The 141,239-nt window shown below is 41.7% G+C and overlaps 12 protein-coding genes and 1 long non-coding RNA gene across 20 annotated transcripts in view; 3 read left to right on the plus strand and 10 right to left on the minus strand.

The window, feature by feature from the left end:
• Positions 1–1,377: 1,377 nt before the first annotated feature.
• Positions 1,378–7,841, minus strand: pycr3 (pyrroline-5-carboxylate reductase 3). 3 transcript variants are annotated; one of them, XM_034582964.1, is made up of 7 exons: positions 7,703–7,841; positions 3,906–3,999; positions 3,754–3,818; positions 2,742–2,921; positions 2,447–2,659; positions 2,158–2,250; positions 1,378–1,594 (listed from the first exon to the last, which is right to left on the minus strand). In XM_034582964.1, the coding sequence occupies exons 2-7, from the start codon at positions 3,991–3,993 to the stop codon at positions 1,391–1,393; spliced, it is 843 nt and encodes a 280-aa protein (XP_034438855.1). In that variant the 5' UTR covers positions 3,994–3,999; positions 7,703–7,841; the 3' UTR covers positions 1,378–1,390. The 3 variants fall into 3 exon arrangements, with proteins under 3 accessions (XP_034438855.1, XP_034438856.1, XP_034438853.1); XM_034582965.1 differs by having other exon boundaries at positions 7,643–7,780; XM_034582962.1 differs by having other exon boundaries at positions 6,882–7,714.
• bmb (brambleberry) lies at positions 7,784–15,217 on the plus strand. Of its 3 annotated transcripts, XM_034582953.1 has the most exons (14): positions 7,841–7,925; positions 8,491–8,586; positions 10,463–10,701; positions 11,276–11,404; positions 11,479–11,664; positions 11,744–11,966; positions 12,278–12,394; positions 12,490–12,669; positions 13,026–13,232; positions 13,325–13,469; positions 14,049–14,110; positions 14,202–14,326; positions 14,396–14,517; positions 14,888–15,217. In XM_034582953.1, exons 3-14 carry the CDS (start codon positions 10,465–10,467, stop codon positions 15,015–15,017), a joined length of 1,863 nt encoding a protein of 620 aa, XP_034438844.1. In that variant the 5' UTR covers positions 7,841–7,925; positions 8,491–8,586; positions 10,463–10,464; the 3' UTR covers positions 15,018–15,217. The 3 variants fall into 3 exon arrangements, with proteins under 3 accessions (XP_034438843.1, XP_034438844.1, XP_034438842.1); XM_034582952.1 differs by lacking the exon at positions 8,491–8,586 and having other exon boundaries at positions 7,784–7,925; XM_034582951.1 differs by lacking the exon at positions 7,841–7,925 and having other exon boundaries at positions 8,577–8,729.
• Positions 15,218–16,184: 967 nt separating this feature from the next.
• On the minus strand, positions 16,185–23,053 carry LOC117760164 (GDP-L-fucose synthase-like). Its single transcript, XM_034582976.1, is given in 13 exon segments — positions 16,185–16,210; positions 16,213–16,239; positions 16,327–16,351; positions 16,353–16,388; positions 16,390–16,428; positions 17,206–17,285; positions 17,369–17,500; positions 17,801–17,934; positions 18,738–18,811; positions 18,897–19,025; positions 19,166–19,280; positions 20,848–20,993; positions 22,879–23,053. Coding segments are annotated over 12 exon segments (951 nt in total). The 5' UTR covers positions 20,982–20,993; positions 22,879–23,053.
• On the plus strand, positions 20,205–20,930 carry LOC117760168. Its single transcript, XR_004613627.1, has 3 exons — positions 20,205–20,286; positions 20,397–20,561; positions 20,832–20,930. It is a non-coding gene; the product is annotated as an uncharacterized LOC117760168 (long non-coding RNA).
• A 762-nt stretch (positions 23,054–23,815) lies between the features above and the next one.
• LOC117760159 (leukocyte elastase inhibitor-like) lies at positions 23,816–59,329 on the minus strand. 4 transcript variants are annotated; one of them, XM_034582969.1, is made up of 8 exons: positions 32,386–32,434; positions 32,095–32,126; positions 25,752–25,911; positions 25,351–25,488; positions 25,144–25,261; positions 24,914–25,056; positions 24,572–24,739; positions 23,816–24,271 (listed from the first exon to the last, which is right to left on the minus strand). In XM_034582969.1, exons 2-8 carry the CDS (start codon positions 32,103–32,105, stop codon positions 23,864–23,866), a joined length of 1,146 nt encoding a protein of 381 aa, XP_034438860.1. In that variant the 5' UTR covers positions 32,106–32,126; positions 32,386–32,434; the 3' UTR covers positions 23,816–23,863. The 4 variants fall into 4 exon arrangements, with proteins under 4 accessions (XP_034438860.1, XP_034438861.1, XP_034438862.1 ...); XM_034582970.1 differs by lacking the exons at positions 32,095–32,126; positions 32,386–32,434 and adding an exon at positions 59,226–59,329 and having other exon boundaries at positions 25,752–25,940; XM_034582971.1 differs by lacking the exon at positions 32,095–32,126 and having other exon boundaries at positions 25,752–25,940; positions 32,386–32,445.
• Positions 29,752–32,489, minus strand: LOC117760156 (leukocyte elastase inhibitor-like). Its single transcript, XM_034582966.1, has 7 exons — positions 32,386–32,489; positions 31,860–32,126; positions 31,564–31,701; positions 31,346–31,463; positions 31,117–31,259; positions 30,768–30,929; positions 29,752–30,216 (listed from the first exon to the last, which is right to left on the minus strand). The coding sequence occupies exons 2-7, from the start codon at positions 32,103–32,105 to the stop codon at positions 29,800–29,802; spliced, it is 1,224 nt and encodes a 407-aa protein (XP_034438857.1). The 5' UTR covers positions 32,106–32,126; positions 32,386–32,489; the 3' UTR covers positions 29,752–29,799.
• On the minus strand, positions 48,410–52,059 carry LOC117760157 (leukocyte elastase inhibitor A-like). Its single transcript, XM_034582967.1, has 9 exons — positions 51,948–52,059; positions 51,649–51,690; positions 51,481–51,522; positions 51,190–51,360; positions 50,489–50,626; positions 50,270–50,387; positions 50,041–50,183; positions 49,695–49,856; positions 48,410–49,143 (listed from the first exon to the last, which is right to left on the minus strand). Exons 2-9 carry the CDS (start codon positions 51,667–51,669, stop codon positions 48,727–48,729), a joined length of 1,212 nt encoding a protein of 403 aa, XP_034438858.1. The 5' UTR covers positions 51,670–51,690; positions 51,948–52,059; the 3' UTR covers positions 48,410–48,726.
• On the minus strand, positions 56,343–59,294 carry LOC117760158 (leukocyte elastase inhibitor A-like). The gene is made up of 7 exons (XM_034582968.1): positions 59,226–59,294; positions 58,700–58,966; positions 58,404–58,541; positions 58,185–58,302; positions 57,956–58,098; positions 57,610–57,771; positions 56,343–57,058 (listed from the first exon to the last, which is right to left on the minus strand). The coding sequence occupies exons 2-7, from the start codon at positions 58,943–58,945 to the stop codon at positions 56,660–56,662; spliced, it is 1,206 nt and encodes a 401-aa protein (XP_034438859.1). The 5' UTR covers positions 58,946–58,966; positions 59,226–59,294; the 3' UTR covers positions 56,343–56,659.
• An 8,318-nt stretch (positions 59,330–67,647) lies between the features above and the next one.
• LOC117760590 (leukocyte elastase inhibitor-like) lies at positions 67,648–71,653 on the minus strand. The gene is made up of 9 exons (XM_034583712.1): positions 71,577–71,653; positions 70,868–71,098; positions 70,552–70,610; positions 70,159–70,334; positions 69,458–69,595; positions 69,239–69,356; positions 69,010–69,152; positions 68,664–68,825; positions 67,648–68,112 (listed from the first exon to the last, which is right to left on the minus strand). The coding sequence occupies exons 1-9, from the start codon at positions 71,651–71,653 to the stop codon at positions 67,696–67,698; spliced, it is 1,521 nt and encodes a 506-aa protein (XP_034439603.1). The 3' UTR covers positions 67,648–67,695.
• Positions 71,654–75,271: 3,618 nt separating this feature from the next.
• On the minus strand, positions 75,272–99,073 carry LOC117760591. Its single transcript, XM_034583714.1, has 18 exons — positions 98,937–99,073; positions 91,417–91,622; positions 85,513–85,782; positions 85,217–85,354; positions 84,998–85,115; positions 84,769–84,911; positions 84,423–84,584; positions 83,477–83,871; positions 79,678–79,738; positions 79,451–79,551; positions 78,761–79,000; positions 78,445–78,503; positions 78,052–78,227; positions 77,351–77,488; positions 77,132–77,249; positions 76,903–77,045; positions 76,557–76,718; positions 75,272–76,005 (listed from the first exon to the last, which is right to left on the minus strand). Exons 1-18 carry the CDS (start codon positions 99,001–99,003, stop codon positions 75,589–75,591), a joined length of 3,114 nt encoding a protein of 1,037 aa, XP_034439605.1. The 5' UTR covers positions 99,004–99,073; the 3' UTR covers positions 75,272–75,588.
• Positions 94,901–98,333, minus strand: LOC117760166 (leukocyte elastase inhibitor-like). Its single transcript, XM_034582978.1, has 9 exons — positions 98,231–98,333; positions 97,932–97,973; positions 97,764–97,805; positions 97,473–97,643; positions 96,772–96,909; positions 96,553–96,670; positions 96,324–96,466; positions 96,030–96,197; positions 94,901–95,478 (listed from the first exon to the last, which is right to left on the minus strand). Exons 2-9 carry the CDS (start codon positions 97,950–97,952, stop codon positions 95,062–95,064), a joined length of 1,218 nt encoding a protein of 405 aa, XP_034438869.1. The 5' UTR covers positions 97,953–97,973; positions 98,231–98,333; the 3' UTR covers positions 94,901–95,061.
• A 4,728-nt stretch (positions 99,074–103,801) lies between the features above and the next one.
• On the minus strand, positions 103,802–119,790 carry LOC117760161 (leukocyte elastase inhibitor-like). Its single transcript, XM_034582973.1, has 7 exons — positions 119,786–119,790; positions 106,159–106,343; positions 105,863–106,000; positions 105,643–105,760; positions 105,414–105,556; positions 105,065–105,226; positions 103,802–104,516 (listed from the first exon to the last, which is right to left on the minus strand). Exons 2-7 carry the CDS (start codon positions 106,330–106,332, stop codon positions 104,118–104,120), a joined length of 1,134 nt encoding a protein of 377 aa, XP_034438864.1. The 5' UTR covers positions 106,333–106,343; positions 119,786–119,790; the 3' UTR covers positions 103,802–104,117.
• A 14,988-nt stretch (positions 119,791–134,778) lies between these two features.
• The window catches only part of mylk4b (myosin light chain kinase family, member 4b), an 8,417-nt gene continuing 1,956 nt past the window's right edge, over positions 134,779–141,239 (plus strand). The window contains 12 exon segments of the mRNA XM_034582949.1: positions 134,779–135,282; positions 136,523–136,604; positions 137,061–137,441; positions 137,444–137,492; positions 137,606–137,826; positions 138,496–138,601; positions 139,395–139,488; positions 139,749–139,858; positions 139,949–140,090; positions 140,424–140,494; positions 140,585–140,713; positions 140,851–141,085. Of these exon segments, the coding sequence (XP_034438840.1) occupies positions 134,779–135,282; positions 136,523–136,604; positions 137,061–137,441; positions 137,444–137,492; positions 137,606–137,826; positions 138,496–138,601; positions 139,395–139,488; positions 139,749–139,858; positions 139,949–140,090; positions 140,424–140,494; positions 140,585–140,713; positions 140,851–141,079 (2,118 nt within the window). The 3' untranslated portion in view covers positions 141,080–141,085.

Consider the following 141,239-nt stretch of genomic DNA (forward strand, 5'->3'; position numbering starts at 1 on the left):
GAGCAGAGACTGATCTGTCATCATTCAATATATATATATATTTAGAGAGAGATCAAAGTTTTCAGTTCATGTATTAAAAGATGCAGTCATGTGTTTTTATTTACAAAGGCTATAAATTAGATATAAATGAATCCATTCTGCACCACTGAGCCTTTGAGGGTCGATCCCGGCTGACATTGGGTGAGAGGCAGCGTATCACAGGGTCAACACAGAGAACCACTGTTTATGATACATCATACTTATCACTTGTTCCCCTTATATCTTCCACCTGTTTGTTAAAGCAGTGACATGAATTCATTAAGAATGAATCATAATTGATAAGAACATGTGAATATGCTGGTGAATTTATAAAACTTCATGCATTTAGCCAAACATTCCAAGACATGAAAGCAAAGAAGAAGAACTGAACGTATTTGTTGAGCGGTTTAATGAGGAAACAGCTGATGAGTCTGAAAAGCTACCACACAAAAAAGTCACTGAGCTGCAAAGCAACAACGACCTCGAAGCCACAATCAGAACCACAACCTCCCTCGAGTTCTGTAAAGTGAACGTTCCTGAGGATTTCACCGTTCTGACGAAAACACAATCTGTGTTTTTAAAAACAACCTGCTGCAAGGACGCAGCTCCTTAAACAAATTAAATAGAAATAAAAAGGCAACGCACAAAGTCATCCTGTTCACATGACACTTTTATGAAATCAACTCCACACACTTGGCATTGTCCATTAATATTTTCCTACAAATTGTGTCGCACAAAAAAAAAACCAGCAACTAGATGGAAGCTGCACCCGAGAGTGAGACAATCACTGGAGAGCAGCTGCCCAACAAGTGCTGAATGTGGCCGATTATTAAATAACACATTTCAATATTAAATACACGTTCAATATCCTTTCTACACTACACATTACATTACATGCTCAATCAAGGCCAGTAAGGCAATTCTGGATATGTGCAGTTTACACAATTAGTTTTTGGACCGATTGATGCTTCACAGTTTTAGACTAGTCGGTGTTTTGAAACTCGCAGGCTAACATGACCCTAACAAGCCACAACACTGCACCTTATTGTGGTTTAAGTATCCACAGCTATGAGCAAAGTCTAATTCGGGTCCCTGACTTTAGTATTTACTGTCTGAATCCACAACATCGATTATTGGTGTGCATGTAAAAAGTAGTGATTCTCCCAGAAAATGTAGATCTCGGGGTCATGGTAAGATAATGTACTTCCAGTCAGAGAGGCAAGAAAAAGAGGAGAAGATTGAAATGCACTTGTTTGGGGGGAAATAAGGGAGATAGAAATAAAAAAAGTCCAGTCCAGTTTTGTCTCCATGTTCCACGAGTTGTCGCGGTTTTCCTTAAGTCTGATGAGCAGCTATTTAAAAAAGGCAAACGTCATTTCCTGCTTCCTGCCGCCGACTTCCTGCCGAGCTCCCTGGCTCTCTCAGTGGCCGACTCCACGGCGCTCATGGTCGTTGCCCTCAAGCCGCCTTGTTCCAGCGTGTGGAGCCCGTAAATGGTGGTTCCCCCCGGGGTGCAGACCTCAGAGCGCAGCTGAGCTGGATGCTTCCCGGTGTCGCGTAACAACCTCCCGGCACCCTGCGGCACACACAGCGGCAAAATCAGATCAATGTACTTCACGCTGTCCACTTGTGATTGGATCACATGAGACAGATGTTAATACCAGGTTGGAACAGGGCTATGAGCTTTCACAGCTTTTTTATGCTGCACATCTTATTGTGTTGTTCCCAGGATGCATTTTAAATCTCTGGATTAAAGATAAAGCAACTGGAAAAAAATGATCTGAATAAATTACAGTATTGAGCGTATTGATGGCTTAACTGTAGGTTCTATATTTTTTTAATTACAACTGTTAATCAACGTATAGTTACCAACAATCTCTTTCTTCATTATCATCAGGTTTCGTGTTGTGTTTTATGATTAATATTATCGCTATTTTTCAATTTCCCCTTAAGAATTGAAGAGATCTATTCATTCTCCTTTTCATCCATGTTTTGCCAAAAAACTTAAATCGAATTATGAAATTAAAAACTGAAACATTGTGCCTCCAGACTTAGACGTTAACGAGCATAGATCATTTTGACTTTAACTAAAACTGATGATGTTGCTGATGATGAGCAAAAAAAAAAAACACGACTGACCAGAACGGTCTGAGATGCGATGCTGTGGGCCAGAGCACTGGGCATCCCCATTTTCACAGCTCCTTCTGCCAGAGCTTCAGCAAACAGATAAACCTGCACAGAAGAATCACAAGCATCAGATTAGAACAAGTTAATCTGAGTCTTTGTAACTTTGTCTATGTGTTTACTCTTCACAAGTCTCAGTAAAATGTTTAAATGTTTCAACAGAGGAAACTGTTCAGTCCTGGTGTCAACAGAATAAATCGTACTGAAGTAAGTTTGTATAACTGTTCAATCTGAGGTCACTCACGAAAGCGACCCCACTCCCACTCAGGCCAGTGTGGATGTCGATCCAGGCCTCAGGTCCCTCCTCCACCAAACCACAGTGATGCAACAAGGAGCGAAGCAGAACGCCGTCCTCCTCCTTTGCATGAGACCCTCGTGCAAACAGCAGCGCTCCTTCCTGAACCATACACGGCAGATTGGGCATCAGGCGGACGGCGACTGAATTCTCTGGAAGGAGCTTAGAATCAGACAGAGCGAGGGTCAACACGGTTTCCTCATCGTTACAGAAGTGTTTTAAACATTCGGTCGATGGCTCTCACCTCCTCCAACGTTGCCAGCGTCACTCCTGCTGCCACGGAGACAATTATGTGTCTGTCGGTGACGTGTTGTGAGATCTCATTGAGAACGAGCGATACCAGGTGAGGTTTGACGGCCACGAAGACGACATCCGAGCCACTGACCACCTCTACGTTGGAGTGAGTGACGGAAATCCCCAGCTCCTGGAGGCAAGAGGAAGAAATGTTACTAACCCCCATGAACTAATGTGAATTCACACCCACAGGTGAGATAAAACAACAGATCAGCTTTCAGGCAGCAGCTTATGGAGCCCGGCAGATGTCGGGGGAAGTTTATGACAGAAGATTTGCAGCTTGTCTCTGTTATATATATCATTTTAAGATGTTTTGATTATGGACTGTATGATGAAACATTGGTATAGTTTTGCCTTATATAGACAATTTAAGACTGTTTGCGTTCTGTTATCTCTTACAGACACATTTCTATTTGACATTAACTGCTAATTCCTGTGCAGAAGATACTAATTCATGAATTACCATGTTGTGAGCACACATTTAAATAACAGAAAACTGCAATTATCACCTTGTGGTTGTGCACCTCCATCAACAAGTCAAGTTGCAGGAAATACAGTCACAATCTCAACTTCTGTTACTGAGTCATGGTGTTGAATAAATAAGTGTCTGAAAGTTAGTGTTTGTAGAACAAGCCGATGTCACTGTGAAGATGAACTTTGACCGTTTGTAGGTAAAATGACAAATAAGGCGTTTGAGTAAAATTCTATCGCAATCGAGATGAATTCTTCAGTTATGGCAAAATGTTACAGCTCCTTTCTGACATATGTTCTCAAGAAGGGGCCGGCTGTGAGGTCACAGTAACCTTGAACTGTGACCTCTATCCACAAAAATCCAATCAAGAAGAGGAAATTCCCTCCAGGTGTTTTATCATGGTCATAAGAAAGTGATGGCGTCTACATGTTCATATACATCGACATGAGGACATGAAAATATGAGCTGTGCCCGGCGGCATGAGACGCACCTGAAAGCGCTCGAGGTTCCTGAAGGACGGTGCGCTCACTTGGATGTTTGCAGGAAGAACAGTTCCTGTAGACGGAAACAAACTGTTATAGAGTCAATACTCCAAAACTAAATCCTTTACCTGAATCACACATAGGTTTTATTGTCACTCACCGGACAGGATGCCCTTTGCGATGCCGTACGCCATGTTGCCTGCACCGATAAAACCGATTTTCAGCTGCGAGTCCATCTCGGGGTCCATTTTGATCTGAAAGATGAAAAAGACGGAACAGATTAGAGCGGGGAACGTCAACATCATTCACAGGACGAGCGACAACACAATCTGTTTCCCACAGTAACAAGAGAATCACACAATCTCACACACACACACACACTTAGTCTGTTACAAACAAAAAATACGGCAAAAAAGACAAACAATTAGTTCATTAATCAATTTAAAACCATTTTTTGTCATTGTTTTTTAGTTATTTTTCAAACAAATGTTTCTTCCTTTTCAACTGTGAGGATTCATTGAGGAAATAATGAGCAGATTAATCAATAATGAAAATAATTGTTAGATGCAGTTCTAAGACAATCAATCATTTAAGATAAAGTTGTCTTTAACTGAAGCAAAAAGCATGAAATAAATCACTTTTATAGTTACTAAATTCATAGAGGGGCTTTTTTGCTGGACTTTACTTATTACTGAGATAAAATATGCCTTTCAAAATAAGAGCAACAACATGAAAGTATTTTATGTGACAATGTTCAACAATGAAATTGCCTGAAACAAGGAAAAAAAAGGCGAAACTGACGAGAAAAATCTAAAGAGATGAAGAGAGGCTTGTCTTTCACATTATAACTGACACCATTTCAACCAGTGCAAATCAAATTTAATACAATGTCTCCGCTGCAGTACACGTCACCAAAACAAATAAACTGTGAAAGAAAAAAAACACACTGTTTCAGGACGCCTGTATTGAAAACGCACGGCAAGAGACCACAACACACACTTTGTTGACATGCACACAAGAAACAGTTCAGGCAATGAGTCAGATTACATGTTAAATCCTGGTCAACGCTTCAACAGATTTCCCACAACTGCTCCTACAGCAGCTTCCCTGTTCTTGGTCTTTTCTTTGTTTGCCATGCAGCTGCACCCCTAACCCAGTTAGGGAGTTTGCAGGGCCAATAAACCAGCACAGAACCCAGTCCCAGTCCGGCTGTGAATCAGATTTCTCCCTCGCTCTCATTAGGATTTCTGCATGTAATGAACAGGCCTTGTTCGGACCTGGTAACGTCCGTCCTGAGGGATCCGATCACAAGTAGACAGCTCTAAGTTACAGGTGTAACTTCATCCCACCCTAGATGCATCGTGGACGCATTTGAGATCCGATCACAACGACCACATTCTTTTATCAATGAGAACCCAAATGTGTCTTGGGTCAAATTTGAAGAACCGCCTACTCATCTTAAGTTCTCCAACCACATTTTCACAATGAATCAAAAGTATTACACACTTGTCAGGGACCATATTTGATTTGTAGATATAGATCAGATCACACCACGTTCGGAGTTGGTCTGGTCCACATTCTTTTAACATCACGGCTGACACTTTAGATATTGGTGAAATCTTTCTTCACTGCAGCTGCACCAGATTCATGAAGCTTCTCCTGACTCCTCTCCCACAGAATCACAACACACACACAGACAAACACACACACACAGACACATCTGTACACTCAGGCTGGGTCAACACAATAATTTGGTCTTAACAAACATCCAATCACAAGTGGTCACAGGAGACACATTGTATTACCAGGTGTGAGCACAGGTACTTAGCGCTGGCTACTTGAGATGGGATCTCTCGGGACGGAGGTTATTAGCAGGCGTGTACGAGGCCTCTCTCTCTCTCCTTCCCTCTGACAAACACTTCAGTTACTCAGACGGAAACAAAAGCAGCATCATTTGTTGTTTGAGCGCGGAGGTGATGTAGGTGGTTGATTGCGTAAGGAGTGGAAAAGTGGTTTGATTGGTCAGTGGAGACGCATTGTGATGCCGGTGTGAATCAGTGAAATTAGAGCTGGTGTCCACATGTGATCGGCTCAGAGTCGAGACCCATGTTAATACCAAGCCTGATTAAACAGATGATCTTTAATGAGGTTCTGGTTTTAATATCGTGTTGTTTTGCAGAATGTAGCTTTCGGTGCGCTGTGTGAATCATGTTCTATAACCTAAGAATAACAGACATAAAATCTAGAGAGACAAACGGTTTATTAATCTATTCGTCCATCCAGAGAATTAATACACATCTGCTTTGATGTGACCTTCAGTTCTTTAAGGGCGGTTTTCTTTACAGCCGTCTGTGATGAAGCACTGCAACGATTGGTTAATGAATCATTTGATGCTAGATTAAAAGTCATTTTTCAAGCATCATATCTAATCCACAATCCAAGAAAGACTGCTGCACTTAATGTATAATATAAACAAACAACTTTTATCTTTAAATTGCACATTTAAGAACCAGCCTATTTCAGTAAATAGTATTTCAATCATTCCTCTATTATTCTAGATTCTGTTTAAAGTCATTATTCTTATTTCCATGCTTCTCCTTTGTGCTGTGGCGTGAGTTTTTAATTTCCTACATCTTATCTGATGAAATCAGACTGAATATATTTAGGTTTTGTCGCTTGAGCAAAATGAGCAAATTAAAGACCAGATATTGGGGTTTAGAGAATTTGTAAATGCCACTTGTAAAATATCTTTAAATGTTTTATCGACTAGAAGAGCAAGACAATAATATGTAGACGAATAAATAATAAAACAGCTGTTTGTTGCAGCCCTGCTATGATGGTACATGTTGTAAGTTTCATTTTTGGACTACACATGTTGGGAGTATCTTCACCTGGACTTTGTGAAAATGAGATGTGGGGATTTTACACCACTTTTCTAGATTCTGACATGTTGACAACAAATGATTCCACAGCATCACAACCTGCAGCCTCCAACAACAACAACACTCTGCAGGACAGATGTGTGTGGGGGGTGCATGTAAACAACACAAACCAACGCATGCATCTACACAACACACGAGACACACGGAACCACAGCTAACGACACACTCCACGGGATCCAGGGCGTCACCCCTACAATTAAATCCAGGTTCTGAGCGGTGTTCCCCGGGCAGGGCCGAGGCCAGGGCAGCATCGACGCTTCTCCATCCGAGTCCTCGGTCCCCTCGTCCATCCGGTCAGAGTTCACCCCGGCCCCGACCAGCGGGTGTCTGGACTCCATGATGGCGACCATCGTCTTCTCGTAGCGCCACCAGCCCTGGATCTTGGTGGGGGCCGGGGCGTTGGGCGCCCTCTTGCACTTGTAGTACGCACTTTTGAGAAGTTTCCAGCGGAACTTGAGCTGGTCCACGGAGCGGTGGTAGCCGGCCGCCGTCATCCGCCGGTGCGCCACCTTGAAGAGCTTGTTGTTGCGCACCTTCCTCCCGTCCAGGCACTTCTTCATGTCCAGCTCCTTGAGGGTCTCCAGGAACAGCTCCGTCTCCCGCACGTCCCAGTTCTGCTTCTTCATGCCGGGGTCGTCCATTGTTGCGCTGGCTAGTTAGCTCGGCGGCTAGCAGCCCGCTAGCAGCCCGCTAGCCCGGCGCTCACACGGCTAGCGGGCTAATTAGCATGTCTGGTGTGGCTAGCTTGAATCCGAGTTAGCCTACAGGTGGTAGACACGGTGCTAACGATGCTAACACCGCGATCAAACTAGCCCCGCTGCTGCTGCTAGCTAGCTAGCTAGCTAGCTAACCCGGGACAGCGAGAGAATAATCCGGGACAGATTAGATTAGGAAAAACAATGCACGTGTCCTGTTGACTGGACAACCATGAAGTAACACGGAGTGACACACGCACCGAGGCCGGGCGACGGCAGCGTGACCGCGGCTAGCTGCCGGAGGGAGGCTGGGTATTCACCTGGTGGGTCTCAGGGCTGCAGACGTCCGACGCTCCTTTTAAAGCTCAAACTGGTCTTTAACGTGAAAACCAGTCACTTCAGATCCGCTGGAGACACCTGCCCAGGGTTACAGCGCCGCCACGTGGTTTTCAGAATAACAGGAAAAGTTTTTTGCTCCGTATGGTGGCCGAGAGAGCTCAACACGTGCCAATAAAGATAAACAACTTTCAAAGTGTTTGACACGTGAGCAGCAAAAAGTCACAACACGCGCAAATTCAGAAACATGCCGCGAACAGACAAAACGGAAATGTTTCAAAGTGATGCACCTGTGTCAGTAGTTCCATCACCACTGACCAGTAGCAGACTGCAAACACTTACAATCACATAACCTCCAGGGGGCGCTAAGCAAGGTACTCCACAATGAATGGGGGGGTCCAAAATATAACTTTTATTTTCATCACCAAAATAACATTTGTAGACCTATTTATATTTATATGTATTATCTATTTACATCTTGTTCTTTGTTAATTTTTTGTTAATACTTTAGATTAGTTTGATGGTTAACCTCCAGATCCCTAACTGTGACTATTTGTCTTTGAATTTAAATAATGTCAAATCACACGCAACAAATAAGAATAAATATAAATAAAAAATAAATAAACATAAAAAATATACTAAATTAAAATTGATAAATAATTCGACCGCAGCCATACTTTCTAATCTAGAACATCCGAGGGGTGCTTGAATGCAGCATTATTAAAACACCAGTGGGTTGGTTTGTTTTGTTTCACTTTCCTACTCAAACCAGGTGGGCGGTGCCTTCCCCATCTTTCTCACCAGCACAGCCCCTGCACCGCCCCTCTTTCTTTCATCTTGGACGTAAATCAGACGCAGCCGTTACCAGGTCATTAGGGCGGAGTGTGTGTGTGTGTGTGTGGACAAAAATCAATCGTGTCATTTCAATCAGCTGTGAGTGTGTGTAAGTGTGTGTGTCGGTGTGTGTGAGACCTGCTTCACACTCGGTGCACAGCGACCTGCAAACCACAGGTACAGGTTTTTTAGTAATAATCTCATTTGATGCTTTTAATCCACTGTGCAGAGAAATGATATGTCTTTGCTGTTTATGCACAGATGTGTTGCTCAGCGCTTTGAATGTGTTACAATGTGATTTCTTATTGTTTCCTGTTCGCTGTTGTGCTCTGCAGAAGAAAGGGTCCAAACTTCCTGTGTGTTTTACATTTTTCCTGCTTTAACTGGAAACTAAATCATGTTCACGTCTTTCTAATTTGCTTTTGTTTTGTTTGCATTTTTCATTATTAGTAAAGATGAATAATTGTGTAGATCGTGAATTCCTTCATTTTCAATAGAAACGCTGTGTGCAGTGTGTGAGCAGCAGGGCAGACATGCCTGGACAAGCCTCAGTGTTGACTCCATTCAAATGCATGAATCAATGAATGAATGAATTATGTTTTTATAATTGATTTACAGTCTCTCCAGGTAACAAGACATTAAAATCCACATACACCAGATTCAAAATCCTGCATATACATTTTAAAATCTATAAATCCAAACACACAGGGTCTGGTAATGGAGCCATCTAGTGGTGGTCCCTCTGAAGTGTGGTTGTTCACTCAAATGTGTTTTAACTTCACTCTGATGTGTGAGATTCACTTTGCAGAATGATGCACTGAACCAAACTGTGCACAGGTTAAATTAAAGCGGTGTAATAATCACATAACCTCCATTTAAACTGCAGCAAACAGAAAATGTCAAATTTATAAATGCTGTGATGACAATTTGCCCTTTATTGAATCAGCACCTGCAAAAAGTTTATCGCACTTCGCAGGAAGGTTGTTCTCGGAATCTGTCACATTTATTGATCCTCCTCCTGTGACCCCAGACTGACTCAATGGTCTAGTAGTAGAAGTACTAATAATGCTAATGATAATAATCAGCACCTTCTAACAATTTTACAAAGTAGAGAAGAAGCAAAACTTAAAAATACAAACCAGGCAGTTGACTGAAAGGACACATAAGAGATAAAGCAGTAAAATAAATAAAATAAACTAAATAGAAACAATATACCTCACCATCTGTTCTTGTCTCAGCTGATATGACTTTATGATTGATTTCGTCAGTCTGAGTTTAATATGTACAAACCTGCAGGATTTATTCATGATGTCAGAACTGATTGTGGTTTAATGTTCAATTAACATGTTGTGAAGTGGAAACAAGGAGAATTAACTTTTCTGGGAATTAGGAGACATCTGCTGTCAAGTATTCAAACATTTGAAATCAAGAATATTATTATTTTCTCCTCCAAGGTAAAGCCATATTTTGGATATCTAGATCGAGAAATAACATCTGTGTTAAAGCCAACACTTTCCTACTGCAGATTCCAGATGTGTTTTGGAACTTGTGGATGATTTTATGTAAAATTCTCATGTACTTTGTTTGGAACAGTCAGAAAATACAGCTCCTGTTTTTGGGATTTGTGTAGTGCTCTAAAAACTAGAATATAAGTCTTTAATGTGATTAATCTCTGTACGTTTCCTTATGGACGTGAGTAATAAAGCTCGCTCCACACCTAACTATTACATTTAACTTTAATATAAACGTTTTAACTGGAAAACTCACACAGTTTGAGACTTAAAGAAGCGTAACAGAGGAAAAAAGCGTGAATCAAACCTTTTTCAAAACTCAACTGCAACATCAAAATTCTTTACAAATAAAGATTGAAGTTGTAACACTTCATTTCAACACGTGTTCTTGTTTTCCAGACATGGATCGACTCCTGATCCTCCTGCTCCTCCTCACCTGTCAGTGTCCGGCCGTCAGCGGACTGTTTGAGTGGCTGAGGAGGACAGAGGCTCCTCCAGCTCCACCTCCTCCACCAGCCGCTGTAGCTCCAGCTCTTCTGGCAAAGGACGCTCAGTTTGAAATGACCACTGGCGACGAGAAGTTTTTGTCCGAGGCGAAGCAGCTGGAGCTCAGCCCGTTGGACAGTTGTCACTACAAGGTCAAAACAAACCTTCACACTTTCATTATTGATTCATCTGCCAAGTGCTTTTTGTTTTGAGCTCCTCTTGTAAAGATATGGAGTTAAAATAAAATCCTGATTCCGGTTAATTTATTGACGAAGAAATGTAATTCAGGCTATAAACTCAAAATTGTATCGTAAATGTCGGACTATAAGTAAACGAAAACATGAATACAACTGAATATATAGAACTTGAATTAAGAAAATAAACATTTTCTTTGTTGTGTGATATATAAACATAAATTGATATCTTCTCTGGATTGTTTATTTCATGAAATAAAAGTTTTCATATTGCTAAACATAACCATTGACACCAATATGTCTGGGAATATTTAGCCTTAGTCTATAGGCTAAATATTAGTCCAAATCTATTTAATTTACCATGAAAGAAAATAAAGAAAATCCTCACACTGTAAAGGCTGCCACTAAAAACTTTTTAAAACCCGAATATCAATATATTCGACACTTCAAACACTGATATGAAAGATGGGAAAAGCTTTAGAACAAACTGGAAATGAAATAATACTCGTGCTGCTCCTGTGTCGTGTCGCAGGTGGTCGCCCGGCTGAGGTCGAGCTGTGAGAGCCTCTCAGAGGAGCAGCTGGCGAAGCTCGGCGTGGTTCTGTTCAACTGTCAGGCCGAGAGCGAGGGCCGGCAGACCTACCCCTGCACAGAGGAAATGGTAAACACACACACACGCAGTTATTCTACATAATTTACTGTAGTACACTGAATAATTTCCCTGTGATGTGTCAGTCTATTAAAGAGTGCACAGTGGACATGGACTCGGACACGTGGAACGCTTATCACATAGTGAGCAACCGAGCTCGCTCCGTCTGCTACGCAACTCGCCAGCAGCTCTTCCGACGCAGAGCGGAGCACACGGTCAACGCTCTCATCTCCACGGCAACCAGTCAGCTGGATGCCATGAAGGACCTGAAGGTGGAGTTGGGTTTATCTTCTACCTTTGCAGCTTCTCGTGCACCAGTTTGTCATGTGACCTGTGATCGTGGTTGCACAGGAGGGCCAGTCGGAGTTGCGGGAGCTGACTGCGGCCTCCCTGGACAAGCTGCTGCAGGGCCACAGCTCTCTGCAGGTCCAGCAGGGGAAACTGCACGAAGGCCAGGGGCAGATGGAGAGTTCACTGAAGAGCAACCTGGAGCGTCTGGGTCAGGAGAAAGCTCTCATCGCCTCTGGACAGGAGCTGGTGGCTCAGCTCATCCAGGGCATCACCAAGAGGATGGGTCTGTGCTTTTATGTAGTTCCACAGAGGAAACGGTTCAAAAGGAACAATATGTTGAGCTAAAACTAAAAAAAAAAAATAATAATAAAAGTATGCTGCTTTTTTAAATTGCTTGTTACTCCTTTCTCATGTGCAGCAATTTTTATTTCTGCAAAATGTTTCTGTATCTGTGCTTCATTGCTGTGATCTTCAATTTTTCATTTTGAACTTGTTCAGCACCTTGTTACTGTTTTGAAAGGTGCTATATAAATAAAGTTATTGTTACTACTAGTGTTGTTAGTAATGTAATATCTCATCCATCTCGTCTTTCAGAGAACGTGAGTGAACATCTGCAGGTTCAAGGCTCCGAGGTGCAGGACAGCCACAAGGCGATCGTCAGAGACCTGGCAGACGTCAGACACCAGGCTCAGGACATCTACGAGAAAATTGGTAATAAAAAAAAAAAGGCATCGCAATCTGAAGTCATCACTTGATTTCTACATCTGCAGTTTATATCCGTCCTGTTCGTTTGTACTGTTGCTCAGACCACAGTATGCTGGAGTTCCTGCAGTACCAGGACCAGACCTCCCAGTACTACAGCGACCTGATGGACAAACTGGAGCGCATGAACAGCACGCTGGGCTTCATGCTGCACTACATCGATAACATGCAGAGTCGGATAGAGGAGCGGCTGCACGTGATCCAGGGCTACCTCGGCTGGGCAGGTGAGACCGGCCCACGTCGTCTGTGCCCCTGCTCATGGCTCAGACATCTTGATTTGTAATATAACAGTTCATTCATACAGCAACATTTACAGAAATCCAGTGTGTTGACCAGAACAAGTATTGTGCAATATGAAGGATGGATATTTACAATTTGAAGTATGTACAGTACGACTGTTATTGATCACGGAAAGTGCAAAAACAAATTCAGAAAAATGGCGAGAAAGAGAATCAATTAATGTCTTGATCATTTTAAAGAATTTTATTTTCACCTTTGTCAGTAAAATGTCCTGAATTCACAGAAATACGATGATTTACTTTTTATTCCTCGTGGATCAGTGAGTGTTTCTCTCGTGCAGGTCTGAGTCTGACGGCCATGTGGACGTGCATTGCACACACGGGCTACTTCGTCATGTCTGCCGTCCTCCTGACGTTCCTGCGTTGTCCCGGTTTCTCTCGAGCGATGCTGCTGCTCACCGTCCCTCTGAACGCAGTGGCCGAGGTCAACCAGCAGCCAGCGCTGGATCTCAGCAGCCTCACCCTGCTGCTGCTCACTGTGTCTCTGGGTACAGACTGAAAAACCTGCCAGCAAGACAAACAAAACGTCTCCTGTTTTTTTGGCATGAATGTGCTGATCCCGTGTCTTTCCCGTGTGCAGGTCACTGGTTTGTGAATCAGCTGTGGTCGAGCCTCAGAGGGAAGTCGGCTGTCCCGCTGCCTCTGGCCCCGTGTGACGTCGTGGAACCACAGAAGCACCAAGTTCCAGCGGGTCACTCGTATCCGGCATCGTCTACACCACAGAAGTGAGTCCGCAACGCACGACGACTTTCACTGAACCTGACATTTGTTCTCCTGATGGTTGTCGATTTAAAAAAAAAAAAAAAAAATTAAACGCCTGGTATAATGTAACAGAACCCACATGTGACATTTTCAAAACATCTTAACTTGTAAAATCAACTGTCCAGAACTAAAAGTACTTTGATTCACATTGATATAATCAGAAAAATTACATTTAAGAATTGGTTGTTTGGTCATACAAGAAATGCAATTAGTTTAACTAGAGTTAAAAAAAATGTTAAAATGTAGTAAAAGAACAGATTTTAATAAAACATGTTAAAATGACATTTAAAAGAAATTAAATGAATTAGAACAGAAAAGAAAGTGATAAAAAAAAAATAACAAGTGCAGGAGTAATCTCAGATCTGCACCTTTTTTTAACATTAAGTTTTTCTTGGACCATGTCTCCACACACCAACAGAACTTCAAAAACTCAAGTTCCTTAGTGGAGGTAATAAAAATGTGCAGCAGTAAAAGAGATTTGTGCTCTTATTGCTTTGTAGTTGATCAGTTTGATGCCGTGAGTTTTATTCTTTAATCCCCAGAGATGAAATGGTCGGTTTCCTGGAGCCAGACGACCTCCTGCACCAGGACAGCTTCTTGTCAGGTCAGATTAAATATATATCACACCTTTTCAAACTGTGGAATATATAAGAAGCAATTCCTTGGTAGTTTTAGTGACTGTTTGCTGTGTGCAGGCGACCTGGGGCTGTCAGCGGTGTCGCCTCCTCGCAGGAAGCCGATGCTCGAATCCAGGTTCATGCAAATAAAAGGCACATCCTGTCACTCCACTCCCAGACTGATGGAACAGCACGTTTCTGCGGTAGGAACGTCACTCAGGCTATGAAAACAATTCAGATTATGTTGTGGTAAATATCTGTATCTTGCCCAGGCCCTGGTTGACGACATACCAGTGAGGATCCTGGGAGGAGTTTTTGATGCAGTGAACAACTCGCATGATTTAGCGAATGACTCTCGAAGTGCGAGTCCAGCTCCGTCACTAGTTAGCAACAGGTTGGTGCTTTATGTTTTCTTCACACTGGAGCCTGACAGATTTATCGATGGCAGAAATCAGTCAGAAATAACTGGGTCAGACACATCTGCCTTTATGTGAAAAGGGATTTTACAGAATAAATATTTATTATTCAAAGTTATTTATAATAAAGTTGATGGTTAAACTGTAAAATATCATGCAAAAGTTTGATGTCATTTAATGGCTGCTGCACACTAGAGGATAATTGGATCAGCAGTGTAAATCAATCAATATCATTTAGTCTTCAGATGTGACTGTGCCCTTATGACTAAAAGTTGGTCATAACTTTCTCATCTGATTTTAAGTTCTACACATTAAACTGATCATGAACTTCTCCTGTTCCTGTGGCAGCTCCGCGTCCGGCCGTCAGCTGTGCAATGGGATCACTAAGACGGGGAAGGCCTGTAAGAAGAGAGCCGTGCTGGGACTGGACTTCTGCAGAGTCCATGACGGAGGCCACGCCTCCTACGCTTACTCCTGAAAATACTCAACTTCCTCCTCAGCATGAATTTCACTGGTGGACGGACGTCCCTGCAAAAATACTAATGAAGCGTAACTGTGTCCTTCGTAGTTGCATTCAATTTGCTAAGCAGGAAATGTAGTTACTCATTTTTAAAAATGTACTTTATTATCAACACTTTTTAATGTTCTTTTAAGTTAATAAATTATTTCTTAACCCGTCAATAAGTCTGTATGTGTCTATGTATTGCGACAGCCGCTCTAGTTGCACGGCTGGATTCCATCATAGAATGGATCTTCCATTTGAGATATGAAAACCGGCTCAGACTTCTCAGCTCCCGCCCCCCCCATGTGAAATCATTGCTGCAGCTCCTTCCATGAGAGAAGGCGGTTTTGCCTTTAAATCATGCGATAGGTATTAAGTAATAGGCTACATTTGAATAATTAAAATTTGTATGGAAAATAAGAGATGAAATCATAACTGGATTAGAGAGGATGTTTGAGAACAATCTGGCTAGTGTACGACCCGCTCTACCTCCTGAGCCACAGACGCTCAATGTGATGGAGCTCTTAACATTCACACAGGACACTCGAAGGCATGATCATGGATATCAAATTTATTTTGCTCAGTCCAAACATTAAAAAATTTAAATCACTGCAACCTATACATATATTTAAATAAACCAATTTAAAACCTTTTTAAAAATTCTAAATCCCAAACCACTTACCGAGGTAAATTCTTCCCAATAAAAGAGCTCACACTACATAAATGAAATACTACCCACTGGTAGTAGAATGTGTAGCGTTACCCAGTACTGTGGTGCAGAGATGTATTTAAGACGAGTTACTCAATCCAAAGACCTCATCTATATATAAGAGGAGTGTGAAGGATCCATGTAAAAAGGTGTTTGCACGTACAAAAGCCTAAAATAAAAACACCAGATTTCTAGAACCGTTGAACCACATCCCTATGGGATTCAACCTCATACCAGTCAACGATTAAAAGATGACGCTCAAGTAACTTGTTAAGGATCCTGACTTTTGCGTCAACGCATTTCCACTTCTTGGAAGCGTTCAAAGTCACAGAATTCAACTGACTGAACATCCGCCACCTTGTCCTTCTTCCAGCCTCTTCCTCCTCTCTTCTTCTTCTCTCTTCCCCGTCAGTGGCAGGGCCGAAGGACATTTCTCACTTGCGGGCGGTGTCGTAATTGCAACGAACCATTCGCAGGTTTCCTTTATGGCTGTAAATGACAAAAAGATGATTCAGAGGAGACAATCGAACCGCACGTACCCAAAAACCAACGGTCATGTCAGAAAACTGCTCCCACCTTGTTTGAAGGGCGTGAATTTGAAGGTTTGGCTGGTAGCGCTTCAGCTTTGCATTGCTGGCTAGTCTTTTTGAACTGGCCGTCTGATTTACTGGTGTCGTACTTTCACATCAAGGTTAAGGAAACAAGATTAAATCTGGATACATCTTGTGTTTCTCATATCAAAGTCAATTTTATACAAATTTCATACGTTAACAGTGTCAAACATTTTCCAAAATAAAAAATTAAAAGGTTATGGGTTTTCCTTCTTTCGAGGCATTGATCACTTTAACTTTCGGAAAATCTAGTTTAGATTCGTAGATGCCAGAGATCATAAACAACACACAGCTATTGCATCCATTAAATTGGACATCACAGAACTTAAACCAGCAGCAACTATAATAAAGGATTTTCATGACTAGATAATACGTAACAGGGAAAAAATTTCATTCAACTGGCGGTTTGAAGGCAACACTACTTTTTTACTTTAAAGCCGCAGCTTGATTAAAAACTGTTTGATGGTTCAGCGACAGTGAACATGGAGAATGTTTCCTCTTTCATTTTCACTCCTTCACTCCTGAGCGTCTGTTCTCTGTCACTCTGGTGAGTGGGTTCGATCTCCTGTGAGAAGAACTGACTGAGTCACAGCTTCAACTGTCACAATCAGCTCCAGTTGAAGAGTGAAGCTGAACTGAGATCAGTTAAAAAGACTCAGAAGTTATTAAAAACCAGAGTTTATCTCCAATATTCAGCAGGAAACTTTTAAAATATGATGGATTCTAAACAGAGTTTGGTGGATTTGTTACAGCTGCAGTTCGGCTACAAATCAGTCCAGACTAATGTAAAAAACAACAGTTTCAGGTTGAACAGCTTTGGGTGAACTTGTGATTTAAAGGATACTTGAACTTCTCCTTCAAAGCCCATCGCCTGGATAACTTCATCTGCTGCTTCCTTGATGGACACTTCGTCTTCCTCTCCAACTGCGACCGACAGACACAACACAGTTACTAAACTTCACGGCTTCAATATCAGCATCCTCAACGTGTCCTGTGTGACGACTTACCAGAGAGGATGATTGGGTCGACCTCTGGGTAATCGCACAGGACCCACAGGAAGAGACGAGCCAGGTCCAAGGAGTAGATGAACTGTCTTCTGGGTTTGCCAGAGCCCCAGACCACGAAGGGCTGACCCTCCTCTAATGAGCAAAACAAAACGTAAGAGTTAAATGACTCTACAGACTATTCTTATACCTGCTCATAGGGATAAAACACAATGTTATCAATAAAGTGGGGAAAAAAATGCAACTTGACTTAATAAACATAATGCAATACAAACCTAAAAGCTCATCTAAAATCATCACGAGCTGGTTACATATCCTGTGCCAAATGTTTAATATTTATTCAAGAGACATTTTTAAAAACAGAGGAAGAGAGTCCATTCTATTCTTTGTTGTCAGTCTTTATATACCGTCTATGTGCATGAGACTGTGACTTACTTTTAGCAATGTACGCTTTGTGGATGAGACCTGGCAGCACGTGGCCATTCTCAATGTGGAAGTTGTCGTGAGGACCAAACACATTTGTGGGGATCACGGCGGTGTAGGCGCGTCCGTGCGTCTTGAAATACGCCCTGGGAGACATGCACACATTCAGCACACTTTGAACCACTTTGTCCTTCACTGGGCCTCATCGAGGGACCGCCTACTCAGCTGACGTTCTCTGGCCCCGCTACGTATTTTTACACTTCTCAGCACATACTTTGATGTATTTGTGACCATGGGCTATCACCACATAATGGAAACGTTTGCATAATCAGAGCTTATGAAAACATCATCTCTCGGTGGTCAAAAACAAACAATTGCATAGGGGGGGGGGGGGAGTGAGATACCAGGTCTGAACAGAGCCATAGAGACAAACAACCATTCACACCTACAGGCATTTTAAAGTCTCCAGCTACACAACCTGCATTGTGTCATTGAACTCAAGAGTATGTGGAGAAAACAGGCACAGGGGAGAACATCCACACAGAGAAGCAAGCAGCCCAGAACCTAGATGTTACTGACAAATTGTGTTCATAAGTCCACAAATGTGTTTTGTAAGGTCACTGTGACCTTGACCTTTGACCCCCCATATTCAAATCGTTTCATCCATGAGCTCAAGTGAAAGTTTGCTCGTAATTTGAGAGGATTTCCTGGAGGGTGTTCCTGAGCTATCGTGTTCACAAAGCAACAAATGCGTTTTGCGAGGTCACAGTGACCTTGACCTTTTACTCCCAATATCTCATCGGTTCATCCTTGAGCACAACATTTGAACCAGATATTTAAGAAATTCTGTCAAAGCATTCTTGAGATATTGTGTTTATAGCAATGGAATGGGCGGACAACCCGAAAACATGATGCCTCCGGCCACTGGCTGTCACCAGAGTTCACGTACCTGTTATGAACATCAAGCATTCTCTTTGCATAGGCGTAACCAAAGTTGGACTCATGAGGTGGACCATTATGGACCTGGTACAAAGAAAACAAAGAAAGGTTAGTTAGCATGTTCAAAACACAAAAGGTGTGGTGCAGCCTGACTTCAACAGCCTCTTACCATGGTCTCATCGATAGGATAGGTGGTCTTATCTGGAAAGATGCAGGTGGATAGGCACGACACCACCTTCACGACACCCAGTTCATGGGCTACATGCAGCACGTTGTCATTGATGTGGATGTTGTTCCTCTAGAGGGAGCAGACATATCAGTGTCAAATGTGAAAGTAACCGATTACTGGATAACCATAACACAAATTTACCAACAACACGTCTTCGGTAACACACAGCCTTTATTTGCAGTGTAAGCGGAAGAGCAACTCCCTCATACCCAAAAGTCCAGGTTGGATTTCATGTTCCTGTAAAGACCTCCAACCAGAGCAGCCAGGTGGATGACATGGGTCGGCCGATGCTTCTCGAACACCGCCCGTGTCTCTTCCATGTTCCTGAACAGAGTTAAGTGAAGTTGAGGTGAGGTAAGCACAGTAAGATGAGGTAAGGTGAGGTGAGGTACAGTAAGGTGAGGTAGGTGAGGTACAGTAAGGTGAGGTAAGGTACAGTAGATGAGATGAGGTACAGTAAGGTGAGGTAAGGTACAGTAAGGTGAGGTACAGTAAGATTAGGTGAGGTACAGTAAGGTGAGGTACAGTAAGATGAGGTAAGGTACAGTAAGATGAGGTACAGTAAGATGAGGTAAGGTACAGTAAGGTGAGGTAAGGTGAGGTACAGTAAGATGAGGTGAGGTACAGTAAGATGAGGTGAGGTACAGTAAGGTGAGGTAAGGTACAGTAAGGTGAGGTAAGGTGAGGTACAGTAAGATGAGGTGAGGTACAGTAATGATGAGTGAGGTACAGTAAGGTGAGGTACAGTAAGGTGAGGTGAGTACAGTAAGGTGAGGTACAGTAAGATGAGGTACAGTAAGGTGAGGTAAGGTACAGTAAGGTGAGGTAAGGTGAGGTACAGTAAGATGAGGTGAGGTACAGTAAGGTGAGGTACAGTAAGATGAGGTAAGGTGAGGTACAGTAAGATGAGGTAAGGTACAGTAAGATGAGGTGAGGTACAGTAAGGTGAGGTGAGGTACAGTAAGGTGAGGTGAGGTACAGTAAGATGAGGTAAGGTACAGTAAGGTGAGGTAAGGTGAGGTACAGTAAGATGAGGTGAGGTGAGGTACAGTAAGATGAGGTAAGGTACAGTAAGATGAGGTGAGGTACAGTAAGGTGAGGTACAGTAAGGTGAGGTGAGGTACAGTAAGGTGAGGTACAGTAAGATGAGGTACAGTAAGGTGAGGTAAGGTGAGGTACAGTAAGGTGAGGTAAGGTGAGGTACAGTAAGATGAGGTGAGGTACAGTAAGGTGAGGTAAGGTGAGGTACAGTAAGATGAGGTAAGGTGAGGTACAGTAAGATGAGGTAAGGTACAGTAAGATGAGGTGAGGTACAGTAAGGTGAGGTGAGGTACAGTAAGGTGAGGTGAGGTACAGTAAGGTGAGGTACAGTAAGGTGAGGTACAGTAAGGTGAGGTACAGTAAGGTGAGGTGAGGTGCAGTAAGGTGAGGTACAGTAAGATGAGGTGAGGTACAGTAAGGTGAGGTGAGGTACAGTAAGGTGAGGTGAGGTACAGTAAGATGAGGTGAGGTACAGTAAGGTGAGGTACAGTAAGGTGAGGTGAGTTACAGTAAGATGAGGTACAGTAAGATGAGGTGAGGTACAGTAAGATGAGGTGAGGTACAGTAAGGTGAGGTACAGTAAGATGAGGTGAGGTACAGTAAGGTGAGGTGAGGTACAGTAAGGTGAGGTGAGGTACAGTAAGGTGAGGTACAGTAAGATGAGGTGAGGTACAGTAAGGTGAGGTGAGGTACAGTAAGGTGAGGTAAGGTACAGTAAGATGAGGTGAGGTACAGTAAGGTGAGGTGAGGTACAGTAAGGTGAGGTAAGGATTATTGCAATAACTAGTCTCGACATTGTTTTTATACACACTTAAACATCAGCAGTGTTTAGAGGAGGCGTGAGTCTCACATGAGGTCGGCATCTTTGGAGGAGAGGAATATCCATTCTTCCCCCTCCTTGTCTCCTCGCTCCTCTTTGACCACATGCTGTATGGCCCTGCCCACCAGGCCAGACCCTCCCGTCACCAACACCTTCATTGACATGGCGCGATTAACCTGGACACAAGGGAACAAAGATACCTTTTGTGACATACAAAACAAGACACAATTCTCAGAGAGCTAACCTGGATTACCCAGGCTACAAAAAAGGCATTAAAGGAAAAGTAATCACGAACAATCAATTCAGTTAATCAATTAGTATTCAATAATAATATTCAAATCCAATGTAACAGGGACAGAGAAGATCACGGCCCAATCCGAGCAGGTAAGACAGATTTTTGAATCCACCTCATCAGGCTCCAGGGATCAGCTCATTTGCCTCTTTGTCCAGGACCATTGTGAGAAACCAGCTGGTTCTTGGATCAACTCCCTCTAATCACTTTAAACTTTGTCACTTTTCTTCCTCTTTTAACACACATGTCCAGAAAGTGGTCTATCTTTTGTGATGGAAAATTATACCACTATACTGTATTATATATTATCTCTGTTCACGTATGACCATGTCTGCTTGTGTAACTGCCAAGATGACCTTTGCTGACCTGCCACAAATGTGAACTAACTGTGCTCACTTCCTCCACGAGGACCTTGTTCTTTGTCTTATCTCTTGGGAGTTTACTTTTCACTCGGTTCACACACTCACATCTGCTATTCACACACAGCACCCCTTCACCAAATCTGCATGAGCACACGTCTGCTAAGGTTTCTTTTGTCATTCCCTCTGCAGAATGCTCTTCACATGCTGTATGATTGTCTGACCTTCCTTGCCAGGAATAAAGTACCTAAAAGACCATTATTCTCAGATCTCTTCATTTCAGAAGTCTCACCAGGTCTAATTTCCACCACAGATTACAAGGATCTCCTTCCTTAAGTTACTCTCACTCCTCTTTCATGCACACAGGTGCGTCCAACTTATCACCTCCCTTACCCCCTCCTTCTTTTCACGTTCAGGTGTGAAGGGCCATCCTGTCTATTTTATTTTCTCCTCACAGCTACACAATGATCACCATTATTACCTCCATCTGTGAAAAACTACTCAGATTTCAACACAGCAAAATGGAAGGATGGGACATGGGCCAAGAGAGTAGCCATTAAACATAGTCTCTCAGTCTCTCTCTCTCTGTGTGCACCTCCCTCTCTCTCTCTCTCTCTCTCTGTGTGTGCACCTCTCTCTCTCTCTCTCTCTCTCTCTCTCTCTCTCACATACAGTGGTATCAAAATATAACTAACCAGCTTTAATGACAAACTTGTAGACACCTTTTCATTTTTGACAAATAAAAAAACAGAATCCAACTTCATAGTCTCCCAGACTTGTAAGTTTTCAGTTGAATGTTTTCCATTGGTTTTACTTTCAACTTCAAACCTCTCAAGTTTATTAAGTTATCATATTATACTTGATCGGCGTCACCTGTAATACATAAACCCACAATTCTCCTTCCTGGTGCATTCTAGGACGGACACATGTTAGGTTCAGTGAAGCCGGATAAGGACAGGACATCCGGGACATGTCTAATCCGCCACCTGGTACACACCCATGTATTTGTCTTTAATGCAACCGGTGCAGAAGTGACCAAACAGTGAAAGTAACTTTTATGAAGAAGCAGGATTCGAGCCCGTTGACACTTCCTCCCGTGGTGTGGTCAGGAGGTTCCACCCGGCGTCCCCACACTCGTTCCGGGGGTTTGTTTACCTTGGCCGAGGACACGTCATTCAAACAGGGAAGCACCACGCACGTATTTTAACTTCAAGTAAGAATCAGAGACAAGCACCACGCGTGGACGAGAGGAATGGACCCGAACAGCAAACCACAACAAACACAACAAACCACAACAACCACAGCAAACCACAACAAACACAACAAACCACAACAACCACCGCTAGCTAGATGCTGAGCCGTGTTGAGCTAACGGTGTGCGGCCAGTGATGCGTGAGAGCGGTCACGTACCTTCCGGGCTACCTCGGTGAAAGCAGCTGTTTGTCCCCGAGGAAGAGGAGCAGGGGTCGGCTCGGACGGATCCACACGCAGGTGGAGGAGGAGGTAGATGTCCAGTGTGTTTATAAACAGATGTTCTTCAACTTCCACGCGTCACTTCATCTGTACTGTCCTCCCTCCGTCTCTTCTTCTGCGGTGGGTTCACGCCCGAGCGGTCTCACTACCGCCACCCGCCGGGGACACCGAGGTAGTGTCAGGGAATCAGGCGAGCCGGTTCCATGTCATTTGATTTTATTTATCGCTGATTTGATATGTTTTATATGTTTTTATACTTTTACACTGTACTTTTATCACCACTAATGTACAGAAAATGTTATAACATGAAGTTTATCTAAAAAAATGTAAAGAAATCGATTTAAAGTCAAAAATGTACAAGTCAAAACTGTTAAATTTAAAACGAGACAAACAAACAACATTAAAAAGGGGTTAAAGTTAAAAAGGATAAATCTGTACAATCTGTACAATTTGTAAATTAATAGTAATAACGTTTTTTAAAGTTTTTATTCCTTCTGCTATCAGGCTACTTGGCTCAGACAGTCAGACATCTTTTATGACTGTGCTTTTTGTTTTGGCAGTTTGAAGTCGAGCAGATCTTTGAGTTTTACTCCTTTTAATTCAATTTTTTAAAATGCTAGTTTTTTGGTTCTTTGTCAGTAATTTTAAACATGTTCCATCAGCCCTGTTTCTTGAAAAATGTCGGTGAACTGCTCATTTTACTTGCACACCCCTCCAGTAACTTTATTCTTTTATTTCCTGGATCCTTTCAACACACAAATCATTGTTGGACCAAAAATATTCTTCATTAATTAATATCTTCATCTATGATTTCAGTGCAAAAACAGACAAAAACACAGTTAATGAGCAAAAATCCCAGAAAATAAAGCCCAGATTTAAAGGATTAAGCCTTTATTTGAATATCTTCCTCTCCTGGTTCTGTCTACTGAGGAGAGGAGAACCTGCCGAGGAAGAGGATGGACTTGGTTTTATTGTGCCTGATGAAGAAGAGGAAGGGGTGGTCTGCTGTGAAGTGTTCCTCCCTCAACATACAGAAACTTATCATGCCTGCTGTGGCCGCCGCCGCCTCCGTGCCCTCCTCGTTCACCTCCACGAAGGCCTTGTGGGCCACCGTAGACAGGAAGAGTCCTCCTTCACCGTTCATGCCAGACAGGTCGGACTTTGACGCGCAGAACACGTCCGTCATGCCCAGCTTGGACAGAGGCTCGTTCAGCTCGTAGTCCTCCTCCAGCTTGAACTTTGGCAGGTGAACGAGGATCTCTGACTGGACGTCCATGTTTTCCCTGTCGGTCCATTCCTTCAGCCTCTCCAGCGTCAGCTCCTTCTCCAGCTGGAACAGAGCAAATACATTTGATCACGTCTCTAAAAACTAAGAAGAGGGTGTCTTGTGATTAAAAGGCTGAAACATCTGATGACGCTAAGGTACATAACTGTAGTTATGTCCGTACATCTGCTGGTGGTCAATATAGGAGGAAAATATTTGGCTTTTTAGTGCATAGATGTTCAACTTCCTTCACCAGCTTGTCTCCATCTTTGTCTGTCTGCTGTTAGGTGCTCGACGGGGAGTGAGCAGCAGGTTTTATCTGAGCTTCTCAATATGAAAAAACTCTATTGATTTAACTCTGTGTACCTTCAGCAGAGGGTCGGAGCCGTCTGTGGGCTGTTCAGGCAACAGGATGAACATGCTGAGCTCCTCCTCCACATACGGCAGCTCCAGGATCTGCAGAGCGTGGTCCGGGATGTAGTTGAAGGGCAGCTTCTTCATCTGGTACATCATCTGGACTGGTTTGCTCTCAGTCTGACACACAGACACACAAGCAACTATTAAAATGTCTATCTAGCTAATAATTCCACTGTGATTAAGTTACTACCTACTTTAGTTTGAGGAGCTAAGGGACATAGAATGTAATAACCATGAATGAAAGTACACACAATACACAACATGCTAAATTGTGATGAGTGATTTCTTTACCTGGCTGACTTGAAAGGGCATCTCTTTGGTGTTTGCTTTATCAAAGCGGTTCATCCAGTTTCCCTTAAAGTAGATGGCATTGACCAGAGCCAGCCTCGTCATTGGAGTGACTGTCCCCGGCTTCAGGAGATCTTTTATTTTATCTGCAATGTAACAGAAAACCTGACAATTCAGAACAATGTAGAAAGATTTATTCCCCTTTTTCATTCAATTCAGGTGTAAAGTCGTACTTTCTGTCTGCTGCTCGACCCAGGTGTTGATCTCCACTCTGCTCGCCTCCGCGGCCCTGATGAAATCCACAGTCTTCAGGTCGGCCTGGTAGTACTTACACGTGGCTTCCAGGAACCGCTGCAGAGAGCAGATTTCATCTTATACTTTCAAGGACGTTTTTAAGAAGAATCAATTTCTGCTGTGATAAGTGGAAAATGAAAACTCACAGGGAGGAACTTTGCGGTTTTCTCCCCATACAGACGATTGGCTGTTTTCAGAATGTATGATGCCGATGGTGAGTTGATGTCTTCGATTAGCGTCTCGAAGTCGGCGTGGACGGCTTCACCAGAGCTGAATGACAGGGCCTGTGTGGAAGTTTGGATTGACACATGTAAGATTTATTCTTCTGTTTTCCGAAAGCAAACTGGTTTAATGAACTGAACTCAACTGTCAGTTCAATGTCCTGCTGTCAGAGAACAGCACATACTGGACCTTGTGTCAGGGGATTTATCTAGAGTCAGAAGAACAGATGGTTTAGAAACACCGTTCAGTCTGCTCCATCATAACCAACTGGTCCCACAGCTCTGAGTCTCTGAATGACAGGGGACAGAGACATGGTGTGATGTACCTGGGCCATTTGAGCAGCTGTGTCTCCTCGGGCTCCCAGGTAGACCATAGCCAGAGCTGAACTGATGCTCAGCGGAGACATGAACATATTCCCCGATGGGTTTGCATCGCTCAGAGTCCGGAACAGCTCCAAGGCAAAGACTGTGTTTGAGCTGCTGATGGCGGCCATGGCTGAGGATGTACAGTTGTCCTGTAATGAACAAAAACTGCTTTTTAGACATATATTTTTTAATCTGAACAGAAATGCACCTGATTGCTGCTTGATTGTATTACAATTTTTTGCGGAACAAAATGTGCCAAGACCCCCGAGACCCACCAGATTGGCTGGGATTCAACTAAACTCAATTTTTATTTGTATATGTCACCAAATTATAACAAACATTCTCTCACAGCGCTTTGATGATGAGACCTTAGCGTCCCAGTTAACTATGAAATGAAATCACACACACACACACAACCACACTCACACACACTGACACACACAAACACACACAGTTTCATTTGCGCATTTGTGGAACATCATTCAACTTCCGGGTCTAACTTGTGCCACAGCTTCTCTTCAGGTTCGTAATTACGCAGCGTTTCGTTGATGTGAACCGGGAACTCAACGTGAGCTTTAACAGGAACTCGACGGACGGAACACGAGACGGAGTTTGAAAGTCTCTCACAGCGCGTGATGGAGGAAACCCCCCCCCCCCCCCCCCCCCGACACGTACAACCAGATATAATTATATCCCCAACCTACCTGAGAGATGAGAAGACGTGGAAGCAGAGGACGTGAACCTGCAGGTTGAGCCGTCAGGAGAGGAACACGCACACCAGTATATAGGTGTGGGTGTGACGCGTGACTGGGCGATAAGTCACTGACTGCTGGGAACAAAACACCATTATAGGACAACTGCGCACCAGTGGGGGGGAAAACGCAACCGACACAATTCTGAGGAAATGTTTGCACATCCTCTAATAAAGTGTATTTATTTATCTTTATAACTGAGAATCTTACACGGAAGTTGTATTTATACACGTTGTTGATGTTTTTTACGACCTGTCTGTTTTTATGCTGCCTTTGTGAAGCAAAATGTGTTTTGAAAAATGCGCTATAAATAACGATTATTATTATTATTATTATTGTGTGATATGTTTCTGATCTTCCAACATCAAATCTTCTCTTGATACTTAATGTATGGTAGTTACATTTACATTTAAATCTTAGACTTCTGTGAACTTGTTGCAGAGCAGGAATGAGGTTCGTCCTGTGAAACACTGAAAGGTGTGTCAGTGGGATTTACTGAGATAATGTCTGTCCTCACCCATCAAGGAGGGTCACAGTAACCACTGGCAACCATCATAAACCTTTGGACCCACTGTTACATAACTGCCACCAGACTCCCCCCTCTTCAGAAGCCCTCCCTCCCTTTTCCTGTCTCCCTCACACCTTGAACATAGTTTATATAACACCTCGTGGAACCTGAGTCACAATATGAGTTCATGAGAAATTCTTTTTTCATTTATTTGAATGTTAGTAATTAAAACACTTCTCTTACATAAGTTAGAAGTTCCCTGATTTCATGTAAGGACCAAATCAGAGAAAACACCTCATCAATAATCAATGACACGCACACATTTTGGTGGCTACAAAAAAATGTTAAGGTTTCAAACAGGCCTACGTATTGATTAAAATATATAAAGGCAAGCAGAGCTTGAGCCTTTCATGAGGAACGTGTCCTTCACTCGTGTGATGGTCTTCATCCGTGTGCATTGTACACGACACTCGGAGCAGAATTCCGGGGCTCAGTAACAATCTGGGCCAGTTCTGGTTCCTTGGTTTCTTAACATGCGAGTTGAAGCATGATACAAACATTTTCAAGTGTCAGCATCAGATGTTTTGGTCTTTATCCGCCGCCATTATCCCCTAACCCCGAAAAACAGCAATGAACCCTGGGATAGGTCGGCCTGAGAGGGATCCGCCTGTTGGAGCCGTCATTGCTCGGGATGGAAGGAACCATTTCAAAACGGGACGGTGTTATCGCCTCGCTGGGACGCAAACTATCTTCAAATGCATTCAATATATTTTAATATTTTTTACCTTTTTCTGAAGTGGGCATTAGTGCAATTTATACTATTGCTTTTCAGTTTTTAATTCTGCTATAAACTGCATGAATACTGTTGGGTCATGGTTTTGTGTGAAACCACACTTCGGCCTACATGTGCCATCAAAGCCTGAAGCAGCATGTCCCTCCAGGACTCCGTCTCCCAGGGGCCATTAAAAACCAGAGCAAGGAACTCAATGTCCCAGAGGGCATCAACTTCACACAGAGGGGTGGAACCCCCCCCCCCAGGGACACAGGTTTCAACTCCCATTGGTCACTCTGGACCCCATGACCTGTGAGGTCACCGGGCCAATATAAGCTAAGTTCTCCAGCTTCTCGCTCTCGATCTCGCTCTCTCTAAACTCCCTCCAAGGAGAGAAGGCTGTTGAGCCAGGAGCTCTCTTTCTAAACTCCCTCCAAGGAGAGAAGGCTGTCGAGCCAGTTCCTGCCTCTTCCTACAATCCTTCTAGAGGAGGGAAGGCTGTGGAGCCTCTTCTCCAGCTCACATCTTCTCTTCCCATCCAACTCTTCGAGAGGAGCACAAAGGTGCAGCTTCCAGCTCATCTCAGCAAGGAAACCTCCTCGCCCTCCAAGCTCTACCAACGTCCTAGCAGCGATGCGATGTCCTGCAGGAAAACTTCAGCCAGCAACTGAGCTATACCGCTCAACCGAAACCAGCAAGACGACACAAAACTGCGAACTGCACAGCAACTTCCTTTTTCCCCTTTCCACGGACTGGTAACACAACTGGGCTTAATAATTATACTAGGCTAAGCAAGACTGTTTATTCGATTCTGTGTGATGTTTATAAGTTTGATTTGTGGTGTTGTGATATTTTGGGTACAAGTTATTGAGAAAGTAATGTTAGTCTGTTATGCTCTTCACAGTCTTTCGTTGCATCCAATCTAGTAACTTCCTCTAATTTGTCACACACACAGACACACGCATAACTCTTCACCTCATTATCTCTACAGGTCGTAAACATTCCAATAGGTGGGGGAAGGGTGTTATCTCTTTGGCCAGCGACCATCTTGAAAGCACGCTGACTCACACAGACACACACACATGTATACACACATACCTATCTTTGTTTAGCAATTAGACCGTTAGTAATTTGTGTTTTTATACTTTATTATATTCATAATAAATGTTTTTCTTTCACAAATGTTTTTTATTAATGTTGCATAAGTGAATTTCGCCAACCTCTACACTGTCAAGAACCCCATATCTTTCAACTTAGCTAACTATCTATATGGTAATTTTGGTTATAGTTATTAATTTAATTGTTAATCAGAGTTCCAAAATTTGTAGTTAGAACCTTAATCTATGAGACTTAATCAATAAATTGGCTATCTTTTCCCTTCCTTTGAAGGGTGGTGCCCCGAGGTAACTTTAATCAATTAAAGTTATTATTTAATATTAATAATAAAATATTAATATCTAATATTTTATTTTGATAACCACATTTATTGAATGCCGAAAGGCACACCATTTTATGGTATCACGTTTGATGCATTATGGCACAACAATACTTTCTGATTACAAACTTTGCTGGTTCACTTCTTCATCATCATTATTCTTTCTTTGGTTTATCTTTGGTTTATATGTTATGTAATTCTGTCACAGCAGGAAATATACTGCACATTTATATCTTACTTATTAGAACCATTTTAACCATATTCAATATCGGACAGCCTCTATTGTTTTGAACGAGTCTGACCTGGACGATCTCCTGCTGCTTCCTCACATGTGAAACACAAACTCCAGAAATTGTTTTTCCAAAATCAACACACAAATCATTGTTGGATCAAAAATATTCGTCATTAATTATTATCTTCATCTATAATTTCATTGCAAAAACAGAAGAAAAACCCAGCTAATTAGCATAAATCCCAGAAAATAAAAACCAGATTTAAAGGATTAAGCCTTTATTTGAATATCTTCCTCTCCTGGTTCTGTCTACTGAGGAGAGGAGAGCCTGCCGAGGAAGAGGATGGACTTGGTTTTATTGTGCCTGATGAAGAAGAGGAAGGGGTGGTCTGCTGTGAAGTGTTCCTCCTTCTCCGACCCAGAACACTTCACAATGACCACGGCTGCTGTGGCCGCAGCCGCCTCCGTGCCCTCCTCGTTCACCTCCACGAAGGCCTTGTGTACCACCTTAGACAGGACGAGTCCTCTTTTGCCGTTCATGCCAGACAGGTCGGCCTTTGACGCGCAGAACACGTCCGTCATGCCCAGCTTGGACAGAGGCTCGTTCAGCTCGTAGTCCTCCTCCAGCTTGAACTTTGGCAGGTGAACGTGGACGTCTGAGTGGACTAACATGTTTTCCCTGTCGGTCCATTCATTCAGCCTCTCCAGCGTCAGCTCCTTCTCCAGCTGGAACAGAGCAAATACATTTGATCACGTCTCTAAAAACTAAGAAGAGGGTGTCTTGTGATTAAAAGGCTGAAACATCTGATGACGCTAAGGTACACAACTGAAGTTATGTCCCTAACATCTGCTGGTGGTCGCTAACATCCGATAACACCAACTGGTGGTAGACATTAATAAGTGCAGTACAAGGGATATTCTCCATCTTGTTGTATGTTCCACCCCCTAAACAAACAATCATCGATTGAGCTGCTGTTGCCTCGTTTTAGCTAAACTTCAGTTGTTTAGTAAACTCAGTGTCTGTTAAAGACAAATAACATTGCACAGGCTGGTCAGTTGTAAGATGCATATTATACACATGTAGTAGTTTTACCATTTTGGTCTCTACCAACTCCTGAGGAACATATCTGGCTTTTTAGTGCATAGATGTTCAACTTCCTTCACCAGCTTGTCTCCATCTTTGTCTGTCTGCTGTTAGGTGCTCGACGGGGAGTGAGCAGCAGGTTTTATCTGAGCTTCTCAATGTGAAAAAAAAATATTGTTTTTACGCTGTGTACCTTCAGCAGAGGGTCGGAGCCGTCTGTGGACTGTTTAGGCAACAGGATCAACATGCTGAGCTCCTCCTTCTCATACGGCAGCTCCAGGATCTGCAGATCACCGATGGAGTTGTAGTGCAGATTCTTCTTCTGGAACATCATCTGGACTGGTTTGCTCTCAGTCTGACACACAGAAACACAATCAACTGAGTCGTTTGGATCAAGTTTCTAACAAATCCCATTGTAAGTTTAAGTTAAGTTACTATCTACTCTAGTTTGAGGAGCTAAGGGACATAGAATGTAATAACCATAAATGAAAGTACACACAATACACAACATGATAAATTGTGATTTGTGATTTGTTTTTTACCTGGTTGACTTGAAAGGGCATCTCTTTGGTGTTTGCTTCATCAAAGCGGTTCATCCAGTTTCCCTTAAAGTAGATGGCATTGACCAGAACCAGCTTCATACCATCAGAGACTGTCCTCGGCTTCAGGAGATCTTTTATTTTATCTGAAATGTAACAGAAAACCTGACAATTCAGAACAATGTAGAAAGATTTATTCCCCTTTTCATTCAATTCAGGTGTAAAGTCGTACTTTCTGTCTGCTGCTCGACCCAGGTGTTGATCTCCACTCTGCTCGCCTCCGCGGCCCTGATGAAATCCACAGTCTTCAGGTCGGACTGGTAGTACTCACGCGTGTCTTCCAGGAATTGCTGCAGAGAGCAGATTTCATCTTATACTTTCAAGAACGTTTTTAAAGAAATCAGTTTAAGTATCAATTTCTGCTGTGATAAGTGGAAAATGAAAACTCACAGGGAGGAACTTTGCGGTTTTCTCCCCATACAGACGATTGGCTGTTTTCAGAATGTGTGATGCCGATGGTGAGTTGATGTCTTCGATTAGCTCCTTGAATTCGGCGTGGACATCATCACCAAGTTCGAATGACAGGGCCTGTGTGGAAGTTTGGATTGACACATGACATTTAAATGCTTTCAGATGTGCACCTCAGAGTCCAGGGTCTGTAGGTGAGGAAGCTAATCTCCAAGTCAGCTGCTCAGAACAGCTCTGAGTCTCTGAATGACAGGGAACAGAGACATGGTGTGATGTACCTGGGCCATTTGAGCAGCTGTGTCTCCTCGGGCTCCCAGGTAGACCATAGCCAGAGCTGAACTGATGCTCAGCGGAGAGAAGAACATATTCCCCGATGGGTTTGCTTGGCTCAGAGTCCGGTACAGCTCCACATTGCCTGAGATGTCGATTGAGCTTTGGATTGAACTTTGCATTGACCTTTGGACTGTTATACTGATTGAGCCACTTTGCTGGCTGCTGTTGCTGCTGCTGCCGCTGTTGCCCATGGCTGAGGATGTACAGTTGTCCTGTAATGAACAAAAAATGCTTTTTAGACATATTTTTAAATCTGAACAGAAATGCACCTGATTGCTCCTTGATTGTATTACAATTTTTTGCGGAACAAAATGTGCCAAGACCCCCGAGACCCACCAGATGAGTTGGGATTCAACCAAACTCAATTTTATTTGTATATGGCGCCAAATCATAACAAACATTCTCTCACAGCACGTGATGGAGAAAAAACCCAGACACGTCAAATCAGATAGAATTATATACGCAAATTACCTGAGAGATGAGAAGACGTGGAAGCAGAGAATGTGAACCTGGAGGTTGAGTGGTCAGTAGAGGAACACGTACACCAGTATATATACATTATATGTGTGGGTGTGACTGGGCGATGAGTCTGACTGCTGGGAACAAAACACCGTTATAGGCCAACTGCGCACCAGTGGAAAAAAACGCAACTGACACAAGTTTGAGGAAATGTTTGCACAACCTCTTTGTGCAAACAATTCTGAGGAAATGTTTGCACAACCTCTTTGTGCAATGACTCTGATAAAGTGTATTTATTTGTCTTTAGAACTTATTTGTTATAAATAATAAACTTTATTACTGCAGATGTCTACTGTTAACCTTCTGAGAGCCACTGGAATCGTATACGATCTCAAATATCATGTTGTCTTTAGAGCGTCATGACTCCTCAATGGTCTGAGCTAGAGACATGCCGTTTTTTCCTGTTGAACTGAAGAAACAGCGCTAACAAGCAAGCTCCTGTTTGTGAGTAATTTACAGCACTTAGCGTTCACATTCTTCCTTCTCTCCAGGAAATGTATCGTCCATATTGTGGAACCGAATTTGTGGGACGTTTGGATGTTTTTTTGGCTCCTGTGGCAGCAGTGTCCATCACTTTTAGGTGTCCCCTGGAAACACTTCAGTTGTCGTTTCCGGAATTGCAGCGCGTTTCTGTAATGTGTTGTGTTGTCAAATTGATGAAGACGTTTTCTTACTTTGCTTGTGTTTTGTCCGTTTGCATGTGTTTTCTTGAGTTGCAGTGCGTTGAGCTCTCAGGGCCACCGTAGAAACGTGTGTCTGTGGGATTTACTGAGATAATGTCTCGTCCTCACCCATCAAGGAGGGTCACAGTGTAACCACTGGCAACCATGATAAACCTTTAGACCCTCTGTTACATAACTGCCACCAGACTCCCCCTCTTCAGAAGCCCTCCCTCCATTTTCCTGTCTCCCTCACACCTTGAACATAGTTTATATAACACCTCGTGGAACCTGAGTCACAATATGAGTTCATGAGAAATTCTTTTTTCATTTCTTTGAATGTTAGTAATTAAAACACTTCTCTTACATAAGTTAGAAGTTCCCTGATTTCATGTAAGGACCAAATCAGAGAAAACACCTCGTCAATAATCAATGACATGCACATATTTTGTTGGCTACAAGAAACTGTTAAGGTTTCAAACAGATTTTTTTTTACTTTAAATGCATTTATTTGCCTTTTCAAACCCTAAGTAGAATTTAATTTCAGTTTTTTACCTCCACGTAGGAGGTTATGCTTTCACTTTGTTTGTCTGTGTAGTGGGAATTTATCATGAGATGTGAAATAATGAGTTTCTCAGACCGGAGTTGTCTTTGAGTTTTAATTATTAGCTCTGCAGAAGGTTAAACAGTCAGCAACAAGGCTTCAGAGTGCAACCACGGGTCGTTAAAAAGGAACGTTTTTATACAATGTGATAAACAGCAAACGTTTGCCGTCTTGCATCACTTTCTATAGAAGGAGGAAACAACCCCAGCACCCAGTTGCACATATAAAGGTCAACAGGAGGTGAAATCACCAAGTGCACAGAAAACAGTTAAAACAGCAGTAAGACATTGATCAGTGGAATTTTCCATTACGTCTGTCTGTCTCTTAGTTAGCATCTGTCTCTTGGTGCCTATCCAAATAAATGGGTGGATTCAGGCATTTTGTTTCAGCTTCTTTTCAATATATGGCAGAAGTGGGGGTGCACATGATCGCACACAAATGTCTCTATTACGAGCATCAGATTCAGAGCGACAGGTACACAGAATAAAGAGTGAAGGAAAAGTTCTCGCATGAGACAGAGGGCGGTGTTGAATACCGCTTGAGGGTATGTGCACAACTGCAGCTGAAACTACGAGATCTGACTGTCTGCATGGACGGTGTTGTGCAATTGATACAATAAACGTGACACCATTAAATGGTGTGCCTTTCGGCATTCAATAAATTAGGTTATTCGACAAAAATATTGAATATTAATATTAAAAATATTAATATTAAATAATAACTATAATTAATTAAAGTTACCTCGGGGCACCACCCGTCAAAGGAAGGGAAAAGATAGCCAATTTATTGATTAAGTCTCATAAAAGTACAAAGTACAAATTTGAAAATCTGATTAAGTATTAAATGAATAACTATAACCAAAATTAGCATATAGATAGTTAGCAAAGTTGAAGGATATAGAGTTCTTGACAGTGTAGAGGTTGGCAAAATTCACACCTATGCAATATTAATGAAAACAACATTTGTGAAAGAAAAACATTTATTATGAATATAATAAAGTACAAACACAAATTACTAAAGGTGTACTTACTATATAAATATGTGTACGTGAGTATGCGTGTAGGTTAGAGAAAGTAGCTAGTTGCATGCAAAGAAAGACTGTGAAGTGCATAACATAACTAAAATTAACTTTCAAATAACTTATAACCAAAATATCACAGCAACACAAATCAAACTTATAAACATCACATGGAATCGAATAAACAGTCTTTGCTTAGCCTAGTATAATTATTAAGCCCAGTTGTGTTCCCCGTCCATGAAAAGGGAAAAAAGGTTGATGTGCTGTTTGAAGTCCAGTGAAGTCGTCTTGCTGGTTTGTGGCTCCTGTTGTTGTGGTTCTGCTGTGCGATGCAGCTCTTGTGCTGAAGTTCTTAGGCAGGCTCTCGCGTCGCTGCCTTTTGGAAGGTTTTAGCAGTCTGCTCCAGACAGGCCTGCTTGAAGGTTGGTAGAGCTTGTGGTGAGGAAGTTTCCCTCACTGGGTGAGTGGAAAGCTGCACCTCTCCTCCATTGAAGTTGAGCAGAAAGAGAGGTGAGCTGGAGAAGCCACACTTCTCCTCTTGGAGAGTTGAGTGGAAGAGAATGAGTCGAAAGAGACAGAAGAGAGGGGGGACTTGGCTTATATTGGCCTGGTCACCTCATGGGTCATGGGGCCCAGAGTGACCAATAGTGGTTGAAACTTGTGTCCCTGGTAATTTTTCACACCTGTGTGTGACGTTGAAGCATCCTGGGAGACTGAGTTCTGGAGGCTCTGGTTTGTCTCCAGAACAAAGCACATGTGGTCAGGTTTTGACTACACATGTAGGCCGAACTGTAGTTCACAAATACCAGGTCCCAACACCAGTGAGAGATAAACGTAAATTCGACTGAGTCCAATGCTGATTCAAGTAGAATTTTTATGCAAAACGAAATGCAACTCAATCTGCTGAGGACTAAAACAAGAGTCCTGCTTTGTTCTGGGCCAAATGGAAAAGTACATCGGATCAAAGCTCTACAGTTACACTCGTCTGTCGATGTTGCTGAGTTGTTGTCAGTGTGAAGGATCGGAGGGGCTGGGGGGGGTTCCCAATATGTCGGGGCATCAGTGAGTGTGTACATCTGTGCACACTGCACAGCATGTGTGTTTACATGTGAGCCGTCGTGTGCTGGGTTTGCAGAGCTTGAGCCTTTCATGAGAAACGTGTCCTTCACTCGTGTGATGGTCTTTATCCGTGTGCTCTCGTAATGGAGAAAAAACCCTGACACGTAGAATCAGATAATATGTATATACGGGTAGATAAGGATGTACATTATTAATATGGAGGTGTGTAGTCTGCACGCACGTATCATTTCTTCTTATAGAACCACACGTATTCCCACCCATATCCTGCCCTGCCTTTCATAGCGTATGTTGTACTGTGCTGTTGCCAAATTAAAGAACATTAAGAGAGAGAAGTCGTCTGAGCCGTGTTTTAGCAGACACACCTGGAGCGGAGCTGGAAATCAGAACCGGCTAAAAAGAATAAGTTCCTCATATACAGTCCTATTTCCATACGAATTGTTGGGGGGGAACTGATTACCGTACTGCTTACTTTGCAGCGCGGACATTTCCCCAAAACACATTTACTGGAGAGCAAGTTATCGCAAAGTAACTTCCTAATCCAATACATTTTTAAGACCTAGCAAAATCAAATTTAAGACTTTTTAAGTCTTTTTTAGGCCTGAAATTCAGATAATTCAATTTTAGACTTTTTAAGACCCCGCGGGAACCCTGACACACCCATGTATTCGCGTTAATGCAACTGGTGCAGAAGTGACAGGCACAAACAGTGAAAGTAACTTTTATGAAGAAGTAGGATTCGAGCCCGTTGACACTTCCTCCCGTGGTGTGGTCAGGAGGTTCCACCCGGCGTCCCCACACTCATTCAGGGGGTTGGTTACCTTGGCCGAGGACACGTCATTCAAACAGGGAAGCACCACGCACGTATTTTAATTTCAAGTAAGAATCAAAGACAACCACCACGCGTGGACAAAATGATTCGAACAGCAAACGACAACAAACCATTTCAAATTAATCCAGAATACAATTACTTTTTGGGGTTTTGAATTCCCTGCAATTCAAAACCCAATTTGAGCATGTCTAGGCCCGGAAAAAGCCCCAAAAGGGAAATACAAATCCTTCGAAATACAATAGGGCCTCCCACCGGAGGTGCTCGGGCCCTAATAATAATCCTTACAATTTCAATAGGGCCTCCCACTGTCTCCTACTGTTCGGTGCTCGGGGGCCTAATAATAACCAGCTGCTCCATTGCATCTGCAGAAAGCGCAGACACTCTCCGTGCCACTGTGTTAGCACCAAGCTGAACATCAGCGATGACAGACAGGATTTCAGTCTTACTGTTATGGTCGTGTGATGGAAATCTGGAAATACAAGAGGCTGGAACACCAAATTTACCTACGTGTATTTTAATAGGGGCTTTCTGCAGAAAGTATCAACACAGAGAGTCACAGGGATCTCAGAGTGAAGATGGAGAACAGTCAAATGCAAGGATCTTATATAGGAGAACTAAGGCTGTTCGTCAGAGCCAGTTCAGACTGGTTCTGTAGGCACAGTTTGAGACAGGAACTAAAGCACAGGAATAAATGATTTGCAGACATTTCCATTGGGTTCTTTGGACAGTCAATAAGTAATGGAAAGGTCAAACAGGTTTCAGGTCATAAACATTTCAGGTCATGGAGTCTTGGACAGGTATGCAAAAAGTTACTCTTCAACTATAAAATAGGTTTCAACCACACTTAGTTATTTTTCCACTACACTTCCCCCCTTTTTCTCATTTATAACAACATAGGAGAATGCACTACTACAGTAAAACATCCAATACATCAATTCACAAGGATTCTAAATGCATCAGCAACAATACTGTTGAAGAAAGCAAACTGCTGTTGCTGTGGACACAGGCCTTCTGACATGTAGATTTACAATCCTGTGTCACCCTCGCATTGAATGGGGTCATAAAAGGTTGTAGAAGGAAGCAAGGAGTCATAAGGAGTTAGTCTAAAGGAGTTAGTTATTTTTCCACTACAGTCCTTAAATAACGTCTCGGCCACTGCGGTCATCGCATCCTTCACCATCCCGCCATCAGTGAATGGCGTTTTGTGCTTTTTCAGGATGTGCGCCACTTTGAACGATTTCTCCGTTGCCGCGTTGGCCTTCTTCGTCGGTTGGGTGAAAAGACACTGCTGTCTTTTAAGTGTTGCTTTTAGCTGGTTCACCTTTTCAGTCCGTAGCGAGCTGCCTGCAGGAAAATCACGTGCAAAGTTACCGTGGACTTATTATTTTGTATTGGAGGGGGTGGGACATCTATGTGCTTGATTGAATTGAAGTGGGAACAGGTGCGTTTATTGTCGTTGTTTTTTTTAACACAGTCTGTGAACCTATTGGCGAGCTACTGAAAACCGGCCCGCGAGCGACGTGTTGGAGACCCCTGTTCTAGAAGGACCACAAACAAAACTCATCAGTTCATTTCACATTCCACCAACAGCTCTGTATGTTTAACAATGTTACCCAATTCTAACATGAAACAACATACTGTATACCATAGATCATAGTAGATCATACTGACAGTCAAAATTGAACTATTTTGAATTAATAAACGATAATTGAATAAATCTGATTTGTTGTGTATCTTTCAATGTGTTGCTTTTCTTTCTGTGCTGGTTTATGATTTGTAAAATAGCTGCAGGAACACACACTTGCTCCAGAAAGTGTTCACACACCGTCACGTTTTGCACATTTTTCAACCCCTCTATTTTCACCACTGTGGCACGTCTCAGTTTTCTTCCTATAACAAAGGAGCTGCAGGAACAGATACTATAGTGGGAGTACTTGTTAAGTTATAAATCATTATATTTTATATACAATGTGCAATAAGAAGATATCATCACGTAAAAGCCATAACAACAAATACAAATAAGAAGAATCAATAAAAAGGAGACAACATTGCACAAGAGCAAAAAATAATAATTGTAATATGTAAGAATAAAGAGATGACATCACATGTCAAAATGTGATTTAAAAGAAGTCACTGAATCTGCAAACCATCATATGGGATGGACGAAAAGTTCAACATGAAAACCTGACTGAGGTTAGTAAACATTTATATGTATCACACTACATTAACTGAGCTGTATCTAGGTGTATAATAATAAGAATAAACTGGCAGGTACAGGGGAGGTTTGGTACTTTTAACAGTATACTACTACTACTACAAGTACTACTACTACAACTACTACTACAAGTACTATTACTAGTAATAATAATAATAATAATGAAAGCAGCTGTTTGTCCCCGAGGAAGAGGAGCAGGGGTCGGCTCGGACGGATCCACACGCAGGTGGAGGAGGAGGTAGATGTCCAGTGTGTTTATAAACAGATGTTCTTCAACTTCCACGCGTCACTTCATCTGTACTGTCCTCCCTCCTTCTCTTCTTCTGCGGTGGGTTCACTCCCGAGCGGTCTCACTACCGCCACCCCCCGGGGACACCGAGGTAGTGTCAGGGAATCAGGCGAGCCGGTTCCATGTCATTTGATTTTATTTATCGCTGATTTGATATGTTTTATATGTTTTTATACTTTTACACTATATTTTTATCACCACTAATGTACAGAAAATGTTATAACATGAAGTTTATCTAAAAAAAATGTAAAGAAATCGATTTAAAGTCAAAAATGTACAAGTCAAAACTGTTAAATTTAAAACGAGACAAATAAACAACATTAAAAAGGGGTTAACGTTAAAAAGGATAAATCTGTACAATCTGTACAATTTGTAAATTAATAGTAATAACGTTTTTTAAAGTTTTCATTCCTTTTGCTATCAGGCTACTTGGCTCAGACAGTCAGACATCTTTTATGACTGTGCTTTTTGTTTTGGCAGTTTGAAGTCGAGCAGATCTTTGAGTTTTACTACTTTTAATTCAATTTTAAAAAATGTTGGTTCTTTGTCAGTAATTTTAAACATGTTCCATCAGCCCTGTTTCTTGAAAAATGTCGGTGAACTGCTCATTTTACTTGCACACCCCTCCAGTAACTTTATTCTTTTATTTCCTGGATCCTTTCTGCAACGTATCTATTACCGAGGACACTTACATACTATAATCTCTCTGGTGCCAGACAATGCTCACAAGAGAGAGGTGAGGCCCTTTAGCATAGTTTGATACAGACGTCTACATGTCTCTGGAGCTGGGACATAATGTGACCTCAGCTCATTGTTCTATTTCCCTCAAGTGAAATGATTTTGTTTTGAATAACAAATCCTGACGAGCAGGATCTAGAGGTGTGTTCAAAATAATCTGCAGTGTCAATCACAGCTTCCTTAAATGAGCCGGTCACCTGAACCTGTGCTCCCACATATTTAACATAGTTAGGAAACAGTGAGTGTAGATATAGAGTCACCACTCTAACTGTATAAGAAATACAAAGTGTGTTTTAATATCTATGTGACCTGGTGCTGACCCCATTCTCTGTCGGCATTTTTTCTATTTGATGCCTTTTGATTTGTTTTATGCAGTTGTATTTATTTCCTTGTTTTGTCTTCTTCTTTGTTTTAATTTGTATTTTCAGGTCATAAAACAATGGAGAGTGACACAGTGGTGAATAACAAACAGCACAGAAACATTTGGGCCACCTTTTTCTGAAGTGGGCATTAGTGCAATTTATACTATTGCTTTTCAGTTTTTAATTCTGCTATAAACTGCATGAATACCTTCTGATTACAAACTTTGCTGGTTCACTTCTTCATCATCATTATTCTTTCTTTGGTTTATCTTTGGTTTATATGTTACGCAATTCTGTCACAGCAGGAAATATACTGCACATTTATATCTTACTTAATAGAATCATTTTAACCATATTCAATATTGGACAGCTTCTATTGTTGTGAACGAGTCTGACCCGGACGATCTCCTGCTGCTTCTTCACATGTGAAACACAAACTCCAGAAATTGTCTTTCCAAAATCAACACACGAATCATTGTTGGACCAAAAATATTCTTCATTAATTAATATCTTCATCTATGATTTCAGTGCAAAAACAGAAGAAAAAACCCAGCTAATTAGCATAAATCCCAGAAAATAAAGACCACATTTTAAGGACTAAGCTTTTATTTGAATATCTTCCTCTCCTGGTTCTGTCTACTGAGGAGAGGAGAGCCTGCCGAGGAAGAGGATGGACTTGGTTTTATTGTGCCTGATGAAGAAGAGGAAGGGGTGGTCTGCTGTGAAGATACAGCAACCATTAGTGACCACGGCTGGTGTGGCCGCAGCCGCCTCCGTGCCCTCCTCGTTCACCTCCACGAAGGCCTTGTGTATCACCTTAGACAGGACGAGTCCTCTTTTGCCGTTCATGCCAGACAGGTCGGCCTTTGACGCGCAGAACACGTCCGTCATGCCCAGCTTGGACAGAGGCTCGTTCAGCTCGTAGTCCTCCTCCAGCTTGAACTTTGGCAGGTGAACGTGGACGTCTGAGTGGACTAACATGTTTTCCCTGTCGGTCCATTCATTCAGCCTCTCCAGCGTCAGCTCCTTCTCCAGCTGGAACAGAGCAAATACATTTGATCACGTCTCTAAAAACTAAGAAGAGGGTGTCTTGTGATTAAAAGGCTGAAACATCTGATGACGCTAAGGTACACAACTGAAGTTATGTCCCTAACTTCTGCTGGTGGTCGCTAACATCCGATAACACCAACTGGTGGTAGGCATTAATAAGTGCAGTACAAGGGATATTCTCCATCTTGTTGTATATTCCACCCCCTAAACAAACAGTCATCGATTGAGTTGCTGTTGCCTCGTTTTAGCTAAACTTCAGTTGTTTAGTAAACTCAGTGTCTGTTAAAGACAAATAACATTGCACAGGCTGGTAAGTTGTAAGATGCATATTATACACATGTAGTAGTTTTACCATTTTGGTCTCTACCAACTCCTGAGGAACATATCTGGCTTTTTAGTGCATAGATGTTCAACTTCCTTCCCCAGCTTGTCTCCATCTTTGTCTGTCTGCTGTTAGGTGCTCGACGGGGAGTGAGCAGCAGGTTTTATCTGAGCTTCTCAATGTGAAAAAAATCTATTGATTTAACTCTGTGTACCTTCAGCAGAGGGTCGGAGCCGTCTGTGGACTGTTTAGGCAACAGGATCAACATGCTGAGCTCATCCTTCTCATACGGCAGCTCCAGGATCTGCAGATCACCGATGGAGTTGTAGTGCAGATTCTTCTTCTGGAACATCATCTGGACTGGTTTGCTCACAGTCTGACACACAGAAACACAATCAACTGAGTCGTTTGGATCAAGTTTCTAACAAATCCCATTGTAAGTTTAAGTTAAGTTACTATCTACTCTAGTTTGAGGAGCTAAGGGACATAGAATGTAATAACCATAAATGAAAGTACACACAATACACAACATGCTAAATTGTGATTAGCGACTTTTTTACCTGGCTGACTTGAAAGGGCATCTCTTTGGTGTTTGCTTCATCAAAGCGGTTCATCCAGTTTCCCTTAAAGTAGATGGCATTGACCAGAACCAGCCTCGTACCATCAGAGACTGTCCTCGGCTTCAGGAGATCTTTTATTTTATCTGAAATGTAACAGAAAACCTGACAATTCAGAACAATGTAGAAAGATTTATTCCCCTTTTCATTCAATTCAGGTGTAAAGTCGTACTTTCTGTCTGCTGCTCGACCCAGGTGTTGATCTCCACTCTGCTCGCCTCCGCGGCCCTGATGAAATCCACAGTCTTCAGGTCGGCCTGGTAGTACTCACGCGTGTCTTCCAGGAATTGCTGCAGAGAGCAGATTTCATCTTATACTTTCAAGGAAGTAAAAAAAAAAATCTATTTAAGTATCAATTTCTGCTGTGATAAGTGGAAAATGAAAACTCACAGGGAGGAACTTTGCGGTTTTCTCCCCATACAGACGATTGGCTGTTTTCAGAATGTGTGATGCCGATGGTGAGTTGAGGGCTGCGATTAGCTTCTTGAATTCAGCGTGGACATCATCACCAGGTTTGAATGACAGGGCCTGTGTGGAAGTTTGGATTGACACATGACATTTAAATGCTTTCAGATGTGCACCTCAGAGTCCAGGGTCTGTAGGTGAGGAAGCTAATCTCCAAGTCAGCTGCTCAGAACATTTTCTGGAAGTTTTCCTGCCAGCCCAGTTGTAAAATGTAGAAATCAGAAGGCGCCAAAATCTCATCTCTCACCTGCAAATTCTACATATTCACACGTAGAATCTGTTTATAGAGATTTCTTGTGTAGAAACCCGAGTGAGACACTGCAGATTAAAATCTGCACATTTTTTACACTGAAGTCATTAATAGATGAGACGAAAATAAGATACAAATAAGAAACTGTAAGATTTGTTCTTCTGTTCCGAAAGCAAACTGGTTTAATGAACTGAACTCAACTGTCAGTTCAATGTCCTGCTGTCAGAGAACAGCACATACTGGACCTTGTGTCAGGGGATTTATCTAGAGTCAGAAGAACAGATGGTTTAGAAACACCGTTCAGTCTGCTCCATCATAACCAACTGGTCCCACAGCTCTGAGTCTCTGAATGACATGGTGACATGGTGTGATGTACCTTTTCCATTTGAGCAGCTGTGTCTCCTCGGGCTCCCAGGTAGACCATAGCCAGAGCTGAACTGATGCTCAGCGGAGAGAAGAACATATTCCCCGATGGATTTGCATGGCTCAGAGTCCGGTACAGCTGCACACTGCCTGAGATGTTGATTGAGCTTTGGATTGAGCTTTGCTTTGACCTTTGGACTGACCTTTGGACTGATCTTTGGACTGAGCTTGGGACTGAGCTTTGGACTGATCTTCCGAATGAGATGTTGATTGAGCCGCTGTTGTCTCCGCTGGTGTTGCCACTGTAGTTGATGCTGTTGTCGCTGCTGTTGTCGATGCTGTTGTCGATGCTGCTGTTGTCGATGCTGTTGTCGATGCTGCTGTTGTCGATGCTGCTGTTGTCGATGCTGTCGCTGCTGCCGCTGTTGCCCATGGCTGAGGATGTACAGTTGTCCTGTAATGAACAAAAAATGCTTTTTAGACATATATATTTTTAAATCTGAACAGAAATGCACCTGATTGCTGCTTGATTGTATTACAATTTTTTGCGGAACAAAATGTGCCAAGACCCCCGAGACCCACCAGATGAGTTGGGATTGAACTAAACTCAATTTTATTTGTATATGTCACCAAATTATAACACACATTCTCTCAAAGCGTGAGAAAAATCCCCAACACGTCAAATCAGATAGAATTATAAACGCAAAATACCTGAGAGATGAGAAGACGTGGAAGCAGAGAATGTGAACCTGGAGGTTGAGTGGTCAGTAGAGGAACACGTACACCAGTATATATACAGTATATGTGTGGGTGTGACTGGGCGATGAGTCACTGACTGCTGGGAACAAAACACCGTTATAGGCCAACTGCGCACCAGTGGAAAAAAACACAACCGACACAATTCTGAGGAAATGTTTGCACAACCTCTTTGTGCGATGACTCTGATGAAGTGTGTTTATTTATCTTTATCACTTTTACTGAGAATCTTACACGGAACTTGTATTTATACACATTGTTGATGTTTTACAACCTGTTTTTATGCTGCCTTTATGAAGCACTTTGCAACATATGTTATGAAAAGTGCTCTATAAATACAGATTATTATTATTATTATTAATATCACTATTAATCGTTCAAATGTGAACAACGAAGCAGGAGATTCCTGTATGGAGCCGGATTCTTGCCAAAACAGAAGTACAGAATGCTTTGATTGTTGTATGGGTGTAACTCATGACAAACTTGTTTGGCGCCCTTTTGGCGCTGTGATTTTAAGTTATGATTTCTGTGTAGATGTCATCAGGCCGGGACTCTTGTCTTACATGTCTAGTTTGGACTCGATTGGACCATGTATGTCCGAGATACAGAACCTCGTGTTTTGATGGCGTTTAATCAAACTTTGACGCCATGCCACGGTCACACCGGTCACACCGTGGCATGCCTGAGAAGGAAACTGTGGGCACGGTGGTGTTCAGTCCGTGGACGATGCGGTCATCCATGGTGCGCATCACCTTCAGCACCTCCTGAGAAACCCACAGCGGGACACAGAGACAGCCAGCAGCTTCAGGTCAACTCCAAACCATCCAAAACAAATATATATGTTTATCATTCAAAATGTATTTGTGGCGTGGTTCTGTTCTGGTGCACACATGGAGAGCCGGAGGCAGGGAGAGCACACCTCCACCCCCCCACCCTTCTGTGACAGAACATCTGAGGACAACGGGAGGATTTTCTCATGGTTGAACACCTTTTTTCCAATGAACACATGTGGGTGTGTCAGAGGTGTTGCTTCATCTTGATTTCCATGGAACTGATAAGAAATGATTTACTAATCAGATATAATGATGTAGTATCTCCAAATAATGACTTGTTACAAACAAATAATAAGTTAAATTCTTAAATAAATAATTGCTAGTTCAAAACCATTTGTCAAAACAATGACTTTGTATATTAAAATAATGACAAAGTAAGTTATGAAATCATTATATTTGATATACAATGTGCAATAAGAAGATATCATCACGTAAAAGCCATAACAACAAATACAAATAAGAAGAATCAATAAAAAGGAGACAACATTGCACAAGAGCAAATAAAAATAATTAAAGCAATATGTAAGAATAAAGAGATGACATCACGTGTAAAAATGTGATTTAAAAGAAGTCACTGAATCTGCAAACCATCATATGGGATGGACGAAAAGTTCAACATGAAAACCTGACTGAGGTTAGTAAACATTTATATGTATCACACTACATTAACTGAGCTGTATCTAGGTGTATAATAATAAGAATAAACTGGCAGGTACAGGGGAGGTTGGGTACATTTAACAGCATACTACTACTACAACAACTACTACTACTAGTTGTACTACTACCACAACTACTACTACAACTACTATTACTATTACTATTACTAGTAATAATAACAATAATAATAATAATAATACTAACATGGATTAACCTTTACAAACATGTTCAAATAAACTTTTTGTCTGAGGTGAACATTAGTTTCCTCATTTGCAGGTGATTTGATGTTTTGGTTTCAATGCGTGTGTGGAAATCACATGCTTTATGAAAATCATGATCGATTCTCCCCAAGGTTGTTTCCATTGCACCTTGTTGCATTTTGTTATCGATACACAAGTCTAAAACAAAGCTAAGTCTAAAACCTACTGTGATATTTTTACTTTTTTGGGTTTCCACGCAAAATAATGTTTGATGCACAACTTGAAAACACATAAGAGCAGATGGATGGAAACATACTTTCTGACTCATAAACATGATGCCAGCATTATATTCTTTCATAGGATCAAACATGTCTAGCTTCGCCCCTGAATACACCTCCATGCATTTGTAAAGCGCTTTGAATTGTCTTATGTCTGTAAACTTGCAATACCTGTTTCAGTCATGGTTGAACACCTTTTTTCCACTGAACACATGTGGGTGTGTCAGAGGTGTTGCTTCATATTGATTTCCATGGAACTGATAAGAAATGATTTACTAATCAAATATAATGATGTAGTATCTCCAAATAATGACTTGTTACAAACCAATAATGAGTTAATTTCTTAAATAAATAATTGCTAGTTCAAAACCATTTCTCAAAACAATGACTTTGTATATTAAAATAATGACAAAGTAAGTTATGAAATCATTATATTTGATATACAATGTGCAATAAGAAGATATCATCACGTAAAAGCCAAAACAACAAATACAAATAAGAAGAATCAATAAAAAGGAGACAACATTGCACAAGAGCAAATACAAATAATTAAAGCAATATGTAAGAATAAAGAGATGACATCACATGTAAAAATGTGATTTAAAAGAAGTCACTGAATCTGCAAACCATCATATGGGATGGACGAAAAGTTCAACATGAAAACCTGACTGAGGTTAGTAAACATTTATATGTATCACACTACATTAACTGAGCTGTATCTAGGTGTATAATAATAAGAATAAACTGGCAGGTACAGGGGAGGTTTGGTACTTTTAACAGTATACTACTACTACTACAAGTACTACTACTACAAGTACTATTACTAGTAATAATAATAATAATAATGAAAGCAGCTGTTTGTCCCCGAGGAAGAGGAGCAGGGGTCGGCTCGGACGGATCCACACGCAGGTGGAGGAGGAGGTAGATGTCCAGTGTGTTTATAAACAGATGTTCTTCAACTTCCACGCGTCACTTCATCTGCACTGTCCTCCCTCCTTCTCTTCTTCTGCGGTGGGTTCACTCCCGAGCGGTCTCACTACTGCCACCCCGCGGGGACACTGAGGTAGTGTCAGGGAATCAGGCGAGGCGGTTCCATGTCATTTCATTTTATTTATCGCTGATTTGATATGTTTTATATGTTTTTATACTTTTACACTATATTTTTATCACCACTAATGTACAGAAAATGTTATAACATGAAGTTTATCTAAAAAAAATGTAAAGAAATCGATTTAAAGTCAAAAATGTACAAGTCAAAACTGTTAAATTTAAAACGAGACAAATAAACAACATTAAAAAGGGGTTAAAGTTAAAAAGGATAAATCTGTACAATCTGTACAATTTGTAAATTAATAGTAATAACGTTTTTTAAAGTTTTCATTCCTTCTGCTATCAGGCTACTTGGCTCAGACAGTCAGACATCTTTTATGACTGTGCTTTTTGTTTTGGCAGTTTGAAGTCGAGCAGATCTTTGAGTTTTACTACCTTTAATTCAATTAAAAAAAATGTTGGTTCTTTGTCAGTAATTTTAAACGTGTTCCATCAGCCCTGTTTCTTGAAAAATGTCGGTGAACTGCTCATTTTACTTGCACACCCCTCCAGTAACTTTATTCTTTTATTTCCTGGATCCTTTCTGCAACGTATCTATTACCGAGGACACTTACATACTATAATCTCTCTGGTGCCAGACAATGCTCACAAGAGAGAGGTGAGGCCCTTTAGCATAGTTTGATACAGACGTCTACATGTCTCTGGAGCTGGGACATAATGTGACCTCAGCTCATTGTTCTATTTCCCTCAAGTGAAATGATTTTGTTTTGAATAACAAATCCTGACGAGCAGGATCTAGAGGTGTGTTCAAAATAATCTGCAGTGTCAATCACAGCTTCCTTAAATGAGCCGGTCACCTGAACCTGTGCTCCCACATATTTAACATAGTTAGGAAACAGTGAGTGTAGATATAGAGTCACCACTCTAACTGTATAAGAAATACAAAGTGTGTTTTAATATCTATGTGACCTGGTGCTGACCCCATTCTCTGTCGGCATTTTTTCTATTTGATGCCTTTTGATTTGTTTTATGCAGTTGTATTTATTTCCTTGTTTTGTCTTCTTCTTTGTTTTAATTTGAATTTTCAGGTCATAAAACAATGGAGAGTGACACAGTGGTGAATAACAAACAGCACAGAAACATTTGGGCCACCTTTTTCTGAAGTGGGCATTAGTGCAATTTATACTATTGCTTTTCAGTTTTTAATTCTGCTATAAACTGCATGAATACCTTCTGATTACAAACTTTGCTGGATCACTTCTTCATCATCATTATTCTTTCTTTGGTTTATCTTTGGTTTATATGTTACGCAATTCTGTCACAGCAGGAAATATACTGCACATTTATATCTTACTTAATAGAATCATTTTAACCATATTCAATATTGGACAGCTTCTATTGTTGTGAACGAGTCTGACCCGGACGATCTCCTGCTGCTTCTTCACATGTGAAACACAAACTCCAGAAATTGTCTTTCCAAAATCAACACACGAATCATTGTTGGACCAAAAATATTCTTCATTAATTATTATCTTCATCTATGATTTCAGTGCAAAAACAGAAGAAAAAACCCAGCTAATTAGCATGAATCCCAGAAAATAAAGACCACATTTTAAGGACTAAGCTTTTATTTGAATATCTTCCTCTCCTGGTTCTGTCTACTGAGGAGAGGAGAGCCTGCCGAGGAAGAGGATGGACTTGGTTTTATTGTGCCTGATGAAGAAGAGGAAGGGGTGGTCTGCTGTGAAGTGTTCCTCCTTCTCCGACCCAGAACACTTCACAATGACCTCGGCTGCTGTGGCCGCAGCCGCCTCCGTGCCCTCCTCGTTCACCTCCACGAAGGCCTTGTGTATCACCTTAGACAGGACGAGTCCTCTTTTGCCGTTCATGCCAGACAGGTCGGCCTTTGACGCGCAGAACACGTCCGTCATGCCCAGCTTGGACAGAGGCTCGTTCAGCTCGTAGTCCTCCTCCAGCTTGAACTTTGGCAGGTGAACGTGGACGTCTGAGTGGACTAACATGTTTTCCCTGTCGGTCCATTCATTCAGCCTCTCCAGCGTCAGCTCCTTCTCCAGCTGGAACAGAGCAAATACATTTGATCACGTCTCTAAAAACTAAGAAGAGGGTGTCTTGTGATTAAAAGGCTGAAACATCTGATGACGCTAAGGTACACAACTGAAGTTATGTCCCTAACTTCTGCTGGTGGTCGCTAACATCCGATAACACCAACTGGTGGTAGACATTAATAAGTGCAGTACAAGGGATATTCTCCATCTTGTTGTATATTCCACCCCCTAAAAAAACAGTCATCGATTGAGTTGCTGTGTCCTCGTTTTAGCTAAACTTCAGTTGTTTAGTAAACTCAGTGTCTGTTAAAGACAAATAACATTGCACAGGCTGGTCAGTTGTAAGATGCATATTATACACATGTAGTAGTTTTACCATTTTGGTCTCTACCAACTCCTGAGGAACATATCTGGCTTTTTAGTGCATAGATGTTCAACTTCCTTCACCAGCTTGTCTCCATCTTTGTCTGTCTGCTGTTAGGTGCTCGACGGGGAGTGAGCAGCAGGTTTTATCTGAGCTTCTCAATGTGAAAAAAAAATATTGTTTTTACGCTGTGTACCTTCAGCAGAGGGTCGGAGCCGTCTGTGGACTGTTTAGGCAACAGGATCAACATGCTGAGCTCATCCTTCTCATACGGCAGCTCCAGGATCTGCAGATCACCGATGGAGTTGTAGTTCAGATTCTTCTTCTGGAACATCATCTGGACTGGTTTGCTCACAGTCTGACACACAGAAACACAATCAACTGAGTCGTTTGGATCAAGTTTCTAACAAATCCCATTGTAAGTTTAAGTGAAATTACTATCTACTCTAGTTTGAGGAGCTAAGGGACATAGAATGTAATAACCATAAATGAAAGTACACACAATACACAACATGCTAAATTCTGATTAGCGACTTTTTTACCTGGCTGACTTTAAATGGCATCTCTTTGGTGTTTGCTTCATCAAAGCGGTTCATCCAGTTTCCCTTAAAGTAGATGGCATTGACCAGAACCAGCCTCGTACCATCAGAGACTGTCCTCGGCTTCAGGAGATCTTTTATTTTATCTGCAATGTAACAGAAAACCTGACAATTCAGAACAATGTAGAAAGATTTATTCCCCTTTTCATTCAATTCAGATGTAAAGTCGTACTTTCTGTCTGCTGCTCGACCCAGGTGTTGATCTCCACTCTGCTCGCCTCCGCGGCCCCGATGAAATCCACAGTCTTCAGGTCGGACTGGTAGTACTCACACGTGGCTTCCAGGAATTGCTGCAGAGAGCAGATTTCATCTTATACTTTCAAGGAAGTAAAAAAAAAAAATCTATTTAAGTATCAATTTCTGCTGTGATAAGTGGAAAATGAAAACTCACAGGGAGGAACTTTGCGGTTTTCTCCCCATACAGACGATTGGCTGTTTTCAGAATGTGTGATGCCGATGGTGAGTTGAGGGCTGCGATTAGCTTCTTGAATTCAGCGTGGACATCATCACCAGGTTTGAATGACAGGGCCTGTGTGGAAGTTTGGATTGACACATGACATTTAAATGCTTTCAGATGTGCACCTCAGAGTCCAGGGTCTGTAGGTGAGGAAGCTAATCTCCAAGTCAGCTGCTCAGAACATTTTCTGGAAGTTTTCCTGCCAGCCCACTTGTAAAATGTAGAAATCAGAAGGCGCCAAAATCTCATCTCTCACCTGCAAATTCTACATATTCACACGTAGAATCTGTTTATAGAGATTTCTTGTGTAGAAACCCGAGTGAGACACTGCAGATTAAAATCTGCACATTTTTTACACTGAAGTCATTAATAGATGAGACGAAAATAAGATACAAATAAGAAACTGTAAGATTTGTTCTTCTGTTCCGAAAGCAAACTGGTTTAATGAACTGAACTCAACTGTCAGTTCAATGTCCTGCTGTCAGAGAACAGCACATACTGGACCTTGTGTCAGGGGATTTATCTAGAGTCAGAAGAACAGATGGTTTAGAAACACCGTTCAGTCTGCTCCATCATAACCAACTGGTCCCACAGCTCTGAGTCTCTGAATGACATGGTGACATGGTGTGATGTACCTTTTCCATTTGAGCAGCTGTGTCTCCTCGGGCTCCCAGGTAGACCATAGCCAGAGCTGAACTGATGCTCAGCGGAGAGAAGAACATATTCCCCGATGGATTTGCATGGCTCAGAGTCCGGTACAGCTGCACACTGCCTGAGATGTTGATTGAGCTTTGGATTGAGCTTTGCTTTGACCTTTGGACTGAGCTTGGGACTGAGCTTTGGACTGAGCTTGGGACTGAGCTTGGGACTGATCTTTGGACTGAGCTTTGGACTGATCTTTGGACTGAGCTTGGGACTGAGCTTTGGACTGATCTTCCGAATGAGATGTTGATTGAGCCGCTGTTGTCTCCGCTGGTGTTGCCACTGTAGTCGATGCTGTTGTCGCTGCTGTTGTCGATGCTGTTGTCGATGCTGCTGTTGTCGATGCTGTTGTCGATGCTGCTGTTGTCGATGCTGCTGTTGTCGATGCTGTCGCTGCTGCCGCTGTTGCCCATGGCTGAGGATGTACAGTTGTCCTGTAATGAACAAAAAATGCTTTTTAGACATATATATTTTTAAATCTGAACAGAAATGCACCTGATTGCTGCTTGATTGTATTACAATTTTTTGCGGAACAAAATGTGCCAAGACCCCCGAGACCCACCAGATGAGTTGGGATTGAACTAAACTCAATTTTATTTGTATATGTCACCAAATTATAACACACATTCTCTCAAAGCGTGAGAAAAATCCCCAACACGTCAAATCAGATAGAATTATAAACGCAAAATACCTGAGAGATGAGAAGACGTGGAAGCAGAGAATGTGAACCTGGAGGTTGAGTGGTCAGTAGAGGAACACGTACACCAGTATATATACAGTATATGTGTGGGTGTGACTGGGCGATAAGTCACTGACTGCTGGGAACAAAACACCGTTATAGGCCAACTGCGCACCAGTGGAAAAAAACACAACCGACACAATTCTGAGGAAATGTTTGCACAACCTCTTCGTGCGATGACTCTGATGAAGTGTGTTTATTTATCTTTATCACTTTTACTGAGAATCTTACACGTTGTTGATGTTTTACAACCTGTTTTTATGCTGCCTTTATGAAGCACTTTGCAACATATGTTATGAAAAGTGCTCTATAAATACAGATTATTATTATTATTATTAATATCACTATTAATCGTTCAAATGTGAACAACGAAGCAGGAGATTCCTGTATGGAGCCGGATTCTTGCCAAAACAGAAGTACAGAATGCTTTGATTGTTGTATGGGTGTAACTCATGACAAACTTGTTTGGCGCCCTTTTGGCGCTGTGATTTTAAGTCATGATTTCTGTGTAGATGTCATCAGGCCGGGACTCTTGTCTTACATGTCTAGTTTGGACTCGATTGGACCATGTATGTCCGAGATACAGAACCTCGTGTTTTGATGGCGTTTAATCAAACTTTGACGCCATGCCACGGTCACACCGGTCACACCGTGGCATGCCTGAGAAGGAAACTGTGGGCACGGTGGTGTTCAGTCCGTGGACGATGCGGTCATCCATGGTGCGCATCACCTTCAGCACCTCCTGAGAAACCCACAGCGGGACACAGAGACAGCCAGCAGCTTCAGGTCAACTCCAAACCATCCAAAACAAATATATATGTTTATCATTCAAAATGTATTTGTGGCGTGGTTCTGTTCTGGTGCACACATGGAGAGCCGGAGGCAGGGAGAGCACACCTCCACCCCCCCACCCTTCTGTGACAGAACATCTGAGGACAACGGGAGGATTTACTCATGGTTGAACACCTTTTTTCCAATGAACACATGTGGGTGTGTCAGAGGTGTTGCTTCATCTTGATTTCCATGGAACTGATAAGAAATGATTTACTAATCAGATATAATGATGTAGTATCTCCAAATAATGACTTGTTACAAACAAATAATGAGTTAAATTCTTAAATAAATAATTGCTAGTTCAAAACCATTTCTCAAAACAATGACTTTGTATATCAAAATAATGACAAAGTAAGTTATAAATCATTATATTTTATATACAATGTGCAATAAGAAGATATCATCACGTAAAAGCCATAACAACAAATACAAATAAGAAGAATCAATAAAAAGGAGACAACATTGCACAAGAGCAAATCAAAATAATTAAAGCAATATGTAAGAATAAAGAGATGACATCACGTGTAAAAATGTGATTTAAAAGAAGTCACTGAATCTGCAAACCATCATATGGGATGGACGAAAAGTTCAACATGAAAACCTGACTGAGGTTAGTAAACATTTATATGTATCACACTACATTAACTGAGCTGTATCTAGGTGTATAATAATAAGAATAAACTGGCAGGTACAGGGGAGGTTGGGTACATTTAACAGCATACTACTACTACAACAACTACTACTACTAGTTGTACTACTACCACAACTACTACTACAACTATTATTATTATTACTATTACTAGTAATAATAATAATAATAATAATAATAATACTAACATCGATTAACCTTTACAAACATGTTCAAATAAACTTTTTGTCTGAGGTGAACATTAGTTTCCTCATTTGCAGGTGATTTGATGTTTTGGTTTCAATGCGTGTGTGGAAATCACATGCTTTATGAAAATCATGATCGATTCTCCCCAAGGTTGTTTCCATTGCACCTTGTTGCATTTTGTTATCGATACACAAGTCTAAAACAAAGCTAAGTCTAAAACCTACTGTGATATTTTTACTTTTTGGGGTTTCCACGCAAAATAATGTTTGATGCACAACTTGAAAACACATAAGAGCAGATGGATGGAAACATACTTTCTGACTCATAAACATGATGCCAGCATTATATTCTTTCAAAGGATCAAATATGTCTAGCTTCGCCCCTGAATACACCTCCATGCATTTGTAAAGCGCTTTGAATTGTCTTATGTCTGTAAACTTGCAATACCTGTTTCAGTCTTGGTTGAACACCGTTTTTCCAATGAACACATGTGGGTGTGTCAGAGGTGTTGCTTCATCTTGATTTCCATGGAACTGATAAGAAATGATTTACTAATCAAATATAATGATGTAGTATCTCCAAATAATGACTTGTTACAAACCAATAATGAGTTAATTTCTTAAATAAATAATTGCTAGTTCAAAACCATTTCTCAAAACAATGACTTTGTATATTAAAATAATGACAAAGTAAGTTATAAATCATTATATTTTATATACAATGTGCAATAAGAAGATATCATCACTTAAAAGCCAAAACAACAAATACAAATAATAAGAATCAATAAAAAGGAGACAACATTGCACAAGAGCAAAAAATAATAATTAAAGCAATATGTAAGAATAAAGAGATGACATCACATGTCAAAATGTGATTTAAAAGAAGTCACTGAATCTGCAAACCATCATATGGGATGGACGAAAAGTTCAACATGAAAACCTGACTGAGGTTAGTAAACATTTATATGTATCACACTACATTAACTGAGATGCATCTAGGTGTATAATAATAAGAATAAACTGGCAGGTACAGGGGAGGTTGGGTACTTTTAACAGTATACTACTACTACTACAACTACTACTACTACAACTACTACTACAAGTACTATTACTAGTAATAATAATAATAATAATGAAAGCAGCTGTTTGTCCCCGAGGAAGAGGAGCAGGGGTCGGCTCGGACGGATCCACACGCAGGTGGAGGAGGAGGTAGATGTCCAGTGTGTTTATAAACAGATGTTCTTCAACTTCCACGCGTCACTTCATCTGCACTGTCCTCCCTCCTTCTCTTCTTCTGCGGTGGTTTCACTCCCGAGCGGTCTCACTACTGCCACCCCCCGGGGACACCGAGGTAGTGTCAGGGAATCAGGCGAGGCGGTTCCATGTCATTTCATTTTATTTATCGCTGATTTGATATGTTTTATATGTTTTTATACTTTTACACTATATTTTCATCACCACTAATGTACAGAAAATGTTATAACATGAAGTTTATCTAAAAAAAATGTAAAGAAATCGATTTAAAGTCAAAAATGTACAAGTCAAAACTGTTAAATTTAAAACGAGACAAATAAACAACATTAAAAAGGGGTTAAAGTTAAAAAGGATAAATCTGTACAATCTGTACAATTTGTAAATTAATAGTAATAACGTTTTTTAAAGTTTTCATTCCTTCTGCTATCAGGCTACTTGGCTCAGACAGTCAGACATCTTTTATGACTGTGCTTTTTGTTTTGGCAGTTTGAAGTCGAGCAGATCTTTGAGTTTTACTACGTTTAATTCAATTTTAAAAAATGTTGGTTCTTTGTCAGTAATTTTAAACATGTTCCATCAGCCCTGTTTCTTGAAAAATGTCGGTGAACTGCTCATTTTACTTGCACACCCCTCCAGTAACTTTATTCTTTTATTTCCTGGATCCTTTCTGCAACGTATCTATTACCGAGGACACTTACATACTATAATCTCTCTGGTGCCAGACAATGCTCACAAGAGAGAGGTGAGGCCCTTTAGCATAGTTTGATACAGACGTCTACATGTCTCTGGAGCTGGGACATAATGTGACCTCAGCTCATTGTTCTATTTCCCTCAAGTGAAATGATTTTGTTTTGAATAACAAATCCTGACGAGCAGGATCTAGAGGTGTGTTCAAAATAATCTGCAGTGTCAATCACAGCTTCCTTAAATGAGCCGGTCACCTGAACCTGTGCTCCCACATATTTAACATAGTTAGGAAACAGTGAGTGTAGATATAGAGTCACCACTCTAACTGTATAAGAAATACAAAGTGTGTTTTAATATCTATGTGACCTGGTGCTGACCCCATTCTCTGTCGGCATTTTTTCTATTTGATGCCTTTTGATTTGTTTTATGCAGTTGTATTTATTTCCTTGTTTTGTCTTCTTCTTTGTTTTAATTTGTATTTTCAGGTCATAAAACAATGGAGAGTGACACAGTGGTGAATAACAAACAGCACAGAAACATTTGGGCCACCTTTTTCTGAAGTGGGCATTAGTGCAATTTATACTATTGCTTTTCAGTTTTTAATTCTGCTATAAACTGCATGAATACTTTCTGATTACAAACTTTGCTGGATCACTTCTTCATCATCATTATTCTTTCTTTGGTTTATCTTTGGTTTATATGTTACGCAATTCTGTCACAGCAGGAAATATACTGCACATTTATATCTTACTTAATAGAATCATTTTAACCATATTCAATATTGGACAGCTTCTATTGTTGTGAACGAGTCTGACCCGGACGATCTCCTGCTGCTTCTTCACATGTGAAACACAAACTCCAGAAATTGTCTTTCCAAAATCAACACACGAATCATTGTTGGACCAAAAATATTCTTCATTAATTAATATCTTCATCTATGATTTCAGTGCAAAAACAGAAGAAAAAACCCAGCTAATTAGCATAAATCCCAGAAAATAAAGACCACATTTTAAGGACTAAGCTTTTATTTGAATATCTTCCTCTCCTGGTTCTGTCTACTGAGGAGAGGAGAGCCTGCCGAGGAAGAGGATGGACTTGGTTTTATTGTGCCTGATGAAGAAGAGGAAGGGGTGGTCTGCTGTGAAGATACAGCAACCATTAGTGACCACGGCTGGTGTGGCCGCAGCCGCCTCCGTGCCCTCCTCGTTCACCTCCACGAAGGCCTTGTGTACCACCTTAGACAGGACGAGTCCTCTTTTGCCGTTCATGCCAGACAGGTCGGCCTTTGACGCGCAGAACACGTCCGTCATGCCCAGCTTGGACAGAGGCTCGTTCAGCTCGTAGTCCTCCTCCAGCTTGAACTTTGGCAGGTGAACGTGGACGTCTGAGTGGACTAACATGTTTTCCCTGTCGGTCCATTCATTCAGCCTCTCCAGCGTCAGCTCCTTCTCCAGCTGGAACAGAGCAAATACATTTGATCACGTCTCTAAAAACTAAGAAGAGGGTGTCTTGTGATTAAAAGGCTGAAACATCTGATGACGCTAAGGTACACAACTGAAGTTATGTCCCTAACTTCTGCTGGTGGTCGCTAACATCCGATAACACCAACTGGTGGTAGACATTAATAAGTGCAGTACAAGGGATATTCTCCATCTTGTTGTATATTCCACCCCCTAAAAAAACAGTCATCGATTGAGTTGCTGTGTCCTCGTTTTAGCTAAACTTCAGTTGTTTAGTAAACTCAGTGTCTGTTAAAGACAAATAACATTGCACAGGCTGGTCAGTTGTAAGATGCATATTATACACATGTAGTAGTTTTACCATTTTGGTCTCTACCAACTCCTGAGGAACATATCTGGCTTTTTAGTGCATAGATGTTCAACTTCCTTCACCAGCTTGTCTCCATCTTTGTCTGTCTGCTGTTAGGTGCTCGACGGGGAGTGAGCAGCAGGTTTTATCTGAGCTTCTCAATGTGAAAAAAAAATATTGTTTTTACGCTGTGTACCTTCAGCAGAGGGTCGGAGCCGTCTGTGGACTGTTTAGGCAACAGGATCAACATGCTGAGCTCCTCCTTCTCATACGGCAGCTCCAGGATCTGCAGATCACCGATGGAGTTGTAGTGCAGATTCTTCTTCTGGAACATCATCTGGACTGGTTTGCTCTCAGTCTGACACACAGAAACACAATCAACTGAGTCGTTTGGATCAAGTTTCTAACAAATCCCATTGTAAGTTTAAGTTAAGTTACTATCTACTCTAGTTTGAGGAGCTAAGGGACATAGAATGTAATAACCATAAATGAAAGGACACACAATACACAACATGATAAATTGTGATTTGCGACTTTTTTACCTGGTTGACTTGAAAGGGCATCTCTTTGGTGTTTGCTTCATCAAAGCGGTTCATCCAGTTTCCCTTAAAGTAGATGGCATTGACCAGAACCAGCTTCATACCATCAGAGACTGTCCTCGGCTTCAGGAGATCTTTTATTTTATCTGAAATGTAACAGAAAACCTGACAATTCAGAACAATGTAGAAAGAGTTATTCCCCTTTTCATTCAATTCAGGTGTAAAGTCGTACTTTCTGTCTGCTGCTCGACCCAGGTGTTGATCTCCACTCTGCTCGCCTCCGCGGCCCTGATGAAATCCACAGTCTTCAGGTCGGCATGGTAGTACTCACGCGTGTCTTCCAGGAATTGCTGCAGAGAGCAGATTTCATCTTATACTTTCAAGGAAGTAAAAAAAAAAAATCTATTTAAGTATCAATTTCTGCTGTGATAAGTGGAAAATGAAAACTCACAGGGAGGAACTTTGCGGTTTTCTCCCCATACAGACGATTGGCTGTTTTCAGAATGTGTGATGCCGATGGTGAGTTGATGTCTTCGATTAGCTCCTTGAATTCGGCGTGGACATCATCACCAAGTTCGAATGACAGGGCCTGTGTGGAAGTTTGGATTGACACATGACATTTAAATGCTTTCAGATGTGCACCTCAGAGTCCAGGGTCTGTAGGTGAGGAAGCTAATCTCCAAGTCAGCTGCTCAGAACAGCTCTGAGTCTCTGAATGACAGGGGACAGAGACATGGTGTGATGTACCTGGGCCATTTGAGCAGCTGTGTCTCCTCGGGCTCCCAGGTAGACCATAGCCAGAGCTGAACTGATGCTCAGCGGAGAGAAGAACATATTCCCCGATGGGTTTGCTTGGCTCAGAGTCCGGTACAGCTCCACATTGCCTGAGATGTCGATTGAGCTTTGGATTGACCTTTGCATTGACCTTTGGACTGTTATACTGATTGAGCCACTTTGGGTGCTGCTGTTGTTGCTGCTGCCGCTGTTGCCCATGGCTGAGGATGTACAGTTGTCCTGTAATGAACAAAAAATGCTTTTTAGACATATTTTTAAATCTGAACAGAAATGCACCTGATTGCTCCTTGATTGTATTACAATTTTTTGCGGAACAAAATGTGCCAAGACCCCCGAGACCCACCAGATGAGTTGGGATTCAACCAAACTCAATTTTATTTGTATATGGCGCCAAATTATAACAAACATTCTCTCACAGCACGTGATGGAGAAAAAACCCTGACACGTCAAATCAGATAGAATTATAAACGCAAATTACCTGAGAGATGAGAAGAAGTGGAAGCAGAGAATGTGAACCTGGAGGTTGAGTGGTCAGTAGAGGAACACGTACACCAGTATATATACATTATATGTGTGGGTGTGACTGGGCGATGAGTCTGACTGCTGGGAACAAAACACCGTTATAGGCCAACTGCGCACCAGTGGAAAAAAACGCAACTGACACAAGTTTGAGGAAATGTTTGCACAACCTCTTTGTGCAATGACTCTGATAAAGTGTATTTATTCATCTTTATAACTTATTTGTTATAAATAATAAACTTTATTACTGCAGATGTCTACTGTTAACCTTCTGAGAGCCACTGGAATCGTATACGATCTCAAATATCATGTTGTCTTTAGAGTGTCATGACTCCTCAATGGTCTGAGCTAGAGACATGCCGTTTTTTCCTGTTGAACTGAAGAAACAGCGCTAACAAGCAAGCTGCTGTTTGTGAGTAATTTACAGCACTTAGCGTTCACATTCTTCCTTCTCTCCAGGAAATGTATCGTCCATATTGTGGAACCGAATTTGTGGGACGTTTGGATGTTTTTTTGGCTCCTGTGGCAGCAGTGTCCATCACTTTTAGATGTCCCCTGGAAACACTTCAGTTGTCGTTTCCGGAATTGCAGCGCGTTTCTGTAATGTGTTGTGTTGTCAAATTGATGAAGACGTTTTCTTACTTTGCTTGTGTTTTGTCCGTTTGCATGTGTTTTCTTGAGTTGCAGTGCGTTGAGCTCTCAGGGCCACCGTAGAAACGTGTGTCTGTGGGATTTACTGAGATAATGTCTCGTCCTCACCCATCAAGGAGGGTCACAGTAACCACTGGCAACCATGATAAACCTTTAGACCCTCTGTTACATAACTGCCACCAGACTCCCCCTCTTCAGAAGCCCTCCCTCCATTTTCCTGTCTCCCTCACACCTTGAACATAGTTTATATAACACCTCGTGGAACCTGAGTCACAATATGAGTTCATGAAGAATTTCTTTGAATGTTAATAATTAAAACACTTCTCTTATATAAGTTAGAAGTGCCCTGATTTCATGTAAGGACCAAATCAGAGAAAACACCTCGTCAATAATCAATGACATGCACATATTTTGTTGGCTACAAGAAACTGTTAAGGTTTCAAACAGATTTTTTTTACTTTAAATGTATTTATTTGCCTTTTCAAACCCTAAGTAGAATTTAATTTCAGTTTTTTACCTCCACATAGGAGGTTATGCTTTCACTTTGTTTGTCTGTGTAGTGGGAATTTATCATGAGATGTGAAATAATGAGTTTCTCAGACCGGAGTTGTCTTTGAGTTTTAATTATTAGCTCTGCAGAAGGTTAAACAGTCAGCAACAAGGCTTCAGAGTGCAACCACGGGTCGTTAAAAAGGAACGTTTTTATACAATGTGATAAACAGCAAACGTTTGCCGTCTTGCATCACTTTCTATAGAAGGAGGAAACAACCCCAGCACCCAGTTGCACATATAAAGGTCAACAGGAGGTGAAATCACCAAGTGCACAGAAAACAGTTAAAACAGCAGTAAGACATTGATCAGTGGAATTTTCCATTACGTCTGTCTGTCTCTTAGTTAGCATCTGTCTCTTGGTGCCTATCCAAATAAATGGGTGGATTCAGGCATTTTGTTTCAGCTTCTTTTCAATATATGGCAGAAGTGGGGGTGCACATGATCGCACACAAATGTCTCTATTACGAGCATCAGATTCAGAGCGACAGGTACACAGAATAAAGAGTGAAGGAAAAGTTCTCGCATGAGACAGAGGGCGGTGTTGAATACCGCTTGAGGGTATGTGCACAACTGCAGCTGAAACTACGAGTTCTGACTGTCTGCATGGACGGTGTTGTGCAATTGATACAATAAACGTGACACCATTAAATGGTGTGCCTTTCGGCATTCAATAAATTAGGTTATTCGACAAAAATATTGAATATTAATATTAAAAATATTAATATTAAATAATAACTATAATTAATTAAAGTTACCTCGGGGCACCACCCGTCAAAGGAAGGGAAAAGATAGCCAATTTATTGATTAAGTCTCATAAAAGTACAAAGTACAAATTTGAAAATCTGATTAAGTATTAAATGAATAACTATAACCAAAATTAGCATATAGATAGTTAGCAAAGTTGAAGGATATAGAGTTCTTGACAGTGTAGAGGTTGGCAAAATTCACACCTATGCAATATTAATGAAAACAACATTTGTGAAAGAAAAACATTTATTATGAATATAATAAAGTACAAACACAAATTACTAAAGGTGTACTTACTATATAAATATGTGTACGTGAGTATGCGTGTAGGTTAGAGAAAGTAGCTAGTTGCATGCAAAGAAAGACTGTGAAGTGCATAACATAACTAAAATTAACTTTCAAATAACTTATAACCAAAATATCACAGCAACACAAATCAAACTTATAAACATCACATGGAATCGAATAAACAGTCTTTGCTTAGCCTAGTATAATTATTAAGCCCAGTTGTGTTCCCCGTCCATGAAAAGGGAAAAAAGGTTGATGTGCTGTTTGAAGTCCAGTGAAGTCGTCTTGCTGGTTTGTGGCTCCTGTTGTTGTGGTTCTGCTGTGCGATGCAGCTCTTGTGCTGAAGTTCTTAGGCAGGCTCTCGCGTCGCTGCCTTTTGGAAGGTTTTAGCAGTCTGCTCCAGACAGGCCTGCTTGAAGGTTGGTAGAGCTTGTGGTGAGGAAGTTTCCCTCACTGGGTGAGTGGAAAGCTGCACCTCTCCTCCATTGAAGTTGAGCAGAAAGAGAGGTGAGCTGGAGAAGCCACACTTCTCCTCTTGGAGAGTTGAGTGGAAGAGAATGAGTCGAAAGAGACAGAAGAGAGGGGGGACTTGGCTTATATTGGCCTGGTCACCTCATGGGTCATGGGGCCCAGAGTGACCAATAGTGGTTGAAACTTGTGTCCCTGGTAATTTTTCACACCTGTGTGTGACGTTGAAGCACCCTGGGAGACTGAGTTCTGGAGGCTCTGGTTTGTCTCCAGAACAAAGAACACGTGGTCAGGTTTTGACTACACATGTAGGCCGAACTGTAGTTCACAAATACCAGGTCCCAACACCAGTGAGAGATAAACGTAAATTCGACTGAGTCCAATGCTGATTCAAGTAGAATTTTTATGCAAAACGAAATGCAACTCAATCTGCTGAGGACTAAAACAAGAGTCCTGCTTTGTTCTGGGCCAAATGGAAAAGTACATCGGATCAAAGCTCTACAGTTACACTCGTCTGTCGAGGTTGCTGAGTTGTTGTCAGTGTGAAGGATCGGAGGGGCTGGGGGGGGGGTTCCCAATATGTCGGGGCATCAGTGAGTGTGTACATCTGTGCACACTGCACAGCATGTGTGTTTACATGTGAGCCGTCGTGTGCTGGGTTTGCAGAGCTTGAGCCTTTCATGAGAAACGTGTCCTTCACTCGTGTGATGGTCTTTATCCGTGTGCTCTCGTAATGGAGAAAAAACCCTGACACGTAGAATCAGATAATATGTATATACGGGTAGATAAGGATGTACATTATTAATATGGAGGTGTGTAGTCTGCACGCACGTATCATTTCTTCTTATAGAACCACACGTATTCCCACCCATATCCTGCCCTGCCTTTCATAGCGTATGTTGTACTGTGCTGTTGCCAAATTAAAGAACATTAAGAGAGAGAAGTCGTCTGAGCCGTGTTTTAGCAGACACACCTGGAGCGGAGCTGGAAATCAGAACCGGCTAAAAAGAATAAGTTCCTCATATACAGTCCTATTTCCATACGAATTGTTGGGGGGGAACTGATTACCGTACTGCTTACTTTGCAGCGCGGACATTTCCCCAAAACACATTTACTGGAGAGCAAGTTATCGCAAAGTAACTTCCTAATCCAATACATTTTTAAGACCTAGCAAAATCAAATTTAAGACTTTTTAAGTCTTTTTTAGGCCTGAAATTCAGATAATTCAATTTTAGACTTTTTAAGACCCCGCGGGAACCCTGACACACCCATGTATTCGCGTTAATGCAACTGGTGCAGAAGTGACAGGCACAAACAGTGAAAGTAACTTTTATGAAGAAGTAGGATTCGAGCCCGTTGACACTTCCTCCCGTGGTGTGGTCAGGAGGTTCCACCCGGCGTCCCCACACTCATTCAGGGGGTTGGTTACCTTGGCCGAGGACACGTCATTCAAACAGGGAAGCACCACGCACGTATTTTAATTTCAAGTAAGAATCAAAGACAACCACCACGCGTGGACAAAATGATTCGAACAGCAAACGACAACAAACCATTTCAAATTAATCCAGAATACAATTACTTTTTGGGGTTTTGAATTCCCTGCAATTCAAAACCCAATTTGAGCATGTCTAGGCCCGGAAAAAGCCCCAAAAGGGAAATACAAATCCTTCGAAATACAATAGGGCCTCCCACCGGAGGTGCTCGGGCCCTAATAATAATCCTTACAATTCTCCACTGTCTCCTACTGTTCGGTGCTCGGGGGCCTAATAATAACCAGCTGCTCCATTGCATCTGCAGAAAGCGCAGACACTCTCCGTGCCACTGTGTTAGCACCAAGCTGAACATCAGCGATGGCAGACAGGATTTCAGTCTTACTGTTATGGTCCTGTGATGGAAATCTGGAAATACAAGAGGCTGGAACACCAAATTTATCTACGTGTATTTTAATAGGGGCTTTCTGCAGAAGGTATCAACACAGAGAGTCACAGGGATCTCAGAGTGAAGATGGAGAACAGTCAAATGCAAGGATCTTATATAGGAGAACTAAGGCTGTTCGTCAGAGCCAGTTCAGACTGGTTCTGTAGGCACAGTTTGAGACAGGAAGTAAAGCACAGGAATAAATGATTTGCATACATTTCCATTGGGTTCTTTGGTCAATAAGTAATGGAAAGGTCAAACAGGTTTCAGGTCATGGAGTCTTGGACAGGTATGCAAAAAGTTACTCTTCAACTATAAAATAGGTTTCAACCACACTTAATTATTTTTCCACTACACTTCCCCCCTTTTTCTCATTTATAACAACATAGGAGAATGCACTACTACAGTAAAACATCCAATACATCAATTCACAAGGATTCTAAATGCATCAGCAACAATACTGTTGAAGAAAGCAAACTGCTGTTGCTGTGGACACAGGCCTTCTGACATGTAGATTTACAATCCTGTGTCACCCTCGCGTTGAATGGGGTCATAAAAGGTTGTAGAAGGAAGCAAGGAGTCATAAGGAGTTAGTCTAAAGGAGTTAGTTATTTTTCCACTACAGTCCTTAAATAACGTCTCGGCCACTGCGGTCATCGCATCCTTCACCATCCCGCCATCAGTGAACGGCGTTTTGTGCTTTTTCAGGATGTGCGCCACTTTGAACGATTTCTCCGTTGCCGCGTTGGCCTTCTTCGTCGGTTGGGTGAAAAGACACTGCTGTCTTTTAAGTGTTGCTTTTAGCTGGTTCACCTTTTCAGTCCGTAGCGAGCTGCCTGCAGGAAAATCACGTGCAAAGTTACCGTGGACTTATTATTTTGTATTGGAGGGGGTGGGACATCTATGTGCTTGATTGAATTGAAGTGGGAACAGGTGCGTTTATTGTCGTTGTTTTTTTTAACACAGTCTGTGAACCTATTGGCGAGCTACTGAAAACCGGCCCGCGAGCGACGTGTTGGAGACCCCTGTTCTAGAAGGACCACAAACAAAACTCATCAGTTCATTTCACATTCCACCAACAGCTCTGTATGTTTAACAATGTTACCCAATTCTAACATGAAACAACATACTGTATACCATAGATCATAGTAGATCATACTGACAGTCAAAATTGAACTATTTTGAATTAATAAACGATAATTGAATAAATCTGATTTGTTGTGTATCTTTCAATGTGTTGCTTTTCTTTCTGTGCTGGTTTATGATTTGTAAAATAGCTGCAGGAACACAAACTTGCTCCAGAAAGTGTTCACACACCGTCACGTTTTGCACATTTTTCAACCCCTCTATTTTCACCACTGTGGCACGTCTCAGTTTTCTTCCTATAACAAAGGAGCTGCAGGAACAGATACTATAGTGGGAGTACTTGTTAAGTTATAAATCATTATATTTTATATACAATGTGCAATAAGAAGATATCATCACGTAAAAGCCAAAACAACAAATACAAATAAGAAGAATCAATAAAAAGGAGACAACATTGCACAAGAGCAAATAAAAATAATTAAAGCAATATGTAAGAATAAAGAGATGACATCACGTGTAAAAATGTGATTTAAAAGAAGTCACTGAATCTGCAAACCATCATATGGGATGGACGAAAAGTTCAACATGAAAACCTGACTGAGGTTAGTAAACATTTATATGTATCACACTACATTAACTGAGCTGTATCTAGGTGTATAATAATAAGAATAAACTGGCAGGTACAGGGGAGGTTGGGTACTTTTAACAGTACACTACTACTACTACTACTACTACAAGTACTACTACTACAAGTACTATTACTAGTAATAATAATAATAACAATGAAAGCAGCTGTTTGTCCCCGAGGAAGAGGAGCAGGGGTCGGCTCGGACGGATCCACACGCAGGTGGAGGAGGAGGTAGATGTCCAGTGTGTTTATAAACAGATGTTCTTCAACTTCCACGCGTCACTTCATCTGTACTGTCCTCCCTCCTTCTCTTCTTCTGCGGTGGGTTCACTCCCGAGCGGTCTCACTACCGCCACCCCCCGGGGACACCGAGGTAGTGTCAGGGAATCAGGCGAGCCGGTTCCATGTCATTTCATTTTATTTATCGCTGATTTGATATGTTTTATATGTTTTTATACTTTTACACTAAAGAATGTAAAGAAATCGATTTAAAGTCAAAAATGTACAAGTCAAAACTGTTAAATTTAAAACGAGACAAACAAACAACATTAAAAAGGGGTTAAAGTTAAAAAGGATAAATCTGTACAATCTGTACAATTTGTAAATTAATAGTAATAACGTTTTTTAAAGTTTTCATTCCTTCTGCTATCAGGCTACTTGGCTCAGACAGTCAGACATCTTTTATGACTGTGCTTATTGTTTTGGCAGTTTGAAGTCGAGCAGATCTTTGAGTTTTACTCCTTTTAATTCAATTTTTTAAAATGCTAGTTTTTTGGTTCTTTGTCAGTAATTTTAAACGTGTTCCATCAGCCCTGTTTCTTGAAAAATGTCGGTGAACTGCTCATTTTACTTGCACACCCCTCCAGTAACTTTATTCTTTTATTTCCTGGATCCTTTCTGCAACGTATCTATTACCGAGGACACTTACATACTATAATCTCTCTGGTGCCAGACAATGCTCACAAGAGAGAGGTGAGGCCCTTTAGCATAGTTTGATACAGACGTCTACATGTCTCTGGAGCTGGGACATAATGTGACCTCAGCTCATTGTTCTATTTCCCTCAAGTGAAATGATTTTGTTTTGAATAACAAATCCTGACGAGCAGGATCTAGAGGTGTGTTCAAAATAATCTGCAGTGTCAATCACAGCTTCCTTAAATGAGCCGGTCACCTGAACCTGTGCTCCCACATATTTAACATACTTAGGAAACAGTGAGTGTAGATATAGAGTCACCACTCTAACTGTATAAGAAATACAAAGTGTGTTTTAATATCTATGTGACCTGGTGCTGACCCCATTCTCTGTCGGCATTTTTTCTATTTGATGCCTTTTGATTTGTTTTATGCAGTTGTATTTATTTCCTTTGATAAGAGCTTGTTAAGCCAGTTTATCTACTTCTTCCATTTCCTCTATATGAGCAATTGGAGAAGTTCATTCTGTTGGAAGGGGAGTTGACACAGTTAGGAAATCAGAAGTCATGTGACTGTTTTGTCCTCTTCTTTGTTTTAATGTGTATTTTCAGGTCATAAAACAATGGAGAGTGACACAGTGGTGAATAACAAACAGCACAGAAACATTTGGGCCACCTTTTTCTGAAGTGGGCATTAGTGCAATTTATACTATTGCTTTTCAGTTTTTAATTCTGCTATAAACTGCATGAATACTTTCTGATTACAAACTTTGCTGGTTCACTTCTTCATCATCATTATTCTTTCTTTGGTTTATCTTTGGTTTATATGTTATGTAATTCTGTCACAGCAGGAAATATACTGCACATTTATATCTTACTTATTAGAACCATTTTAACCATATTCAATATCGGACAGCCTCTATTGTTTTGAACGAGTCTGACCTGGACGATCTCCTGCTGCTTCCTCACATGTGAAACACAAACTCCAGAAATTGTTTTTCCAAAATCAACACACAAATCATTGTTGGATCAAAAATATTCGTCATTAATTATTATCTTCATCTATAATTTCATTGCAAAAACAGAAGAAAAACCCAGCTAATTAGCATGAATCCCAGAAAATAAAAACCAGATTTAAAGGATTAAGCCTTTATTTGAATATCTTCCTCTCCTGGTTCTGTCTACTGAGGAGAGGAGAGCCTGCCGAGGAAGAGGATGGACTTGGTTTTATTGTGCCTGATGAAGAAGAGGAAGGGGTGGTCTGCTGTGAAGTGTTCCTCCTTCTCCGACCCAGAACACTTCACAATGACCACGGCTGCTGTGGCCGCAGCCGCCTCCGTGCCCTCCTCGTTCACCTCCACGAAGGCCTTGTGTATCACCTTAGACAGGACGAGTCCTCTTTTGCCGTTCATGCCAGACAGGTCGGCCTTTGACGCGCAGAACACGTCCGTCATGCCCAGCTTGGACAGAGGCTCGTTCAGCTCGTAGTCCTCCTCCAGCTTGAACTTTGGCAGGTGAACGTGGACGTCTGAGTGGACTAACATGTTTTCCCTGTCGGTCCATTCATTCAGCCTCTCCAGCGTCAGCTCCTTCTCCAGCTGGAACAGAGCAAATACATTTGATCACGTCTCTAAAAACTAAGAAGAGGGTGTCTTGTGATTAAAAGGCTGAAACATCTGATGACGCTAAGGTACACAACTGAAGTTATGTCCCTAACATCTGCTGGTGGTCGCTAACATCCGATAACACCAACTGGTGGTAGACATTAATAAGTGCAGTACAAGGGATATTCTCCATCTTGTTGTATATTCCACCCCCTAAACAAACAGTCATCGATTGAGTTGCTGTTGCCTCGTTTTAGCTAAACTTCAGTTGTTTAGTAAACTCAGTGTCTGTTAAAGACAAATAACATTGCACAGGCTGGTCAGTTGTAAGATGCATATTATACACATGTAGTAGTTTTACCATTTTGGTCTCTACCAACTCCTGAGGAACATATCTGGCTTTTTAGTGCATAGATGTTCAACTTCCTTCACCAGCTTGTCTCCATCTTTGTCTGTCTGCTGTTAGGTGCTCGACGGGGAGTGAGCAGCAGGTTTTATCTGAGCTTCTCAATGTGAAAAAAATATATTGATTTAACTCTGTGTACCTTCAGCAGAGGGTCGGAGCCGTCTGTGGACTGTTTAGGCAACAGGATCAACATGCTGAGCTCCTCCTTCTCATACGGCAGCTCCAGGATCTGCAGATCACCGATGGAGTTGTAGTGCAGATTCTTCTTCTGGAACATCATCTGGACTGGTTTGCTCTCAGTCTGACACACAGAAACACAATCAACTGAGTCGTTTGGATCAAGTTTCTAACAAATCCCATTGTAAGTTTAAGTGAAATTACTATCTACTCTAGTTTGAGGAGCTAAGGGACATAGAATGTAATAACCATAAATGAAAGTACACACAATACACAACATGCTAAATTCTGATTAGCGACTTTTTTACCTGGCTGACTTTAAATGGCATCTCTTTGGTGTTTGCTTCATCAAAGCGGTTCATCCAGTTTCCCTTAAAGTAGATGGCATTGACCAGAACCAGCCTCGTACCATCAGAGACTGTCCTCGGCTTCAGGAGATCTTTTATTTTATCTGAAATGTAACAGAAAACCTGACAATTCAGAACAATGTAGAAAGATTTATTCCCCTTTTCATTCAATTCAGGTGTAAAGTCGTACTTTCTGTCTGCTGCTCGACCCAGGTGTTGATCTCCACTCTGCTCGCCTCCGCGGCCCTGATGAAATCCACAGTCTTCAGGTCGGCCTGGTAGTACTCACGCGTGTCTTCCAGGAATTGCTGCAGAGAGCAGATTTCATCTTATACTTTCAAGGAAGTAAAAAAAAAAAATCTATTTAAGTATCAATTTCTGCTGTGATAAGTGGAAAATGAAAACTCACAGGGAGGAACTTTGCGGTTTTCTCCCCATACAGACGATTGGCTGTTTTCAGAATGTGTGATGCCGATGGTGAGTTGAGGGCTGCGATTAGCTTCTTGAATTCAGCGTGGACATCATCACCAGGTTTGAATGACAGGGCCTGTGTGGAAGTTTGGATTGACACATGACATTTAAATGCTTTCAGATGTGCACCTCAGAGTCCAGGGTCTGTAGGTGAGGAAGCTAATCTCCAAGTCAGCTGCTCAGAACATTTTCTGGAAGTTTTCCTGCCAGCCCAGTTGTAAAATGTAGAAATCAGAAGGCGCCAAAATCTCATCTCTCACCTGCAAATTCTACATATTCACACGTAGAATCTGTTTATAGAGATTTCTTGTGTAGAAACCCGAGTGAGACACTGCAGATTAAAATCTGCACATTTTTTACACTGAAGTCATTAATAGATGAGACGAAAATAAGATACAAATAAGAAACTGTAAGATTTGTTCTTCTGTTCCGAAAGCAAACTGGTTTAATGAACTGAACTCAACTGTCAGTTCAATGTCCTGCTGTCAGAGAACAGCACATACTGGACCTTGTGTCAGGGGATTTATCTAGAGTCAGAAGAACAGATGGTTTAGAAACACCGTTCAGTCTGCTCCATCATAACCAACTGGTCCCACAGCTCTGAGTCTCTGAATGACATGGTGACATGGTGTGATGTACCTTTTCCATTTGAGCAGCTGTGTCTCCTCGGGCTCCCAGGTAGACCATAGCCAGAGCTGAACTGATGCTCAGCGGAGAGAAGAACATATTCCCCGATGGATTTGCATGGCTCAGAGTCCGGTACAGCTGCACACTGCCTGAGATGTTGATTGAGCTTTGGATTGAGCTTTGCTTTGACCTTTGGACTGACCTTTGGACTGAGCTTTGGACTGATCTTTGGACTGAGCTTGGGACTGAGCTTTGGACTGATCTTCCGAATGAGATGTTGATTGAGCCGCTGTTGTCTCCGCTGGTGTTGCCACTGTAGTCGATGCTGTTGTCGCTGCTGTTGTCGATGCTGTTGTCGATGCTGCTGTTGTCGATGCTGTTGTCGATGCTGCTGTTGTCGATGCTGCTGTTGTCGATGCTGTCGCTGCTGCCGTTGTTGCCCATGGCTGAGGATGTACAGTTGTCCTGTAATGAACAAAAACTGCTTTTTAGACATATATATTTTTAAATCTGAACAGAAATGCACCTGATTGCTGCTTGATTGTATTACAATTTTTTGCGGAACAAAATGTGCCAAGACCCCCGAGACCCACCAGATGAGTTGGGATTGAACTAAACTCAATTTTATTTGTATATGTCACCAAATTATAACACACATTCTCTCAAAGCGTGAGAAAAATCCCCAACACGTCAAATCAGATAGAATTATAAACGCAAAATACCTGAGAGATGAGAAGACGTGGAAGCAGAGAATGTGAACCTGGAGGTTGAGTGGTCAGTAGAGGAACACGTACACCAGTATATATACAGTATATGTGTGGGTGTGACTGGGCGATAAGTCACTGACTGCTGGGAACAAAACACCGTTATAGGCCAACTGCGCACCAGTGGAAAAAAACACAACCGACACAATTCTGAGGAAATGTTTGCACAACCTCTTCGTGCGATGACTCTGATGAAGTGTGTTTATTTATCTTTATCACTTTTACTGAGAATCTTACACGGAACTTGTATTTATACACATTGTTGATCTTTTACAACCTGTTTTTATGCTGCCTTTATGAAGCACTTTGCAACATATGTTATGAAAAGTGCTCTATAAATACAGATTATTATTATTATTATTAATATCACTATTAATCGTTCACATGTGAACAACGAAGCAGGAGATTCCTGTATGGAGCCGGATTCTTGCCAAAACAGAAGTACAGAATGCTTTGATTGTTGTATGGGTGTAACTCATGACAAACTTGTTTGGCGCCCTTTTGGCGCTGTGATTTTAAGTCATGATTTCTGTGTAGATGTCATCAGGCCGGGACTCTTGTCTTACATGTCTAGTTTGGACTCGATTGGACCATGTATGTCCGAGATACAGAACCTCGTGTTTTGATGGCGTTTAATCAAACTTTGACGCCATGCCACGGTCACACCGGTCACACCGTGGCATGCCTGAGAAGGAAACTGTGGGCACGGTGGTGTTCAGTCCGTGGACGATGCGGTCATCCATGGTGCGCATCACCTTCAGCACCTCCTGAGAAACCCACAGCGGGACACAGAGACAGCCAGCAGCTTCAGGTCAACTCCAAACCATCCAAAACAAATATATATGTTTATCATTCAAAATGTATTTGTGGCGTGGTTCTGTTCTGGTGCACACATGGAGAGCCGGAGGCAGGGAGAGCACACCTCCACCCCCCCACCCTTCTGTGACAGAACATCTGAGGACAACGGGAGGATTTACTCATGGTTGAACACCTTTTTTCCAATGAACACATGTGGGTGTGTCAGAGGTGTTGCTTCATCTTGATTTCCATGGAACTGATAAGAAATGATTTACTAATCAAATATAATGATGTAGTATCTCCAAATAATGACTTGTTACAAACCAATAATGAGTTAAATTCTTAAATAAATAATTGCTAGTTCAAAACCATTTGTCAAAACAATGACTTTGTATATTAAAATAATGACAAAGTAAGTTATGAAATCATTATATTTGATATACAATGTGCAATAAGAAGATATCATCACGTAAAAGCCATAACAACAAATACAAATAAGAAGAATCAATAAAAAGGAGACAACATTGCACAAGAGCAAATAAAAATAATTAAAGCAATATGTAAGAATAAAGAGATGACATCACGTGTAAAAATGTGATTTAAAAGAAGTCACTGAATCTGCAAACCATCATATGGGATGGACGAAAAGTTCAACATGAAAACCTGACTGAGGTTAGTAAACATTTATATGTATCACACTACATTAACTGAGCTGTATCTAGGTGTATAATAATAAGAATAAACTGGCAGGTACAGGGGAGGTTGGGTACATTTAACAGCATACTACTACTACAACAACTACTACTACTAGTTGTACTACTACCACAACTACTACTACAACTACTATTACTATTACTATTACTAGTAATAATAACAATAATAATAATAATAATACTAACATGGATTAACCTTTACAAACATGTTCAAATAAACTTTTTGTCTGAGGTGAACATTAGTTTCCTCATTTGCAGGTGATTTGATGTTTTGGTTTCAATGCGTGTGTGGAAATCACATGCTTTATGAAAATCATGATCGATTCTCCCCAAGGTTGTTTCCATTGCACCTTGTTGCATTTTGTTATCGATACACAAGTCTAAAACAAAGCTAAGTCTAAAACCTACTGTGATATTTTTACTTTTTTGGGTTTCCACGCAAAATAATGTTTGATGCACAACTTGAAAACACATAAGAGCAGATGGATGGAAACATACTTTCTGACTCATAAACATGATGCCAGCATTATATTCTTTCATAGGATCAAACATGTCTAGCTTCGCCCCTGAATACACCTCCATGCATTTGTAAAGCGCTTTGAATTGTCTTATGTCTGTAAACTTGCAATACCTGTTTCAGTCTTGGTTGAACACCGTTTTTCCAATGAACACATGTGGGTGTGTCAGAGGTGTTGCTTCATATTGATTTCCATGGAACTGATAAGAAATGATTTACTAATCAAATATAATGATGTAGTATCTCCAAATAATGACTTGTTACAAACCAATAATGAGTTAATTTCTTAAATAAATAATTGCTAGTTCAAAACCATTTCTCAAAACAATGAATTTGTATATTAAAATAATGACAAAGTAAGTTATAAATCATTATATTTTATATACAATGTGCAATAAGAAGATATCATCACGTAAAAGCCATAACAACAAATACAAATAAGAAGAATCAATAAAAAGGAGACAACATTGCACAAGAGCAAATACAAATAATTAAAGCAATATGTAAGAATAAAGAGATGACATCACATGTAAAAATGTGATTTAAAAGAAGTCACTGAATCTGCAAACCATCATATGGGATGGACGAAAAGTTCAACATGAAAACCTGACTGAGGTTAGTAAACATTTATATGTATCACACTACATTAACTGAGCTGTATCTAGGTGTATAATAATAAGAATAAACTGGCAGGTACAGGGGAGGTTTGGTACTTTTAACAGTATACTACTACTACTACAAGTACTACTACTACAAGTACTATTACTAGTAATAATAATAATAATAATGAAAGCAGCTGTTTGTCCCCGAGGAAGAGGAGCAGGGGTCGGCTCGGACGGATCCACACGCAGGTGGAGGAGGAGGTAGATGTCCAGTGTGTTTATAAACAGATGTTCTTCAACTTCCACGCGTCACTTCATCTGCACTGTCCTCCCTCCTTCTCTTCTTCTGCGGTGGGTTCACTCCCGAGCGGTCTCACTACTGCCACCCCGCGGGGACACTGAGGTAGTGTCAGGGAATCAGGCGAGGCGGTTCCATGTCATTTCATTTTATTTATCGCTGATTTGATATGTTTTATATGTTTTTATACTTTTACACTATATTTTTATCACCACTAATGTACAGAAAATGTTATAACATGAAGTTTATCTAAAAAAAATGTAAAGAAATCGATTTAAAGTCAAAAATGTACAAGTCAAAACTGTTAAATTTAAAACGAGACAAATAAACAACATTAAAAAGGGGTTAAAGTTAAAAAGGATAAATCTGTACAATCTGTACAATTTGTAAATTAATAGTAATAACGTTTTTTAAAGTTTTCATTCCTTCTGCTATCAGGCTACTTGGCTCAGACAGTCAGACATCTTTTATGACTGTGCTTTTTGTTTTGGCAGTTTGAAGTCGAGCAGATCTTTGAGTTTTACTACCTTTAATTCAATTAAAAAAAATGTTGGTTCTTTGTCAGTAATTTTAAACGTGTTCCATCAGCCCTGTTTCTTGAAAAATGTCGGTGAACTGCTCATTTTACTTGCACACCCCTCCAGTAACTTTATTCTTTTATTTCCTGGATCCTTTCTGCAACGTATCTATTACCGAGGACACTTACATACTATAATCTCTCTGGTGCCAGACAATGCTCACAAGAGAGAGGTGAGGCCCTTTAGCATAGTTTGATACAGACGTCTACATGTCTCTGGAGCTGGGACATAATGTGCCCTCAGCTCATTGTTCTATTTCCCTCAAGTGAAATGATTTTGTTTTGAATAACAAATCCTGACGAGCAGGATCTAGAGGTGTGTTCAAAATAATCTGCAGTGTCAATCACAGCTTCCTTAAATGAGCCGGTCACCTGAACCTGTGCTCCCACATATTTAACATAGTTAGGAAACAGTGAGTGTAGATATAGAGTCACCACTCTAACTGTATAAGAAATACAAAGTGTGTTTTAATATCTATGTGACCTGGTGCTGACCCCATTCTCTGTCGGCATTTTTTCTATTTGATGCCTTTTGATTTGTTTTATGCAGTTGTATTTATTTCCTTGTTTTGTCTTCTTCTTTGTTTTAATTTGAATTTTCAGGTCATAAAACAATGGAGAGTGACACAGTGGTGAATAACAAACAGCACAGAAACATTTGGGCCACCTTTTTCTGAAGTGGGCATTAGTGCAATTTATACTATTGCTTTTCAGTTTTTAATTCTGCTATAAACTGCATGAATACCTTCTGATTACAAACTTTGCTGGTTCACTTCTTCATCATCATTATTCTTTCTTTGGTTTATCTTTGGTTTATATGTTACGCAATTCTGTCACAGCAGGAAATATACTGCACATTTATATCTTACTTAATAGAATCATTTTAACCATATTCAATATTGGACAGCTTCTATTGTTGTGAACGAGTCTGACCCGGACGATCTCCTGCTGCTTCTTCACATGTGAAACACAAACTCCAGAAATTGTCTTTCCAAAATCAACACACGAATCATTGTTGGACCAAAAATATTCTTCATTAATTATTATCTTCATCTATGATTTCAGTGCAAAAACAGAAGAAAAAACCCAGCTAATTAGCATGAATCCCAGAAAATAAAGACCACATTTTAAGGACTAAGCTTTTATTTGAATATCTTCCTCTCCTGGTTCTGTCTACTGAGGAGAGGAGAGCCTGCCGAGGAAGAGGATGGACTTGGTTTTATTGTGCCTGATGAAGAAGAGGAAGGGGTGGTCTGCTGTGAAGTGTTCCTCCTTCTCCGACCCAGAACACTTCACAATGACCTCGGCTGCTGTGGCCGCAGCCGCCTCCGTGCCCTCCTCGTTCACCTCCACGAAGGCCTTGTGTACCACCTTAGACAGGAAGAGATCTCTTCCGCCGTTCATGCCAGACAGGTCGGCCTTTGACGCGCAGAACACGTCCGTCATGCCCAGCTTGGACAGAGGCTCGTTCAGCTCGTAGTCCTCCTCCAGCTTGAACTTTGGCAGGTGAACGTGGACGTCTGAGTGGACTAACATGTTTTCCCTGTCGGTCCATTCCTTCAGCCTCTCCAGCGTCAGCTCCTTCTCCAGCTGGAACAGAGCAAATACATTTGATCACGTCTCTAAAAACTAAGAAGAGGGTGTCTTGTGATTAAAAGGCTGAAACATCTGATGACGCTAAGGTACACAACTGAAGTTATGTCCCTAACTTCTGCTGGTGGTCGCTAACATCCGATAACACCAACTGGTGGTAGACATTAATAAGTGCAGTACAAGGGATATTCTCCATCTTGTTGTATATTCCACCCCCTAAACAAACAGTCATCGATTGAGTTGCTGTTGCCTTGTTTTAGCTAAACTTCAGTTGTTTAGTAAACTCAGTGTCTGTTAAAGACAAATAACATTGCACAGGCTGGTCAGTTGTAAGATGCATATTATACACATGTAGTAGTTTTACCATTTTGGTCTCTACCAACTCCTGAGGAACATATCTGGCTTTTTAGTGCATAGATGTTCAACTTCCTTCACCAGCTTGTCTCCATCTTTGTCTGTCTGCTGTTAGGTGCTCGACGGGGAGTGAGCAGCAGGTTTTATCTGAGCTTCTCAATGTGAAAAAAAAATATTGTTTTTACGCTGTGTACCTTCAGCAGAGGGTCGGAGCCGTCTGTGGACTGTTTAGGCAACAGGATCAACATGCTGAGCTCATCCTTCTCATACGGCAGCTCCAGGATCTGCAGATCACCGATGGAGTTGTAGTGCAGATTCTTCTTCTGGAACATCATCTGGACTGGTTTGCTCTCATTCTGACACACAGAAACACAATCAACTGAGTCGTTTGGATCAAGTTTCTAACAAATCCCATTGTAAGTTTAAGTGAAATTACTATCTACTCTAGTTTGAGGAGCTAAGGGACATAGAATGTAATAACCATAAATGAAAGTACACACAATACACAACATGCTAAATTCTGATTAGCGACTTTTTTACCTGGCTGACTTTAAATGGCATCTCTTTGGTGTTTGCGTCATCAAAGCGGTTCATCCAGTTTCCCTTAAAGTAGATGGCATTGACCAGAACCAGCTTCATACCATCAGAGACTGTCCCCGGCTTCAGGAGATCTTTTATTTTATCTGCAATGTAACAGAAAACCTGACAATTCAGAACAATGTAGAAAGATTTATTCCCCTTTTCATTCAATTCAGGTGTAAAGTCGTACTTTCTGTCTGCTGCTCGACCCAGGTGTTGATCTCCACTCTGCTCGCCTCCGCGGCCCTGATGAAATCCACAGTCTTCAGGTCGGACTGGTAGTACTCATACGTGGCTTCCAGGAATTGCTGCAGAGAGCAGATTTCATCTTATACTTTCAAGGAAGTAAAAAAAAAAAATCTATTTAAGTATCAATTTCTGCTGTGATAAGTGGAAAATGAAAACTCACAGGGAGGAACTTTGCGGTTTTCTCCCCATACAGACGATTGGCTGTTTTCAGAATGTGTGATGCCGATGGTGAGTTGAGGGCTGCGATTAGCTTCTTGAATTCAGCGTGGACATCATCACCAGGTTTGAATGACAGGGCCTGTGTGGAAGTTTGGATTGACACATGACATTTAAATGCTTTCAGATGTGCACCTCAGAGTCCAGGGTCTGTAGGTGAGGAAGCTAATCTCCAAGTCAGCTGCTCAGAACATTTTCTGGAAGTTTTCCTGCCAGCCCAGTTGTAAAATGTAGAAATCAGAAGGCGCCAAAATCTCATCTCTCACCTGCAAATTCTACATATTCACACGTAGAATCTGTTTATAGAGATTTCTTGTGTAGAAACCCGAGTGAGACACTGCAGATTAAAATCTGCACATTTTTTACACTGAAGTCATTAATAGATGAGACGAAAATAAGATACAAATAAGAAACTGTAAGATTTGTTCTTCTGTTCCGAAAGCAAACTGGTTTAATGAACTGAACTCAACTGTCAGTTCAATGTCCTGCTGTCAGAGAACAGCACATACTGGACCTTGTGTCAGGGGATTTATCTAGAGTCAGAAGAACAGATGGTTTAGAAACACCGTTCAGTCTGCTCCATCATAACCAACTGGTCCCACAGCTCTGAGTCTCTGAATGACATGGTGACATGGTGTGATGTACCTTTTCCATTTGAGCAGCTGTGTCTCCTCGGGCTCCCAGGTAGACCATAGCCAGAGCTGAACTGATGCTCAGCGGAGAGAAGAACATATTCCCCGATGGATTTGCATGGCTCAGAGTCCGGTACAGCTGCACACTGCCTGAGATGTTGATTGAGCTTTGGATTGAGCTTTGCTTTGACCTTTGGACTGACCTTTGGACTGAGCTTTGGACTGATCTTTGGACTGAGCTTGGGACTGAGCTTTGGACTGATCTTCCGAATGAGATGTTGATTGAGCCGCTGTTGTCTCCGCTGGTGTTGCCACTGTAGTCGATGCTGTTGTCGCTGCTGTTGTCGATGCTGTTGTCGATGCTGCTGTTGTCGATGCTGTTGTCGATGCTGCTGTTGTCGATGCTGCTGTTGTCGATGCTGTCGCTGCTGCCGTTGTTGCCCATGGCTGAGGATGTACAGTTGTCCTGTAATGAACAAAAAATGCTTTTTAGACATATATATTTTTAAATCTGAACAGAAATGCACCTGATTGCTGCTTGATTGTATTACAATTTTTTGCGGAACAAAATGTGCCAAGACCCCCGAGACCCACCAGATGAGTTGGGATTGAACTAAACTCAATTTTATTTGTATATGTCACCAAATTATAACACACATTCTCTCAAAGCGTGAGAAAAATCCCCAACACGTCAAATCAGATAGAATTATAAACGCAAAATACCTGAGAGATGAGAAGACGTGGAAGCAGAGAATGTGAACCTGGAGGTTGAGTGGTCAGTAGAGGAACACGTACACCAGTATATATACAGTATATGTGTGGGTGTGACTGGGCGATAAGTCACTGACTGCTGGGAACAAAACACCGTTATAGGCCAACTGCGCACCAGTGGAAAAAAACACAACCGACACAATTCTGAGGAAATGTTTGCACAACCTCTTCGTGCGATGACTCTGATGAAGTGTGTTTATTTATCTTTATCACTTTTACTGAGAATCTTACACGTTGTTGATGTTTTACAACCTGTTTTTATGCTGCCTTTATGAAGCACTTTGCAACATATGTTATGAAAAGTGCTCTATAAATACAGATTATTATTATTATTATTAATATCACTATTAATCGTTCAAATGTGAACAACGAAGCAGGAGATTCCTGTATGGAGCCGGATTCTTGCCAAAACAGAAGTACAGAATGCTTTGATTGTTGTATGGGTGTAACTCATGACAAACTTGTTTGGCGCCCTTTTGGCGCTGTGATTTTAAGTCATGATTTCTGTGTAGATGTCATCAGGCCGGGACTCTTGTCTTACATGTCTAGTTTGGACTCGATTGGACCATGTATGTCCGAGATACAGAACCTCGTGTTTTGATGGCGTTTAATCAAACTTTGACGCCATGCCACGGTCACACCGGTCACACCGTGGCATGCCTGAGAAGGAAACTGTGGGCACGGTGGTGTTCAGTCCGTGGACGATGCGGTCATCCATGGTGCGCATCACCTTCAGCACCTCCTGAGAAACCCACAGCGGGACACAGAGACAGCCAGCAGCTTCAGGTCAACTCCAAACCATCCAAAACAAATATATATGTTTATCATTCAAAATGTATTTGTGGCGTGGCTCTGTTCTGGTGCACACATGGAGAGCCGGAGGCAGGGAGAGCACACCTCCACCCCCCCACCCTTCTGTGACAGAACATCTGAGGACAACGGGAGGATTTACTCATGGTTGAACACCTTTTTTCCAATGAACACATGTGGGTGTGTCAGAGGTGTTGCTTCATCTTGATTTCCATGGAACTGATAAGAAATGATTTACTAATCAAATATAATGATGTAGTATCTCCAAATAATGACTTGTTACAAACAAATAATAAGTTAAATTCTTAAATAAATAATTGCTAGTTCAAAACCATTTCTCAAAACAATGACTTTGTATATTAAAATAATGACAAAGTAAGTTATAAATCATTATATTTTATATACAATGTGCAATAAGAAGATATCATCACGTAAAAGCCATAACAACAAATACAAATAAGAAGAATCAATAAAAAGGAGACAACATTGCACAAGAGCAAATAAAAATAATTAAAGCAATATGTAAGAATAAAGAGATGACATCACGTGTAAAAATGTGATTTAAAAGAAGTCACTGAATCTGCAAACCATCATATGGGATGGACGAAAAGTTCAACATGAAAACCTGACTGAGGTTAGTAAACATTTATATGTATCACACTACATTAACTGAGCTGTATCTAGGTGTATAATAATAAGAATAAACTGGCAGGTACAGGGGAGGTTGGGTACATTTAACAGCATACTACTACTACAACAACTACTACTACTAGTTGTACTACTACCACAACTACTACTACAACTACTATTACTATTACTATTACTAGTAATAATAATAATAATAATAATAATAATACTAACATGGATTAACCTTTACAAACATGTTCAAATAAACTTTTTGTCTGAGGTGAACATTAGTTTCCTCATTTGCAGGTGATTTGATGTTTTGGTTTCAATGCGTGTGTGGAAATCACATGCTTTATGAAAATCATGATCGATTCTCCCCAAGGTTGTTTCCATTGCACCTTGTTGCATTTTGTTATCGATACACAAGTCTAAAACAAAGCTAAGTCTAAAACCTACTGTGATATTTTTACTTTTTTGGGTTTCCACGCAAAATAATGTTTGATGCACAACTTGAAAACACATAAGAGCAGATGGATGGAAACATACTTTCTGACTCATAAACATGATGCCAGCATTATATTCTTTCATAGGATCAAACATGTCTAGCTTCGCCCCTGAATACACCTCCATGCATTTGTAAAGCGCTTTGAATTGTCTTATGTCTGTAAACTTGCAATACCTGTTTCAGTCTTGGTTGAACACCTTTTTTCCACTGAACACATGTGGGTGTGTCAGAGGTGTTGCTTCATCTTGATTTCCATGGAACTGATAAGAAATGATTTACTAATCAAATATAATGATGTAGTATCTCCAAATAATGACTTGTTACAAACCAATAATGAGTTAATTTCTTAAATAAATAATTGCTAGTTCAAAACCATTTCTCAAAACAATGACTTTGTATATTAAAATAATGACAAAGTAAGTTATGAAATCATTATATTTTATATACAATGTGCAATAAGAAGATATCATCACGTAAAAGCCAAAACAACAAATACAAATAATAAGAATCAATAAAAAGGAGACAACATTGCACAAGAGCAAATAAAAATAATTAAAGCAATATGTAAGAATAAAGAGATGACATCACATGTAAAAATGTGATTTAAAAGAAGTCACTGAATCTGCAAACCATCATATGGGATGGACGAAAAGTTCAACATGAAAACCTGACTGAGGTTAGTAAACATTTATATGTATCACACTACATTAACTGAGCTGTATCTAGGTGTATAATAATAAGAATAAACTGGCAGGTACAGGGGAGGTTTGGTACTTTTAACAGTATACTACTACTACTACAAGTACTACTACTACAACTACTACTACAAGTACTATTACTAGTAATAATAATAATAACAATGAAAGCAGCTGTTTGTCCCCGAGGAAGAGGAGCAGGGGTCGGCTCGGACGGATCCACACGCAGGTGGAGAAGGAGGTAGATGTCCAGTGTGTTTATAAACAGATGTTCTTCAACTTCCACGCGTCACTTCATCTGCACTGTCCTCCCTCCTTCTCTTCTTCTGCGGTGGGTTCACTCCCGAGCGGTCTCACTACTGCCACCCCGCGGGGACACTGAGGTAGTGTCAGGGAATCAGGCGAGGCGGTTCCATGTCATTTCATTTTATTTATCGCTGATTTGATATGTTTTATATGTTTTTATACTTTTACACTATATTTTTATCACCACTAATGTACAGGACATTTTGTAACATGAAGTTTATCTTGAAAAAATTTAAAGAAATCGATTTAAAGTCAAAAATGTACAAGTCAAAACTGTTAAATTTAAAACGAGACAAATAAACAACATTAAAAAGGGGTTAAAGTTAAAAAGGATAAATCTGTACAATCTGTACAATTTGTAAATTAATAGTAATAACGTTTTCATTCCTTCTGCTATCAGGCTACTTGGCTCAGACAGTCAGACATATTTTATGACTGTGCTTATTGTTTTGGCAGTTTGAAGTCGAGCAGATCTTTGAGTTTTACTCCTTTTAATTCAATTTTTTAAAATGCTAGTTTTTTGGTTCTTTGTCAGTAATTTTAAACGTGTTCCATCAGCCCTGTTTCTTGAAAAATGTCGGTGAACTGCTCATTTTACTTGCACACCCCTCCAGTAACTTTATTCTTTTATTTCCTGGATCCTTTCTGCAACGTATCTATTACCGAGGACACTTACATACTATAATCTCTCTGGTGCCAGACAATGCTCACAAGAGAGAGGTGAGGCCCTTTAGCATAGTTTGATACAGACGTCTACATGTCTCTGGAGCTGGGACATAATGTGACCTCAGCTCATTGTTCTATTTCCCTCAAGTGAAATGATTTTGTTTTGAATAACAAATCCTGACGAGCAGGATCTAGAGGTGTGTTCAAAATAATCTGCAGTGTCAATCACAGCTTCCTTAAATGAGCCGGTCACCTGAACCTGTGCTCCCACATATTTAACATAGTTAGGAAACAGTGAGTGTAGATATAGAGTCACCACTCTAACTGTATAAGAAATACAAAGTGTGTTTTAATATCTATGTGACCTGGTGCTGACCCCATTCTCTGTCGGCATTTTTTCTATTTGATGCCTTTTGATTTTTTTTATGCAGTTGTATTTATTTCCTTGTTTTGTCTTCTTCTTTGTTTTAATTTGTATTTTCAGGTCATAAAACAATGGAGAGTGACACAGTGGTGAATAACAAACAGCACAGAAACATTTGGGCCACCTTTTTCTGAAGTGGGCATTAGTGCAATTTATACTATTGCTTTTCAGTTTTTAATTCTGCTATAAACTGCATGAATACCTTCTGATTACAAACTTTGCTGGATCACTTCTTCATCATCATTATTCTTTCTTTGGTTTATCTTTGGTTTATATGTTACGCAATTCTGTCACAGCAGGAAATATACTGCACATTTATATCTTACTTAATAGAATCATTTTAACCATATTCAATATTGGACAGCTTCTATTGTTGTGAACGAGTCTGACCCGGACGATCTCCTGCTGCTTCTTCACATGTGAAACACAAACTCCAGAAATTGTCTTTCCAAAATCAACACACGAATCATTGTTGGACCAAAAATATTCTTCATTAATTATTATCTTCATCTATGATTTCAGTGCAAAAACAGAAGAAAAAACCCAGCTAATTAGCATGAATCCCAGAAAATAAAGACCACATTTTAAGGACTAAGCTTTTATTTGAATATCTTCCTCTCCTGGTTCTGTCTACTGAGGAGAGGAGAGCCTGCCGAGGAAGAGGATGGACTTGGTTTTATTGTGCCTGATGAAGAAGAGGAAGGGGTGGTCTGCTGTGAAGATACAGCAACCATTAGTGACCACGGCTGGTGTGGCCGCAGCCGCCTCCGTGCCCTCCTCGTTCACCTCCACGAAGGCCTTGTGTACCACCTTAGACAGGACGAGTCCTCTTTTGCCGTTCATGCCAGACAGGTCGGCCTTTGACGCGCAGAACACGTCCGTCATGCCCAGCTTGGACAGAGGCTCGTTCAGCTCGTAGTCCTCCTCCAGCTTGAACTTTGGCAGGTGAACGTGGACGTCTGAGTGGACTAACATGTTTTCCCTGTCGGTCCATTCATTCAGCCTCTCCAGCGTCAGCTCCTTCTCCAGCTGGAACAGAGCAAATACATTTGATCACGTCTCTAAAAACTAAGAAGAGGGTGTCTTGTGATTAAAAGGCTGAAACATCTGATGACGCTAAGGTACACAACTGAAGTTATGTCCCTAACTTCTGCTGGTGGTCGCTAACATCCGATAACACCAACTGGTGGTAGGCATTAATAAGTGCAGTACAAGGGATATTCTCCATCTTGTTGTATATTCCACCCCCTAAACAAACAGTCATCGATTGAGTTGCTGTTGCCTCGTTTTAGCTAAACTTCAGTTGTTTAGTAAACTCAGTGTCTGTTAAAGACAAATACCATTGCACAGGCTGGTAAGTTGTAAGATGCATATTATACACATGTAGTAGTTTTACCATTTTGGTCTCTACCAACTCCTGAGGAACATATCTGGCTTTTTAGTGCATAGATGTTCAACTTCCTTCCCCAGCTTGTCTCCATCTTTGTCTGTCTGCTGTTAGGTGCTCGACGGGGAGTGAGCAGCAGGTTTTATCTGAGCTTCTCAATGTGAAAAAAATCTATTGATTTAACTCTGTGTACCTTCAGCAGAGGGTCGGAGCCGTCTGTGGACTGTTTAGGCAACAGGATCAACATGCTGAGCTCATCCTTCTCATACGGCAGCTCCAGGATCTGCAGATCACCGATGGAGTTGTAGTGCAGATTCTTCTTCTGGAACATCATCTGGACTGGTTTGCTCTCAGTCTGACACACAGAAACACAATCAACTGAGTCGTTTGGATCAAGTTTCTAACAAATCCCATTGTAAGTTTAAGTTAAGTTACTATCTACTCTAGTTTGAGGAGCTAAGGGACATAGAATGTAATAACCATAAATGAAAGGACACACAATACACAACATGCTAAATTGTGATTTGCGACTTTTTTACCTGGTTGACTTGAAAGGGCATCTCTTTGGTGTTTGCTTCATCAAAGCGGTTCATCCAGTTTCCCTTAAAGTAGATGGCATTGACCAGAACCAGCTTCATACCATCAGAGACTGTCCCCGGCTTCAGGAGATCTTTTATTTTATCTGCAATGTAACAGAAAACCTGACAATTCAGAACAATGTAGAAAGATTTATTCCCCTTTTCATTCAATTCAGGTGTAAAGTCGTACTTTCTGTCTGCTGCTCGACCCAGGTGTTGATCTCCACTCTGCTCGCCTCCGCGGCCCTGATGAAATCCACAGTCTTCAGGTCGGCATGGTAGTACTCACGCGTGTCTTCCAGGAATTGCTGCAGAGAGCAGATTTCATCTTATACTTTCAAGGAAGTAAAAAAAAAAAATCTATTTAAGTATCAATTTCTGCTGTGATAAGTGGAAAATGAAAACTCACAGGGAGGAACTTTGCGGTTTTCTCCCCATACAGACGATTGGCTGTTTTCAGAATGTGTGATGCCGATGGTGAGTTGATGTCTTCGATTAGCTCCTTGAATTCGGCGTGGACATCATCACCAAGTTCGAATGACAGGGCCTGTGTGGAAGTTTGGATTGACACATGACATTTAAATGCTTTCAGATGTGCACCTCAGAGTCCAGGGTCTGTAGGTGAGGAAGCTAATCTCCAAGTCAGCTGCTCAGAACAGCTCTGAGTCTCTGAATGACAGGGAACAGAGACATGGTGTGATGTACCTGGGCCATTTGAGCAGCTGTGTCTCCTCGGGCTCCCAGGTAGACCATAGCCAGAGCTGAACTGATGCTCAGCGGAGAGAAGAACATATTCCCCGATGGGTTTGCTTGGCTCAGAGTCCGGTACAGCTCCACATTGCCTGAGATGTCGATTGAGCTTTGGATTGAACTTTGCATTGACCTTTGGACTGTTATACTGATTGAGCCACTTTGGGTGCTGCTGTTGTTGCTGCTGCCGCTGTTGCCCATGGCTGAGGATGTACAGTTGTCCTGTAATGAACAAAAAATGCTTTTTAGACATATTTTTAAATCTGAACAGAAATGCACCTGATTGCTCCTTGATTGTATTACAATTTTTTGCGGAACAAAATGTGCCAAGACCCCCGAGACCCACCAGATGAGTTGGGATTCAACCAAACTCAATTTTATTTGTATATGGCGCCAAATTATAACAAACATTCTCTCACAGCACGTGATGGAGAAAAAACCCTGACACGTCAAATCAGATAGAATTATAAACGCAAATTACCTGAGAGATGAGAAGAAGTGGAAGCAGAGAATGTGAACCTGGAGGTTGAGTGGTCAGTAGAGGAACACGTACACCAGTATATATACATTATATGTGTGGGTGTGACTGGGCGATGAGTCTGACTGCTGGGAACAAAACACCGTTATAGGCCAACTGCGCACCAGTGGAAAAAAACGCAACTGACACAAGTTTGAGGAAATGTTTGCACAACCTCTTTGTGCAAACATTTCTGAGGAAATGTTTGCACAACCTCTTTGTGCAATGACTCTGATAAAGTGTATTTATTCATCTTTATAACTTATTTGTTATAAATAATAAACTTTATTACTGCAGATGTCTACTGTTAACCTTCTGAGAGCCACTGGAATCGTATACGATCTCAAATATCATGTTGTCTTTAGAGTGTCATGACTCCTCAATGGTCTGAGCTAGAGACATGCCGTTTTTTCCTGTTGAACTGAAGAAACAGCGCTAACAAGCAAGCTCCTGTTTGTGAGTAATTTACAGCACTTAGCGTTCACATTCTTCCTTCTCTCCAGGAAATGTATCGTCCATATTGTGGAACCGAATTTGTGGGACGTTTGGATGTTTTTTTGGCTCCTGTGGCAGCAGTGTCCATCACTTTTAGATGTCCCCTGGAAACACTTCAGTTGTCGTTTCCGGAATTGCAGCGCGTTTCTGTAATGTGTTGTGTTGTCAAATTGATGAAGACGTTTTCTTACTTTGCTTGTGTTTTGTCCGTTTGCATGTGTTTTCTTGAGTTGCAGTGCGTTGAGCTCTCAGGGCCACCGTAGAAACGTGTGTCTGTGGGATTTACTGAGATAATGTCTCGTCCTCACCCATCAAGGAGGGTCACAGTGTAACCACTGGCAACCATGATAAACCTTTAGACCCTCTGTTACATAACTGCCACCAGACTCCCCCTCTTCAGAAGCCCTCCCTCCATTTTCCTGTCTCCCTCACACCTTGAACATAGTTTATATAACACCTCGTGGAACCTGAGTCACAATATGAGTTCATGAGAAATTCTTTTTTCATTTCTTTGAATGTTAGTAATTAAAACACTTCTCTTACATAAGTTAGAAGTTCCCTGATTTCATGTAAGGACCAAATCAGAGAAAACACCTCGTCAATAATCAATGACATGCACATATTTTGTTGGCTACAAGAAACTGTTAAGGTTTCAAACAGATTTTTTTTACTTTAAATGCATTTATTTGCCTTTTCAAACCCTAAGTAGAATTTAATTTCAGTTTTTTACCTCCACGTAGGAGGTTATGCTTTCACTTTGTTTGTCTGTGTAGTGGGAATTTATCATGAGATGTGAAATAATGAGTTTCTCAGACCGGAGTTGTCTTTGAGTTTTAATTATTAGCTCTGCAGAAGGTTAAACAGTCAGCAACAAGGCTTCAGAGTGCAACCACGGGTCGTTAAAAAGGAACGTTTTTATACAATGTGATAAACAGCAAACGTTTGCCGTCTTGCATCACTTTCTATAGAAGGAGGAAACAACCCCAGCACCCAGTTGCACATATAAAGGTCAACAGGAGGTGAAATCACCAAGTGCACAGAAAACAGTTAAAACAGCAGTAAGACATTGATCAGTGGAATTTTCCATTACGTCTGTCTGTCTCTTAGTTAGCATCTGTCTCTTGGTGCCTATCCAAATAAATGGGTGGATTCAGGCATTTTGTTTCAGCTTCTTTTCAATATATGGCAGAAGTGGGGGTGCACATGATCGCACACAAATGTCTCTATTACGAGCATCAGATTCAGAGCGACAGGTACACAGAATAAAGAGTGAAGGAAAAGTTCTCGCATGAGACAGAGGGCGGTGTTGAATACCGCTTGAGGGTATGTGCACAACTGCAGCTGAAACTACGAGATCTGACTGTCTGCATGGACGGTGTTGTGCAATTGATACAATAAACGTGACACCATTAAATGGTGTGCCTTTCGGCATTCAATAAATTAGGTTATTCGACAAAAATATTGAATATTAATATTAAAAATATTAATATTAAATAATAACTATAATTAATTAAAGTTACCTCGGGGCACCACCCGTCAAAGGAAGGGAAAAGATAGCCAATTTATTGATTAAGTCTCATAAAAGTACAAAGTACAAATTTGAAAATCTGATTAAGTATTAAATGAATAACTATAACCAAAATTAGCATATAGATAGTTAGCAAAGTTGAAGGATATAGAGTTCTTGACAGTGTAGAGGTTGGCAAAATTCACACCTATGCAATATTAATGAAAACAACATTTGTGAAAGAAAAACATTTATTATGAATATAATAAAGTACAAACACAAATTACTAAAGGTGTACTTACTATATAAATATGTGTACGTGAGTATGCGTGTAGGTTAGAGAAAGTAGCTAGTTGCATGCAAAGAAAGACTGTGAAGTGCATAACATAACTAAAATTAACTTTCAAATAACTTATAACCAAAATATCACAGCAACACAAATCAAACTTATAAACATCACATGGAATCGAATAAACAGTCTTTGCTTAGCCTAGTATAATTATTAAGCCCAGTTGTGTTCCCCGTCCATGAAAAGGGAAAAAAGGTTGATGTGCTGTTTGAAGTCCAGTGAAGTCGTCTTGCTGGTTTGTGGCTCCTGTTGTTGTGGTTCTGCTGTGCGATGCAGCTCTTGTGCTGAAGTTCTTAGGCAGGCTCTCGCGTCGCTGCCTTTTGGAAGGTTTTAGCAGTCTGCTCCAGACAGGCCTGCTTGAAGGTTGGTAGAGCTTGTGGTGAGGAAGTTTCCCTCACTGGGTGAGTGGAAAGCTGCACCTCTCCTCCATTGAAGTTGAGCAGAAAGAGAGGTGAGCTGGAGAAGCCACACTTCTCCTCTTGGAGAGTTGAGTGGAAGAGAATGAGTCGAAAGAGACAGAAGAGAGGGGGGACTTGGCTTATATTGGCCTGGTCACCTCATGGGTCATGGGGCCCAGAGTGACCAATAGTGGTTGAAACTTGTGTCCCTGGTAATTTTTCACACCTGTGTGTGACGTTGAAGCACCCTGGGAGACTGAGTTCTGGAGGCTCTGGTTTGTCTCCAGAACAAAGAACACGTGGTCAGGTTTTGACTACACATGTAGGCCGAACTGTAGTTCACAAATACCAGGTCCCAACACCAGTGAGAGATAAACGTAAATTCGACTGAGTCCAATGCTGATTCAAGTAGAATTTTTATGCAAAACGAAATGCAACTCAATCTGCTGAGGACTAAAACAAGAGTCCTGCTTTGTTCTGGGCCAAATGGAAAAGTACATCGGATCAAAGCTCTACAGTTACACTCGTCTGTCGAGGTTGCTGAGTTGTTGTCAGTGTGAAGGATCGGAGGGGCTGGGGGGGGGTTCCCAATATGTCGGGGCATCAGTGAGTGTGTACATCTGTGCACACTGCACAGCATGTGTGTTTACATGTGAGCCGTCGTGTGCTGGGTTTGCAGAGCTTGAGCCTTTCATGAGAAACGTGTCCTTCACTCGTGTGATGGTCTTTATCCGTGTGCTCTCGTAATGGAGAAAAAACCCTGACACGTAGAATCAGATAATATGTATATACGGGTAGATAAGGATGTACATTATTAATATGGAGGTGTGTAGTCTGCACGCACGTATCATTTCTTCTTATAGAACCACACGTATTCCCACCCATATCCTGCCCTGCCTTTCATAGCGTATTTGTTGTACTGTGCTGTTGCCAAATTAAAGAACATTAAGAGAGAGAAGTCGTCTGAGCCGTGTTTTAGCAGACACACCTGGAGCGGAGCTGGAAATCAGAACCGGCTAAAAAGAATAAGTTCCTCATATACAGTCCTATTTCCATACGAATTGTTGGGGGGGAACTGATTACCGTACTGCTTACTTTGCAGCGCGGACATTTCCCCAAAACACATTTACTGGAGAGCAAGTTATCGCAAAGTAACTTCCTAATCCAATACATTTTTAAGACCTAGCAAAATCAAATTTAAGACTTTTTAAGTCTTTTTTAGGCCTGAAATTCAGATAATTCAATTTTAGACTTTTTAAGACCCCGCGGGAACCCTGACACACCCATGTATTCGCGTTAATGCAACTGGTGCAGAAGTGACAGGCACAAACAGTGAAAGTAACTTTTATGAAGAAGTAGGATTCGAGCCCGTTGACACTTCCTCCCGTGGTGTGGTCAGGAGGTTCCACCCGGCGTCCCCACACTCATTCAGGGGGTTGGTTACCTTGGCCGAGGACACGTCATTCAAACAGGGAAGCACCACGCACGTATTTTAATTTCAAGTAAGAATCAAAGACAACCACCACGCGTGGACAAAATTATTCGAACAGCAAACGACAACAAACCATTTCAAATTAATCCAGAATACAATTACTTTTTGGGGTTTTGAATTCCCTGCAATTCAAAACCCAATTTGAGCATGTCTAGGCCCGGAAAAAGCCCCAAAAGGGAAATACAAATCCTTCGAAATACAATAGGGCCTCCCACCGGAGGTGCTCGGGCCCTAATAATAATCCTTACAATTTCAATAGGGCCTCCCACTGTCTCCTACTGTTCGGTGCTCGGGGGCCTAATAATAACCAGCTGCTCCATTGCATCTGCAGAAAGCGCAGACACTCTCCGTGCCACTGTGTTAGCACCAAGCTGAACATCAGCGATGGCAGACAGGATTTCAGTCTTACTGTTATGGTCCTGTGATGGAAATCTGGAAATACAAGAGGCTGGAACACCAAATTTATCTACGTGTATTTTAATAGGGGCTTTCTGCAGAAAGTATCAACACAGAGAGTCACAGGGATCTCAGAGTGAAGATGGAGAACAGTCAAATGCAAGGATCTTATATAGGAGAACTAAGGCTGTTCGTCAGAGCCAGTTCAGACTGGTTCTGTAGGCACAGTTTGAGACAGGAACTAAAGCACAGGAATAAATGATTTGCAGACATTTCCATTGGGTTCTTTGGACAGTCAATAAGTAATGGAAAGGTCAAACAGGTTTCAGGTCATAAACATTTCAGGTCATGGAGTCTTGGACAGGTATGCAAAAAGTTACTCTTCAACTATAAAATAGGTTTCAACCACACTTAGTTATTTTTCCACTACACTTCCCCCCTTTTTCTCATTTATAACAACATAGGAGAATGCACTACTACAGTAAAACATCCAATACATCAATTCACAAGGATTCTAAATGCATCAGCAACAATACTGTTGAAGAAAGCAAACTGCTGTTGCTGTGGACACAGGCATCCTGACATGTAGATTTACAATCCTGTGTCACCCTCGCGTTGAATGGGGTCATAAAAGGTTGTAGAAGGAAGCAAGGAGTCATAAGGAGTTAGTCTAAAGGAGTTAGTTATTTTTCCACTACAGTCCTTAAATAACGTCTCGGCCACTGCGGTCATCGCATCCTTCACCATCCCGCCATCAGTGAACGGCGTTTTGTGCTTTTTCAGGATGTGCGCCACTTTGAACGATTTCTCCGTTGCCGCGTTGGCCTTCTTCGTCGGTTGGGTGAAAAGACACTGCTGTCTTTTAAGTGTTGCTTTTAGCTGGTTCACCTTTTCAGTCCGTAGCGAGCTGCCTGCAGGAAAATCACGTGCAAAGTTACCGTGGACTTATTATTTTGTATTGGAGGGGGTGGGACATCTATGTGCTTGATTGAATTGAAGTGGGAACAGGTGCGTTTATTGTCGTTGTTTTTTTTAACACAGTCTGTGAACCTATTGGCGAGCTACTGAAAACCGGCCCGCGAGCGACGTGTTGGAGACCCCTGTTCTAGAAGGACCACAAACAAAACTCATCAGTTCATTTCACATTCCACCAACAGCTCTGTATGTTTAACAATGTTACCCAATTCTAACATGAAACAACATACTGTATACCATAGATCATAGTAGATCATACTGACAGTCAAAATTGAACTATTTTGAATTAATAAACGATAATTGAATAAATCTGATTTGTTGTGTATCTTTCAATGTGTTGGTTTTCTTTCTGTGCTGGTTTATGATTTGTAAAATAGCTGCAGGAACACACACTTGCTCCAGAAAGTGTTCACACACCGTCACGTTTTGCACATTTTTCAACCCCTCTATTTTCACCACTGTGGCATGTCTCAGTTTTCTTCCTATAACAAAGGAGCTGCAGGAACAGATACTATAGTGGGAGTACTTGGATCCTTTAGTTCGTCAAAGTTAAACAAGATACGAATGTGAGTTTGGTTCTCCCAAACTTGTCATCTGAGGTCAATGGGAGGATTTAGGGAAAAACTGCTGCTGACCATCCAGATGGTTTCTGGAGAACCAAACAAAATGATTATGATTAATGATTTCTCTTGGTTGAACACTGTTTTTCCAATGAACACATGTGGGTGTGTCAGAGGTGTTGCCTTATCTTGATTTCCATGGAACTGATAAGAAATGATTTACTAATCAAATATAATGATGTAGTATCTCCAAATAATGACTTGTTACAAACCAATAATGAGTTAAATTCTTAAATAAATAATTGCTAGTTCAAAACCATTTCTCAAAACAATGACTTTGTATATTAAAATAATGACAAAGTAAGTTATAAATCATTATATTTTATATACAATGTGCAATAAGAAGATATCATCACGTAAAAGCCAAAACAACAAATACAAATAATAAGAATCAATAAAAAGGAGACAACATTGCACAAGAGCAAATAAAAATAATTAAAGCAATATGTAAGAATAAAGAGATGACATCACATGTAAAAATGTGATTTAAAAGAAGTCACTGAATCTGCAAACCATCATATGGGATGGACGAAAAGTTCAACATGAAAACCTGACTGAGGTTAGTAAACATTTATATGTATCACACTACATTAACTGAGCTGTATCTAGGTGTATAATAATAAGAATAAACTGGCAGGTACAGGGGAGGTTGGGTACATTTAACAGCATACTACTACTACTACAACAACTACTACTACTAGTTGTACTATTACCACAACTACTACTACAACTACTATTACTATTACTATTACTAGTAATAATAATAATAATAATGAAAGCAGCTGTTTGTCCCCGAGGAAGAGGAGCAGGGGTCGGCTCGGACGGATCCACACGCAGGTGGAGGAGGAGGTAGATGTCCAGTGTGTTTATAAACAGATGTTCTTCAACTTCCACGCGTCACTTCATCTGCACTGTCCTCCCTCCTTCTCTTCTTCTGCGGTGGGTTCACTCCCGAGCGGTCTCACTACTGCCACCCCCCGGGGACACCGAGGTAGTGTCAGGGAATCAGGCGAGCCGGTTCCATGTCATTTCATTTTATTTATCGCTGATTTGATATGTTTTATATGTTTTTATACTTTTACACTATATTTTTATCACCACTAATGTACAGGACATTTTGTAACATGAAGTTTATCTTGAAAAAATTTAAAGAAATCGATTTAAAGTCAAAAATGTACAAGTCAAAACTGTTAAATTTAAAACGAGACAAATAAACAACATTAAAAAGGGGTTAAAGTTAAAAAGGATAAATCTGTACAATCTGTACAATTTGTAAATTAATAGTAATAACGTTTTCATTCCTTCTGCTATCAGGCTACTTGGCTCAGACAGTCAGACATATTTTATGACTGTGCTTATTGTTTTGGCAGTTTGAAGTCGAGCAGATCTTTGAGTTTTACTCCTTTTAATTCAATTTTTTAAAATGCTAGTTTTTTGGTTCTTTGTCAGTAATTTTAAACGTGTTCCATCAGCCCTGTTTCTTGAAAAATGTCGGTGAACTGCTCATTTTACTTGCACACCCCTCCAGTAACTTTATTCTTTTATTTCCTGGATCCTTTCTGCAACGTATCTATTACCGAGGACACTTACATACTATAATCTCTCTGGTGCCAGACAATGCTCACAAGAGAGAGGTGAGGCCCTTTAGCATAGTTTGATACAGACGTCTACATGTCTCTGGAGCTGGGACATAATGTGACCTCAGCTCATTGTTCTATTTCCCTCAAGTGAAATGATTTTGTTTTGAATAACAAATCCTGACGAGCAGGATCTAGAGGTGTGTTCAAAATAATCTGCAGTGTCAATCACAGCTTCCTGACATGAGCCGGTCACCTGAACCTGTGCTCCCACATATTTAACATACTTAGGAAACAGTGAGTGTAGATATAGAGTCACCACTCTAACTGTATAAGAAATACAAAGTGTGTTTTAATATCTATGTGACCTGGTGCTGACCCCATTCTCTGTCGGCATTTTTTCTATTTGATGCCTTTTGATTTGTTTTATGCAGTTGTATTTATTTCCTTTGATAAGAGCTTGTTAAGCCAGTTTATCTACTTCTTCCATTTCCTCTATATGAGCAATTGGAGAAGTTCATTCTGTTGGAAGGGGAGTTGACACAGTTAGGAAATCAGAAGTCATGTGACTGTTTTGTCCTCTTCTTTGTTTTAATGTGTATTTTCAGGTCATAAAACAATGGAGAGTGACACAGTGGTGAATAACAAACAGCACAGAAACATTTGGGCCACCTTTTTCTGAAGTGGGCATTAGTGCAATTTATACTATTGCTTTTCAGTTTTTAATTCTGCTATAAACTGCATGAATACTTTCTGATTACAAACTTTGCTGGTTCACTTCTTCATCATCATTATTCTTTCTTTGGTTTATCTTTGGTTTATATGTTACGCAATTCTGTCACAGCAGGAAATATACTGCACATTTATATCTTACTTATTTGAACCATTTTAACCATATTCAATATCGGACAGCTTCTATTGTTGTGAACGAGTCTGACCCGGACGATCTCCTGCTGCTTCCTCACATGTGAAACACAAACTCCAGAAATTGTTTTTCCAAAATCAACACACAAATCATTGTTGGATCAAAAATATTCGTCATTAATTATTATCTTCATCTATAATTTCATTGCAAAAACAGAAGAAAAAACCCAGCTAATTAGCATGAATCCCAGAAAATAAAAACCAGATTTAAAGGATTAAGCCTTTATTTGAATATCTTCCTCTCCTGGTTCTGTCTACTGAGGAGAGGAGAGCCTTCCGATGAAGAGGATGGACTTGGTTTTATTGTGCCTGATGAAGAAGAGGAAGGGGTGGTCTGCTGTGAAGTGTTCCTCCTTCTCCGACCCAGAACCAGTCACAATGACCTCGGCTTCTGTGGCCGCAGCCGCCTCCGTGCCCTCCTCGTTCACCTCCACGAAGGCCTTGTGTATCACCTTAGACAGGACGAGTCCTCTTCCGCCGTTCATGCCAGACAGGTCGGCCTTTGACGCGCAGAACACGTCCGTCATGCCCAGCTTGGACAGAGGCTCCTTCAGCTCGTAGTCCTCCTCCAGCTTGAACTTTGGCAGGTGAACGTGGACGTATGACTTGTCGTCATTGTTTTTCTTGTCGGTCCATTCCTTCAGCCTCTCCAGCGTCAGCTCCTTCTCCAGCTGGAACAGAGCAAATACATTTGATCACGTCTCTAAAAACTAAGAAGAGGGTGTCTTGTGATTAAAAGGCTGAAACATCTGATGACGCTAAGGTACACAACTGAAGTTATGTCCCTAACATCTGCTGGTGGTCGCTAACATCCAATAACACCAACTGGTGGTAGGCATTAATAAGTGCAGTACAAGGGATATTCTCCATCTTGTTGTATGTTCCACCTCCTAAACAAACAGTCATCGACTGAGTTGCTGTTGCCTCGTTTTAGCTAAACTTCAGTTGTTTAGTAAACTCAGTGTCTGTTAAAGACAAATAACATTGCACAGGCTGGTCAGTTGTAAGATGCATATTATACACATGTAGTAGTTTTACCATTTTGGTCTCTACCAACTCCTGAGGAACATATCTGGCTTTTTAGTGCATAGATGTTCAACTTCCTTCACCAGCTTGTCTCCATCTTTGTCTGTCTGCTGTTAGGTGCTCGACGGGGAGTGAGCAGCAGGTTTTATCTGAGCTTCTCAATGTGAAAAAACTCTATTGATTTAACTCTGTGTACCTTCAGCAGAGGGTCGGAGCCGTCTGTGGGCTGTTCAGGCAACAGGATGAACATGCTGAGCTCATCCTTCTCATACGGCAGCTCCAGGATCTGCAGAGCGTGGTCCGGGATGTAGTTGTAGTTCAGATTCTTCTTCTGGAACATCATCTGGACTGGTTTGCTCTCATTCTGACACACAGAAACACAATCAACTGAGCCGTTTGGATCAAGTTTCTAACAAATAGAATGTAATAATCATGAATGAAAGTACACACAATACACAACATGCTAAATTGTGATTAGCGACTTTTTTACCTGGCTGACTTTAAATGGCATCTCTTTGGTGTTTGCTTTATCAAAGCGGTACATCCAGTTTGCCTTCAAGTAGATGGCATTGACCAGAACCAGCCTCGTACCATCAGAGACTGTCCTCGGCTTCAGGAGATCTTTTATTTTATCTGCAATGTAACAGAAAACCTGACAATTCAGAACAATGTAGAAAGATTTATTCCCCTTTTCATTCAATTCAGGTGTAAAGTCGTACTTTCTGTCTGCTGCTCGACCCAGGTGTTGATCTCCACTCTGCTCGCCTCCGCGGCCCTGATGAAATCCACAGTCTTCAGGTCGGACTGGTAGTACTCACACGTGGCTTCCAGGAACCGCTGCAGAGAGCAGATTTCATCTTATACTTTCAAGGAAGTAAAAAAAAAAAATCTATTTAAGTATCAATTTCTGCTGTGATAAGTGGAAAATGAAAACTCACAGGGAGGAACTTTGCGGTTTTCTCCCCATACAGACGATTGGCTGTTTTCAGAATGTGTGATGCCGATGGTGAGTTGAGGGCTGCGATTAGCTTCTTGAATTCAGCGTGGACATCATCACCAGGTTTGAATGACAGGGCCTGTGTGGAAGTTTGGATTGACACATGACATTTAAATGCTTTCAGATGTGCACCTCAGAGTCCAGGGTCTGTAGGTGAGGAAGCTAATCTCCAAGTCAGCTGCTCAGAACATTTTCTGGAAGTTTTCCTGCCAGCCCAGTTGTAAAATGTAGAAATCAGAAGGCGCCAAAATCTCATCTCTCACCTGCAAATTCTACATATTCACACGTAGAATCTGTTTATAGAGATTTCTTGTGTAGAAACCCGAGTGAGACACTGCAGATTAAAATCTGCACATTTTTTACACTGAAGTCATTAATAGATGAGACGAAAATAAGATACAAATAAGAAACTGTAAGATTTGTTCTTCTGTTCCGAAAGCAAACTGGTTTAATGAACTGAACTCAACTGTCAGTTCAATGTCCTGCTGTCAGAGAACAGCACATACTGGACCTTGTGTCAGGGGATTTATCTAGAGTCAGAAGAACAGATGGTTTAGAAACACCGTTCAGTCTGCTCCATCATAACCAACTGGTCCCACAGCTCTGAGTCTCTGAATGACATGGTGACATGGTGTGATGTACCTTTTCCATTTGAGCAGCTGTGTCTCCTCGGGCTCCCAGGTAGACCATAGCCAGAGCTGAACTGATGCTCAGCGGAGAGAAGAACATATTCCCCGATGGATTTGCATGGCTCAGAGTCCGGTACAGCTGCACACTGCCTGAGATGTTGATTGAGCTTTGGATTGAGCTTTGCTTTGACCTTTGGACTGAGCTTGGGACTGAGCTTTGGACTGAGCTTTGGACTGAGCTTTGGACTGATCTTTGGACTGAGCTTTGGACTGATCTTTGGACTGAGCTTGGGACTGAGCTTTGGACTGATCTTCCGAATGAGATGTTGATTGAGCCGCTGTTGTCTCCGCTGGTGTTGCCACTGTAGTTGATGCTGTTGTCGCTGCTGTTGTCGATGCTGTTGTCGATGCTGCTGTTGTCGATGCTGTTGTCGATGCTGCTGTTGTCGATGCTGCTGTTGTCGATGCTGTCGCTGCTGCCGCTGTTGCCCATGGCTGAGGATGTACAGTTGTCCTGTAATGAACAAAAAATGCTTTTTAGACATATATATTTTTAAATCTGAACAGAAATGCACCTGATTGCTGCTTGATTGTATTACAATTTTTTGCGGAACAAAATGTGCCAAGACCCCCGAGACCCACCAGATGAGTTGGGATTGAACTAAACTCAATTTTATTTGTATATGTCACCAAATTATAACACACATTCTCTCAAAGCGTGAGAAAAATCCCCAACACGTCAAATCAGATAGAATTATAAACGCAAAATACCTGAGAGATGAGAAGACGTGGAAGCAGAGAATGTGAACCTGGAGGTTGAGTGGTCAGTAGAGGAACACGTACACCAGTATATATACAGTATATGTGTGGGTGTGACTGGGCGATGAGTCTGACTGCTGGGAACAAAACACCGTTATAGGCCAACTGCGCACCAGTGGAAAAAAACACAACCGACACAATTCTGAGGAAATGTTTGCACAACCTCTTTGTGCGATGACTCTGATGAAGTGTGTTTATTTATCTTTATCACTTTTACTGAGAATCTTACACGTTGTTGATGTTTTACAACCTGTTTTTATGCTGCCTTTATGAAGCACTTTGCAACATATGTTATGAAAAGTGCTCTATAAATACAGATTATTATTATTATTATTAATATCACTATTAATCGTTCACATGTGAACAACGAAGCAGGAGATTCCTGTATGGAGCCGGATTCTTGCCAAAACAGAAGTACAGAATGCTTTGATTGTTGTATGGGTGTAACTCATGACAAACTTGTTTGGCGCCCTTTTGGCGCTGTGATTTTAAGTCATGATTTCTGTGTAGATGTCATCAGGCCGGGACTCTTGTCTTACATGTCTAGTTTGGACTCGATTGGACCATGTATGTCCGAGATACAGAACCTCGTGTTTTGATGGCGTTTAATCAAACTTTGACGCCATGCCACGGTCACACCGGTCACACCGTGGCATGCCTGAGAAGGAAACTGTGGGCACGGTGGTGTTCAGTCCGTGGACGATGCGGTCATCCATGGTGCGCATCACCTTCAGCACCTCCTGAGAAACCCACAGCGGGACACAGAGACAGCCAGCAGCTTCAGGTCAACTCCAAACCATCCAAAACAAATATATATGTTTATCATTCAAAATGTATTTGTGGCGTGGTTCTATTCTGGTGCACACATGGAGAGCCGGAGGCAGGGAGAGCACACCTCCACCCCCCCACCCTTCTGTGACAGAACATCTGAGGACAATGGGAGGATTTTCTCTTGGTTGAACACCTTTTTTCCAATGAACACATGTGGGTGTGTCAGAGGTGTTGCTTCATCTTGATTTCCATGGAACTGATAAGAAATGATTTACTAATCAGATATAATGATGTAGTATCTCCAAATAATGACTTGTTACAAACAAATAATGAGTTAAATTCTTAAATAAATAATTGCTAGTTCAAAACCATTTCTCAAAACAATGACTTTGTATATCAAAATAATGACAAAGTAAGTTATAAATCATTATATTTTATATACAATGTGCAATAAGAAGATATCATCACGTAAAAGCCATAACAACAAATACAAATAAGAAGAATCAATAAAAAGGAGACAACATTGCACAAGAGCAAATCAAAATAATTAAAGCAATATGTAAGAATAAAGAGATGACATCACGTGTAAAAATGTGATTTAAAAGAAGTCACTGAATCTGCAAACCATCATATGGGATGGACGAAAAGTTCAACATGAAAACCTGACTGAGGTTAGTAAACATTTATATGTATCACACTACATTAACTGAGCTGTATCTAGGTGTATAATAATAAGAATAAACTGGCAGGTACAGGGGAGGTTGGGTACATTTAACAGCATACTACTACTACAACAACTACTACTACTAGTTGTACTACTACCACAACTACTACTACAACTACTATTACTATTACTATTACTAGTAATAATAATAATAATAATAATAATAATACTAACATCGATTAACCTTTACAAACATGTTCAAATAAACTTTTTGTCTGAGGTGAACATTAGTTTCCTCATTTGCAGGTGATTTGATGTTTTGGTTTCAATGCGTGTGTGGAAATCACATGCTTTATGAAAATCATGATCGATTCTCCCCAAGGTTGTTTCCATTGCACCTTGTTGCATTTTGTTATCGATACACAAGTCTAAAACAAAGCTAAGTCTAAAACCTACTGTGATATTTTTACTTTTTGGGGTTTCCACGCAAAATAATGTTTGATGCACAACTTGAAAACACATAAGAGCAGATGGATGGAAACATACTTTCTGACTCATAAACATGATGCCAGCATTATATTCTTTCAAAGGATCAAACATGTCTAGCTTCGCCCCTGAATACACCTCCATGCATTTGTAAAGCGCTTTGAATTGTCTTATGTCTGTAAACTTGCAATACCTGTTTCAGTCTTGGTTGAACACCGTTTTTCCAATGAACACATGTGGGTGTGTCAGAGGTGTTGCTTCATCTTGATTTCCATGGAACTGATAAGAAATGATTTACTAATCAAATATAATGATGTAGTATCTCCAAATAATGACTTGTTACAAACCAATAATGAGTTAATTTCTTAAATAAATAATTGCTAGTTCAAAACCATTTCTCAAAACAATGACTTTGTATATTAAAATAATGACAAAGTAAGTTATAAATCATTATATTTTATATACAATGTGCAATAAGAAGATATCATCACTTAAAAGCCAAAACAACAAATACAAATAATAAGAATCAATAAAAAGGAGACAACATTGCACAAGAGCAAAAAATAATAATTAAAGCAATATGTAAGAATAAAGAGATGACATCACATGTAAAAATGTGATTTAAAAGAAGTCACTGAATCTGCAAACCATCATATGGGATGGACGAAAAGTTCAACATGAAAACCTGACTGAGGTTAGTAAACATTTATATGTATCACACTACATTAACTGAGCTGTATCTCGGTGTATAATAATAAGAATAAACTGGCAGGTACAGGGGAGGTTGGGTACATTTAACAGCATACTACTACTACAACAACTACTACTACTAGTTGTACTACTACCACAACTACTACTACAACTACTATTACTATTACTATTACTAGTAATAATAATAATAATAATAATACTAACATGGATTAACCTTTACAAACATGTTCAAATAAACTTTTTGTCTGAGGTGAACATTAGTTTCCTCATTTGCAGGTGATTTGATGTTTTGGTTTCAATGCGTGTGTGGAAATCACATGCTTTATGAAAATCATGATCGATTCTCCCCAAGGTTGTTTCCATTGCACCTTGTTGCATTTTGTTATCGATACACAAGTCTAAAACAAAGCTAAGTCTAAAACCTACTGTGATATTTTTACTTTTTTGGGTTTCCACGCAAAATAATGTTTGATGCACAACTTGAAAACACATAAGAGCAGATGGATGGAAACATACTTTCTGACTCATAAACATGATGCCAGCATTATATTCTTTCATAGGATCAAACATGTCTAGCTTCGCCCCTGAATACACCTCCATGCATTTGTAAAGCGCTTTGAATTGTCTTATGTCTGTAAACTTGCAATACCTGTTTCAGTCTTGGTTGAACACCGTTTTTCCAATGAACACATGTGGGTGTGTCAGAGGTGTTGCTTCATATTGATTTCCATGGAACTGATAAGAAATGATTTACTAATCAAATATAATGATGTAGTATCTCCAAATAATGACTTGTTACAAACCAATAATGAGTTAATTTCTTAAATAAATAATTGCTAGTTCAAAACCATTTCTCAAAACAATGAATTTGTATATTAAAATAATGACAAAGTAAGTTATAAATCATTATATTTTATATACAATGTGCAATAAGAAGATATCATCACGTAAAAGCCAAAACAACAAATACAAATAAGAAGAATCAATAAAAAGGAGACAACATTGCACAAGAGCAAATACAAATAATTAAAGCAATATGTAAGAATAAAGAGATGACATCACATGTAAAAATGTGATTTAAAAGAAGTCACTGAATCTGCAAACCATCATATGGGATGGACGAAAAGTTCAACATGAAAACCTGACTGAGGTTAGTAAACATTTATATGTATCACACTACATTAACTGAGCTGTATCTAGGTGTATAATAATAAGAATAAACTGGCAGGTACAGGGGAGGTTGGGTACTTTTAACAGTATACTACTAAAACTACTACAACTACTACTACTACAACTACTACTACAAGTACTATTACTAGTAATAATAATAATAATAATGAAAGCAGCTGTTTGTCCCCGAGGAAGAGGAGCAGGGGTCGGCTCGGACGGATCCACACGCAGGTGGAGGAGGAGGTAGATGTCCAGTGTGTTTATAAACAGATGTTCTTCAACTTCCACGCGTCACTTCATCTGTACTGTCCTCCCTCCTTCTCTTCTTCTGCGGTGGTTTCACTCCCGAGCGGTCTCACTACTGCCACCCCCCGGGGACACTGAGGTAGTGTCAGGGAATCAGGCGAGCCGGTTCCATGTCATTTCATTTTATTTATCGCTGATTTGATATGTTTTATATGTTTTTATACTTTTACACTATATTTTTATCACCACTAATGTACAGAAAATGTTATAACATGAAGTTTATCTAAAAAAAATGTAAAGAAATCGATTTAAAGTCAAAAATGTACAAGTCAAAACTGTTAAATTTAAAACGAGACAAATAAACAACATTAAAAAGGGGTTAAAGTTAAAAAGGATAAATCTGTACAATCTGTACAATTTGTAAATTAATAGTAATAACGTTTTTTAAAGTTTTCATTCCTTCTGCTATCAGGCTACTTGGCTCAGACAGTCAGACATATTTTATGACTGTGCTTATTGTTTTGGCAGTTTGAAGTCGAGCAGATCTTTGAGTTTTACTCCTTTTAATTCAATTTTTTAAAATGCTAGTTTTTTGGTTCTTTGTCAGTAATTTTAAACGTGTTCCATCAGCCCTGTTTCTTGAAAAATGTCGGTGAACTGCTCATTTTACTTGCACACCCCTCCAGTAACTTTATTCTTTTATTTCCTGGATCCTTTCTGCAACGTATCTATTACCGAGGACACTTACATACTATAATCTCTCTGGTGCCAGACAATGCTCACAAGAGAGAGGTGAGGCCCTTTAGCATAGTTTGATACAGACGTCTACATGTCTCTGGAGCTGGGACATAATGTGACCTCAGCTCATTGTTCTATTTCCCTCAAGTGAAATGATTTTGTTTTGAATAACAAATCCTGACGAGCAGGATCTAGAGGTGTGTTCAAAATAATCTGCAGTGTCAATCACAGCTTCCTTAAATGAGCCGGTCACCTGAACCTGTGCTCCCACATATTTAACATAGTTAGGAAACAGTGAGTGTAGATATAGAGTCACCACTCTAACTGTATAAGAAATACAAAGTGTGTTTTAATATCTATGTGACCTGGTGCTGACCCCATTCTCTGTCGGCATTTTTTCTATTTGATGCCTTTTGATTTGTTTTATGCAGTTGTATTTATTTCCTTGTTTTGTCTTCTTCTTTGTTTTAATTTGTATTTTCAGGTCATAAAACAATGGAGAGTGACACAGTGGTGAATAACAAACAGCACAGAAACATTTGGGCCACCTTTTTCTGAAGTGGGCATTAGTGCAATTTATACTATTGCTTTTCAGTTTTTAATTCTGCTATAAACTGCATGAATACTTTCTGATTACAAACTTTGCTGGATCACTTCTTCATCATCATTATTCTTTCTTTGGTTTATCTTTGGTTTACATGTTACGCAATTCTGTCACAGCAGGAAATATACTGCACATTTATATCTTACTTAATAGAATCATTTTAACCATATTCAATATTGGACAGCTTCTATTGTTGTGAACGAGTCTGACCCGGACGATCTCCTGCTGCTTCTTCACATGTGAAACACAAACTCCAGAAATTGTCTTTCCAAAATCAACACACGAATCATTGTTGGACCAAAAATATTCTTCATTAATTAATATCTTCATCTATGATTTCAGTGCAAAAACAGAAGAAAAACCCAGCTAATTAGCATAAATCCCAGAAAATAAAGACCACATTTTAAGGACTAAGCTTTTATTTGAATATCTTCCTCTCCTGGTTCTGTCTACTGAGGAGAGGAGAGCCTGCCGAGGAAGAGGATGGACTTGGTTTTATTGTGCCTGATGAAGAAGAGGAAGGGGTGGTCTGCTGTGAAGATACAGCAACCATTAGTGACCACGGCTGGTGTGGCCGCAGCCGCCTCCGTGCCCTCCTCGTTCACCTCCACGAAGGCCTTGTGTATCACCTTAGACAGGACGAGTCCTCTTTTGCCGTTCATGCCAGACAGGTCGGCCTTTGACGCGCAGAACACGTCCGTCATGCCCAGCTCGGACAGAGGCTTGTTCAGCTCGTAGTCCTCCTCCAGCTTGAACTTTGGCAGGTGAACGTGGACATCTGAGTGGACTAACATGTTTTCCCTGTCGGTCCATTCATTCAGCCTCTCCAGCGTCAGCTCCTTCTCCAGCTGGAACAGAGCAAATACATTTGATCACGTCTCTAAAAACTAAGAAGAGGGTGTCTTGTGATTAAAAGGCTGAAACATCTGATGACGCTAAGGTACACAACTGAAGTTATGTCCCTAACATCTGCTGGTGGTCGCTAACATCCGATAACACCAACTGGTGGTAGACATTAAAAAGTGCAGTACAAGGGATATTCTCCATCTTGTTGTATGTTCCACCCCCTAAACAAACAGTCATCGATTGAGCTGCTGTTGCCTCGTTTTAGCTAAACTTCAGTTGTTTAGTAAACTCAGTGTCTGTTAAAGACAAATAACATTGCACAGGCTGGTCAGTTGTAAGATGCATATTATACACATGTAGTAGTTTTACCATTTTGGTCTCTACCAACTCCTGAGGAACATATTTGGCTTTTTAGTGCATAGATGTTCAACTTCCTTCACCAGCTTGTCTCCATCTTTGTCTGTCTGCTGTTAGGTGCTCGACGGGGAGTGAGCAGCAGGTTTTATCTGAGCTTCTCAATATGAAAACCATCTGTTTTTATGCTGTGTACCTTCAGCAGAGGGTCGGAGCCGTCTGTGGACTGTTTAGGCAACAGGATCAACATGCTGAGCTCCTCCTTCTCATACGGCAGCTCCAGGATCTGCAGATCACCGATGGAGTTGTAGTGCAGATTCTTCTTCTGGAACATCATCTGGACTGGTTTGCTCTCAGTCTGACACACAGAAACACAATCAACTGAGTCGTTTGGATCAAGTTTCTAACAAATCCCATTGTAAGTTTAAGTTAAGTTACTATCTACTCTAGTTTGAGGAGCTAAGGGACATAGAATGTAATAACCATAAATGAAAGTACACACAATACACAACATGATAAATTGTGATTTGTGATTTGTTTTTTACCTGGTTGACTTGAAAGGGCATCTCTTTGGTGTTTGCTTCATCAAAGCGGTTCATCCAGTTTCCCTTAAAGTAGATGGCATTGACCAGAACCAGCTTCATACCATCAGAGACTGTCCTCGGCTTCAGGAGATCTTTTATTTTATCTGCAATGTAACAGAAAACCTGACAATTCAGAACAATGTAGAAAGATTTATTCCCCTTTTCATTCAATTCAGGTGTAAAGTCGTACTTTCTGTCTGCTGCTCGACCCAGGTGTTGATCTCCACTCTGCTCGCCTCCGCGGCCCTGATGAAATCCACAGTCTTCAGGTCGGCATGGTAGTACTCACGCGTGTCTTCCAGGAATTGCTGCAGAGAGCAGATTTCATCTTATACTTTCAAGGAAGTAAAAAAAAAAAAATCTATTTAAGTATCAATTTCTGCTGTGATAAGTGGAAAATGAAAACTCACAGGGAGGAACTTTGCGGTTTTCTCCCCATACAGACGATTGGCTGTTTTCAGAATGTGTGATGCCGATGGTGAGTTGATGTCTTCGATTAGCTCCTTGAATTCGGCGTGGACATCATCACCAAGTTCGAATGACAGGGCCTGTGTGGAAGTTTGGATTGACACATGACATTTAAATGCTTTCAGATGTGCACCTCAGAGTCCAGGGTCTGTAGGTGAGGAAGCTAATCTCCAAGTCAGCTGCTCAGAACAGCTCTGAGTCTCTGAATGACAGGGGACAGAGACATGGTGTGATGTACCTGGGCCATTTGAGCAGCTGTGTCTCCTCGGGCTCCCAGGTAGACCATAGCCAGAGCTGAACTGATGCTCAGCGGAGAGAAGAACATATTCCCCGATGGGTTTGCTTGGCTCAGAGTCCGGTACAGCTGCACATTGCCTGAGATGTCGATTGAGCTTTGGATTGACCTTTGCATTGACCTTTGGACTGTTATACTGATTGAGCCACTTTGGGTGCTGCTGTTGTTGCTGCTGCCGCTGTTGCCCATGGCTGAGGATGTACAGTTGTCCTGTAATGAACAAAAAATGCTTTTTAGACATATTTTTAAATCTGAACAGAAATGCACCTGATTGCTCCTTGATTGTATAACAATTTTTTGCGGAACAAAATGTGCCAAGACCCCCGAGACCCACCAGATGAGTTGGGATTGAACCAAACTCAATTTTATTTGTATATGGCGCCAAATCATAACAAACATTCTCTCACAGCACGTGATGGAGAAAAAACCCCGACATGTCAAATCAGATAGAATTATAAACGCAAATTACCTGAGAGATGAGAAGAAGTGGAAGCAGAGAATGTGAACCTGGAGGTTGAGTGGTCAGTAGAGGAACACGTACACCAGTATATATACATTATATGTGTGGGTGTGACTGGGCGATGAGTCTGACTGCTGGGAACAAAACACCGTTATAGGCCAACTGCGCACCAGTGGAAAAAAACGCAACTGACACAAGTTTGAGGAAATGTTTGCACAACCTCTTTGTGCAAACATTTCTGAGGAAATGTTTGCACAACCTCTTTGTGCAATGACTCTGATAAAGTGTATTTATTCATCTTTATAACTTATTTGTTAGAGCCACTGGAATCGTATACGATCTCAAATATCATGTTGTCTTTAGAGCGTCATGACTCCTCAATGGTCTGAGCTAGAGACATGCCGTTTTTTCCTGTTGAACTGAAGAAACAGCGCTAACAAGCAAGCTGCTGTTTGTGAGTAATTTACAGCACTTAGCGTTCACATTCTTCCTTCTCTCCAGGAAATGTATCGTCCATATTGTGGAACCGAATTTGTGGGACGTTTGGATGTTTTTTTGGCTCCTGTGGCAGCAGTGTCCATCACTTTTAGGTGTCCCCTGGAAACACTTCAGTTGTCGTTTCCGGAATTGCAGCGCGTTTCTGTAATGTGTTGTGTTGTCAAATTGATGAAGACGTTTTCTTACTTTGCTTGTGTTTTGTCCGTTTGCATGTGTTTTCTTGAGTTGCAGTGCGTTGAGCTCTCAGGGCCACCGTAGAAACGTGTGTCTGTGGGATTTACTGAGATAATGTCTCGTCCTCACCCATCAAGGAGGGTCACAGTGTAACCACTGGCAACCATGATAAACCTTTAGACCCTCTGTTACATAACTGCCACCAGACTCCCCCTCTTCAGAAGCCCTCCCTCCATTTTCCTGTCTCCCTCACACCTTGAACATAGTTTATATAACACCTCGTGGAACCTGAGTCACAATATGAGTTCATGAAGAATTTCTTTGAATGTTAATAATTAAAACACTTCTCTTATATAAGTTAGAAGTGCCCTGATTTCATGTAAGGACCAAATCAGAGAAAACACCTCGTCAATAATCAATGACACTCACATATTTTGTTGGCTACAAGAAACTGTTAAGGTTTCAAACAGATTTTTTTTACTTTAAATGCATTTATTTGCCTTTTCAAACCCTAAGTAGAATTTAATTTCAGTTTTTTACCTCCACGTAGGAGGTTATGTTTTTACTTTGTTTGTCTGTGTAGTGGGAATTTATCATGAGATGTGAAATAATGAGTTTCTCAGACCGGAGTTGTCTTTGAGTTTTAATTATTAGCTCTGCAGAAGGTTAAACAGTCAGCAACAAGGCTTCAGAGTGCAACCACGGGTCGTTAAAAAGGAACGTTTTTATACAATGTGATAAACAGGAAACGTTTGCCGTCTTGCATCACTTTCTATAGAAGGAGGAAACAACCCCAGCACCCAGTTGCACATATAAAGGTCAACAGGAGGTGAAATCACCAAGTGCACAGAAAACAGTTAAAACAGCAGTAAGACATTGATCAGTGGAATTTTCCATTACGTCTGTCTGTCTCTTAGTTAGCATCTGTCTCTTGGTGCCTATCCAAATAAATGGATGGATTCAGGCATTTTGTTTCAGCTTCATTTCAATATATGGCAGAAGTGGGGGTGCACATGATCGCACACAAATGTCTCTATTACGAGCATCAGATTCAGAGCGACAGGTACACAGAATAAAGAGTGAAGGAAAAGTTCTCGCATGAGACAGAGGGCGGTGTTGAATACCGCTTGAGGGTATGTGCACAACTGCAGCTGAAACTACGAGTTCTGACTGTCTGCATGGACGGTAACAACTTTATGGACGATAGCACGAGTGAGCATGTGGCAAATAGCGCCGCACACAGCTATACAATGCAGCAAAGGAGCAAAACACCAAGTAGAGATCTCTCCAGAGGTGTAAACATTTCTTTGGATTCATTGTGAAGATTTATTAATATTCATTCAAGGAATCATTTCAATATTGTGGACCGCCACAGCCTAGGGGCCTTTTTGGTCTTTCTCAATACCCTTTACTACGTTGGCCCAAGGTGCAAAAAGAAAATCTATTTGACAACACGAACAAATACAGAAACGTGCTGCAAATAGCAGATGACAGAAATGTAATTTTAAACCCGTTACTGAGAGCGTCGTCGGCTCAGGACCTTTGTTGCATTGACAGTGCAGATGTTTGTTGGCGGGCTTAAACTATGCGCTCCCCCCCCCCCCCCCCCCCCCCCCCCCGGAGCACAAATTACAAAGCAAATAAAGGCCTGTATCCTGTAAAGCCTGCGTGCTGGGTTGCAACAGCCGTGACCCAGAACAGAAGCATCAATAAGGTGGTGCAATGGAAAAACTGTCACAGAGAGAGAAAACAGACGCAAGGCAACAAGCTTGTTTGTTCCACAACTACCCTGAATGTCAAGGTCATCTGAGCAGGACAGCCCGTGATTGGTCAATAGCTCTGGCCTTAATTTGCCTTTTAAAGGTGAATCAAAGGAGCAGTTCATCATTTTAAAGAAACTCATTCACTCACTTTCCAAAGCTGCTTTCTGTCATTCGCGCTGCGCCAACCGCATCGAGAAAATAGACGGTCTGGTCGACGGAGGATTGATATTGAATTTGATTTGATTTGATATCGAATGTACATAAAGATGGACGACGCATCTCCAGTTCCTCCCACTGTCCAGAAATGAAGCCAAAATATCCTGGCTATGATCGAGGCCATCTTGGAGTGATCGCGGTGTGGAGCTGCGCAGTATTGAGCAATCGACCAATCACGAGTCAGTCCCATGTGTCAGTCAGGACGTTTCACCCTGTTTATATAGCATTAAACACAACTTATCAGAAACATGAACAATTTAACGTACATCAGTGTGATGTCCACGACATAAAGTGACGCCATACTTTGATCCATGTCCCATCCACAACATGGAGGAGACCCATACTGGAAGGAGCCACCAGGGGGCGATCCAGATAATTTGGCTTCAGTTCTGGGAACGGTCATGTCATCCATTTTTATACATGGTCTATGGTCTCAACTAATTAGGATGATGAGTCTCTGTTGGCTCATCAGCCATCACTCTGTCTGTGCATGTTCACAATACTGACCTCATCCGAATGCGTCACTCTGGAGTTAATACCCCCCCCCCCCCCCCCCTTTTAGATGCAATTAAATAAGGTGTCAGTATTTGATCCTGCTTCTGGAGCCAGTCAGCTGCACATTGAACCAACAGATGGTGAACACAGAGTCTTCTTTGTGCGATCCTGGTCAAACCGGTCGCTGCGAAACCTTTAAAGATACGAACTGAGCGTGACACACATTTCACAGCACCCGACCCGGATTCACAACTTGTTCACGATGATCAGAAATGAAAAACACCCAGTTTTAATCAAGCACGAAAGTTCATCCTCAGCCTTTCGAGGTTTGACACAAGTTAAGTTGTTAAATTCCTTCAAAAAAAGTTAGTGAAACAACCTCGAAATCACTTTTTGTCAGAGTAGTAGTGAGGTCACATGTAAAATCTTTTCACTGACCATTGCACCTTCTCTTTGTGCCAGGATTTTCCAACATGGAGGAACAACTGTCGCTCCTGCTTCTGGTTTGATCTTTGTACTCCCTTGAATAAAACTACAGCTGTATACGCAACTACTTGCCATTATACGCTACATAACCGTGCATCTTCCAGTCCTGAACCAGTGCTTTTACTTTGAAAGGGGCACAGGAAGGGTTGCAAATATTCATGTTTGTGACGTATTCAACAGATAAAACATTAAAACTGTGGTGAAAGATCATTTTCATTATCTGTTCTGCTGTGAACCGAGCGGTACGCGGGGGAAATAGGCGAGAACTCGATTCAAAAGATGGATGTTTGAAAAACACGTGTCTGGAGTAAAGGGTCTTTCACTGACAGTGAATATTTCATGCCTTAATTTAAGTTACATATGAAGAATTGTAACGATTTAATTTATTTAGTGGAATAGCTTGTTTTTGAATGACTGCATCTAAACCAGTCCTGCAGGGGATTTTATAAGTATATTATCTTTTATCTTATTCTATATATGACACTGAAACACAATGTGCCTATTTGAGCTCTTCACCTTTTTATCTCACAACCTAGTTTGGAAGATGTATATTATATGCAATACATTTTTTTTTTTGTTTAATTTAATATTTAATATTTGAATGTCTGCATCTTCCCCACTTGCGTTAATTAGTTGAACAATTTAGTTAAATTTCAGTTTCAGAAACTGAAAGATGTGCACACACAATGCAGGCCTGTTTGAACGCAATACATTATAATGAAGTTACTCATTTGAGTAGTTTTTTCCTTTTTTACTCAAATACTTATTACTTCTACTTGAGTCATTAGAATTATAAAGTAACAATACTTTTAGCTGAGTACTCTTCCTGTTTACTCTACCCTCCACTGCTCCTGGATCAGTTCTTACGGACACTGGAGTTAGTGGTTCACCAGTCTATTTATTTACCGCTCCATCGTAGACTGTATCTGGGCAGCAGGGGCATAAATGTGCTGCAGATTTCTAGACACGAGATCATGTGAGCACGCTGCACTGACCCTCCTCCGTGTATGCACTTCGAGTCGAGGCAAACCCGGGGCAGTAAGAAGCGAGGAAGCTGCGGTGAGCCGGCACATCGGCCTCAGTGTGCGCCCACACAGCTGTGACCTTCTCAGGGATCATCAGGGGATCTGCCCTCGCCGTCCGGATTCCAGGTAAGATTAGGTGCGGTGACTGTGGCCCCTGGAAATCTGTGTCAAGTGTGCGTCGTGTCCCCGTCTCTCCTCCGAAGACGCCTTTTGTTGAGCAACTGAAGGATTTACACTTGCAGATATGGTGATATTAAATATCTTTAAAAACTCTACTGAGACCATACCAGACACTTATAGGCTGAAAGTACCTCAGAGGAAACACAGCTCTTTATATTGAGTGTCACTCAGTGCATCTGTTTCATGACTTCCTGTTTGGGAAACTGTGTCACATGACTCCGCCGTTCTGTAAGAAGTCAAATGTACGACCGCAACATTTATAAAGAGGTTTTTTTATGTACTTTTTATAGTTTCCTTTGATTTTCTCCAGTTTTCATTATATTTCTTATATTAAATTAAAAACTGTTTGGGATTATCAGTCAAATTGATTGAAAATTATCCAAAAGATAAAAACGAATTAATAAGATCAACTTAAACATAAGTTTGATTTGATTCTCAAAATATTTTTCTCATTTTGTTTTTTTATTTCAAAATCACCTGATAATTTTATTCAAGGAGTTTTTTCTTTTCTCTTTGGCTTTAGTTCTTCAGACAAAATGATTTGTAATGAAAGTGTTTTTATTGTCGTTGTTTTAAAAGCTCACATGTTCTTAAAAGTCACGTCAGGAGTAAACACTTTGTTTTCAGTCTTAACACAATCACTTTACTCACAGATACACGTTGGTTCAAGCTTCATCTTGGTTTCAGTCTTAATAGCAGTTTTGGATCATTCTAATTTCCTCTCACAGTGGGAGTTATGGGAGTTATGTGAGTTATGTGACGTCATGTCGTTGGCATCGTTTTTCTTTTTAGTACACACAAAGGTTGTATCGGCAGACACCGGGTGTGACAGCTCCCTGCGTATGTTGATGCACTGCTATTGTCCCAGGATAATCTAATTGAGTTTGTGCTAAAGATAGCACCAGCAGGACACAAACATTTGGCCCAGGGGGGCGACGCCCCTGGGCCGATGCAAAGCGCCGTTAAACCCCACAGCAACACGCACCATTGTAGCCAATTAGCACACAGCGAGCGAGAGAAGGTAGAGAGACGAGAGGGCGACGGAGGATTCGGTGTCAGGAGCGCAGACTAAATACTGAGCTCACTAATTTGAAGGTCAGGAGGGTCACACACGATGGTGATGAACACAACACGCGATAATGAGTCTATGGGTTAAAGTCTGGAGCACAGGAGAAATCTGTGAAACAATCGTCTAAATACCACAAGACCTATTTATTGTATATATTTATTTGACGTGTGTACTGACAAATCCACAGTTTTACTTCAAGGTAACGGGACGTTTCATTTCGGACGCCTTTTGATCGCGGCATATCCTCTTACGTACGAAGAAGGAGAAACACGCTGCCGGTCGTTTCCCTCGACAATGTTTGTCTCGGTCCCTCGTAATGGATCAGGATTATTCGTTGGCGCTTGCTGCGTCACGTGAATCAAAGTTTGATACACGACCTCCAACGTGAGATTTACCTCAGCAAAGTGGTGGAATGTGTTACCTTTAAGTAGAAGCTGAATCAGTCACAGTGGCCTCACACGTGTATGTGTTGTGTTGAAGCGTGACAGTGCACCGCAATCGCAGTTTCATGCTCGGGACACGAGTGTTTCACATGTGCCGTGGTTTTGAAATATTTTTTTAGTGTGATGCAGAAGAAAAGGGAACAGAATAATTAATGAATTTGAATGAAAAAGGTGATTTTTTACATTTATATAACATAGCTGGTCAGATAGAGAACGTTCTGACATTTAGGTTGATGAGTGGGAGTAATTTGGTGCCGATCCAAATAAAGATCTGGGTCCAGTGAGTTTAAACAAGGAGGCTGTTGGACCTCGGTGAACGAATGCACTTTGATTTAATGTGATTTATGTTTATTAACATCGTCACAGATTAAAGCCTCAATCGTGCTGCTGTGTTTGAAACCATCCTGGTGGAGCACAGGTTCAACAAAACAAGAAGTAAACAACAAACAGGCGGTCATTTAAAAAATAAAACACCTTCATCTCGGCCCCCCCCACCCGTTTCCTCCCCTGCTGCCCCCCCCCCCCCCCCCCCCTCTCCGTCTGTCACCCCACCTCTTGCACAGACACATGGCTCTCATGCATTCCGCTCGTTCCGTTATAACAAGCCACATTCCCTGGAACGCTTCCTCCGCTCTGTCCCTCCCTGTGGCCCCTGGGTCTCGGATCAGACAACCCCCCCCCCCCCCCCCCCCACAACACCACCAACACCCTCACCCGCCCCCTCCCTGTAACTATCCCATGTACATCTGTGGCTCCCAACTGCAGAGAGCCACAAGCAGCCGGTGCCTCCCATCGAGGCGCCTGTCCTGACCTGACTCACTCCGGATCAGTGTGTGTGAAGGGAGGACGAGAGCATCCAGAACCTGGACACTAAACCCAACGACAGCACCTGAGGAGGACAAACCTGGAGACATCACGCCCATGAGAGACATGGGAGGGAAGGAGAAGAAGACTTTGGTGATTGCGAACGTCCCAAACTACCAGGGGTAAGTCCTCCGGAGGGGGTTCTGCACGCCAACAGCAACATCCGTGCAAACTGACATTGTTGATCCGCACACACTGAATATCTGTGTTGTTCTTCCGAAGTGCAAAGCAAATCTTAAACCTGCATAATGAGCATGATCTGAATTCTAACACCTCTTTTGCTCGGGTGTCAGTTACAGCGGAGTGTGAGGTGGCCGCCGCTGCACAGATTTACTGCAGCTACGCTCTGCTAATCTTTGATTTGAAATAATATCTGACAAACTAAAAGCCTTTTTCTTCGTCATGTACTCATCTCAGTGTGATGAACATGTTCAAATTTAAAGACAACCAAAACAAAAATATCCTTAAAAAGTTTTATTTCCTTCCCTTAATTCTCTTAATTTAGAAAATCTGCCAAAAGAAGCCTCTTGCTTTACGCTTCTTATTTTCTGTGTCAAGGAAATTTATGTGCAAAAGCTTCATAAATTAGGAAGAAAACCTTGAATCTGTTCAATTAAATTTAACAGCGAGAGATAAACGTAAATTCGACTGAGTCCAATGCTGAGTCAAGTAGAATTTTGATGCAAAACAAAATGCAACTCAATCTGCTGAGGACTAAAATAAGAGTCCTGCTTTGTTCTGGGCCAAATGGAAAAGTACATCGGATCAAAGCTCTACAGTTACACTCGTCTGCCGAGGTTGCCGAGTTGTTGTCAGTGTGAAGCATCGGAGGGGCTGGGGGGGGTTCCCAATATGTCGGGGCATCAGTGAGTGTGTACATCTGTGCACACTGCACAGCATGTGTGTTTACATGTGAGCCGTCGTGTGCTGGGTTTGCAGAGCTTGAGCCTTTCATGAGGAACGGGTCCTGCCCTCGTGTGATGGTCTTCATCTGTGCGCATTGTAGACGACACTCGGAGCAGAATGTCTGGGGCTCAGTAACAATCTGGCCCGGTTCTCGTGGAACATCGTCACTCCAACATTTGGCACTGGCAGAGCGGTGGCGATGATTCGCTGATCAGGACTTGGACTCGTCCGCGATGAAAGCTTCAACGAGCTGGCAGCTCAGACAGGAGGGAATGTGGAGTTTAGAAAAATAAACCTGAGGATCACTTGATATTGTCAAGTCGTGCGGCTCATTTTAATATGATGCCTAATAATTTGAAAAGTGGCTGCGGTCACTTGAGTCTCCTCTCTAATGAAGAGGGGAAGCACGGTCAGAATTTTCCTGAGCGAGTTTGCAGCTGCAGAGAATTTAAAAATCCAACTGCTGTCGTCCTTTACGACGTTTGAAATTATATTTAAACTTTATATTCATTTCCCTGATGTCAAACGAGAGATTGATTGAGTGGGATCATAATGTTCTGTACTATTCTATTCTCACCATACCCACGCACACTCAGACACCTCCCCTGCATTCCTATGGTTTATAGGCTTTAATGACTGTTTCCATGCGACTAGTAAACCCGGACGGCAGAGGCCCCTGAGAGAGAGATAGCACCCTGGGGTGAAGACTGTCCATTCCAGGCCGCCCCTCCTACTCAGACCATCTGGGACGGGACCCTCTGTCCCGGCCTGATACTTAAAAAAGGCCCCTAATCTGCCCTGTTGCTGTTTCTGTAACACGCTCACACATAACAAGCAAACCCCCAGTAAAGCCAGGCCCTGCATTACACTTATGCATAAGTATGTACTGTATACATGCACGCACACACACAACATAAGCGAACGGACATGTAGCCGACTCGTTGACTCCCTTCGCCACTTGCTCTTATCTTTGCTGCAGAGCGACGACAGCGTCCGTCAAACCAACAGCAGATAAACAGAGCAGAGGCTGAGACACTTCACTTCAGAATGTGCCTCGTTACACGTCGAGCAGACGGAGCTCCCCCTGACTCATTGTGTGAAATTTAAGTTTTGGCCCATTCACAGCAGATATGTCTGAAATCCTGACGTCTTTCTCCTGCGCATCAGATCCAAAAGTCTCACGTTTACACGCTTCAACCATCTCCGCTTAGGGCCACGCTTACACATCCAGAGTCTCAGAGGAAGGAAAGCAACACCCGCACGGCGAACAGCTGACGATAACGAAGGGAGAGCGTAACTATGTAAGCTGACTTCTCGCTAAACCGCATTTTCTATTTCTACATGTGTTAAATACACAAGATACGCATGTGTAAATGCACGAGCTTAGGAGCCGTGTGAAGGCAGCTGTCGAGGTGCAGGGATCGGACGGTTCCTGAGCCGAGCTGCAGGGTCTTCAACCCGTCTCTGCTGTGAACGCACAGAGATTTAAGTCCTTTCTTTAAATGTTTGAGTTTGAGACGATTAGGTTTGGATTTCAAAGAATAATCAGTCACGCTCGAATAGAAGCTTCACTAAATTAGGAAATGAGATAGTCTGACGTTTCCCAATATTCTCTTGTATTCCCCATCTACCCCGACCGAGCAGTGTCCCGATCCCCTTGGTTTCTTAACATGTGAGTTGACGCGTGATACAAACATTTCCAAGTGTCAGCATCAGATGTTTTGGTCTTTATCAGCAGTGAATCCTGGGATAGGTCGGCACGAGAGGATCCACCTGTTGGAGCCGTCACTGCTCGGGATGGAAGGAACCATTTCGAAACAGGACGGTCTTCAAATGCAGCTTCACACGACACGAGGCCTTTAAACATGATGTGATTTGTCATTCATCCAAACATATTTTAATATTTAGACTTTAAAATTAATAATAGATGTTACTCAATAATCTACTATTTCCAGAAATGTGGCTCAGATATCTTATCTGTATCCAAACAGACACTGTTTTGAAATAGTTTTGTTGGCAACAAAGGGAGAAATACAGAAGGATCTGTGAACTTTCTATTGGCTTCACACTGTTAACTCATCAGTAATATTAATAAAACTTATCCTGGTGATTGTTCGGTTCAGATTTTTGTGAAACTTCGACTCATCTCTACTCAAATTCCACAGTTTTTACACATTGTTAAGGAGGAAATTAAACTTAGATGAGACTCTTTCCTGTCACAGAGAAGCTTTTCTACTTTAAATTGTACATCAGGTTACAAAGTAGAGGACAGATCCGGTTTATTCTGTTATTTCTTAAACGCTTTATTACTCCAGCACCATTTTTTTAATCCTGTAATTACAAGGGACACGGATGACTGTTGTACCGTCAGCTGCTGCTACCGTCTGTCACCGTGTCTCTGTCTTTACGAGTCCTCACTGTCCTCCAGCTCGTACGTCCAACTACTAACCCTCCACAATAAACCCACAGCTATGTATAGACCCGGATATCTGGCCTCAGGCCTGGACAAGGAGAAATCATTTGACCGCACATTAAACTTCTTAATCGCGTCTCTTCCTTGTAGCATTATCATCATTATCAAAACTTGTCGTGTGTATTCTGACAGCCAGCTCACCCTTCAGGATATTTGACCCCCCCCACCCCACCCGCAGGTTTCCAGTTACAGGTCCGACTGTGATTTTTATTTCTTTTAATCGCTTCGCTCTTGTGGCGCATTTGGCATTTTACTGAGGGATTTGAACGATGCCAACGGCCCCTATTCTCCATTCATCTAAACATACACTCGTGAAGTCACAGCGTCCTCTGGGTCCTTCGTGATTCATGGCCACTCTGAGAGCTATGAGACACACGCAGTTCTTCCTATCAGTTACGCAGGAGGATTATGATGGAGAAGACGGACAGGAACCTCCCTGCTGTTTTATAGCTGGGGGGGGGGGGGGGGATTACCGAGGGCCGCCAAGCAAAGTAAACATACACAAACGACAGCATTGCTTGGACGCTGGCACGCTTATGTAACGGCCGGTTGAAGCAACAACTGCACTGAGTCAAACTATGTGAAAGCATCTATCTGTTCACTTTTAATTCCTTTCTGCCGAGCAGCAAGCTCTGTGACAGCTCCAGCCCCCTAATGGTTTTTCACCAGCGGAGCTTTTCCATTTCTGGTGATCGCGTCCCCCGCGTCCCCCACGTCCCCCGCGACCCCCACGACCCCCGCGACCCCCGTATACTACACTATAAAATGCAACCCAAAATAAAACCCTTTAAAGTGAGCGACCCGGGGTCAGCCAGTCTGCTGCGGGGCACCAGGTCGCTCTCCAGGGCCGGGAGCCTTCTCAGCCCCCGGCCGACACCGTCACAACAGGAAGGACGAGCGTTCCTGAAGGGCCACAGTTAAAGGAGCAGACCGGGTGGTGGTCGGGTCGAACAACTGGGGGGTCCGGAATACATGAAGTAAAATAGAAAACTGTAAAGACGAACATGCAGTAAAATGTGTGTAAAAATAACCGCGGTCATAAAGAGTCTTTGAAAGGGAAATAGTTGATGCAGTAATTTGCCTGCAACAATATGTATGAATTCACATTCAATGATTACTATACATTTTGTTTATACAGCACCTTCCATACATAAATTGCAGCTCAAACATATGAAATAAGATTGATCAAAAATAACATGTTAGCAATAAAACAATGATGGAAGGTAACACGGTGATACGCGGATAAGATAAGATAAGATAAGATAAGATAAGATAAGATAAGAGAGTCCTACATTAATCCTACTGAAGGGAAATGCACATTCTTACTGCAGCAAAAAAGAGGATACACACTCACAATAAGTTATGATTACATCATAAATACGATATGAATATAATAGATCAATCAAATTTTATATTCCCAAATCAAAATCTTCCCCAAAAAAGGACTTAAAATGCTGCGACATCCTCTGCACTAAACCCTCAACACGAGGGAGGGATAAATATACGTAGCTATAGAAATAGACTATGTATGTAAATTCTTCTTCTTCTTCTTCTTCTTCTTCTTCTTCTTCTTCTTCTTCTTCTTCTTCCCTCACACTGTACTTGTGTGGGCAAGGAGGAGGGTTTGTCGAGCCCCTCCAGCTGAACCAGGGAGAGTTGATCGGCACAGCTGAGTCTCGTTGGCCAACTGCTCTCCCTGGATTAAAAAGGAAGCAGGAGATTGACAGAGAGTGAAGAGACCGGACAGAGCTGAGCTGCAACGATGAATTTATATCGTTGTTATTTGAGTTTTGAATCCGCGGCTCACCACCTCGATCGCTGCTGCACAGACGCTGTCTCCAAATTAAGTCAGGAGCTCATGATAGCATCGCCCGTACCCAAGATATTTTAGCTTCATTTTTTAACAATGTGAGGAAGAGGTGATGCATCGTCCATGTTTATAATATATGAATAAAATACTTTCATAGTAACAAGTATTTGATTAAAAACATTAATCGTTCGAGTTTTGCTCTGCAGATACTTTCTGAAATGCAGCAAAACAGAAATCGGTTATAATATGTTTTCCAATAAGAATTCATGTAACGTTTGTTTACAGTGAGTAACTAAAAAAGTTCTCAGGATAAGTTATAAACAATACAATGCAATGAAGATGTTGAGGTTTTTAGTGTATTTAGTGTAACACAGAGAGAGAGAGAGAAATCCAGCCTCTATGCCGGCTTCCTGGTAACATTCTAACTATTTGGGGGCTTTTATTTTGAAAATCCAGCCTCCTTTTGGGTTTCCTTGTCAAGGTCCTCTAACCATCATAAAAACACAATATTATGATAATAATGATAATAATAAAGATAATACAGAACAATAATAACCTCGCACCTCAAGTAAATTCAGTATTCGGCAAAGGCTTGATATGAGATTTCTAAAAATTTTAAAATGCAGTAATTCATACGAACATCGACCAGGCCCCGTGCACACTGTTACCTTTTCATCAACAATATAATTAGTTGTGTAAAGTCTGCACAGTTGTTGCGTCTGCAGACTGAACCTGGTCTTTAACGTCCTGGACAGAAAAAAAGTATAAACCAAATATAGACTCGAATGTAAAAAGGCCGACATAAGGAGCAGTGACAGGTGCTCCCCCGACCGCTCTCTTGGCTTTAGCACTGCAGATGAAATCCTACCCTGAGATTGGCCCCTGATGCTGAGGAACCGTCTGCATCAGAGGACTGAAACTACAGCCATTCTCTGACCTCGGTAATTGTCGAGCATCGGCCGGGCACTTGCACCGCAGAGGTATTAATATCCCCAGTGATCTCCCATGACTGCCCCCAGAGGCTCAACAGGTAGAGCGCAGCAGAAAGCCAGCTGTCTCCGGCGGGCGTCAGCCAGGATTTCTGCACCGCATCATCAGTCGTCCCTTTTGGATGTGAGACACTGCTGCAACATGCCGGATCAAAGCCGATGGAGTGCACTGCTTCCACTGCTAATTCAGCCGTGCACATCACAGCTCTATATCTGTCTGTAGCCAGGTGCTCCCCCTATATATCACTGACTGCATTCGTTTTTTATAGTATTATTATTATTGTTATTCATCTTGTATGAAGAGGGAAACAAGCTCTTTATTGAGTCAGTTACAAGATATGTAATAGTTCAGCATGTGATCATTTCATCTTTGGATTTCTTTTATATCTTATCTGTGTATTTTGGTGTGTTTTTCATATTGGCACAAAAGCATTAGCATGACACAGACATAAGAAAATATGTGTATATGTATATTGATAATGCAAATAGGGCTGCAAACAATGATTGTTGTCGGAGTGAGTAAAAGATTCTCTTGATGATTCATTTGGTTTATAAAAGTCAGAAAATATAGTGAAAGTCCATTAATGTTATTTAAAGTTTTGATTTCTTGAAATTGTCGGCAAAACTATCACATCAGTCATTAGAGCTCATATAAGATCCAACAATCCACTTTCATTCAATCAAGCTGCACCAAATCTCACTCATTCATAGATATCAAATACTTTCAAATCACGACCCATGAATGATTCCCTGGGAAATCTGTGAAACTGTTCATGTCACATCCTCACATCCACGTTTGGAGATGTTTTTCAATCCTGCAAATAACAAATCAATCAATCAATAAAGAAACAAGCAAAGCAGCAGGTTTTGTCCTGAGCTCAGGAGGACAATGTCTTGCTTGAAAAAAGGAGAGATTAATCAGTTATTATTTATGTCAAACATTTTAAACATGAAATGATTTAAATCAGAAAAAAGCAGTAAACTCTCACATCTGAGAGGCTGGTGATGAATCATTTCTACAGTCCATTTGATCCATATTACACAGCTGTTGAAGTTTTTACTTAAACAAATGTTTGTTGTAATTTCAGGTCAGACAAGAAGACTCAGTGTCACGAGTCTGTTTCCACGAAGAACAATGGGAAACTCCCGTCGTCAGCGGTTCCACCACCGATCCCCATGTCCCCCATCGTAGAGAAGATGGAGGGGCTGAAGGCCATCCGTAACCGCAGCAACAGCCTGCGTCTGGGCCGCCTGGCCTTCTACCGCCACCTGGAGAAGGTGGAGACCATGCGCTGCTTCTGGGAGCTCAAACACGTGGAGCTGCAGGGAGGACCCCACCGGGTAACGTGCACGGCTGTCATCCCTCCTCCCATCATCATCGTCATAAATCAGTCAGATAATTAGATGAATCCTTGACACTTGACCTTCGACCTTCTCCACTGACCTCTGACCTCTGACCTCTGCAGACGTTTTTAACTTAAGCTGTCAAATCTCTTTTCTTTCATCTAAAACTGTTTTATAAAACTGACGTGCACATCACTGCCGAACATTGTCCACAGCCTGCCAGTGTAAAGTCCAATTCTGTAAAACCAGTGGTTTTCTAAAAGGTGGAAATTCTTGCACTTCCTGATCTGGATCCACACCAAACTTTAACGCGTTCTTCACTGAACCTAAACGCATCTTTCCACCGAGTTTCATGGAAATCCACTGAGTAGTGTTTGTGTAATCTTGCTCTCAAACAAAACTAACTAACCAACAAACAAACGGACGATGGTGAAAACACAACCTTCACATTCCTCTTCTAATCTGAATTAAGGAGCCGCTGCATTAATCATTTGATAGAATTTTTAAAATCCATATGGTTCACCTGGTATTTTTGGGGCTGAGACTGTGTGAGAATGACAGTAACAGTTGTGTGGAACTTGTTGAAGGACACACACACAGATGCAGTTGCCACAAGATGGCGCTCTGGGTCAGTGACTCTCAATATATGAACCCACGTCAAAGTCTCAATGTGAGACTTTAATTTGAGAAAACCTCCGTGCACCTGCAATGAACTACTCACTATGAACTTTATAATAATAATCTTAGTTTCTAAAGTTTAAAACATTTATATATTTTGATATCATCAGTAGCACTGACACGTGAGCTGCAAGGAACCAAAGGAAACACTTCAAAAGTAAATTCAATAAATATTAAGATATATAACAATATATATATAAGAAGTGTGCACTGATAAATTCAACACTTCAACAAGATGCATTCTATAACTTTAAAACAGTTTATGTGATGGTAAAGTAAAGTATTAATTGAAGGTGTAAGTGTTAAATATAAATTATGTTCAATCTAAATGTAGGACTTGAAAAATGAATAGTTGCAGATCTGGTAATCGACCACAGTTTAAATTGAGGTGCAAATTTTTTTACATTGAGAAATGTGAAATATGTAAACAACTGGGAAGGATTAAAGAATGCACTTAATTTGTTTTTATATATTTTTTAAATATATACAACATGAACATATATACATTAAAACCCAGAAAACTTAAATACAACTCCTGCATGTGTGATCTTTACTAAGAGATCAAAGCTGTACAGGGTGTTTGCATTGAGAGCATTTGTTCTTCGGTTCTTCTTGATGTTCCTGAAACGACCACCAGGCGGCGCCAGAGGAATTAAAAAATATATATAAAGCACCTGATGGAATGTAATGTCCTCAGCCAATCACACGGCAGCTTCATCTGTTCTCCATCGTCTCCATCTTCCTACTTTAGCTTAAAAAAATGTTGAGCATCAGACGCAGATCCATCAGCTTCATGACACTGACAATATTTTTCCAACCAGGGGTCCTGCTCTGACCCCTCTGTGACCCCTGAACCCTCCTCCTCCTCCTCCTGCTCCTCCTCCTCCTCCTCCTCCTGCTCCTCCTGCTCCTCCTCCTCCTCCTCCAGCTGTTGCTGCCTGTTAAATCAAACTTCATCAAACTGTCGGGAACATTTTTCAACAACCTGCTAAAACAACCTTTTGATCTGTTTGAAAGGATGAGGACGTTTTTCAACGACCTGCAACAATCTCTGACCTTGTTGCAGAGGGACAGTAAAAATAATCCAACTTATAATCATCTAATTGAAATAATATAAATGTATAATATTTTTTGGGGGGTGGGTTACACACACAAATCACCACACCAAGTCTCCAAGTCTCCTCTAGAGATGATGAAGACACGATCAGTGCTTCATACAGTAACCCGCAGGTTGGGCAAAGCACCAGGAGACATCTGCTCTGCAGTATATGATAAATCCTCAGCTCCATGCAGACTCACATTAACGGAGCAGATCTGCACAGGTTTGTTTTTAAAGGAGCTTTTATTGTTTGATCAGGTTTTGAATTCCTTCTTCTTCAGGTTGTAATTAACTAGACAAACATGTCCCCTTCACTTGACTGTGTCTCACCAGTCTCACTCCCCTGAAACAGCTTCCTCAGCACTTAGCTCAGCACCGATGCAGGTGTTTGTTTTCAAGCGTGCCTCTCTGCTTATTTGCCAATGTGTGCATCTGCAGTGATGCATGCACACAAATGTGCCTGTTCCCAGGTTGCAGAGAGAGAGAGGGAGAGACGCCTGACAGATATACTTAGGAGTGTTGCATGCATGAAGTGCTGTGTGAGGAGTTTAAAGGACACCACCTCACCAACATGCCTGCAGCGGCAGCAGGCATCTGATCTGCGTACAGCGACGACACCCTGAACCCAACACCACCTGTCCCCATCTGTCTCAGAGACGGCATGTCCTCTCCTTTTAGGTCCCGTGGTGTGAGGCAGGGAGGAAGCCGGGTGGCTGGGTGAATGGGCGGCACAGGGGTGGCGGGTGCCTGACAGCAGTGAGGTCTTCTTCTCACTGCTTGGGTCCGTGGTGAGGGAAAGATTGAAATTCAGAACAGAGCTGAAGGAGTTTTGATAGTCAACACCCACCGTCTCACCTCCATGTCAACAAACTGTTTGCCTGCCACCTGAGACTCCCTTGGCAGACGCTCCGGGCAGGTGGACGACAGGGACAGGGAGACCATGGCGGTTCCAACATGGAGAACCTCCTGAGGGATAAAGATATTTGGATATTAGGCAGCATGTGTCTGGTGGCCACGTTCCTGTGGCGGCGGCTGTGGACATTATTTTCTGTGAAGAAGAAGAGAAGGAGCCCCCCCCCCGCCAGACGCTTCAGGTAACGACAGGAGGAGTCGGGGTCAGTGCACCTGGGAACAGGCCTCAGGTGCTTCAGTCGGGTGAAGCAGAAGGGATGGAAATGATGTAAAGAATCAACACGTGGTCGTTTATCGTGCTCGGTTTTCAATCGTGTGGATCGTGGTGGAGGCCGAGTTGCAGGCCTGCATGAACAGGACATGTACGTTAACACATTATCACCAGCTCTGGATGTCTCACTGCCCAACTGAGGCAGGCTACGTTTCTTTTATCGTCATTCGATTCACGCCAATTCAAGTTCTCCTCTTTATCTGTTGGTTCGGAAGCAGGACATGTAGAAATCCACTGACGTTATTAGTCTGGATCAGGATCCAGGTTTTTAAAAGACGGCTAAACATTACAGCTAAAGGCTTTTTGACCCGTTTCACTATTTCTTTCTGCTCCAGCCGGATTTGAATTAAAAAACTGGTGGTGGTTCTAGACTGAAGTGTATTTCAGTGCAGATACGAGTCATGACACTTTGTCGTTTCGGCTTTTCAACTGTTTCCTCTGCAAAAATGTTTTTCCACAGTTGTAGTAGAATAAGGTGCAGAATTAAGAGGTTGAAACCATTTTTTAAAACATAGCTTAAGTGTTTAAGTGGGTTTGTGCCGTGATGGCAGACGTGAGCAGTATCTGACTGCTTTCTGGATAAGATAAGATCAGACAAAACAAGATAAAACAAGATCAGATCAGATAATCCAGCAACGAGGACTGTAAAGAAAATATGGGTTGATGTGACCAGGCCGACGTGGTCCAGGTCCAGGTCCAGGTCCAGGTCCAGGTCGTCCCCCTGCAGGAGATAAAGGGTTTTCTGATAGATCTGTCATGTGCGTACGTAGCTGTTCTCCAGAAAGAGGCAGTAAAACTAATCAGATGATTTGTCTCTGGCATCGTCTCTTTAAACACATGTTCACGAGTTGCTTTCACCACCACAACAATAGTCTCTGGCAGAGCGAAGCCATATTTCATATCATATTTCACTCATGTCAAGTGAGTGGAAAACATAACGTAATATCACGCGTCTAAATTCAATCCAGCACAGATCCAGCCAGACGAGCCAGTCCAGTATAAACCAGTGGATGATGTTCACACAGTCCAGCAGGAAGTGAATGAAAGTGACTCCTCGTAAACGTGTGCGAGCTGAGGAGCTTTGAGCAGTTACAGCCTGTCAGTGTGAGCTCAGCGTCTTTATTACGCTCAGTGTGGTCGTCTCTCTGCCGACAGACCACGCTTGAGATTTATAACTCGTCCTTTCTGCTCTGGTTTAGTCAAGTCGGGTCGTGTGTGTTTAGCAACTGGAGCTCAATGCGAGTGAAGACGTGAAAGAATGAAGTCAACAGATGAGATAAGATCACGTATTAGTCCCACAATGGGGACATTTAGGGTTTGAAGATTAAACTGCAGGTAAAGGTTTTAAGATTATAGAAAAGGTTTCAGGTTTTAATTATTGATATTCAAACAAAAAAGCTGAACCAGGTGAGATCTGGTGCTGAAACAAACCAGTTTCTCTGCTGACGTCTAATTCACTTTTCTGTAATTATCATTTATGCTAAAGTCCATTAACCTGCATTATGCATCAGGGCATCTTTAGTCCTTATAGAAAAATAACAGCTTATATTGAATAGTGAAGTTAATTAAAAGGAATCAACAATTCACTTTTCTGGGATTTTCTCTTTTTAAACCTTCACCATCAACTTGTTAAACCACATTTAAGTTCACAAGAAGCAGATTTTTAATTGGATTCACACCAATTTACTCATAAATATCAGTTCCCTATAGATATCTGTTTATTTTTCATTAATTATTCCCTTGGAAATTCTTAAAAATGTCAAAAAACATTCTATCTCGCAATATAAAAAGAAAGTGAAGCTAAATACTCCTGGATCTGGCCCCAAATGTGTAATTGGTCATTGCAGAAATCTGTTGTGTAGTTTTTGTGTAATCCTACTGACACACAAACAACAACACACACCAACGGACTGGGGTGAAAACACAACCTCCTTAAAAGTACAGACGGTTTTACTGTTGCTCTTAAATCAACATGTCACACTTTAGGATTCAATATTCAAATATGGATTCAGTCAATGTTTTAAACAGATTAGAGATGTGTTTCATGTGTGTTCTCACAATCCTGCATATGTACAGGGATTGTTGTGGTTTAACGATGCATCAATTTCAAATGAAGACAAGTGAATAAAGTTAATCAAAGACAGCATCACGACTTCTCTCCCACACCAGTGACACACTGGGATCAAGCTAATGGTTTTGTCTGCGGCTCGTTCAGAGGAAATCTGAAGCTCGTGTTAATGCGAGCGAACGAGCCTAATGTGAGAAGAGCTGCTCCCGCCTCACATTCTCACACCCGCGTAGCTCAGACCGAATTAGCACACAAACAAACGACACGACAACAGACACACAAAGACACACACCTTCGCTTTTGTTGTTTTCGTGATGTCGACACAGTTTCCGTTGGTTTACAGACGAATATAAAACGTGCAAAGACTTTTTTAACATCACGTAAAAATTGATTTCATCATGTGTTTCATACAGATTGAGTTTGAAAGATTTTATTCCCTTTATTATTTCTGCATTATTTCTATTTCTCCTTCTCAGCTATTAAAAAGAATAATTCCTAATTTAGTGAAACATTAATCATTGAACACAATGTAGATCTGGATAAGCAGCTGTTTATTTAAGATAAACATATAGTTTGGATTTTAGATAAATAATAATAATGATTCTTTTTTCACACACAAAAACATCACATTACAATATTTTAAATCTTTGTACATTTTATTTAAAACTTTGTCAAGTTCCCTTCGACTCCAGTTTCCAGCCTCTCTCACTTTTTCACGTTTGTTTTTTAATTTCATTTGATAATTTTAACTCTAAATCACTTGTTCACTTCTTCCTGTTTACCATCAGCTAAAGTCAGTTTCCGTGCTCAGCAGTGAAACATTTTTACGTTAGGAAATGAAAATTAATGCCTTGTGTGACTTTCCAACAGATTCCCTGTTGGTCTCACAAACTTAATCATATCTCATTTAGAAACATTCATATTAATTCATTTATTTCCTGTGTGAACCCAACCTGCCTCGTGTCCACAGCAGCTCAGCGTGTTCATGTCTTTACAGTTTCCTTCCACCATCATAAAGCTGCATGTCAGAAATCCAGAGTCGTCTCAGTGCAGAACATGTTTGTGACGTGAGAGAAGCGGACGTTGTCGTGAATTGTGCAGCTGACACATCTGCAGACGTGATGACGTGTTGCAGGCGTGTGAATGTGAAGCAGAAGCTCAAAGGAAAGTTTCCAACGTGTCGTGGAATCCATGACTTAGTGTTAGTGGGATGTTCCTAATAAAGTGAGTTAGTGAAGTGTAGATTTACTGTTTATGCACAGACTGCACATCATGAATCCGTCTCAGAGCTTTAAGTCGTAAATTCAGAATAATCATTAATATAGTTTATATTGGAAATACAGTACAAACACACACAGACACACAACCACTTTCAGACGACTGTAAACCTTGTCAGTTATGAATTCTCACTGACAACCCCGCACAGGAAAGAGTAAATCTGCAATCAGACGTCTGTGATTTAAAGATCCAGCCGCCATGTGACTTCCTGCTCCTCGCCTCCTGCTCCCTGCTCCTCCCTCCTGTGTCTCTCTGGTATGAGGACTCCGGGGGAATGTGCTGTTTTCGCCCCGGACTCCTCCGGCCTCTCGGCTGGTGTCCACTTTCAGACGTTTGCATTTCTCATTAGCAGCTCAGTGCTGAGACGCGGCGGTGGAGTCCCCCCACCAGCAGTATGTGTGTGTGTGTAGGGATGTTATAATGATCTAAAATGGTCTTCCCCCGATGTGAAGCTTGCCAGCAGCAGATCGAGAGAAATAGAAAGTTGTATTTAGACTGGAAGAAGTGAACCTTTGCACTTTGTAACACAGCACAGCAATACATCCCCAATAATGTGATATTTAAGGTTTACATATGAAATTCATATAAAAGCAGAGTTTGGAGACAGAAGTGGAGATTTTCCAGCCATTTGTTTTTGCTAAATTCACATAAAAACATTTTATTAGCAACATTACTACCGACAGCAGGTTATGAAAATATTCAAAGCTTTTTCGACAACTGTAAAAAACATGGCGGCCTCCGTAGAGAGGACCCGCTCCTGAATATAAAGTATTTAAATATAAACGGCTCATTCTGGGGTTAAGAAAACAATAATTCATATGATTATGATGAAACAAACTATTGAAAACATCACTAGGATTATTTCATATTCAATTTCTGCCTATAAACCTAAATCTCACCCACTGGACCTTCAAGTCAAGTTGAAAGTGAATGAGAGGAGGATGAAATGAAGTGAAACAGATGATTTGACGGCACGTTGTGTTTATGGTCTGTCTCCTGACATGTTAACCTTTGACATGTTGGACGTGTGAGACCTCAGGGGTCTCTGGTCCTCTCCTGTCACCTAGTGGTAGCTACACAGAAGTGCACTGTCCCTAGAATTAAAACTCTGCTCAGAGAGTTTTGTCTAATTAATCATAAGTAAATGAAACATTTAATTTTGTTTAGTTTTTTTTTAAATCATTTTCACTGAGTTGATCCATCACTATCACATTTATCAGACTTGTAAAGCTCCAAGACTGGATTAGCATGAATTTTATATTATATAAAAACAAAAAGTGTATGAATGAGACAATTATTGATGCTTTAATGTATAAACCACGTTATAACTCATTTTAATGAGTTTATAACGAGCTGGGCTGCTTGTCTCTTTCCATCTTATCATAACCAACATATATACAATATACACTATTATCATTTATGTGATTATATGTTATCTGATAATGTAGAGGGGTAAAAAGTACAGTATTGGTGGTGTAGAAGTATGACGTTCCCAAAAAATGTAAATAATTAAGTACAGAACTTTAATAGATGTACAGATTCACTTTGGACCACCGGTGGAAAACCGACAGTTAAAAGAGATTTGTATTGAAAGGACGTGAAACAGGGACGCAGAGGATTCAAGTCTGTTAAATAAACATCTGACAAAGCTTCTTTTCAAATGCAAGTTTGAAAAGAAGCTTTAGAAATAAACACAGGCAATTAAAGATAATTACAGAAAGTAATAATTAACGACAGCCTAATAAATGACAGAGATCCAACGAGCTCCTCTCCTCAGATTCTCCTCTGAGCTCTGCCGGGTTTTTCTGTCACTGTGTTCGTGTGTTTGGAGGCGGTGGGATTGACGGCCATTCCGCGGGGTCAGAGGTCACCATCGCTCCTGAATCCTCCCCGTCGCCACGCCCACTTGTCCCCACGTTACACAACACTGACAGAGAGAGAGAGAGAGAGAGAGACAGAGAGAGAGGGGGGGGGGAGCTTATGCAACATATTTACAGGCTGGTCCCTATATATTTATACACACACACAGAGTACCAGCTCCTCTTGTCCATTAAAGGAATGTTTCCGCGTCCGGCCGAGGTCACAACAGCAGCGGCAGAGCGAGCGCTATCGCCGCAGCTGAGCTGAGAAAGAACAGACTGTCATCGGCTCGTGGTGACATGAGTGTTTGTCAGGTTGAAAATATGCAGCAGGTGGAGTTGCAGAGATAACGCGTGGCCATCTTTGTCGTGAAGCTGCGCAGCCACAAACAAGTGACTCCCTCTGTGGCAGATTGAAACCTCGGCTACTGTGCGTCAGGGGAAAATGTGCGTGAACAGGACGTTTCTGTTTCACGTGCAGGGTAGATACAGGGGTCGGGTCACAGTTCACTGAATGTTAGCGTAGTTTAAAAGTTATTTCCTGGTTCTTATACAGGAGAAAGTTAATCATACATTTAATATCAGCTCGTGTGTGTTCCGCTCTCACCAAACTCCACCGACGATGATTAACATGCATGTTTTAAATTATTCACATGCCCGTCACAGCTGATCCTTTTTCTTTGCTCTTCGTTATTGCCGCTGTGGCTCAGGAGGTAGAGCGGGTTGTCCACTAACCAGAAGGTCAGCGGTTTGATCCTTGTCTCGTGATGTGCGATAGAAAGTTTGTGTGTTAATGGCAAAACTGTACTGTGAGAGGTTTTGTGTGCTCATCAAGACGAGAAGTTCTACATAGATACAGACCATCAACATTTATTATGTAGATTTGGAAAAAGGTATCTGGGGGTTGTTTAAAAGAGTAAATACTAAGCACAGCGTCCGTGTTTTTTCCACATTGCGACTTCAAATCACGTAAACAAACCAAAGTGGGAACAGCACTCAGGGAAGTGGACGTTGGGAGGAGCCTGTGAATGCACAGTCAGATTTGTTTGCTTTGCAATTAGTGTGAAACACATGAATGAAAAGTCCCTGCAGCTGCTCCAGACACACACACGGGACGGTGCGACGGGGAAAGAACTCGTACTCGAACTAATTTAGGATCCGAGGCTTTATTTTCCATCACATGTTTAAGGAACACTGTGTAACTTTTAGAGCGCCCCCTACAGCCAGAACCCTTCATATTTTAAAAGTCTCCTGCAGAATCATGTAGATATTCAGAGTCTCTCCACCATCAAACTGATTTTAATGAATGTAAAGTGTAACTGGAACCTGCAGGTGGCGACTAACAGGCTGTGTAACATCACAAGGATCCTCTGAATGAACACATTTTATTTTCTGATGCTCGCCTGTTGCAGCCGGTTCAGCAAGTCGGTCCAGACGTGGCCCAGTTCCTTTCTGATGAAGGTGTTAGATATGTCGTCTCTCCAGCATTTGTGGTTGCTGACATTACTGGCAAAGCTCCAGTGGAAATTGCCCTGGAGGCCTGAACACCACCTCTACTGGTTCCTCTCAACATGGAGGAGCGGCGGCTCTGCTCCGAGCTGCCTCCGGGCGTCTGAGCTCCTGAAACCTCGGAGGCTCCCAGGTTTTTGGTCTCTGTGAGGTCTCTGTGAGGCGATTATTTTTGGTCTCTGTGAGGCGAGTGTGATGTGAGTCATGGGGATGGTATGGTGGTTCCTTTGCGGGCAGGGATGCCAATTCAGAGAGGGAAACCCTGGATGGTTCAGGGGCTCCGGAGCCGGAACATGCCAGAGATCAGAGGGCCGTCACTGAGCCGTTTGTCACGGGGGCCAGAATGTCTCGTCTATTACGAGGAACACCCACAAAGTCTGTCTGATTCGAGGAGCGCGTGTCAATACTCTGAGTATTAATATGATGCTATACAAGGAAACACAAGGAGATATACAAGAACAGAGACAATTATATTAAATAAAGTTAAATATTAAGGCCACAAATCTTTCTTGATCTATTCCACATCTTTTCACCAAGTTTCATGTTAATTATTCCAGTAGCTTTTGCGTAATCGTGCAAACTAACAAACACACAAACTACTTTGCAAGGAAAATAAAATGCCAAGAATCCTGAGAAACATATGGATTTTCAGTTTATTCTTTAATAATCTACAAAAGAGGAACAGAAATGGTGAATCCCTAAAACCCAGTACCACTCACAGTATTTAGAAACATGTAGTTAACCTCTTGTTGAGTGAAAGTCGTTAATTACTTTCTGCTCCTGCCTTCATGTCGGCGTGTTCCTGCCCCAGTGGGATTAAACGTGGACTCACAGCAGCGGCCGCATGTTTGTCACGCTTGTCGCGTGTCACGCAGTCTATTACTGTGTCTGTGGCCTTAAAGCTGGTTTCATGCGTGTTGTTCCGCCCATCGCGCCGCAGTGATGTGGGATTACTGGGACACTCATGCTAGAATAAGTATTATGTATTGTCTGCGTCTCTGCTGAGTAACTCTATACGCGTCCAGAGCGGCTCGGCGGCATCACTGTCATTCCTCAGCGCTCTGCTGCTGCGATAGCACGCCGCCTCTCGTCTTTCCAAGTAACCTTCGCTGACGGGGGGTTCCAGGGATTGTCCCGCTGGGGACAGTTAAACCTCGCTCTGCCCTCTGACCTCCACACTGGACCTCCACCAATCAAACGCCACCGTGATGATGTCCTCATTGACCTTAAAGGCTCCCTGCTGCGTCAGTCAACCTGATGTAGTGGTTGTGGTTTAGTACGTGGTGAGTCTCGATCGCAGGCCGTATATATTAAGATGGACGACATGATGACTCCCTGAAAGTGAAGCCAAAGTGTCTTGATCGCCCCCTGGTGGCCGGATGCAGTAAAGGCCATAAACCCTGCCTCCTTCATGTTCGTGGATGGGACGTGAACCAAAGTAAAACATGTTTGTACAAAGATGGTTTCTGTTGTTTTAGGTCGTTCTCATCACACTGATGTTTGTTCAAGTTTTTTCTGATTAAGTTTGGTTTTAATTCGTTATTTGATGATATAAAAATGAGGTGAAACGTCTGACTCCAAATGACGTCATCGGGGTAAGATGGCAGCGTTCGTATCTGGGATATTTTGGCTTCGTTTCTGGATAGAGTGCGGGACTTGGAGATGCGTCGTCCATCTTTATCTAAAGTCTTTGTGCGGAACATACAACAGGATTCGATGGTTTGTGACCAGATGATGGAAACGCTACTTAAACGCTGGAGTTGACTTCTCTCAGGCAGATTTTACGTGGACTGCACCTTTAAGTCTCTGGGTCAGCTCAGTATAAAATGAGTTGTGGGATGACAGGCGGCGGGAAACGAACGCCATGTCGTGATGTTTACAAACCAGGTCAGTGGGTAAACTGGTTCTCCTCTGTCCGATCCCCGGTGGAACATGTTTCCATCGTGCGCGCTCCGCTCCGCCAATGCGCTCGCACAGTGTTCTCATTCATTCTCACCTTAGCTGCTAAATGGCCACTGGGGGATACACTGGAGTGTTAAACCCGACAGCTGACGAGCCGTCTGTCCTGGGAACACTGCTCGGGACATACAGGGTACAGGTCAGGTTTTTCCAGTGCTGACAGATGGGTGCCGGTATATAGGCGCCGGCGTGGATTCTGCAGATACTGCTGCAGCAAGACGGGGACAAGTCTGAGGTCAACGCTCGCAGTCAGACACGTCTCTGAAAGTGTCAAACGTTCGTGTCTGTTCACGAATATGAACGTTTGTGTGTCAGTATCTGTGTGTTTATCTCAGTTCGTTCTCAGTTCTTCACAACAACACGTGTGCAGTAAGTTTCCTCTCCCACAATCCCCTTCTCCTCTTGTATCAACACTTCTTAGATGTCACTGGCTTCACCTGTTTCCTGTTTTCTTCCGTTGTCTGCTCGACCCTCACGGTGACCGTGCACGAGCCTATATTAAGAAACCTCCTTCTGAACCATGGACTCTAAATAAAAACCAAAACATTTTTAAAACTCCTCAGAGCAACCAAACTTTTAACGGAGCTGTTTACACTTTGCAAAGTTTTAAAGTTCTAACCCTCTACATGATATTTAAATATAAAATCCAGAATAGAAGCAATAAAGAATTTGGCAATGCAACAAAAAATATTAGCAAACTCACAAGGGACTGTAAATCATTGATGGAGTTAAACTCTTAAATGAGGATGATGCAGGTTGTTATTGTCAAAATTATTTATTGAATTTAATATTTAACCATGACAAAAAAAACAATCACAAATGTTTATGTTAAATTATAATAGGAAAACAAATTAGCTATTCAAAAGTAGCTATACAATTAGAAATCCAACATCCAAAGCAGAGTTATAGGAATAAAAACATGATTTGTCTTGTGGCTCTCGACTCTGGAAATGATTGGAAATGATGCGACGTTCACCTGAAACCTCCTCTGGCTCAACCTAGAGAACCAAGTGGCATTTTACCAGCTTCAGAAATACCCACAATGCTTTGTGTCTGTAACCCACGTCCAAGTGGTTCATGAAGCGCCTGCGGCCGTGCGCATGCTTGCACCTGTCACCCTACTTCCTCTTGTGGAACAACGTGAAAACCATATACCTCCATATAGCCTCTAATGCCTAGATCCATGCTGTGTAAAATACACTGAACACTTCTGTTCACAACACAACTCCACCTCCTGAAACTGTCCACGAGTTCTTCATCATCAGAAATGAGGACCTGGTGTTCTTGTCTATTGGCTGCACATTTTATTTGTCGTGCTTTCTTTTCACGGCGTCATATTTCCGCCCCAGATTCCTGGGATTCTGACACCTGACTGAAGGGCTTTTGAAGTGTCTCAAATGTCACATAGCGACCCTCTCCAGCATCTCGCCCTAACCCCCATCAATCCCCAACTGCACACCCGAGCCCCCGGCTCTTATCACTGGCCCCTCGGTGCCTGACGTCCAAAGGGGGCTGCACTTTAATTTGTCGGATCGCCATTTGCTATTCTTAAAACTCAACTCTGTGGCTCTTGCGTTGGAGACGTCTCTGTTGTCCCTGCGTGTCTTTTCTTCTGCCTGCAGCTTTGTCCTGTGATATGGTTTTTCGCTGTAGTTTCCATCAAACCTACGTGAAAGTGAATGGACTTCATTAGTGAAGGAAAGATTTTTTGCTATTTGTCTACTGTAAATCAGCCATGAACTCCACCCTGGTCAACTCGTTAGCCAGGGTTTACGACCCGAACCCTCTTCATGGTCAGAAGCCTGGTGGAAGGAAGTCGTCTCTTAGCGGGTACCAAGCTTCTTCCTCTTCTCACGATGCCGCCCTGCACGGCGTGGAGAGCCGCATCGACTCCCTGAGCTCTCAGATGGAGCGTTTGCTCAACATGCAGCAAACTGTCCTGACCCGGCTGGACGGCCTGTCCCAGGATGTCAGGGGCATGGGTCAGGATCTGGCCTCCATGCGTGAAGCCGGCCACGGCGGAAGGCGGGAGTCCGGGGTGGGGGCAGCGTGCCGGGAGCTGCGTGGGGCAGTGGAGAGGGCCAGCGAGTGGACGGAGAGTCATGGACACCGGCTGGACGGCGTGGAGAAGCTGGTGGAGGGCACCCAGCAGGTGATCAGCTTCATCGGGGAGGTGGTGAAGAGCTCCAGGCTGGTGGAGCTGCTCTTCAAACAGCCTGGACACAAGGCGAGCAAGAAGGTGAGAGCCGAGGTGCAAAGGTGCGAGAACAACCTGCAAAAACCACAAAGTCTTTCCACCTACTTGTGTCTTCACTGCTCTTTTTTTTCCATCTCCAGCGTTTGAGGGGAAGCGTAACGCAATATTCCCACAGTGCTTCTAACCCCGTGTGCCATGTCGTTAATGGCAGCATAGTGAGGAGTCTGATTGCATTGTGATCATTGCAGCAGATGCATTAAGTGCTGTCTGAAAGGTTGCAAATGGCGTCTTCCTGGTGGCATTCGGACCTGCGTGCTGTGGCACTATAATGGCTGATGCTGAAGTTTTACGGATTTTGTGGATAAAACACACAAAGCACATCTTTTCAGGTTGTTTTTATTTTTATTTTTCCAGTGTAACTCTGCCACCCACTCCTCTTGGTGCTGATATGGCTCCTAGTAAAGCTATTCTTAGTCCTGCTGTACGTCAACAAGTCGCTGTCTGTAATGTTAAGTAGTCAGACTGCTTCTCTTATCAGAACCAAGTCTCTATCTGCAGCTGCACAGCCCTTAGCATGAGCTGTTCGGAACAGCCACAGTACTGCCGGGCTCGTGCACATGTATGTAACCACATGTAGTCTGCACCACTATGTTCATGTTTGTTAGTGTGTGTGTGGGTGTGCGTGCATGCTTACACACATGGATTATGCTGATTCAGCAGCTGTTTTCAGCAATGGGAGCGTGTGTGTCAAAGTAAACGGCTTCTGTTGGAGGTGTCAAATGTCCCAGAGGGATCATCACAGCAGTTTAAAGCTTTTATCTATATTCCTCTTATTATATCACGTTCTTTAATCACTGTCCGGTACGTTTGGGAACAAAACAGTTTCCTGTGTCGTGCGGGACGTCGCCTGCCACAGATGATACGTGACCTTTCCTCTCTCTCGTCCAAGGAAGGCATCCGTCCCCCAGAACATCACGCTTGAGTTACGGGGCAACCACAGAAACAGCAACAAACAGTTTGGCTTGTTGTACTATTGTGCAAATGGAAATCTCCAGTATATATAACTGTGCTGCTGCCATCAGAAATCAGACTCCTGGATACAGAACCCCACAAATCACTTCCCCAGACTGTTTGACAAGTGACAAAGAATCACTGGAAACGAGACTTGAGTTGAGGGGATTTATTGCGAAGTTTTACTTTGCTCTGAACTCCCCTTTTGTATTTGTAGGTAACGTATAAAATGTATGAATCTAAAGTATTTGTTTCTTCTTTCTTCTCAAAGGCGAAGGATGAGAAGGATAAAGCCAAACTGAGCCTGAAGGGTCTGAAGGCCCAGAAGAAGAGGAAGCCCCAAGATTCGTCAGGTCGGTCCGTCACTCGCCTGAGTTTATTCACATGACATGTCAAAAATATAAACAGTAATTACAGTAATAACAGGTAACAATAGCAGCTCTCATCCATAGATATCCACATAGATTCAACTTTATTGTCATTGTGCAGAGAACAAAGTACAAAGCCAAAGAAACAGTAGACTTTAGAAGGTAGCAGACGTTTAGTGATCAGAAGGTTCCTGGTTCGATCCCAGGCTCCTCCTGAATGTGTGGCAGTGTCCTTGAGCAAGTCACTGAACTCCTTATGGCTGCATCATCAGCATGAATGTGTGTGTGTGAATTAGAGACACACTTTAGAACCTCTATATAAACGCAGCTCATTCATGGTCTGTAATCAGTGTTGTCGACATATTTTTTTGTCAAGATCCGTGAATTATTCAATGAAAGATTATCCATCTTGCAATGTAAAAAATAAAATGTATGTTTCAGATTCGGTGGCCCTGAACGAGCCGGAGCTGCAGGAGCAGGTGGAGAAGCTCAACAGGCAGAACGCTGAGCATTCCCATGTGAACGCAGAGGCTGAGGCCCAGAGAGGAGACGACCGAGGCAGCGGAGGAAGACGACAGGAGCCGGCCGAGCTGATCCCGGATGGACCTCACATCTCTGCCCCGCAGTCAGGGGAGAGGACGACGACCTCTGAGGGGAGAGAGGAGGAGGAGGAAGAGGAGGGGGAGGAGGATGTCTTTGAGGACTCCGAGCCGGAGGAGGAAGAGGAGGAAAAGGGAGAAGACGTGAGAGCGGAACCAGCTGGGAAGGTGGAGGATGACGGGAAGAAGAGGCACAAAGGAGACGCAGAAGAGTCAGAAAAGGCCCCGGTGTCATCGCAGACATTTGCAAGACGCCTCTCCTGAAACAGGAAAGGTACTTTTCTACAGAATCACTTTGCTCACACTGGATCGTGTTTATTGTTTCATTTTATTACAATTTAATCTGAGAAAAGGAAATATAGATTTTGTATTCCTGTGAATGTGCAGCTCTGAGGAGGTCGGGGATGTGGCCACCTGCAGCAAGCGGCGCGTCACGGAGGAATACCTGGTGAAGGACGACCTCAAAAAGAGCAAGGTGGAGAACGCAGAGGGAGAGGCGGCGGTGGAGAAGGGCGAGCAGCAGGACGCCAAGTCTGACGAAGCAAAGCCGGAGGAGGAAGAGGAGGAGGCGAAAGACGGGGAGCCGACGGTGAAAGAATTCATTATCGGTAAGTCATGATGTCGTTGAACGTACGGAAAGCAATCAGGGCCAATCTGGGGAAGTTGGGGGAGGGGAAAGTCTGTACCTTTATTTTGAAATTTAGGTCTTAACTCAAGTTTGTCAAATCCTGCTGGTTTTGAACTTTGAACTACAAAGTGACAATGCTTTATATACTTATTTACCTTTGATTTAACAGTGTGTCAGACTAGAAGACAAATACTTCTAATAAAATCATATTGAAAAACTAGATCTTTAGTTAACGAGGATGATTTTATTTGGGTCGGACAAAGAAATAATATTTTATTTATAGTATTTTCTTGTATGTTTATGCCTCAGTATTTATAGAGAATCTTGGCTCTGGTTCTGTTTGTCATGAAGTTGCGATGAACTTCATGTGCAGCAGCGTCTCCGTTAAAAACTCAACGTTCTTATTAGCTGGTGACATTTGACTTTTATTTCCCTGGGAGCAGATCCAGTGTCGGCTCGGGCGTCAGTAACGTGTCAGTCGGCGCAGCTGGCCGAGCAGATAATGAGGCGTCGGCACGCTGCTATTTTCATCCACTTTGTCTCTGGGGTCCGGGGCCTCGTCCTCAAGTCTCTGTTCTCACTCTCTCACTCTGTTTATCAATTCATTTTGTTGTTATTTCTTTGTGTTTCCTGTGTTGTGTTCCTTCAGACTCCAGCCCTCCGCCGTTGGCCCCGTTCGAACACTGCATCGTGACGCCCAAGCCCCATCAGATAGGCACCTATTACACCATCAACAGGGATGAGGTCCTGGGGGGGTGAGTGACGAGGAAACCACAGGACGTTATTTTCATTTCAGGGACACTTGGACACGTCGCTCTCCTCTAATGAAATAACAGAGGATGTCACTCGCTTAACAGTTTTTTCCAAGACCCTTTTTATTGCCCTCTGAAGTGGACTGAGAGCCTCGGGGGGGGGGGGGGGGGGACTATAGCAGAGCTCTGTGATGTAAGAGCTCGATGCTAAATCCTGCCTCTCCAACTGGAGATTACTGCTCGGCACGCAAGCACATTTCTAGAATGGCTGACATAATGGCACAGTACAGAGTCCTTATTACTGAAGGGACCCGGTATAATGAACAATATGTTACAGTGTTATTATGAATTATTTGACTAAAAGTCCAAAGATTTTCAATTTACAATGATTCCAAACAGAGAAAAGCAGATAATTTGTGTTTTAGAGGTTGGAACCAGAAACTATCTGGAATTTGGAGATGACAAATTCCTTAAATGATCATTTGATATTAATCCTTTTAGCACGAGAGTAAATAGTTTTTACCGTCACCAAGGACGTTGTGTTTTCAACCCGTCTGTTAGTTTGTTGGTCTGTTTGTGAGCAAGATTACACAAATCATACTTTCTTTAACATTGTGAGCATTTTTATAGTTTTTAATTTGGTGACGCTTGACTGAATCCCAGGTACAGTTGGGCCTCTGTTGAGTTCCATAGTTATTAAAATAATCCGAATTCTAGGACGTCTCTTCTTCTCCTCTGCTTCTTGTGTCCATGTCTGTGTTTGACTCATGACAGGTCTTTGCGCTTCTCTCCTCAGGGGACGATTCGGACAAGTCCACAAGTGCACGGAGAACTCGTCCGGGCTGACGTTGGCCGCCAAGATCATCAAAGCGAGGAGCCAGAAAGAGAAGGTGCAGCAGAATTCTGAATATGAAACAGTGGGATGTCCGTTTCTCAGATTCTAGCACTGACAGTGACGTGGAGGAGGTTTGACGTCTGAGCACATGCAGATCTGTGCTCACATTATCACCTCAGATATTCATAGTTGACCACCCAACACACACACAGACACACACAAACACACACACGTTTATACAGGCAGAGTCATGCTTTTTGCTCATGGTACCTGTGCACGTCATGTATTAACTGGTCTGTGTATTTGTTTCCTCAGGATGTCGTGAGGAACGAGATCCAGGTGATGAACCAGCTGAACCACGCCAACCTCATCCAGCTGTACGCCGCCTTCGAGTCACGCCACGACATCATCCTGGTCATGGAATAGTGCGTCTGGATTTGTGCGTGTTAATACCACAGAGTTTAAAAGCTCGTCGTGGTTGTAAATACATCCGTGTGCTCCTGTGTGTGCCGCAGTGTGGAGGGAGGGGAGCTGTTCGACCGCATCATCGACGAGAACTACAACCTGACGGAGCTGGACACGGTGCTGTTCATACGGCAGATCTGTGAGGGGCTGCAGTACATGCACAAGATGTACATCCTGCACCTGGACCTCAAGGTAAACCTGCTCCAGGATGACACCCTCTCCCAGTTCAACACCTGTTTAAGTATTTAAACAAGTATTTATGCTCTATTTCCCTTTATCCAGTCAATCGATTAAATACGATACATGATGAAAGAATCAAAAACCATAAGAAATCACACTTTTAAAAACAACGACAAAACAATCCTTTCTGTCCAGTTTCAATGAGGCTACACGTTTATATCTCTGCATCATTTCTTGAGAGTTAGAGAAAGTTAGAGAAAGAACAAATTCTGGATCTGCCAGCTTCATTTAATCTTTAATAATTAATAATAATTCTAAGAATTCCTCTCTTCTGTTCTCTTTCAGCCAGAGAACATTCTCTGTGTGAGCAGAGTCACGAACAAGATCAAAATCATTGACTTTGGTTTGGCCAGGAGGTGAAAGCATCTCTCTCTCTCTCTCCTCACCTTTGATATCAGTCTCTTCTCAGACGTGCGTCTCACGGTCTGTTGTTGTGTCTGTGTCAGGTACAAACCCAGGGAGAAGCTCAAGGTCAACTTTGGAACGCCGGAATTTTTGGCCCCTGAAGTCATCAACTACGAGTTTGTTTCATTTCCCACCGACATGTGGAGCCTGGGTGTCATCACATACATGCTGTACGTGGTCCAACACACACACACACACACACACACACACACACACACACACACACACACACACACACACACACACACACACACACAGTATACAGACACCAGCCGCAGTTTGACCCCTGACCTCTGTCTCCTTTCAGGCTCAGCGGCTTGTCCCCGTTTCTCGGGGACGACGACAACGAGACGCTGAACAACATCCTGGCCTGCCAGTGGAACTTTGAGGAGGAGGAGTTCACGGACGTCTCGGACGAGGCCAAAGACTTCATCACGCGTCTGCTGGTGAAGAGCAAGAGCTGGAGGATGAGCGCCGCAGAGTCGCTCCGACACCCGTGGCTGTCAGACCGGAGTCTGCACTACCGCCTGACCTGAATCAGAAGTCAGATGAATCACTGTCATGGTCACACACATGACTCTTGCCCCCTGGTGTGGACAACCAGAACACCAGGCAACAGCCGACCAATCAGAGCACTGGTCGCTGTTAACGTTTAAATAATAAATAAATGTACATTTTAACATTAGTTTTTATATC

The sequence above is a fragment of the Hippoglossus hippoglossus genome, chromosome 4, assembly GCF_009819705.1.
Source record: "Hippoglossus hippoglossus isolate fHipHip1 chromosome 4, fHipHip1.pri, whole genome shotgun sequence".
Lineage (NCBI taxonomy): Eukaryota > Metazoa > Chordata > Actinopteri > Pleuronectiformes > Pleuronectidae > Hippoglossus > Hippoglossus hippoglossus.

Bases quoted from the DNA above. Each gene is read 5' to 3' on its own strand.
- LOC117760159 (XM_034582969.1), bottom strand. The intron at 25,057-25,143 runs GTACGACTTTAC...GTTACATTGCAG, and splicing joins GGTCGAGCAGCAGACAGAAA to ATAAAATAAAAGATCTCCTG. The intron at 24,272-24,571 runs GTACACAGAGTT...GCTCTGTTCCAG, and splicing joins GCTCCGACCCTCTGCTGAAG to CTGGAGAAGGAGCTGACGCT.
- LOC117760156 (XM_034582966.1), bottom strand. From the start codon at position 32,105: ATGGGCAACAGCGGCAGCAGCAGCAACAGCAGCCAGCAAAGTGGCTCA. The intron at 31,702-31,859 runs GTACATCACACC...ACTTCCACACAG, and splicing joins CAGCTGCTCAAATGGCCCAG to GCCCTGTCATTCGAACTTGG. The intron at 31,260-31,345 runs GTACGACTTTAC...GTTACATTTCAG, and splicing joins GGTCGAGCAGCAGACAGAAA to ATAAAATAAAAGATCTCCTG.
- LOC117760158 (XM_034582968.1), bottom strand. From the start codon at position 58,945: ATGGGCAACAGCGGCAGCAGCAACAACAGCAGCACCCAAAGTGGCTCA. The intron at 58,542-58,699 runs GTACATCACACC...ACTTCCACACAG, and splicing joins CAGCTGCTCAAATGGCCCAG to GCCCTGTCATTCGAACTTGG. The intron at 57,772-57,955 runs GTAAAAAAGTCG...TCTGTGTGTCAG, and splicing joins TGCCCTTTCAAGTCAACCAG to ACTGAGAGCAAACCAGTCCA.
- pycr3 (XM_034582962.1), bottom strand. From the start codon at position 7,328: ATGGACGACCCCGGCATGAAGAAGCAGAACTGGGACGTGCGGGAGACG. The intron at 2,922-3,753 runs GTGCGTCTCATG...TCTTGCCTCCAG, and splicing joins GGAACCTCGAGCGCTTTCAG to GAGCTGGGGATTTCCGTCAC. The intron at 2,660-2,741 runs GTGAGAGCCATC...TCTGATTCTAAG, and splicing joins CGCTGGCAACGTTGGAGGAG to CTCCTTCCAGAGAATTCAGT.
- LOC117760157 (XM_034582967.1), bottom strand. From the start codon at position 51,669: ATGGGCAACAGCGGCAGCAGC. The intron at 51,361-51,480 runs CAAAGCTCAGTC...CAAAGGTCAAAG, and splicing joins TCTCATTCGGAAGATCAGTC to CAAAGCTCAATCCAAAGCTC. The intron at 49,857-50,040 runs GTAAAAAAGTCG...TCTGTGTGTCAG, and splicing joins TGCCATTTAAAGTCAGCCAG to ACTGTGAGCAAACCAGTCCA.
- bmb (XM_034582952.1), top strand. From the start codon at position 10,465: ATGGATCGACTCCTGATCCTCCTGCTCCTCCTCACCTGTCAGTGTCCG. The intron at 12,670-13,025 runs GTGAGACCGGCC...TCTCTCGTGCAG, and splicing joins GGGCTACCTCGGCTGGGCAG to GTCTGAGTCTGACGGCCATG. The intron at 14,518-14,887 runs GTTGGTGCTTTA...TTCCTGTGGCAG, and splicing joins CCGTCACTAGTTAGCAACAG to CTCCGCGTCCGGCCGTCAGC.
- LOC117760590 (XM_034583712.1), bottom strand. From the start codon at position 71,653: ATGGATGACCGCATCGTCCACGGACTGAACACCACCGTGCCCACAGTT. The intron at 68,826-69,009 runs GTAAAAAAGTCG...TCTGTGTGTCAG, and splicing joins TGCCATTTAAAGTCAGCCAG to ACTGAGAGCAAACCAGTCCA. The intron at 68,113-68,663 runs GTACACAGAGTT...GCTCTGTTCCAG, and splicing joins GCTCCGACCCTCTGCTGAAG to CTGGAGAAGGAGCTGACGCT.
- LOC117760161 (XM_034582973.1), bottom strand. From the start codon at position 106,332: ATGCAAAGGTCAATCCAAAGCTCAATCGACATCTCAGGCAATGTGCAG. The intron at 105,227-105,413 runs GTAAAAAACAAA...TCTGTGTGTCAG, and splicing joins TGCCCTTTCAAGTCAACCAG to ACTGAGAGCAAACCAGTCCA. The intron at 104,517-105,064 runs GTACACAGCATA...GCTCTGTTCCAG, and splicing joins GCTCCGACCCTCTGCTGAAG to CTGGAGAAGGAGCTGACGCT.
- LOC117760591 (XM_034583714.1), bottom strand. From the start codon at position 99,003: ATGCGCACCATGGATGACCGCATCGTCCACGGACTGAACACCACCGTG. The intron at 85,783-91,416 runs AAGGACTGTAGT...TTTTGTTCATTA, and splicing joins CAGTGGCCGAGACGTTATTT to CAGGACAACTGTACATCCTC. The intron at 77,250-77,350 runs GTGAGTTTTCAT...TGCTCTCTGCAG, and splicing joins AAACCGCAAAGTTCCTCCCT to CAATTCCTGGAAGCCACGTA.
- LOC117760166 (XM_034582978.1), bottom strand. From the start codon at position 97,952: ATGGGCAACAGCGGCAGCAGC. The intron at 97,644-97,763 runs CAAAGCTCAGTC...CAAAGGTCAAAG, and splicing joins TCTCATTCGGAAGATCAGTC to CAAAGCTCAATCCAAAGCTC. The intron at 95,479-96,029 runs GTACACAGAGTT...GCTCTGTTCCAG, and splicing joins GCTCCGACCCTCTGCTGAAG to CTGGAGAAGGAGCTGACGCT.